The sequence below is a fragment of the Somniosus microcephalus genome, chromosome 11, assembly GCF_052327205.1.
Source record: "Somniosus microcephalus isolate GS21.2 chromosome 11, FLI_Smic_1.0, whole genome shotgun sequence".
NCBI classification, from domain to species: domain Eukaryota; kingdom Metazoa; phylum Chordata; class Chondrichthyes; order Squaliformes; family Somniosidae; genus Somniosus; species Somniosus microcephalus.
The window spans coordinates 135,954,880-136,096,302 of NC_140997.1; positions in this window are offsets into that span (position 1 = coordinate 135,954,880).

A 141,423-nucleotide genomic window follows, 5' to 3' on the forward strand; every position below is an offset into this window, starting at 1 on the left:
CAGTTCTGCACCACTTCACGGGGATCCATCCCTGAAGCGAAGTTGTTAGAGGTCGAGGCCAGAAGGAAGAAATCCAAAAAGAAAAAAAAACAAACAGAAGAAACGGGCATCGACCGTGGGCAACCACCCTCTGATTCATCGAATTCGAAGATTTGCAGGAGAGGCTGTCGAGAGCTGGGCTTGGTTATCCAGTCTATGGTGTTCCAGCTAATCGGGCTGGTGGCAGGTAGTACACTGATCCTTCCTGGGCTGCGGCGGGCTAGAGCTCGATTGGGTGGCTTTTCAACGGGGCCGAGCAGCGTTGTCGGGAAGAGGAGAGAGAGAGAGAGGGTGGAGCACACAGGGCGCGGCCAGTGCTACGAAGCCGGGCAGCGTACAGACCCGAGAAGAGGGAGGAAAGTGTCCCATAGGGTCTGCTCTGACGATGGGAACAGTAACTAAAATAAAAGAAATTAGAAGCGCAGAAAGCCGCGAGGAGCTGCAGTTTGCCACGGGGACCGCGGAGAGTGGCGTTGGCAGCAGCGCGGGGGGGAAGTGTGCGAAGACCACAGGGCATCGCCATCAAGGCACAAAAACGCCAGCAACAGCGCTAGCAGCAGCGGAAAAGACAGAAAGCGCGGGAAGCGCCATCTTAATCCAGCGGGGAAGAAGGCAAAGCGCGGGAGGCACCATTTTGTTCAATCGGGGAAGAAGGCAAAGCGCGGGAGGCGCCATCTTAGATCTCCAAGATGCCGAAGACTGGCAATATCACTGCCTTCGATAATGCAATAGAAGACTGGACCACGTATGTGGAAAGAGTCGAAGTATATTGCAAGGCAAATGAAGTAGCCGATGAGAAAAAGGCATCGGTACTACTAAACTTAATGGGCGCAAGAACGTACGGCCTATTGCGGAACCTGATCACTCCAGTCAAACCGATGGCGAAGAGTTTTAACGAAATTGTTGATATCCCACAGGAACACCTAAATCCTACACCGCTGCTTGTATTGATTTCTTTGTGGGTTCAATGATGAGACATTTATGAAAGAGAATGAGTTTTAATCTAAAGTCTGTTCAACTCTTTATACAGCATTCAGGAGACATTATTATGCTAGTGATGCATCTAGAACGAAACCGAAACTAAACTCCCTTGCTTGTCTCGGTCACATGACCTCTGCTGGTCAGGCACAAGCAATCAATCAGGCAACTATGCTGGTAAGACATGATAATCAAACAGGCAAATAACATCACTATTTGCTGATATCATTACATCTCCTTTTCTTAAAACAAAAGTATTTTACTTTTAACTAACAACATGTTTTCTTTGTATTAATCTGCATTTTAACTGTAACACTTAATGAACTTACATTATCATTATCATGATTGTTAGGGAATATATATATATTAATAACATAGATTTTAATATGATTAAAATCTAATGATTTAAAGAAATCTAATTATGCTTAAGCTGACCATGTGCCAAAGGATGGTGTGATGTATCAGATCCAATCACAGCTGGTAACGTCACATCGGCTGACTTAAAAACCGAGAACAATGAAAATGCTGATTTAGCTTAAACTGTGAAAGTGCTGATCTTAGCTTAAAACTGAAAGTGATGATTCTGCTTAACTAGAGAACAAAGGAATGATTGATGTATCAGAGATCCAATCAGTGTGATGTAGTTGAACCAACCATAGCTCTGCATACATGCTGCTGAGCCAATGGTAATAAAGGGGGCGGGTACATCCGCTGCTGTATAAAAACCAGCCATTTTGAATATGATGTTAGTCGGATGAAGGAAGTCAAACAGTGTAAATCAAGTGATGCAATAAATCGACTATTTAAAACTTCCCACCGGACTCGCAAACTTTTATTTTAGTGTGTTGACCTCAGATCAGTGTGGTCCACTGAAATTAATTACCCGATCTAACAATGATTAAGGTTTTTTAACCTTGCTTTGTGTGTTCACATGAAATATGTCAATACACTAGAACTTGAAGAAAGAATAAGATAACATTACTTCCTTCTATAACAATAGACCTTAAATTTGCTCAATGATTCTCTCAGGAGGCTTCACGTGTCTTGAGGATTTTCTGATTGATTGTCCTTGAATCTGAGTTGTTGCCTCAGATGATTGGTTCTCAGCTGTGTGATCAGGTTGTTCAACAGTATCAGTCTCTTGACCTGCTGTGGCTGGTCCCATGAGAAGATCTCGACGATTTCTTCTCAGAACAGCACCCTCATCTGTCTGAATGGTGTATGATCTTGGTTGAACTTCACTCAGGACAGTTCCCTTCTGAGTCCATATGTTTCTTTTGTCTTTGAACCTTACTTGGTCACCAGTGTGGAGTTCAGGTAGGTTTTGTGTTCCTCTGTCATAATAGCACTTTTGCTTTTCTTTCTGTTGTTCTTTGAACTTCCTCACTTTCTCCCCCTCTTTTGTTTTCAGGAGGTTCTCCAGGATGGGTAGGTTTGACCTTAGCCGACGTCCCATCAGGAGTTGGGCTGGTGACATACCACACTCGAGCGGCGTTGTGCGGTATACAAGCATGCTCTGGTAGAAGTCAGTTCCACTGTCTTTTGCCTTATACATCAGTCTTTTCACTGTCTGGACCGATTTTTCCACTAGTCCATTGGACTGTGGATAGTGAGGACTTGATGTTGTGTGGACAAAGTCCCACTCTTTGGCAAAGTGGCGGAAACTTGCATTGTAAAACTGAGGTCCGTTGTCTGTGAAGACCTCGCTTGCCACGCCATGTCTGGAGAATATGGCTTTCATACATGTTATCACAGCATCTGCAGTGGTGGTGTACAGTCTACAAACCTCTGGATACAGGGAGTAATAGTCTGTGACTACAAGATAGTCCTTCCCTTGACATACAAATAGGTCAGCGCCTACCTTCTGGTAAGGTCTGTCTGGTGCTGGGTGTGGCTTTAGTGGTTCTACCGGATTGCTTGCTCGATATTTCAGGCATATTGTGCAGTTTGACACCTCATTTTTCACATCTTGGTTGATTCGTGGCCAGTACATCACCTCTCGTGCTCTTTTCTTACACTTTTCGATTCCCAGATGTCCTCCATGGATCTTTTTTAGCATCTCTCTTCTCAGACTCTTTGGGATAACTATTTTACTTCCTTTGTAGATGATGTCTTCGACCACTGATAGTTCCGCCCTGCAGTTCCAGTACTCTGCTATATCAGGTGAGCAGTCTTGCTTCATGTTGGGCCATCCATCCTAGATGCCTTTTCTCAGTCGTCTCATTGTTTCATCTTTGTTTGTCTCAGTCTTTATGAGCTCCATTTTTGCATCTGCTATGGGCAGTGCACTTGTGATCATGTCCACGTAGGCGTTCACTTTTTCATCCATTGTGGTGTTTGCGGGCTCACTTGGGTCTACAGCTCTGGACAACGTGTCTGCTGTATACATCAGCTTACCCGGTGTGTACGCAACATTCAGTTCATCATAGACTGTCTCTCCTTCGCTTTCCACAACGAGGACTCTCTTTACCAGGCTCAGTCTCTCACAGGCTTTTAAACCTAGCATGGCTTGCACATCCTTTGGCACCACAATTAATGCTAGCGTGTGCTCTCTGTCCTTGTGTGTTACTTTGACAATGCATCTTCCTTTCACTGGTATATCAGTACCTGAGTATCCTGTCACTTTCACTTTTATTCCATGTATCTTTGGTCTGGGTCTAATTTTCTTAAAATCAGTCTCTGATATCACATTAACTTGTGCTCCAGTATCCAATTTAAATGGAATGTGTATGTCATTCACTTTTAGTGTCAACATCCAGTCTCTTTCTTCTTTTTTGTTTTCAGACACAACATCTACATAGAACTCCTCTATGTCGCTTTCATCTACTGCATGGACCTTGCTTTGTTGCATTTGGTTCTTACAGCAACGGGCATAATGGTTGTTCCTGTTGCAACTATTGCATGTTTTACCATATGCTGGACACTTTCTTGGTGGATGCTGTGTACCGCATCGACTACATGTCTTTCGATTGTCCCTTTCATTTTCGTTCGCTGGCCACGCCTCTTTTTTCACATTGGCGCTCTTTTTGTTAAACGGTTTGTATCCGTTCTTTCTCACTGCATCCACGTTGCAGCTTTTGTCACTGAACAGCTCCTTTGCCTGCAACTTCACAGTCTCTGTAGCCCTACACAGTGCTATGGCTTTTCACAGGTCTAGTTCTTGCTCTCTTAGCAGTCTTTCCCTTAGACCATTATTCGGAATACCACACACCAGTCTGTCTTTTATCAGCGAGTCTGTCAGTCCCCCAAATTCACACGATTTGCTTCTGTTTCTCAGTTCAGTCACATACTGATCAATAGTCTCACCCATTTTCTGTACACATGTGAAAAATCTGTGCCTCTCAAACGTCCCATTACGTTTAGGTATGCAGTAGGCCTCAAACTGTTCCATTATTTATCTAGCTTCATTTTGTCTCCATTAGCAGCGAATGTGAAATTATTATACGCCTCCAGCACTTCATCACCCACGACATGTAAGAACACTGACGATTTCGTATTATCACTTTTCTCGTCAGCTCCGATTGCTGATAAAAACAACCCCACACGTTGTTTGAACCTTCTCCAATTTTCAGCCACATTACCTGTCAACTGAAGCGTCGCCAGTGGGTGTAAACCTTCCATTTTTTCACCGCGTTAGCTATTCTCCAATGGTAAGCAACGATGTTCTCTTTTGGCTTGCTAATTTGTGGAGAGCTGATTTCACTTTAGATTTTTTCTCTTCATCTCTTTCAGCCACTTCTGACACCATGTATTGATTTCTTAGTGGGTTCAATGATGAGACATTTATGAAAGAGAATGAGTTTTAATCTAAAAGCTGTTCAACTCTTTATACAGCATTCAGGAGACATTATTATGCTAGTGATGCATCTAGAACGAAATCGAAACTAAACTCCCTTGCTTGTCTTGGTCACATGACCTCTGCTGGTCAGGCACAAGCAATCAATCAGGCAACTATGCTGGTAAGGCATGATAATCAAACAGGCAAATAACATCACTATTTGCTGATATCATTACACTGCTGATAGCAGAAAGATTTAAATTCCACAAGAGAAATCAGCATAAAGATGAGAGCAATGCTGATTACCTTACGGAACTATGCAAGCTAGCAAAGCACTGCCAGTTCAGAGCAGGACTGGCAGATACCCTACGGGACAAATTTGTCTGTGGACTCCTGAGTGAAGGAACCCAGAAGAGGTTACTCTCAGAGAAAGAGCTGACGCTAGATAAGGCTTTCAGCGTGGCAATATCGTACGAAGCAGCAGCAAGGGGAGCTGTGGAAATACAGCAAAAGCCACAGGAATACGGCACCTATGAAATGACACGGGGATTTGAAAAATGTTATCGCTGCGGCAGAACAACCCATGACCAGAAGGACTGCTGGTCCAAGGACAAAACATGCAGGCAATGCGGAAAGATGGGACACATTGCACGAGTTTGCAGGTCCGGGAAGAAGACTAACGACAACAAAAAGACTACGAAGGAAAAGTACAGGAAAGTACAAAAGATGACGGACAGTATTTCCGAAGACCAGAAGAGCGATAGTGAATCCGGGAACAAGAGACTAAACTGTCTCAAACTACACAACGTAATCACAAAAGAGGATCACCGAACCATTTGGGTCACCCTCACGATAGCAAGGTCCCAAGTCAAAATGGAATTGGATACAGGATCAGCCCTGACCATCATGAATCGATGAGACTATGAGCAGCTATTCTCACACATACCCTTGAAAGACGCATCCATTGTCTTGAAGACATATACGGGGCAGAAAGTATACCCCAGAGAGAAAATAAGGGTGCCTGTCGAATACAACGGCAAGGAAATGCAGAAATTGTATCTGTACATACTGCAAGATGGTGGACCACCGTTATTGGGACGTGAATGGATCAGAAAGATAAGTTTAGACTGGCACTCCATTCAGGCACTGACGGTGGCTGGTAAAAAGGATGACGACGTCACACCTGGTCGATTGTCAAAAATCTTGGCTAAAGCTAAAGAGGTATTTCAACAAGAACTGGGAACTCTTAAAGGCGTAACCGCCTTGATAAAAATAGAAGAGAATGCAATTCCCAAGTTTTTCAAAGCAAGACCGGTACCGTATGCAATTCGCCCAGCCATCGAGGCAGAGCTGGAGAATCTGGAGAATGCAGGCATGTTAACAAAGGTAGACTGGAGCGAGTGGGCGACACCCATCATTCCTGTCATGAAGAAAACGTTAAACAATAAGTCTGAGGAGCCAAGGAAGGTTCACATCTGTGGGGACTTCAAGGTGACTGTGAACCCAGTCCTTCACACAGTACAGTATCCTATTCCGAGGATAGAAGATATTTTCACCTCACTATCTGGAGGGAAACGTTTTACAAAAATTGACCTAGCGCAAGCATATTTGCAGATGGAGGTTGAAGAATCCTCTTGGAAATATCTCACGATAAACACACACAAAGGTCTTTACCAATATAATCGACTGGTATTCGGAGTTGCATCAGCTCCGGCTATATGGCAAAGAGCGATGGAACAAGTCCTGCAAGGGATTCCGGGGACTCAGTGTTACTTGGACGACATCCTAGTGATGGGTGAAAATGACAGTGAACATCTTGCCAACCTAGAGCAGGTGCTCACTAGACCAAGAGAACATGGGCTACGAGCCAATTGCCCCAAGTGCGAGTTTTTTAAGAAACAAATATCGTATTGTGGCCACGTGATTGATGAAGAGGGGTTACATAAGTCCCCTGACAAAATTGAAGCGGTAGTTAAGGCTCTAGCGCCTGAAAATGTGTCGCAACTGAGGTCATTCCTCGGATTGGTGAATTACTACCATAAGTTTTTGCCGAATTTGTCCACAATTCTGCACCCACTGAACGCCCTGCTACAAACTGGAGTAGCATGGAAATGGAGCGATGAATGTAAGCGGGCCTTTCAGAAGTGTAAAGGCCTGATCACTTCAAGAGAAATATTGGCTCACTACAACCCATCACGACCGATAAGACTGGCGTGCGATGCGTCTCCCTACGGCGTTGGAGCGGTACTGTCACATAAATCCCTTGATGGTTCAGAGAGGCCGATAGCTTTTGCGTCACGCTCGTTAACTGCAGCCAAGCGTAACTACGCCCAGATTGACAGAGAGGCCCTCAGCCTGGTGTGGGGGGTGAAGAAGTTCAATCACTACCTGCACGGACAGAAATTTACTCTACTAACTGATCATCAACCTCTTGTCTCCATTTTCAACCCTAAGAAGGGCGTCCCGATAATGACAGCACAACGGCTACAGAGGTGGCCCCTTTTCCTAGGGGCACACCAATATGACATCGAGTACAAAGGAACTAAACAGCATGGGAATGCTGATGGATTGTCGCGCCTACTGTTGCCGATGGTGGAAGAAGCACCTGCAGTGGATCCTGTGGAGATATTCCACTCGACCATAGTCGAATGTCTACCTGTGATGAATGCAAACATAGAAAAGGAAACACGAAATGACCCGACACTCTCCAGGGTCTATGATTTAACGGTGAAGGGATGGCCAGCACATGGCGAACCACTGTTGCCAGCATTCTCGCCGAGAACAGAACAGCTGTCAGTGTGCCGAGTAAGCTTGATGTGTGGATCCAGAGTAGTAATTCCACCCAAATTGAAGGATAGAGTGCTCAATGAGCTTCATGAGGGTCATCTGGGAGGGGTAAAAATGAAGAACTTAGCCAGGGCGTTTGTGTGGTGGCCGGGAATCGATAGAGAAATCGAAGAGATGACCAAGTGCTGTACAGGATGCCAGAAGGTCCAAAATGCCCCACCACAAGCCCCTCTACATCCATAGGAGTGGCCCTTATCTCCATGGCAAAGGGTACACAGTGATTTTGCTGGTCCATTTATGGACTCGATGTTTTTAATTGCGTTGGATGCACATTCAAAGTGGCCAGAGGTAATAAAAATGTCCTCAACCACCACAGAAAAAACTATCACAGTCTTACGAACCATATTCGCCAGAAATGGGCTGCCTGAACAGATTTGCTCCGACAATGGACCACAGTTTGTGTCTGAAGAGTTCCGGAGGTTCTTAAAGAACAATGGTGTTAAGCATTACACATCCGCCCCATATCATCCAGCCACCAATGGATTGGCTGAGAGGTTCGTTCAAACATTCAAGAAGGCTATCAAGGCAATGTGTAATGAAGACATACCCCTACAACACAAGGTGGATAACTTCTTGTTTGCCTACCGGAATGCGACACATGCGGTTACCAACCAAACTCCAGCCATGATGTTCTTCAATCGAAGACTAAGATGCTGCTTGGATTTGGTTAAGCCAAACGTCAGAAGAGATGTGGAGAACAGGCAGTTTCAGAATATGAATGAAAGGCCAACCAGGAGTTTTAAGATAGGTCAACCAGTTTTGGCCCGGGACTACCGCACAGAAAAATGGCAGCCAGGAACGATCTGCACACGGCAAGGACCTCTAATGTATACCGTGGACGTTGGAGAGAGCATTGTAAGACGCCATGCTGACCAGATTCTAGAGTCACTGGAAAACGTCAAATCTACACCACGGTCCTATACACCTGGTGATGAAACCGAAGTACCAATTGCATCTACCTCAGAATCGGTGATATTGGAAGCAGACGAACCAAACAACGACGTTGATCCCGAATCAACTTTGCCAGAAGAACCTGATACCCCAAAGAGGCGTTATCCGGACAGAATCAGGAAGCCTCCTCAAAGACTGAATTTATAATTGATTAACTTCAGCTAATGTATATAGCAACTGTAATTGTAAATATGTTATTTAATTATTAATTGAATGTTATGTACTGATTAGCTAAAAGGGGAGGAATTGTAGTGTATGTACCTTGAAGAAGGAACTATATTCTGCAGCCCCTGTATACTGCAGTACCAGTCGTGACCACCCCTGTATATAAGCCTGTGAAGTAACTTTGTATAGTAGTTCCAGTTTTGTCTCCATTCAGTAAACACCTGTTATAACCAACTTCTGCAGTCCGTGTCTCAATTACACACGGACATTACACATGCACTGATGGAAAATGCTGGGGCTGTTGTGGAAGCCCTGAGGCAAACAGTTCCACGTGTACTGTTGCCCTTTAAACATAAAGGCAAACTTGTACTGATCCTCGCTCCTTACAGGGATGGACCAAAACCCATTGGAAATAACCAGCACCGTGAAAGTGGTCGCGGATGCTGGAATACTCCCGATCAGGTCGGCAACTGCTGCTACTGTGGGTGCGCAGGCTGGGATGTTACTATTGAGCACCCGATAATCCACCGTGGCCCTCCAGGAATTGTCCGGCTTTCTGACTGGCCATAATGGAGAATTCATGTGGGTAGCTATCGGTCTCAGAACTCCCTGCTGCACTAACGAGGACATGGCTGCTTCCATGTCTGGCTCTGCTTCCCTGGGGAAGTTATACTGTTTCTGGGGTCGGGCCATGGGGTCCCCATCTACGCTGACCTCAAACCCTGTGATCCTCCCGCAGTCATGTTTGTGAGTGGCAAATGTGGCCAGGTGGGCCTGCACAAATGCCTGGAACTCTGGTGGGGTGGTGCTGACCATGAGCCCGAGGTTATAATCCTCTTTGGGCTTCATAGTTCAGAGGGTCCCCTTCCCCTCCTTTCCCGGGATTACTACTACCTCTCGGTTCTTTACTTTACCTGCCCCACAAAGGCAGTGATTCCTTAAATCCACTAGGATCCCATGGCCTACGATAAATTCGGCTCCCAGGACCCCTCTTCCACCCTCCACCTCCCATTTCATCAGGACACAGGTCCACTTGGAGCGGAGTGGTCCTAACCGAATGGCGAGCGGGATGGAAAATGAGCCAGCTTGTTCCCTACCTGTGAACCCCAATAGACTGTATGGGACCCTGTTAGAGAGAGGCAAGGTGATGGGGTTAGCTGAGTAGGCCACGGTGCACAATGCCCCTGTGTCTAACAGATAGGTCCTCGTCACCTTTTCCACCTCCATCTCCAAAAGGGGTCTTTTCCACTCATCATACCGGAGAGAACACAGATAAACAGGCTGCGCTGGCTCTAGTCACGGCTGTGGGTTGGATGGGGCAGATGGGGTGAGAACACTGGTGGCGGCTGCTGCTCTCCCCTGGCCAGTCAATAAGGACCTCATGGTGTCCAAAAGTGACTCGACCTCTGTGGAAGGGATCCCTGCCCCCGCCTTTTGGGCTGGGGCTGTGGGATGCTTTCCCTTGTTATCTTTCCAAGGGTTTTTGCACTCCTTCCGCCAGTGACCATCCTTTCCACACCCGTAACAATTGGTCTTGGTGTTCGGGGGGTTACTCCCTTCCTGGTGCCACTCTTTCCTACCCGGTTTGGGTTTTACCTCATGCACCTTTCCCTTGGGTGGGTGTGCATTGGCTCCCCTACCGTTTTTGTAAGCCAGTGTGAGCTGCCTAATTACCGTAAGTTCGGTGGTCTGGGGATTTTTGGGGTCGAACCAGGCTTCTGCCTTGGCCCGGACCTGTGACAAGCTGTTCGCCACCAGGGAATGGAGCCAATGGGCCAGGGAATCCCCGTTCAGGAATGCCTGATCCGGCGTCCCCGGACAGGCCCTCCGGTACACCGGCCACAGCCGGTCCGCAAAAGCCTGCGGGGTTTCCCCTGAGAGCCGGATCGTCTTCTCCACCCAGGAGAAGGGACTTCCCTCATCCATCCCCATGGCCTCCAGAACCGCATCTCTAAGCTCCTCGTACCTGCACTGCCCCCTTTTGCATTCTTCAGAGAGGGATTGGAGGAGACTACTCTCCAGGGAGAATAGCAGCATTTTGGCCTTCTCAGCGTCATCGCAGTCGTTGACGCTGGCTGCCTGCTCTACTTCCCTGAAGTGGATCGAGGGGTCTCCCTTTTCGGAGAGCCTCGGGAGATGGTTGAGCATAGCCCTAAGCTGTTGGGTGTTAAAGGGTAAATACGAACTGGTTTTGGAGCGGTCCCTCAATGTCGCCATTGGCAGGTGGGCTGAACCTCTGATGCCGTGTTGGGCACATCGATCCCGGCTCTGACCTCTCTGGCGGGGGTTGCTATACCTCCGCCTCCGCCTCTGGCTCCACTCCGGGTTCCACCCTTGCTGAAACTTGGCGCTACGGGTGGTGGTCATGAGGTCTCCTCTCTCTCAACCGGGTCATCCCTAGACACTACCGGTGACGTTGGAACTGTCCTCCCCTCGTTTCCCATAAAATCTGCCTGGCCTGCCTTTGGGCTTATGAGGCATACCATGCCTTTTGCCTTCCGGAGGGCCCAGCTCAGATTTTCTATCCTCTCTTTACAGGGGCCGTGGTCTGCCTCCTCAAACCCCTGTTCGCTCGCTAGCTTATACGCTGCCTTTACCTCCTGTACTTTCTCTTCCTGTTCCCTAATCTGCCTTGCCAAGCGGGCATTTTTCTCCTGCAACCTTAACTCATTTCCCTTGGCCTCGGTGACTTGGCACCGTAGGTATTCCAACTGGGCCTTGTGCTCTCCCACTAAATGCACTCTCTCCTGATTCAAAGCCGGCAAAGCTACTAATAACGTTTCCCCTGCAAGAGCCTTATCCTGGATCTCCAGGGCTGACTCCCTTAACTCGACTGCCTGTGCTGCAACGAGCCTGTCCAAAAGCTGGACCTGCTTTTTAAAACACATCAGCCAAACTGCCTTCTCTAAGGACTTCTTGTGTTCCTTTCCCTCTGTCCACTTAGCTGCTGCATCTACCGGACGCCCAGCCTTTAACAGAGTGGTGATCCACTTCTTAGTGATATGCACCTTGCTAAACACATAATGAGAAATCCTTTCTTCCATCATGGTTCGCTCATCCGAACCATTGTCTACTGTATCGCAACCCTATTGCCGGTGTCCTGCCATGGTCGCCATTTCTGTAGGGGGTGGTGTGGGTTGGCATGTGCGCCCAGTCAGTTATGCCCCTGACTGTTTATGAGCGGTTCGAATCACTCCCACGCCCCTGGGTTCTAGACACTGGACTTAGGTACAGGCGGCGATACAGAAAGACTCGAGTAGACAGGTGGTTTGGAAGTGAGAAAACCAGGATTTTGTTGAAATAGATTTTATAGTAATCTGGGATGTAATGTTTAAGTTATCCACCAGATGGAGCCAAAAATTAAGGGATCATATTCACCAGTGTTTAAGGTAATGTCCTGGTACACCAGTTAGTATGGTAATGTGGCATTGCATTATGGGTATGACTCAGAGGGGTTCCTCCATCTTGCATCGTGCAGTTAGAAATACTGTGTTTTGCTTGCAGCCTGTAAGAGCTATGTCTCTCTGCTACACCGTGTAATAAACAGTTGGGTTTTCTGCCTAAGAACTCGCTTCTCTCAGTTTCGGACCTTACTACTCAGATATCACAGAAATTAACAATCTTATGAAACGTTACTAGTATAAAATTACAGGCAAATACAAAATACAGGGAATGGGGAACACACGGCACATCGAGGGAAAACGACTATCTGAACAATCCCCTTATCCTTATCCCACCCCCTATACTTAACTAGATTAAGCTATGAGGGGCCAGAATTCAAGCTCGCCAATCACAGATCTGCTGAATTCAAACAGCGGTGGGGCTTGGGGTTCACTCCTTGTGCTCTCTGGGGCCTGCCGTCATCATGTGGTCTCAGCGTGCTGCAAGGGCATCGTCCACGTACAAGTACCCCAAAGTTAAAGTCTCTGCTTGGGTACTTTACCTCGCAGGGATGATGGTTCCTCTTCCTCGGCCGGCAGTTGGAGTTTTCATGAAGATAGTCACAGGTCAGCTGGATTGAAGGCCTGATTATTCGAAGCATTTCTTCAATCGTCTTCCCATTCGCCTCGCCTCCTCACCTCGTCGCGTCCCACCTCGCTGGCCTGGTTTGTCCGTGTCCGCCTGGTGCAATGCTAGGTGTTCCTGATGGAATGGGAAAGGCACGGGCAGTGGCCAGGCGGTAAGCGCGGGATGGGGGAAGAGCAGCAGCCACGAGGGCGAGGGGCCGGAGCAGGAGCCAAGAGCAAGGGCAGAGAGCAGAGAGAGAAGTTGCCAGTGGGCCTACAGTTATACTCCTTCGGATGGCCCTTACCTGCGCGCCAAATCAGGTTAGTTCATTGTCCCAATCTTGGCGGGCTAGTTTAAGTAATTGTAGCAATCTAAACTAACTGTTTTTAGATGGCCGGTAATCGCACCTACTGGCCCGATTCCTGAGTTGCTTTTGTTATTAATACATCTTAATCGGTCCCTTTTATTACTAATAACCTTTGGGGAAACGTAGAAATTTTGCGAATCTTACTCATAGAAAGATAGAACAAACAGAGAAACATAGAAGATAGGAGAAGGAGTAGGCCATTCGGCCCCTCGAGCCTGCTCCGCCATTCAATGAGATCATGGCTGATCATCCAAATTCAGTCTCCTGTTCCTGCCTTCTCTTCATATCCCTTGATCCCTTTAGCCTTAAGAAATATATCCATCTCCTTCTTGAATATATTTAATGAATTGGTCTCTATTGCCTTCTTTGGCAGAGAATTCTACAGGTTCACCACTCTCTGGGTGAAGAAATTCCTCCTCATCTCTGTCCTAAATGGCTTACCCCTTATCCTTAGACTATGACCCCTGGTTCTGGACTCCCTGACCATCGAGAACATCCTTCCAGCATCTAGTCTGTCTAGTCCTGTTAGAATTTTATAAGTTTCGATGAGATCCCCTCTCATTCTTCTAAACTCCAGCGAGTACAAGCCCAATCAACCCAATCTCTCCTCATACGCCATTCCGGCCATCCCAGGTCTCAGCCTGGTGAATCTTCGCTGTACTCCTTCCATGGCAAGAACATCCTTCCTCAGATAAGGCGACCAAAACTTCACACAATACTCAAGATATGGCCTCACCAAGGCCCTGTACAACTGCAGCAAGACATCCTTGTTCCTGTACTCAAACCCTCTCGCTACGAAGGCCAACATACCATTTGCATTCTTAACCGCCTGCTGCACCTGCATGCTTACTTTCAGCGACTGGTGCACAAGGACGCCCAGGTCTTGTTGCACTTGCCCTTCTCCCAATCTATTACCATTTAGATAATAATCTGCCTTCCTGTTTTTGACACCAAAGTGGATAACCTCACATTTATCCATGTTATATTGCATCTGCCATGCTTCTGCCCAATCACCCAACCTGTCCAAATCATCCTGGAGTTTCTCGGCATCATCCTCACAGCACACGCGCCCACCCAGCTTTGTGTCATCTGCAAACTTGGAGATATTACATCTAGTTCCCTCGTCCAGATCATTAATATATATTGTGAATAGCTGGGGTCCAAGGACCGATCCCTGTGGTACCCCACTAGTCACTGCCTGCCACTCGGAAAAAGACCCGTTTATTCCAACTCTTTGCTTTCTGTCTGCCAACCAGTTCTCTACCCAAGTCAATACCTTGCCCCCAATCCCATGTGCCTTAATTTTACATGCTAATCTCTTATGCGGGACCTTATCGAAAGCCTTTTGAAAATCCAAATACACCACATCCACTGGTTCTCCCTTATCTACTTTACCAGTTAAATCCTCAAAAAATTCCAGTAGGTTAGTCAAGCACGCTTTACCATTTGTTAAGCCATGTTGACTTTGTCCGATCCGGTCACTTTTTTCCAAGTGCTCTGCTATTACATCCTTTAGAATGGCCTCTAGCATTTTCCCCACTACTGATGTCAGGCTTACCGGTCTGTAATTCCCCGTTTTCTCTCTACCACCCTTTTTGAACAGTGGGGTAACATTAGCTACACGCCAATCCATGGGTACTGTTCCAGAATCTATCGAATTTTGGAAGATGACCAGCAATGCATCTACTATTTCTAGGGCCACTTCCTTAAGTACCCTAGGATGTAGATTATCAGGCCCTGGAGATTTATCGGCCCTCAATCCCATCAATTTCCCTAACACCATTTCCCTACAAATACTGATTTCTATCAGTTCCTCCCTCTCATTAGACACTATGTTCCCCGACATCTTTGGGAGGTTATTTGTGTCCTTCTTTGTGAAGACAGAACTAAAGTATGTATTTAATTGGTCTGCCATTTCTTTGTTCCCCATTATAAATTCCCGTGATTCTGACTGCAAGGGACCTACTCTTGACTTCATTAATCTTTTTCTCTTCACATATCTATAAAAGCTTTTACAGTCAGTTTTTATGTTCCCTGAAGGCTTACTCTCATACTCTATTTTCCCCCTCTTAATTAATCACTTTGTCCTCCTTTGTTGGATCCTAAACTGCTCATAATCCTCAGGTTTACTGCTTTTTCTGGCCAATTTATATATGTCCTCTCCTTGGATCTTAAGCTATCCCTAATTTCCCTTGTTAGCCATGGTTCAGCCACCTTTTTTATTTTTTTATGCCAAACTTTTATTTTTATCCCTGTCTCTGATCACTCAGTGAGTCTCTCCCTCTGTCTCTGATCCCTCCCTGAGCCTCTTATCTCTGTCTCTGATCCCTGAATGAGTCTCTTCCCTCTGTCTCTGATCCTCAGTGAGTCTCTCCCTCTCTCTCTGATCCCTCCGTGAGTCTCTTCCCTCTGTCTCTGATCCTCAGTGATTCTCTGCCTCTGTCTCTGATCCCTGAGAGAGTCTGTCACTCTGTCTCTGATTATTCCATGAGTCTCTCCCTCTGTGTCTGATCCTCAGTGAGTCTCTGCCTGTGTCTCTGATCCCTTAGTGCGTCTCTCCCTCTGTCTTTTATCCCTCAGTGTGTCTCTCCCTCTGTATCTGAACCCGCAGTGAGTCTCTCCCTTTGTTTCCTATCCCTCAGTGAGTCTCTCCCTCTGTCTCTGATCCTCAGTGAGTCTCTCCCTCTGTCCTTGATCCCTTAGTAGGTCTCTCCCTCTGTCTCTGATCCTCAGTGAGTCTCTCCCTCTGTCTGTGAGCTCAGGGAGTCTCTCCCTCTGTCTTTGATCCCTCAGTGAGGCTCTCCCTCTGCCTCTGATCCTCAGTGAGTCTCTCCCTCTGTCTCTGATCCCTCAGTGAGTCTCTCTCTCTCTGTCTCTGAACTCTCAGTGAATCTGTCCCTCTCGCTGATCCCTCAGTCAGTCTGTCCCTTGTAGGATTCACAAAATTCCCACATTTCCCCAAGGTTATCAATAAAGGGGACCCTATGGACAATTTAAAAAGGGTACCCAAAAGATGGCGTCCGCACCTCATGAGCAAAAGCCTGTAAGAGTTTAAAAGCTTGGACACTGCAGCACAGAACAGGCTGCTTTGGGAAATCGAAACTTAAAATGCATTTCTGTGAAAAAGGACTTTTGTGTTTGAAAACCTAGACAGTTATGCAAACACAGAATATGCATTTTGTCAGATTGGAACAGATCACCCCAGTTGGGCCTAAGCGCAAGGCCATTAGTTTGTCCGCATAAATAATCAGAAACAGCTTATGGAAGCCATCAAGGCTGCACAGGCCGATTAAAATGCATTAATGACAATACAGCCCGGACATCGGACCATTAGGTGCGATAAACGGCCATCTAAAACCAGTTAGTTTAGATTAGTATAATCATTTAAAACAGCCCGCCAAAAGTGAAACAATGGACTAACCTGAATTGGCGCGCAGATAAGGGCCATCCGAAGGAGTATAATTGTAGGCCCATCAGTAACCAACTCTCGCTTGCCCTCTTGGCTCTTGCGCTCTTTCCCTCCCGCACTTGCCGCCTGGCCACTGCCCGTGTCTTCCCGAATCCATCAGGGATGCCCAGCATCGCACCAGTCGAACACGGGCAAACCAGGCCAGATGAGGCAGGATGAGACAAGGCGAGATGAGACGAGACGAGATGAGATGAGATGAGATGAGATGAGATGAGATGAGGCGAATTGGAAGAAGATTGAAGAATGCTTCGAATAATCGGCTCTTCAGTCCAGCTGACCTACGACTATCTTCAGGCAAACTTCAGCTGCTGTCGCCCGAGGAAGAAGAACCATCATCCCTGCGAGGTAAAGTACCCAAGCAAAGACATTAATCTTGTGGTACTTTACCTGGACGACACCCTTGCAGCGCCCTGAGACCACGTGATGATGGCAGGCCCCAGAGAGCAAAAAGAGCGAACCCCAAACCCCACAACCGTTTGAAGTCAGCAGATTTTTGACTCGGTGAGCATGAATTCCTGGCCCCTCTTAGCTTAATCTAGTTAGGTATAGGGGTGGAATAAGGATAAGGGGATTGTTAATGTAGTTTGTTTTCCCTCGATGTGCCGTGTGTTTGCTATTCCCATTTGAGCGTATTTTCTTCTTGATAAGCCTGTAACTACATAGTGATTTTCTCAGTATTTGTAATTTTTAACATCATTTAATAAAGCTCACGGTTTTCGTGTACCAAACCAATTGTCTACCCGTTTTTCTGTATCGCTGCCTGCACCTAAGTCTGGTGTCTAGAACCCAGGGGTGTGGGAGCGATTCGAACTGCTCACAGGCAGTCAGGGGCACAACTGACTGGCCACACGCCACCCCCTACACACTCTGACTCTGATCCTCAGTGAGGCTCTCTCTCTGTCACTGATCCTCAGTGAGTCTCTCCCTCTGCCTCAGATTCTCAGTGAGTCTCTCCCTCAGTCTCTGATCCTCAGTGAGTCTCTCCCTCTGTCTCTGATCCTCAGTGAGTCTCTCCCTATCTCTGATCCCTCAGTGAGTCTCTCCATCTGTCTCTGATCCCTCAGTGAGTCTCTCCCTCTGTCTCTGATCCCACAGTGAGTCTCTCCCTTTGTTTCCAATCCCTCAGTGAGTCTCTCCCTCTGTCTCTGATCCTCACTGAGTCTCTCCCTCTGTCTCTGATCCTCAGTGAGTCTCTTCCTCTGTCTTTGTTCCCTTAGTGAGGCTCTCCCTCTGTCTCTGATCCTCAGCAAGTCTCTCCCACAGTCTCTGATCCTCAGTGAGTCTCTCCCTCTCTCTCCGATCCCTCAGTGAGTCTCTCCCTCTGTCTCTGATCCTCAGTGAGTCTCTCACTCTGACTCTGATCCCTCAGTGAGTCTCTCCCTCTGTCCCTGATCCTGAGTTTGTCTCTCCCTCTGTCTCTGATCCTCAGTGTGTCTCTCCCTATCTCTGATCCCTGAGTGAGTCTCTCCCTCTGTCTCCGATCCCTCTGTGAATCTCTTCTCTCTGTCTCTGATCCCTGAACGAGTCTCTTCCCAATGTCTCTGATCCCTGAGAAAGTCTCCCACTCTGTCTCTGATCATTCAGTGAGTCTCTCCCTCTGTGTCTTATCCTCAGTGAGTCTCTGCCTCTGTCTCTAATCACTTACTGCATCTCTCCCTGTCTTTTATCCCTCAGTGTGTATCTCCCGCTGTTTCTGAACCCGCAGTGAGTCTCTCCCTTTGTTTCCTACCCCTCAGTGAGTCTCTCCCTCTGTCTCTGATCCTCAGTGAGTCTCTTCCTCTGTCCTTGATCCCTCAGCAGGTCTCTGCCTCTGTCTCTGATCCTCAGTGAGTCTCGCTCTCTGTCTCTGCATTCTCAGTGAGTTTCTCCCTCTCTTTGATCACTCAGTCAGTCTGTCCCTCTGACTCTGATCTCTCAGTGAGTCTCTCCCTCTGTCTCTGATCCATCAGAAAGTCTCTCCCTCTGTCTCTGATCCTCAGTGAGTCTCCCCTCTGTCTCTGATCCTCAGTGACTCTCTCCCTCTGTCGCCATTCTCTCAGTGAGTCTCTCCCTCTGTCTCTGATCCATCAGTGACTCTCTCCCTCTGTCTCTGATCCATCAGTGAGTCTCCCCCTCTGTCTCTGATCTCTCAGTGAGTCTCCCCCTCTGTCTCTGATCCTCAGCGAGACCCTCCCTCTGTCTCTGATTCTCAGTGAGTCTCTCCCTCTGTCTCTGATCCTCAGTGAGTCCGTCCCTCTCTCCCTGATCCTCAGTGAGTCTCTCACTCTGTCTCTGATCCCTCAGTGAGTCTCTCCCTCTGTCTCTGAACTCTCAGTGAGTCTCTCCCTCTCTCTGATCCCTCAGTCAGTCTGTCCCTCTGACTCTGATCCTCAGTGAGGCTCTCTCTTTGTCTCTGATCCTCAGTGACTCTCTCCCTCTGTCGCTGTTCCCTCAGTGAGTCTCTGCCTCTGTCTCTGATCCATCGAGTCTCTCCCTCTGTCTTTGTTCCATCAGTGAGGCTCTCCCTCTGTCTCTGATCCTCAGTAAGTCTCTCCCACAGTCTCTGATCCTCAGTGAGTCCCTCCCTCTCTCTCCGATCCCTCAGTGAGTCTCTCCGATCCCTCAGTGATTCTCTCCCTATGTCTCTGATCCTCAGTGAGTCTCTCACTCTGACTCTGATCCCTCAGTGAGTCTCTCTCCCTCTGTCCCCGATCCTCAGTGAGTCTCCCCCTCTGTCCCTGATCCTCAGTTTGTCTCTCCCTCTGCCTCTGATCCTCAGTGTGTCTCTCCCTATCTCTGATCCATCAGTGAGTCTCTCCCTCTGTCTCCGAACCCTCCGTGAGTCTCTTCTCTCTGTCTCTGATCCCTGAATAAGTCTCTTCCCTCTGTCTCTGATCCTCAGTGAGTCTCTCCCTCTCTCTCCGATCCCTCTGTGAGTCTCTTCCCACTGTCTCTGATCCTCAGAGTGTCTGTCCCTCTGTCTCTGATCCCTGAGAGAGTCTCTCACTCTGTCTCTGATCATTCAGTGAGTCTCTCCCTCTGTGTCTGATCGTCAATGAGTCTCTGCCTCTGTCTCTGATCCCTTAGTGCGTCTCTCCCTCTGTCTTTTATCCCTCAGTGTGTCTCTCCCTCTGTCTCTGAACCCGCAGTGAATCTCTCCCTTTGTTTCCAGCCCCTCAGTGAGTCTCTCCCTCTGTCTCTGATCCTCAGTGAGTCTCTTCCTCTGTCCTTGATCCCTCAGTAGGTCTCTCCCTCTGTCCCTGATCCTCAGTGAGTCTCTCCATCTGTCTCTGATCCCTCAGTGAGTCTCTCTCTCTGTCTCTGAACTCTCAGTGTGTCTCTCCCTCTCTCTGATCCCTCAGTCAGTCTGTCCCTCTGACTCTGATCGTCAGTGAGGCTCTCTCTTTGTCTCTGATCCTCAGTGACTTTGTCCTGTAAGGATTTCACAATAATTTTGAGATTTCCTACAGTTCCAAAGATTGAATTTTGATTACAGAATACCTGGGTAATGTACCTTTAAAATCCAGGGATCAAAGTGGCCGTCAGACCTCATGGCAGAAGACAAAAGACATTGAAAAGGCAGCTTGCGTGTGTCTGTGAAAAAGGGGTAATCAAAGATGGCTGCCCGACCTTGTGTCAGGACACAGACTGTGGACATATGAAAAGGGAAGATCAAAAATGGCTGACTAAACTGCCAATCAAAGGCTGTTCAGGGAGTTCCCCTCCCTGCAGAGACAATCGACAGAAACTGCTACTATGTTTACACAAATGATTAACCACTTGAGACTGCGGTTTCAGTTTGACCACAGGACAATGACTTTTATTTACACTAACTTTCAAAGCTGTTTACTCAGCAATTATAGAAAGACATGCTTTTTTTCAAACCAAGACAGCTCCATTCAAATTCAGTACGATGAATGGGAATACATTCACAAACCTATCACGATAAATGGGTAATTCATCCAAACCCATCACAGACAATGGGGACAGTTTGGATCCCTTTTGTTCAGCCCAGATGCACCTGGATCTGGGCGGGAGGGTTTCGGCCCCAAATGGCGTATAAGATAGCTTCTCAAGAAGCCATCTCTCTCTCTCTCTGCTGCCTCGCCTCCGTGCTCTGCCTACAGAAGAACAGCTCAGAAGCCTGCCTAAAGGAGTGGAATACCAGCAGTTTACTTTTAAATACTGGGGTATTTTCTTCTTCGGGGCAGTGAAGATCATAGACCGCAGGGGGCACGGAGCAGGTGCTTTCATTGGTGAGCATACCTTTTCTGGCCCATTACAAGGCAACTTAGAATGGGTATAGGGGTGGGAATTAAGGGGAATTTTGTTAGAACTGTAATTTTAGTCGATTTTCCCTTGTTGTGTCCATTCTCTCCTCCCCTGTTTAAGTAACAGTGTTGCACTAGCAGAGAAGTGCTGTAGTGAACACTGCGTTCTGTATTAAAAGTGCTGTATTGGAATAAAAGTGTTGCATTAAGCAGGGAAGTGCTGTAGTGAACATTAAGTGATTTGTAAGAAGTAAAGTGCTGTATTTCACAGAAATCACAGAAACCCCACAGTGCAGATAGAGGCCATTTCGGCCCATCGAGCCTGCACCGACACATATCCCACCCGATCCCCGTAACCCCTACACCAACACATATCCCACCCTATCCCCGTAACCCCACATATTTAATCCCCCTAACACTAAGGGTCAATTTATCATAGCCAATCAACCTAACCCGCACATCTTTGGACTGTGGGAGGAAACCGGAGCACCCGGAGGAAACCCACGCAAACACGGGGAGAATGTGCAAACTCCACACAGACAGTCACCCGAGGCCGGATTCGAACCCGGGTCCCTGGCGCTGTGAGGCAACAGTGCTAACCACTATGCCACCGTGCTATTTAAGTAACAGTGTTGCACTAGCAGAGAAGTGCTGTAGTGAACACTGAGTTCTGTATTAAAAGTGCTGTATTGGAATAAAAGTGTTGCACTAAGCAGGGAAGTGCTGTAGTGAACATTAAGTGATTTGTAAGAAGTAAAGTGCTGTATTTGAGTAAGAGTGTTGCGCTAAGCAGAAAGGTGCTTCAGTGGACACTAAGTAGCAGTATTAAAGTGCTGTATTTAAGTAAAAGCCACGAAGCAGAGGTGCTGTAGTGAGCAAAGTGTACTGTATTAAAGGCGTGTTGCACTAGTCAAAGGTGCTGTATTTAAGTAAAGCCACTAAGCAAAAGAGTGCTGCAGTAAACGATAAGTGAACTGTGTTAAGCAAAAGTGCTGTACCAGGCATAGGTGTGTTGTATCGATTATTTTTAAGTTGTTTCTTTCTTTTGTTTCAATAAATACTGGTCTGTTTTGCACCCGAACCACGAGTCACGTTTTTCTGTCTACATCGCTACCGAATAAGTCCGGCGGTCAGAACCAGGAATAGGGGAGTGCTTTGAAACCGCACAGGGGTCCCTGGAGCAGCTCAGAGGCTTCTGACTGGCCAGAGACAATAACCATAACCCCAACCCCGCTTGCTTTATTCCTACAAAATGGCGACCGCGGCAGGACTGTCGGCAATGGTGTGCGATGTCGCAGACAGTGGTTTGGGTCTGGAAAGAGCAGCAGTTATTGGGTTTCTTTTTATCCCACTGGTTTGTTTGTGGTTAGGTTCCCGCAGGCTTGGGGAAGTCACCCGCAGGCTTAGGGAAGCCAGAGCAGAGAGTTGGGATAGGGAAAGGGAGGTTGAAGAATACCAGGCCAAGGTAGAGCGCCTGGTGGTTCAGTTTACTGAGGGCAAAAGCCACATGAGGCACGAGTCAGAGTACCTGAAGTGCCTAGTTGCAGAGGCCAAGAACAATGAGATGAGGGTGCGGGAGGAGAACGCTCGCCTCATACAAGAAATAAAAGAGCAGGAGGAAAAGGTTAGGGAGGTAAAGGCAGCATATAAGCTGGCCTGTGAGCAAGGGTTTGAGGAAGCAGGTCATGGCCCCTGTAGAGCAGAGATAGAAAGCTTGAATATGGCTTTAAAAAGAGCAAAGGGGATGATATGCCTGATCAGCCCGAAGGAAGGTCAGTCGGATTTTACTGGCAGCCCAAGTAAAACCATCCCACAGGCACCACCCAGGAAAAGGCTGGTCAGGGAATCAGAGGTCCCGACCGCCACCCACGGCTCTGAGCTTTCAGGAGCTCTGGCAGCAAAGGGGGGTGGAGGATGAGGTGGTAGAGGAAGCACAGCAGGCCCCGCTAGATAGGCCGGGACCAGGACCAGTGTACCCCCTCCGACAACGGAGGTACGGTCCGCCCGTTGATGAAGATGCCCCAGGGGCCACCCAGAATCAGTTTGTGGTGCCGTATGGCACCCACCAGCTCAGGGACATGGTTAGCCACATCCCCAATCTCACTAAAAAGGGAGACCCTTCTCTACACTTCAGGGAGATAGAGCAGGCAGCTTGTGTAAATGACTGCGATGAGGCAGAGCAAGCAAAAATGCTGCTGTTTTCCCTGGCAGCTGATCTCCTCCAGGCCCTATCTGGCGAGTGCAAAAGGGGGCAGAGGGATTATGAGGGTCTCAAGAATGAGATATTGGAGGCCATGGGACTCAACGATGGTAGCCCGTTTGCTCGGGTGGAAAGAACGGTGCAGCTCCCAGGGGAGTCCCAGCAGGCGTTCGCAGACAGGCTGTGGCCAGTCTACCGGAGTGCATGCCCAGGAATGCCAGGGCGGGCAGCACTGGACCCAGTCCAATTGACTCACTGGCTCCATTGCCTCATGACAAACAGCCTACCCCAGATCCAAGCCCAGGTCATGACTTGGTTTGACCCCCGAAACCCCCAGACCACCGAAGAGGCGGTGATCCGCCGGCTCACAGTAGCCTTCAGGAATATGAGGGGTATCGAGACACCCCAACCCAAGGGAAAAATACATGAGGTTAAACCTGGGAGCCAGAGTAAGAAAGAGTGGCACAAGGAGGGGAACCGGCCCTCTCAGGCTAGATTAAATTGCTACGGGTGCGGGAAGATGGTCACTGGAGAAAAGACTGTAAAAATCCTTGGAAGGACAAGGAAAAGAATCCCACAGCCCCAGCCCATAAGGCAGGGCCAGACCTCCCTCCTGCAGCAATTGAGTCATTTTTACAGTCCCTACGGCCTCTTCTGACTGGCCAGGGGAGAGTAACAGCCACCACCGGTGCTTTGATCCCGTCTGCCCCACCTCACTCCCAGCAATGACTAGAGCCAGCGCAGCCTGTTGACCTGTGTCCCTGCGAAAATGCTGAGGGGAGCAGGCCCTATGTTGAGATGGGGGTGAAGATGGTGCAGGGGAAATATTTGGTGGACACTGGAGCCTCCAGCACAGTGGTCCACTCGGAAGACCTGACCAATTCACCTCGGTCTAACGAGGTCCCATCTAGGTTAATGGGACCCACAGGGAAACAGGCAGCTGGGAGTGAACCCGAGGTCAGAAATCCTCAGCCTACAGCAGGTACAAGCTCACAGGCTGCACAGGCAGGCACTGTGACTTGTGTTAGGGGAGGAGTCACTCATGACCAGAGTAAGTTATTCAAGCAGGGGAACAGGGAAGGAGAGTTCTGGGACCCCTGTAAAGCAGGTCCGGTAGCAGTAATCCAGGACAAGGGAGGCACACAGGGGATAGTTTTGGCCCCGGACCAAAAGCAAGTCCAAACAGACTCCACCTTTAAGGCCGCCCTGGTAAGAGAAATGGATTCTGAACAGGATTACTGGCAGGCAGCCAGTTATATCAAACAATGCGGTTTGTTTAAGCAAGGGGCAGGGAAACAGGCAGCTGGGATTGTACCTGAGGTTAGAAATCCCCAGCCTGCAGTGAGTATGCACACACAGACTGCACACGCAGGCGCAGTCGGGTGTATGAGAGGAGAAGTCCCCCAGCACTTGGCCCGAGCGATTCCCCCTCTCTTGTGGGACTTCATGTTGAGGATACCCTCCACCGTGTTGTGTGGCACTAGCACCGTGCTAAATGGGACAGATTTCGAACAGATCCGGGAACTCAAAACTGGGCATCCATGAGGCGCTGTGGGCCATCAGCAGCAGCAGAATTGTATTCAACCACAATCTGTAACCTCATGGCCTGGCATATCCCTCACTCTACCATTACCATCAAGCCGGGAGATCAACCCTGGTTTAACGAAGAGTGCAGGAGAGCATGCCGGGAACAGCACCGGGCATACCGAAAAATGAGGTGTCAACCTGGTGAGGCTGCAACACAGGACTACTTGCATGCCAAACAACAGAAGCAACATGCGATAGACAGAGCTAAGCGATCTCACAACCATCGGATCAAATCAAAGCTCTGCAGTCCTGCCACATCCAGTCGTGAGTGGTGGTGAACAATTAAACAGTTAACAGGAGGAGGAGGCTCCAAAAATATCCCCATCCTCAATGATGGTGGAGCCCAGCACGTGAGTGCAAAAGACAAGGCTGAAGCATTTGCAACTATCTTCAGCCAGAAGTGCCGAGTGGATGACCCATCTCGGCCTCCTCCTGAGGTCCCCAGCATCACAGATGCCAGTCTTCATCCCATTCAATTCACTCCACGTGATGTCAAGAAACGGCTGAAGACACTGGATACTGTGCAAAGGCTATGGGCCCTGACAACATTCCGGCAATAGTACTGAAGACTTGTGCTCCAGAACTAGCTGCGCCCCTAGCCAAGCGGTTCCAGTACAGCTACAACACTGGCACCTACCCGGGAATGTGGAAAATTGCCCAAGTATGTCCTGTCTACAAAAAGCAGGACAAATCCGACCCAGCCAATTACCGTCCCATCAGTCTAGTCTCAATCATCAGCAAAGTGATGGAAGGTGTCGTTGACAGTGCTATCAAGCGGCACTTACTCAGCAATAACCTGCTAACTGACGCCCAGTTTGGGTTCCGCCAGGGCCACTCAGCTCCTGACCTCATTACAGCCTTGCTCCAAACATGGACAAAAGAGCTGAACTCAAGAGGTGAGGTGAGAGTGATTGCCCTTGACATCAAGGCAGCATTTGATCAAGTGTGGCATCAAGGAGCCCTAGCAAAACTGAAGTCAATGGGAATCAAGGGGAAAACTCTCCATTGGTTGGAATCATACCTAGCACAAAGGAAGTTGGCTGTTGTTGTTGGAGGTCATTCATCTCAATCACATGACATGACTGCAGGAGTTCCTCAGGGCAGAGTCCTAGGCCCAACCATCTTCAGCTGTTTCATCAATGACCTTCCCTCCATCATAAGGTCAGAAGTGGGGATGTTCGCTGATGATTGCACACTGTTCAGCACCATTCGAGACTAGTCAGATACTGATGCAGTCCATGTCCATATGCAGCAAGACCTGAACAACATTCAGACTTGGGCTGACAAGTGGCAAGTAACATTCGCACCACACAAGTGCCAGGCAATGACCATCTCCAACAAACGAGACTCTAACCAACTCCCCTTGACATTCAATGGCATTACCATCGCTGAATCCCCCACTATCAACATCCTGGGGGTTACCATTAATCAGAAACTGAACTGGACCAGCCATATAAATACTGTGGCTACAAGAGCAGGCCAGAGGCTGGGAATTCTGCAGCGAGTGTCTCACCTCCTGACTCCCCAAAGCCTTTCCACCATCTACAAGGCACAAGTCAGGAGTGTGATGGAATAATCTCCACTTGCCTGGATGAGTGCAGCTCCAACAACACTCAAGAAGTTCGACGCCATTCAGGATAAAGCAGCCCGCTTGATTGGCACTCCATCCACCGCCTTCAACATTCACTCCCTCCACCACCGGTGCACTGTGGCTGCAGTGTGTACCATCTACAAGATGCACTGCAGCAACTCGCCAAAGCTCCTTCAGCAGCACCTTCCAAACCCGCGAACTCTACCACTTAGAAGGACAAGGGCAGCAGACGCATGGGAACATCATCACCTACAAGTTCCCCTCCAAGCCACACACCATCCTGACTTGGACCTGTATCGCCGTTCCTTCACTGTCGCTGGGCTAAAATGCTGGAACTCCCTTCCTAACAGCATTGTGGGTGTACCTACACCATATGGACTGCAGCGGTTCAAGAAGGTGGCTCACCACCATCTTCTCAAGGGCAATTAGGGATGGGCATTAAATGCAGGCCTAGCCAGCAAGCGACGCCCACATCCCATCAATGAATAAAAAAAATGTTTTAAACTCCGGGGAGGAGCCTGAACCAGGTTTTAGACCTGAAGGGGAAGGCTCTCAGCCACCGGCAGCTGGTGGCAAGGGATTGCCTGTCCCCAGCCCAGGTTTGGGAAGGGAGGGGCCCGAAGGAGGAGGTCCCCAGCCAGCAGGGAGTGTGACCCGAGCCAAGGGTCTGGTCGCCGGGGTAGCCCCACCAGCGACACTCCCTAGGAGATCTCTTCGGGTACCCCAGCCCAACAAAGTATGTTCACCCACTTTCCAGTGGAGTAGGGCGGACTCCTGAGTCAGGGAGAAGCCAAAATGCAGAGGTCCCCAACCAGCAGCCATAAGCTGTGAGGGACTTGAAGTTGGAATCAGTCCAGCCACGCCGCAGGGAGCAGCCTGTGGCAGCCCAACCAGGGATTAGGCTGGCCGCCCGGAGATGGGCGGCGCTTGTATATAGCTTTGTTCAAGTAGTGTGTATAAGGATTAAGGTAGAACGTGTTAATTTTAATTTTTTGAATTGTAATTCAGTAGTGATATTATTAGTGTATAAGCTTTAAGTATGGTACCGTTCCGGAATTGTATTGTGAATTGAGGTCGCGGGACCTGATTACAGCACCGCCCCCCTCCCCCGAGCCAGGGGACCTGGCGAGATTTTTTTTTTAGTCTTTTTCAGAGTTCCGGAAGGCACAGAGGACCAGCGTGTCGATGAGTGCTCAAGGAAGGAGCACTCCCAGCCCGCGAAGGAAGTGGTCTGCAGGAGGCGGATGCCCACAACTTTTAAACTGTTACTGGAAATTCAATTTAAGATTAAGACTGGAAATTCAATTTAAGACTAAGGCCTAGAAATTCAGTTAGGGGCGCACAGCTCGCCTGGGCACCGGAATTACCGCTGCGCGCGGAGCCACTTGCGCCAGCGGGATATTCAGTTTCAGCGCCCCAAGTGGAAGCCGGCCGCTAAACAAGGGTTTCGGCACCCCACTTGGGGCGCTGAAACTGAATATCGGCGTGCAAAGTGCCGCAGTGCCACCCGCTGCGGCACGGCAGCCTGCGGTACTGCAGGCCTTCCTCTCACTCTTAAGGGGGAGGTGCCTGCAGCAGCGCGATCCCCGCTCATGAGTGCCGGCAAATGAGCCCGGCACCAAGGAGAAGTGCCGGGGTCTCTGGAAACAGCTGGCAATGCCGCGGGGGGGGGGTGGTGTAGGAGGCCGGGGATGGAGGTGCGGGCAGGCGGCCGCCGAAAAAGCGGCCGGCCGCACCTCTACCTTAACTCGCCCCACTACCGGCACAGGTAGGCCCCGTGTACCGGTCGCTGTTTGCGGCCGGCGCGGGGGAGGCGGCAGCGACCAAATATGGCCAGCAGGGCGATAGCGGGGCGCTGCGCACACCGATGACGTCATCGGTGGCGGCGCAGCGCTACTGGCTAACGCCGCCATTAGCGCCCCGCTAAATATCATGGTAGGTTTGCACAGTGGCACAAAAGCCTTCTTTGGGCGCAAACTGGTGGCACAGGCCACTGAATTTCTAGGCCTAAGAATTTACAAAACTTGTTAATTATTTTACTGCTTGTTTGGAGTTAAGGGAACGAATTGCATAAGCCTATGAATTGTTATGTTTGCATTGTGAAAATTTAAAATACATTTATGGCTGAAGAATAGAACCATTCAATAAAGTGCCAGGCAATTGCAATGTAATAAAAAAAAGGGAAGCTCATTGTCTTCCATGTGTATTTTTAGCAGATATGTAGGCTGGGTGACAATCCCATTAAAGATGTTGTATCATGCTAAAATTGTGTTACAAGTGGTGCAGGGGCGTCGGGCCCCTCCATGGTTGATTTATTGTGACAATAAGTGGTGCAGGGGCATTGGCCCCCCTGCGTGTATTGATTATTCAATTAATCTTGTTTCCTGTCGCTCCCTCTGTCCCTGATCCTCAGTGAGTCTCTCCCTCGGTCTCTGATCGTCAGTTGATCTCTCCCTCTGTCTCCGATCACTCAGTGAGCCTCTCCCTCTGTCTCCGATCCTCAGTGAGACTCTCCCGCTGTCTCTGATCCCTCAGTGAGTCTCTCCCTCTGTCTCTGATCCTCAGTGAGTCTCACCCTCTGTCTCTGATCGTGAGTGGGTTTCTCCCTCTGTCTCCGATCCCTCAGTGAGTCTCTCCCTGTCTGTACCCTCAGTGAGTCTCTCCTTCTGTCTCTGATCCATCAGTGAGCCTCTCACTCTGATCCATCAGTGAGTCTCTCCCTCTGTCTCTGATCCTCAGTGAGCCTCTCCCTCTAACTCCGATCCCTCAGTGAGTCTCTCCCAGTATCTGAACCCTCAGCGACTCTCTCCTTCTGCCTCTGATCCGTCAGTGAGTCTCTCCCTCTGCCTCTGATTCTTCAGTGAGTCTCCCCTCAGTCTCCGATCCTCAGTGAGTCTCTCCCTGTTTCTGATCCTCAGTGAGTCTCTCCCTCTGTGTCTGATCCTTCTGTGAGGATCTCCCTCTGTCTCTGATCCTCATTGAGTCTCTTACCCTCTGTCTCCGATCCCTCAGTGAGTCTCTCCCTCTCACCCAATACCTCAGCAACTCTCTCCCTCTCTCTCTCATCCTCAGTGAGTCTCTCCCTCTGTCTCCGATCCCTCAGTGAGTCTCTCCCTCTCTCTCTCATCCTCAGTGAGTCTCTCCCTCTGCCTCCAATCCCTCAGTGAGTCTCTGCTTCTGTCTCTGATCGCTCAGTGAGTCTGTCCCTCTGTCTCTGAACTCTCACTGAGTGTCTCTCCCTCTGTCTCCGATCCTCAGTGAGACCCTAACTCTGTCTCTGATCCCTCAGTTAGTCTCTCCCTCCGTCTCTGATCCTCAGTGAGTCTCTCCCTCTGTCTCCGATCCCTCAGTGAGTCTCTCCCTCCATCTCTGATCCCTCAGTGAGTCTCTCCCTCTGTCTCCAATCCCTCAGTGAGTCTCTGCCTCTGTCTCTGATCCCTCAGTGAGTCTCTCCCTCTGTCTCTGATCTCTCACTGAGTGTCTCTCCCTCTGTCTCCGATCCTCAGTGAGTCCCTAACTCTGTCTCCGATCCCTCAGTTAGTCTCTCCCTCCATCTCTGATCCTCAGTGAGTCTCTCCCTCTGTCTCCGATCCCTCCGTAAGTCTCTCCCTCTCTCTCTCATCCTCAGTGAGCCTCTCCCTCTGACTCCAATCCCTCAGTGAGTCTCTACTTCTGTTTCTGATCCCTCAGTGAGTCTCTCCCTCTTTCTCGGATCCTCAGTGAGTCTCTCCCTCTGTCCCTGATCCTCAGTGAGTCTCTCCCTGTCTCTGATTCTCAGTGAGTCTCTCCCTCTGTCTCTGATCTGTCAGTGAGTTTCTCTCTCTGTCTCAGATCCTCAGTAAGTTTCGCCCTCTGTCTCAGATCCTCAGTGAGTCTCTCCCTCTGTCTCTGATCCTCAGTATCTCCCTCTGTCTCGGATCCTCAGTCTGTCTCTCCCTCTGTCCCTGATCCTCAGTAAGTCTCTCCCTCTGTCTCAGATCCTCAGTGAGTCTCTCCCTGTTTCAGATCCTCAGTGAGTCTCTCCCTCTGTCTCCGATCCTCGGTGAGTCTCTCCCTGTTTCTGATCCTCAGTGAGTCTCTCCCTCTCTCTCCGATCCACAGTGAGTCTCTCCCTCTGTCTCAGATCCTCAGTGAGTCTCTCCCTGTTTCTGATCCTCAGTGAGTCTCTCCCTCTGTCTCCGATCATCAGTTAGTCTCTCCATCTGTCTCCGATCCCTCAATGAGTCTCTCCCTGTTTCTGATCCTCAGTGAGTCTCTCTCTTTCTCCGATCCTCAGTGAGTCTCTCCCTCTGCCTCTGATCGTCAGTGAGGCTCTCCTCTGCCTCCGATCACTCATTGAGTCTCTCCATCTGTCTCTGAACTTCAATGAGTCTCTCCCTCTGTCTCCGATCCTCTGTGAGTCTCTCCCTGTTTCTGCTTCTCAGTGAGTGTCTCCCTCTGTCTCCGATCCTCGGTGAGTCTCTCCCTGTTTCTGATCCTCAGTGAGTCTCTCACTCTGTCTCCGATCCTCAGTGAGTCTCTCCCTGTCTCCGATCCCTCAGTGAGACTCTCCCGGTTTCTGATTCTCAGTGAGTAATTTTAGCAGAGACAGAGAGAGACTCACTGAGAGATTGGAGACAGAATGAGATACTCCCTGTTTCAGATCCTCAGTGACTATCTCCCTCTGCCTCTGATCCTCAGTGAGTCTCTCGCTCTGCCTCTGATCCTCAGTGAGTTTCTCCCTCTGTCTCCGATCCTCGGTGAGTCTCTCCCTGTTTCTGATCCTCAGTGAGTCTCTCCCTCTGCCTCCGATTCTTCAGTGATTCTCTGCCTCTGTCTCCGATCCCTCGGTGAGTCTCTCCCTCTGTGTCTGATCCTCAGTGAGTCTCTCCCTCTGTCTCCGATCCCTCAGTGAGTCTCTCCCGGTTTCTGATTTTCAGTGAGTATTTTTAGCGGAGACAGAGGGAGACTCACTGAGAGATCGGAGGCAGAATGAGATACTCCCTGTTTCAGTTCCTCAGTGAGTATCTCCCTCTGTCTCTGATCCTCAGTGAGTTTCTCCCTCTGTCTCCGATCTTCGGTGAGTCTCTCCCTGTTTCTGATCCTCAGTGAGTCTCTCTCAGTCTCCGATCCTCAGTAAGTCTCTCCCTCTGCCTCTGATCCTCAGTGAGTCTCACTCTGCCTCTGATCCTCAGTGAGTCACTCCCACTGTCTCCGATCCCTCAGTGCTTCTCTGCCTCTGTCTCCGATCCCTCGGTGAGTCTCTCCCTCTGTGTCTGATCCTCAGAGAGTCTCTCCCTGTCTCTCATCCTCAGTGAGTCTATCCCTCTGTCTCCGATCCCTCCGTGAGTCTCCCCTCTGTCTCTGATCCCTCAGTGAGTCTCTCCCTCTGTCTCTGATCATTCAGTGAGTCTGTCCCTCTGTCTCTGATCCTGAGTGAGTCTCTCCCTCTGCCTCTGATCACTCAGTGAGCCTCTCCCTCTGTCTCTGATCATTCAGTGAGTCTGTCCCTCTGTCTCTGATCCTGAGTGAGTCTCTCCCTCTGCCTCTGATTCCTCAGTGAGTCTCTCCCTCTGTCTCTGAACCTCAGTGAGTCTCTCCCTCTGTCTCTGATCCCTCAGTGATTCTCTCCCCCTGCCCCGGTCCCTCAGTGAGGCTCTCGCTCTGTCCCCGATCCCTCAGTGAGTCTCTCCCTCTGTCTCTGATCCCTCAGTGAATTTCTCCCTCTGTCTCTGATCCTCAGTGGGTTTCTCCCTCTGTCTCTGATCCTCTGTGATTCTCTCCCTCTGTGTTCCTCAGCGATCTCTCCCTCTGTCTCTGTTCCTCAGTGAGTCTCTCCCTCTCGCGCTGATCCCTCAGTGAGTCTCTCCCTCTGTATCTGATCATCAGTGCGTCTCTCCCTCTGTCTCTGATCCCTCAGTGATGCTCTCCCTCTGTCTCTCATCTTCAGTGCGTCTCTCGCTCTGTCTCCGATCCTTCCATGAGTCCCCCCTCTGTCTCCGATCCGTCAGTGAGTCTCTCCCTCTGTCACCGATCCCTCAGTGTGTCTCTCCTTCTGTCTCTGATCCTCGGTGAGTCCCTCCCTGTTTCTGATTCTCAGTGAGTCTCTCCCTCTTTCTCTGATCCTTCAGTGAGTCCCCCCTCTTTCTCCGATCCTCTGTGAGTCTCTCCCTGTTTCTGCTCCTCGGTGAGTCTTCCCCTCTGTGTCTGATCCTCAGTGAGTCTCTCCCTCTCTCTCTCATCCTAAGTGAGACTCTCCCTCTGTCACCGAACCCTCAGTGAGTCTCTCCTTCTGTCTCTGATCCTCAGTGAGTCTCTCGGTCTGTCTTTGATCCTCAGCGAGTCACTCCCTCTGTCCCTGATTCTCAGTGCATCTCTCCCTCCATCTCTGATCCTCAGTGAGTCTCTCCCTCTGTCTTTGATCCTCAGTGTGTCTCTCCCTCTTTCTCTGATCCTTCAGTGAGTCCCCCCTCTTTCTCCGATCCTCTGTGAGTCTCTCCCTGTTTCTGCTCCTTGGTGAGTCTTCCCCTCTGTGTCTGATCCTCAGTGAGTCTCTCCCTCTCTCTCGCATCCTAAGTGAGACTCTCCCTCTGTCACCGAACCCTCAGTGAGTCTCTCCTTCTGTCTCTGATCCCTCAGTGAAACTCTCCCTCTGTCTCTGATCCTCAGTGAGTCTCTCGGTCTGTCTCGGATCCTCAGCGAGTCACTCCCTTTGTACCTGATTCTCAGTGTGCCTCTCCCTCCATCTCTGATCCTCAGTGAGTCTCTCCCTCTGTCTCCGATCCCTCCGTGAGTCTCTCTCTCTCTCTCTCATCCTCAGTGAGTCTCTCCCTCTGTCTCCAATCCCTCAGTGAGTCTCTACTTCTGTATCTGATCCCTCAGTGATTCTCTCCCTCTGTCTCTGATCCTCAGTGAGTCTCTCCCTTTGTATCAGATCCTCAGTGAGTCTCTCCCTCTGTCCCTGATCCTCAGTGAGTCTCTCCCTCTGTCTCTGATTCTCAGTGAGTCTCTCCGTCTGTCTCTGATCCTCAGCCTGTCTCTCCCTCTGTCCCTGATCCTCAGTAAGTCTCTCCCTCTGTCTCAGATCCTCAGTGCGTCTCTCCCTGTTTCAGATCCTCATTGAGTCTCTCCCTCTGTCTCCGATCCTCAGTGAGTCTCTCCCTCTGTCTCCGATCCTCGGTGAGTCTCTCCCTGTTTCTGATCCTCAGTGAGTCTCTCCCTCTGTCTCCGATCCTCAGTGAGTCTCTCCCTCTGTCTCCGATCCCTCAATGAGTCTCTCCCTGTTTCTGATCCTCAGTGAGTCTCTCTCTTTCTCCGATCCTCAGTGAGTCTCTCCCTCTGTCTCTGATCTTCAGTGAGGCTCTCCCCCTGTCTCCGATCACTCATTGAGTCTCTCCATCTGTCTCTGAACTTCAGTGAGTCTCTCCCTCTGTCTCCGATTCTCAGTGAGTCGATCCCTGTTTCTGCTCCTCGGTGAGTGTCTCCCTCTGCCTCCGATCCTCGGTGAGTCTCTCCCTGTTTCAGATCCTCAGTGAGTCTCTCTCTCTGTCTCCGATCCTCAGTGAGTCTCTCACTCTGTCACCGATCCCTCAGTGAGTCTCTCCCAGTCTCTGATTCTCAGTGAGTATTTTTAGCAGAGACAGAGAGAGACTCACTGAGAGGTCGGAGACAGAAGGAGATACTCCCTGTTTCACATGCTCAGTGAGTATCTCCCGCTGTCTCTGATCCGCAGTGCGTCTCTTCCTCTGTCTCCGATCCTCGGTGAGTCTCTCCCTCTTTCTGATCCTCAGTGAGTCTCTCTCTGTCTCCGATCCTCAGTGAGTCACTGCCTCTGTCTCTGATCCTCAGTGAGTCTCTCCCTCTGTCTCCGATCACTCACTGTGTCTCTCCCTCTGCCTCTGATCCTCAGTGAGTCTCTCGCTCTGCCTCTGATCCTCAGTGAGTCTCTCCCTCTGTCACCGATCCCTCAGTGAATCTCTCCCTCTGCCCCTAATACCTCAGTGAGTCTCACCCTCTGTCTCCGATCCCTCAGTGCTTCTCTGCCTCTGTCTCCGATCCCTTGGTGAGTCTCTCCCTCTGTGTCTGATCCTCAGTGAGTCTCTCCCTGTCTCTCATCCTCAGTGAGTCTCTCCCTCTGTCTCCGATCCCTCCGTGAGTCTCCCCTCTGTCTCCGATCCCTCAGTGAGACTCTCCCTCTGTCTCTGATCATTCTGTGAGTCTGTCCCTCTGTCTCTGTTCCTGAGTGAGTCTCTCCCTCTGTCTCCGACACCTCAGTGAGTCTCTCCCTCTGTCTCTGATCGCTCAGTGAGACTCTCCCTCTGCCTCTGCTTCCTCAGTGAGTCTCTCCCTCTGTCTCTGAACCTCAGTGAGTCTCTCCCTCTGTCTCTGATCCCTCAGTTAGTCTCTCCCTCTGCCCCGGTCCCTCAGTGAGGCTCTCGATCTGTCCCCGATCCCTCAGTGAGTCTCTCCCTCTGTCTCTGATCCCTCAGTGAGTTTCTCCCTCTGTCTCTGATCCTCAGTGGGTTTCTCCCTCTGTCTCTGATCCTCAGTGAGTATCTCCCTCTGTGTTCCTCAGTGAGTCTCTCCCTCTGTCTCTGTTCCTCAGTGAGTCTCTCCCTCTCGCGCTGATCCCTCAGTGAGTCTCTCCCTCTGTATCTGATCCTAAGTGAATCTCTCCCTCTGTCTCCGAACCCTCAGTGATGCTCTCCCTCTGTCTCTCATCCTCAGTGCGTCTCTCGCTCTGCCTCCGATCCTTCCGTGAGTCCCCCCTCTGTCTCCGATCCGTCAGTGAGTCTCTCCCTCTGTCTTTGATCCTCAGTGTGTCTCTCCCTCTTTCTCTGATCCTTCAGTGAGTCCCCCCTCTTTCTCCGATCCTCTGTGAGTCTCTCCCTGTTTCTGCTCCTCGGTGAGCCTTCCCCTCTGTGTCTGATCCTCAGTGAGTCTCTCCCTCTCTCGCTCATCCTAAGTGAGACTCTCCCTCTGTCACCGAACCCTCAGTGAGTCTCTCCTTCTGTCTCTGATCCCTCAGTGAGTCTCTCCCTCTGTCTCTGATCCTCAGTGAGTCTCTCGGTCTGTCTCGGATCCTCAGCGAGTCACTCCCTCTGTCCCTGATTCTCAGTGCGTCTCTCCCTCCATCTCTGATCCTCGGTGAGCCTCTCCCTCTGTCTCCGATCCCTCCGTGAGTCTCTCCCTCTCTCTCTCATCCTCAGTGAGTCTCTCCCTCTGTCTCCAATCCCTCAGTGAGTCTCTACTTCTGTCTCTGAATCCTCAGTGAGTCTCTCCCTCTGTCTCTGATCCTCAGTGATTCTCTCCCTCTATCTCGGATCCTGAGTGAGTCTCTCCCTCTGTCCCTGATCCTCAGTGAGTCTCTCCCTCTGTCCCTGATCCTCAGTGAGTCTCTCCCTCTGTCTCTGATCCTCAGTGGGTCTCTCCCTCTGTCTCGGATCCTCAGTGAGTCTCTCCCTCTGTCCCTGATCCTCAGTGCATCTCTCCCTCTGTCTCAGATCCTCAGTGCATCTCTCACTGTTTCAGATCCTCAGTGAGTCTCTCCCTGTGTCTCCGATCCTTGGTGAGTCTCTCCCTGTTTCTGATCCTCAGTGAGTCTCTCCCTCTGTCTCCGATCCTCAGTGAGTCTCTCCCTCTGTCTCCGATACTCGCTGAGTCTCTCCCTGTTTCAGATCCTCGGTGAGTCTCTCCCTGTTTCTGATCCTCAGTGAGTCTCTCACTCTGTCTCCGATCCTCAGTGAGTCTCTCCCTCTGCCTTTGATCCTCAGTGAGTCTCTCGCTCTGCCTCTGATCCTCAGTGAGTCTCTCCCTCTGTCTCCGATCCCTCAGTGAATTTCTCCCTCTGCCCCTAATACCCCAGTGAGTCTCTCCCACTGTCTCCGATCCTTCAGTGCTTCTCTGCCTCTGTCTCCGATCCCTCGGTGAGTCTCTCCCTCTGTGTCTGATCCTCAGTGAGTCTCTCCCTCTGTCTCTCATCCTCAGTGAGTCTCTCCCTCTGTCTCCGATCCTCAGTGAGTCTCTCCCTCTGTCTCCGATCCCTCAGTGTGTCTCTCCCTCTGTCTCTGATCCTCGGTTAGTCCCTCCCTGTTTCTGATCCTCAGTGAGTCTCTCCCTCTTTCTGTGATCCTTCAGTGACTCCCCCCTCTTTCTCCGATCCTCTGTGTGTCTCTCCCTGTTTCTTCTCCTCGGTGAGTCTCTCCCTCTGTGTCTGATCCTCAGTGAGTCTCTCCCTCTCTCTCTCATCCTAAGTGAGACTCTTCCTCTGTCACCGAACCCTCAGTGAGTCTCTCCTTCTGTCTCTGATCCGTCAGTGAGTCTCTCCCTCTGTCTCTGATCCTCAGTGAGTCTCTCGGTCTGTCTTTGATCCTCAGCGAGTCACTCCCTCTGTCCCTGATTCTCAGTGCATCTCTCCCTCCATCTCTGATCCTCAGTGAGTCCCTCCCTCTGTCTCCGATTCCTCCATGAGTCTCTCCCTCTCTCTCTCATCCTCAGTGAGTCTCTCCCCCTGTCTCCAATCCCTCAGTGAGTCTCTACTTCTGTCTCTGAATCCTCAGTGAGTCTCTCCCTCTGTCTCTGATCCTCAGTGAGTCTCTCCCTCTGTCCCTGATCCTCAGTGAATCTCTCCCTCTGTCTCTGATCCTCAGTGGGTCTCTCCCTCTGTCTCGGATCCTCAGTGAGTCTCTCCCTCCGTCCCTGATCCTCAGTGCATCTCTCCCTCTGTCTCAGATCATCAGTGCGTCTCTCACTGTTTCAGATCCTCAGTGAGTCTCTCCCTGTGTCTCCGATCCTCGGTGAGTCTCTCCCTGTTTCTGATCCTCAGTGAGTCTCTCCCTCTGTCTCCGATCCTCAGTGAGTCTCTCCCTCTGTCTCCGATACTCGCTGAGTCTCTTCCTGTTTCAGATCCTCGGTGAGTCTCTCCCTGTTTCTGATCCTCAGTGAGTCTCTCACTCTGTCACCGATCCCTCAGTGAGTCTCTCCCGGTTTCTGATTCTCAGTAAGTATTTTTAGCAGAGACAGAGAGAGACTCACTGAGAGATCGGAGACAGAAGGAGATACTCCCTGTTTCAGATGCTCAGTGGGTATCTCCCGCTGTCTCTGATCCTAAGTGCGTCTCTCCCTCTGTCTCTGATCCTCAGTGAGTCTCTCGCTCTGCCTCTGATCCTCAGTGAGTCTCTCCCTCTGTCACCGATCCCTCAGTGAATCTCTCCCTCTGCCCCTAATACCTCAGTGAGTCTCACCCTCTGTCTCCGATCCCTCAGTGCTTCTCTGCCTCTGTCTCCGATCCCTTGGTGAGTCTCTCCCTCTGTGTCTGATCCTCAGTGAGTCTCTCCCTGTCTCTCATCCTCAGTGAGTCTCTCCCTCTGTCTCCGATCCCTCCGTGAGTCTCCCCTCTGTCTCCGATCCCTCAGTGAGACTCTCCCTCTGTCTCTGATCATTCTGTGAGTCTGTCCCTCTGTCTCTGTTCCTGAGTGAGTCTCTCCCTCTGTCTCCGACACCTCAGTGAGTCTCTCCCTCTGTCTCTGATCGCTCAGTGAGACTCTCCCTCTGCCTCTGCTTCCTCAGTGAGTCTCTCCCTCTGTCTCTGAACCTCAGTGAGTCTCTCCCTCTGTCTCTGATCCCTCAGTTAGTCTCTCCCTCTGCCCCGGTCCCTCAGTGAGGCTCTCGATCTGTCCCCGATCCCTCAGTGAGTCTCTCCCTCTGTCTCTGATCCCTCAGTGAGTTTCTCCCTCTGTCTCTGATCCTCAGTGGGTTTCTCCCTCTGTCTCTGATCCTCAGTGAGTATCTCCCTCTGTGTTCCTCAGTGAGTCTCTCCCTCTGTCTCTGTTCCTCAGTGAGTCTCTCCCTCTCGCGCTGATCCCTCAGTGAGTCTCTCCCTCTGTATCTGATCCTAAGTGAATCTCTCCCTCTGTCTCCGAACCCTCAGTGATGCTCTCCCTCTGTCTCTCATCCTCAGTGCGTCTCTCGCTCTGCCTCCGATCCTTCCGTGAGTCCCCCCTCTGTCTCCGATCCGTCAGTGAGTCTCTCCCTCTGTCTTTGATCCTCAGTGTGTCTCTCCCTCTTTCTCTGATCCTTCAGTGAGTCCCCCCTCTTTCTCCGATCCTCTGTGAGTCTCTCCCTGTTTCTGCTCCTCGGTGAGCCTTCCCCTCTGTGTCTGATCCTCAGTGAGTCTCTCCCTCTCTCGCTCATCCTAAGTGAGACTCTCCCTCTGTCACCGAACCCTCAGTGAGTCTCTCCTTCTGTCTCTGATCCCTCAGTGAGTCTCTCCCTCTGTCTCTGATCCTCAGTGAGTCTCTCGGTCTGTCTCGGATCCTCAGCGAGTCACTCCCTCTGTCCCTGATTCTCAGTGCGTCTCTCCCTCCATCTCTGATCCTCGGTGAGCCTCTCCCTCTGTCTCCGATCCCTCCGTGAGTCTCTCCCTCTCTCTCTCATCCTCAGTGAGTCTCTCCCTCTGTCTCCAATCCCTCAGTGAGTCTCTACTTCTGTCTCTGAATCCTCAGTGAGTCTCTCCCTCTGTCTCTGATCCTCAGTGATTCTCTCCCTCTATCTCGGATCCTGAGTGAGTCTCTCCCTCTGTCCCTGATCCTCAGTGAGTCTCTCCCTCTGTCCCTGATCCTCAGTGAGTCTCTCCCCCTGTCTCTGATCCTCAGTGGGTCTCTCCCTCTGTCTCGGATCCTCAGTGAGTCTCTCCCTCTGTCCCTGATCCTCAGTGCATCTCTCCCTCTGTCTCAGATCCTCAGTGCATCTCTCACTGTTTCAGATCCTCAGTGAGTCTCTCCCTGTGTCTCCGATCCTCGGTGAGTCTCTCCCTGTTTCTGATCCTCAGTGAGTCTCTCCCTCTGTCTCCGATCCTCAGTGAGTCTCTCCCTCTGTCTCCGATACTCGCTGAGTCTCTCCCTGTTTCAGATCCTCGGTGAGTCTCTCCCTGTTTCTGATCCTCAGTGAGTCTCTCACTCTGTCATCGATCCCTCAGTGAGTCTCTCCCGGTTTCTGATTCTCAGTAAGTATTTTTAGCAGAGACAGAGAGAGACTCACTGAGAGATCGGAGACAGAAGGAGATACTCCCTGTTTCAGATGCTCAGTGGGTATCTCCCGCTGTCTCTGATCTAAGTGCGTCTCTCCCTCTGTCTCCGATCCTCGGTTAGTCTCTCCCTCATTCTGATCCTCAGTGAGTCTCTCTCTGTCTCCGATCCTCAGTGAGTCTCTCCCTCTGCCTTTGATCCTCAGTGAGTCTCTTGCTCTGCCTCTGATCCTCAGTGAGTCTCTCCCTCTGTCTCCGATCCCTCAGTGAATTTCTCCCTCTGCCCCTAATACCCCAGTGAGTCTCTCCCACTGTCTCCGATCCTTCAGTGCTTCTCTGCCTCTGTCTCCGATCCCTCGGTGAGTCTCTCCCTCTGTGTCTGATCCTCAGTGAGTCTCTCCCTCTGTCTCTCATCCTCAGTGAGTCTCTCCCTCTGTCTCCGATCCTCAGTGAGTCTCTCCCTCTGTCTCCGATCCCTCAGTGTGTCTCTCCCTCTGTCTCTGATCCTCGGTTAGTCCCTCCCTGTTTCTGATCCTCAGTGAGTCTCTCCCTCTTTCTGTGATCCTTCAGTGACTCCCCCCTCTTTCTCCGATCCTCTGTGTGTCTCTCCCTGTTTCTTCTCCTCGGTGAGTCTCTCCCTCTGTGTCTGATCCTCAGTGAGTCTCTCCCTCTCTCTCTCATCCTAAGTGAGACTCTTCCTCTGTCACCGAACCCTCAGTGAGTCTCTCCTTCTGTCTCTGATCCGTCAGTGAGTCTCTCCCTCTGTCTCTGATCCTCAGTGAGTCTCTCGGTCTGTCTTTGATCCTCAGCGAGTCACTCCCTCTGTCCCTGATTCTCAGTGCATCTCTCCCTCCATCTCTGATCCTCAGTGAGTCCCTCCCTCTGTCTCCGATCCCTCCATGAGTCTCTCCCTCTCTCTCTCATCCTCAGTGAGTCTCTCCCCCTGTCTCCAATCCCTCAGTGAGTCTCTACTTCTGTCTCTGAATCCTCAGTGAGTCTCTCCCTCTGTCTCTGATCCTCAGTGAGTCTCTCCCTCTGTCCCTGATCCTCAGTGAGTCTCTCCCTCTGTCTCTGATCCTCAGTGGGTCTCTCCCTCTGTCTCGGATCCTCAGTGAGTCTCTCCCTCCGTCCCTGATCCTCAGTGCATCTCTCCCTCTGTCTCAGATCATCAGTGCGTCTCTCACTGTTTCAGATCCTCAGTGAGTCTCTCCCTGTGTCTCCGATCCTCGGTGAGTCTCTCCCTGTTTCTGATCCTCAGTGAGTCTCTCCCTCTGTCTCCGATCCTCAGTGAGTCTCTCCCTCTGTCTCCGATACTCGCTGAGTCTCTTCCTGTTTCAGATCCTCGGTGAGTCTCTCCCTGTTTCTGATCCTCAGTGAGTCTCTCACTCTGTCACCGATCCCTCAGTGAGTCTCTCCCGGTTTCTGATTCTCAGTAAGTATTTTTAGCAGAGACAGAGAGAGACTCACTGAGAGATCGGAGACAGAAGGAGATACTCCCTGTTTCAGATGCTCAGTGGGTATCTCCCGCTGTCTCTGATCCTAAGTGCGTCTCTCCCTCTGTCTCTCATCCTCGGTGAGTCTCTCCCTCATTCTGATCCTCAGTGAGTCTCTCTCTGTCTCCGATCCTCAGTGAGTCTCTCCCTCTCTCTCTGATCCTCAGTGAGTCTCTCCCTCTGCCTCCGATCACTCAGTGTGTCTCTCCCTCTGCCTCTGATCCTCAGTGAGTCTCTCGCTCTGCCTCTGATCCTCAGTGAATCCCTCCCTCTGTCTCCGATCCCTCAGTGAATCTCTCCCTCTGCCCCTAATACCCCAGTGTGTCTCTCCCACTGTCTCCGATCCTTCAGTGCTTCTCTGCCTCTGTCTCCGATCCCTCGGTGAGTCTCTCCCTCTGTATCTGATCATCAGTGCGTCTCTCCCTCTGTCTCTGATCCCTCAGTGATGCTCTCCCTCTGTCTCTCATCTTCAGTGCGTCTCTCGCTCTGTCTCCGATCCTTCCATGAGTCCCCCCTCTGTCTCCGATCCGTCAGTGAGTCTCTCCCTCTGTCTCCGATCCCTCAGTGTGTCTCTCCTTCTGTCTCTGATCCTCGGTGAGTCCCTCCCTGTTTCTGATTCTCAGTGAGTCTCTCCCTCTTTCTCTGATCCTTCAGTGAGTCCCCCCTCTTTCTCCGATCCTCTGTGAGTCTCTCCCTGTTTCTGCTCCTCGGTGAGTCTTCCCCTCTGTGTCTGATCCTCAGTGAGTCTCTCCCTCTCTCTCTCATCCTAAGTGAGACTCTCCCTCTGTCACCGAACCCTCAGTGAGTCTCTCCTTCTGTCTCTGATCCCTCAGTGAGTCTCTCCCTCTGTCTCTGATCCTCAGTGAGTCTCTCGGTCTGTCTTTGATCCTCAGCGAGTCACTCCCTCTGTCCCTGATTCTCAGTGCATCTCTCCCTCCATCTCTGATCCTCAGTGAGTCTCTCCCTCTGTCTTTGATCCTCAGTGTGTCTCTCCCTCTTTCTCTGATCCTTCAGTGAGTCCCCCCTCTTTCTCCGATCCTCTGTGAGTCTCTCCCTGTTTCTGCTCCTTGGTGAGTCTTCCCCTCTGTGTCTGATCCTCAGTGAGTCTCTCCCTCTCTCTCGCATCCTAAGTGAGACTCTCCCTCTGTCACCGAACCCTCAGTGAGTCTCTCCTTCTGTCTCTGATCCCTCAGTGAAACTCTCCCTCTGTCTCTGATCCTCAGTGAGTCTCTCGGTCTGTCTCGGATCCTCAGCGAGTCACTCCCTTTGTACCTGATTCTCAGTGTGCCTCTCCCTCCATCTCTGATCCTCAGTGAGTCTCTCCCTCTGTCTCCGATCCCTCCGTGAGTCTCTCTCTCTCTCTCTCATCCTCAGTGAGTCTCTCCCTCTGTCTCCAATCCCTCAGTGAGTCTCTACTTCTGTATCTGATCCCTCAGTGATTCTCTCCCTCTGTCTCTGATCCTCAGTGAGTCTCTCCCTTTGTATCAGATCCTCAGTGAGTCTCTCCCTCTGTCCCTGATCCTCAGTGAGTCTCTCCCTCTGTCTCTGATTCTCAGTGAGTCTCTCCGTCTGTCTCTGATCCTCAGCCTGTCTCTCCCTCTGTCCCTGATCCTCAGTAAGTCTCTCCCTCTGTCTCTCATCCTCAGTGAGTCTCTCCCTCTGTCTCTCATCCTCAGTGAGTCTCTCCCTCTGTCTCCGATCCTCAGTGAGTCTCTCCCTCTGTCTCCGATCCCTCAGTGTGTCTCTCCCTCTGTCTCTGATCCTCGGTTAGTCCCTCCCTGTTTCTGATCCTCAGTGAGTCTCTCCCTCTTTCTGTGATCCTTCAGTGACTCCCCCCTCTTTCTCCGATCCTCTGTGTGTCTCTCCCTGTTTCTTCTCTTCGGTGAGTCTCTCCCTCTGTGTCTGATCCTCAGTGAGTCTCTCCCTCTCTCTCTCATCCTAAGTGAGACTCTTCCTCTGTCACCGAACCCTCAGTGAGTCTCTCCTTCTGTCTCTGATCCGTCAGTGAGTCTCTCCCTCTGTCTCTGATCCTCAGTGAGTCTCTCGGTCTGTCTTTGATCCTCAGCGAGTCACTCCCTCTGTCCCTGATTCTCAGTGCATCTCTCCCTCCATCTCTGATCCTCAGTGAGTCCCTCCCTCTGTCTCCGATCCCTCCATGAGTCTCTCCCTCTCTCTCTCATCCTCAGTGAGTCTCTCCCCCTGTCTCCAATCCCTCAGTGAGTCTCTACTTCTGTCTCTGAATCCTCAGTGAGTCTCTCCCTCTGTCTCTGATCCTCAGTGAGTCTCTCCCTCTGTCCCTGATCCTCAGTGAGTCTCTCCCTCTGTCTCTGATCCTCAGTGGGTCTCTCCCTCTGTCTCGGATCCTCAGTGAGTCTCTCCCTCCGTCCCTGATCCTCAGTGCATCTCTCCCTCTGTCTCAGATCATCAGTGCGTCTCTCACTGTTTCAGATCCTCAGTGAGTCTCTCCCTGTGTCTCCGATCCTCGGTGAGTCTCTCCCTGTTTCTGATCCTCAGTGAGTCTCTCCCTCTGTCTCCGATCCTCAGTGAGTCTCTCCCTCTGTCTCCGATACTCGCTGAGTCTCTTCCTGTTTCAGATCCTCGGTGAGTCTCTCCCTGTTTCTGATCCTCAGTGAGTCTCTCACTCTGTCACCGATCCCTCAGTGAGTCTCTCCCGGTTTCTGATTCTCAGTAAGTATTTTTAGCAGAGACAGAGAGAGACTCACTGAGAGATCGGAGACAGAAGGAGATACTCCCTGTTTCAGATGCTCAGTGGGTATCTCCCGCTGTCTCTGATCCTAAGTGCGTCTCTCCCTCTGTCTCTCATCCTCGGTGAGTCTCTCCCTCATTCTGATCCTCAGTGAGTCTCTCTCTGTCTCCGATCCTCAGTGAGTCTCTCCCTCTCTCTCTGATCCTCAGTGAGTCTCTCCCTCTGCCTCCGATCACTCAGTGTGTCTCTCCCTCTGCCTCTGATCCTCAGTGAGTCTCTCGCTCTGCCTCTGATCCTCAGTGAATCCCTCCCTCTGTCTCCGATCCCTCAGTGAATCTCTCCCTCTGCCCCTAATACCCCAGTGTGTCTCTCCCACTGTCTCCGATCCTTCAGTGCTTCTCTGCCTCTGTCTCCGATCCCTCGGTGAGTCTCTCCCTCTGTATCTGATCATCAGTGCGTCTCTCCCTCTGTCTCTGATCCCTCAGTGATGCTCTCCCTCTGTCTCTCATCTTCAGTGCGTCTCTCGCTCTGTCTCCGATCCTTCCATGAGTCCCCCCTCTGTCTCCGATCCGTCAGTGAGTCTCTCCCTCTGTCTCCGATCCCTCAGTGTGTCTCTCCTTCTGTCTCTGATCCTCGGTGAGTCCCTCCCTGTTTCTGATTCTCAGTGAGTCTCTCCCTCTTTCTCTGATCCTTCAGTGAGTCCCCCCTCTTTCTCCGATCCTCTGTGAGTCTCTCCCTGTTTCTGCTCCTCGGTGAGTCTTCCCCTCTGTGTCTGATCCTCAGTGAGTCTCTCCCTCTCTCTCTCATCCTAAGTGAGACTCTCCCTCTGTCACCGAACCCTCAGTGAGTCTCTCCTTCTGTCTCTGATCCCTCAGTGAGTCTCTCCCTCTGTCTCTGATCCTCAGTGAGTCTCTCGGTCTGTCTTTGATCCTCAGCGAGTCACTCCCTCTGTCCCTGATTCTCAGTGCATCTCTCCCTCCATCTCTGATCCTCAGTGAGTCTCTCCCTCTGTCTTTGATCCTCAGTGTGTCTCTCCCTCTTTCTCTGATCCTTCAGTGAGTCCCCCCTCTTTCTCCGATCCTCTGTGAGTCTCTCCCTGTTTCTGCTCCTTGGTGAGTCTTCCCCTCTGTGTCTGATCCTCAGTGAGTCTCTCCCTCTCTCTCGCATCCTAAGTGAGACTCTCCCTCTGTCACCGAACCCTCAGTGAGTCTCTCCTTCTGTCTCTGATCCCTCAGTGAAACTCTCCCTCTGTCTCTGATCCTCAGTGAGTCTCTCGGTCTGTCTCGGATCCTCAGCGAGTCACTCCCTTTGTACCTGATTCTCAGTGTGCCTCTCCCTCCATCTCTGATCCTCAGTGAGTCTCTCCCTCTGTCTCCGATCCCTCCGTGAGTCTCTCTCTCTCTCTCTCATCCTCAGTGAGTCTCTCCCTCTGTCTCTGATCCCTCAGTTAGTCTCTCCCTCTGCCCCGGTCCCTCAGTGAGGCTCTCGATCTGTCCCCGATCCCTCAGTGAGTCTCTCCCTCTGTCTCTGATCCCTCAGTGAGTTTCTCCCTCTGTCTCTGATCCTCAGTGGGTTTCTCCCTCTGTCTCTGATCCTCAGTGAGTATCTCCCTCTGTGTTCCTCAGTGAGTCTCTCCCTCTGTCTCTGTTCCTCAGTGAGTCTCTCCCTCTCGCGCTGATCCCTCAGTGAGTCTCTCCCTCTGTATCTGATCCTAAGTGAATCTCTCCCTCTGTCTCCGAACCCTCAGTGATGCTCTCCCTCTGTCTCTCATCCTCAGTGCGTCTCTCGCTCTGCCTCCGATCCTTCCGTGAGTCCCCCCTCTGTCTCCGATCCGTCAGTGAGTCTCTCCCTCTGTCTTTGATCCTCAGTGTGTCTCTCCCTCTTTCTCTGATCCTTCAGTGAGTCCCCCCTCTTTCTCCGATCCTCTGTGAGTCTCTCCCTGTTTCTGCTCCTCGGTGAGCCTTCCCCTCTGTGTCTGATCCTCAGTGAGTCTCTCCCTCTCTCGCTCATCCTAAGTGAGACTCTCCCTCTGTCACCGAACCCTCAGTGAGTCTCTCCTTCTGTCTCTGATCCCTCAGTGAGTCTCTCCCTCTGTCTCTGATCCTCAGTGAGTCTCTCGGTCTGTCTCGGATCCTCAGCGAGTCACTCCCTCTGTCCCTGATTCTCAGTGCGTCTCTCCCTCCATCTCTGATCCTCGGTGAGCCTCTCCCTCTGTCTCCGATCCCTCCGTGAGTCTCTCCCTCTCTCTCTCATCCTCAGTGAGTCTCTCCCTCTGTCTCCAATCCCTCAGTGAGTCTCTACTTCTGTCTCTGAATCCTCAGTGAGTCTCTCCCTCTGTCTCTGATCCTCAGTGATTCTCTCCCTCTATCTCGGATCCTGAGTGAGTCTCTCCCTCTGTCCCTGATCCTCAGTGAGTCTCTCCCTCTGTCCCTGATCCTCAGTGAGTCTCTCCCCCTGTCTCTGATCCTCAGTGGGTCTCTCCCTCTGTCTCGGATCCTCAGTGAGTCTCTCCCTCTGTCCCTGATCCTCAGTGCATCTCTCCCTCTGTCTCAGATCCTCAGTGCATCTCTCACTGTTTCAGATCCTCAGTGAGTCTCTCCCTGTGTCTCCGATCCTCGGTGAGTCTCTCCCTGTTTCTGATCCTCAGTGAGTCTCTCCCTCTGTCTCCGATCCTCAGTGAGTCTCTCCCTCTGTCTCCGATACTCGCTGAGTCTCTCCCTGTTTCAGATCCTCGGTGAGTCTCTCCCTGTTTCTGATCCTCAGTGAGTCTCTCACTCTGTCATCGATCCCTCAGTGAGTCTCTCCCGGTTTCTGATTCTCAGTAAGTATTTTTAGCAGAGACAGAGAGAGACTCACTGAGAGATCGGAGACAGAAGGAGATACTCCCTGTTTCAGATGCTCAGTGGGTATCTCCCGCTGTCTCTGATCTAAGTGCGTCTCTCCCTCTGTCTCCGATCCTCGGTTAGTCTCTCCCTCATTCTGATCCTCAGTGAGTCTCTCTCTGTCTCCGATCCTCAGTGAGTCTCTCCCTCTGCCTTTGATCCTCAGTGAGTCTCTTGCTCTGCCTCTGATCCTCAGTGAGTCTCTCCCTCTGTCTCCGATCCCTCAGTGAATTTCTCCCTCTGCCCCTAATACCCCAGTGAGTCTCTCCCACTGTCTCCGATCCTTCAGTGCTTCTCTGCCTCTGTCTCCGATCCCTCGGTGAGTCTCTCCCTCTGTGTCTGATCCTCAGTGAGTCTCTCCCTCTGTCTCTCATCCTCAGTGAGTCTCTCCCTCTGTCTCCGATCCTCAGTGAGTCTCTCCCTCTGTCTCCGATCCCTCAGTGTGTCTCTCCCTCTGTCTCTGATCCTCGGTTAGTCCCTCCCTGTTTCTGATCCTCAGTGAGTCTCTCCCTCTTTCTGTGATCCTTCAGTGACTCCCCCCTCTTTCTCCGATCCTCTGTGTGTCTCTCCCTGTTTCTTCTCCTCGGTGAGTCTCTCCCTCTGTGTCTGATCCTCAGTGAGTCTCTCCCTCTCTCTCTCATCCTAAGTGAGACTCTTCCTCTGTCACCGAACCCTCAGTGAGTCTCTCCTTCTGTCTCTGATCCGTCAGTGAGTCTCTCCCTCTGTCTCTGATCCTCAGTGAGTCTCTCGGTCTGTCTTTGATCCTCAGCGAGTCACTCCCTCTGTCCCTGATTCTCAGTGCATCTCTCCCTCCATCTCTGATCCTCAGTGAGTCCCTCCCTCTGTCTCCGATCCCTCCATGAGTCTCTCCCTCTCTCTCTCATCCTCAGTGAGTCTCTCCCCCTGTCTCCAATCCCTCAGTGAGTCTCTACTTCTGTCTCTGAATCCTCAGTGAGTCTCTCCCTCTGTCTCTGATCCTCAGTGAGTCTCTCCCTCTGTCCCTGATCCTCAGTGAGTCTCTCCCTCTGTCTCTGATCCTCAGTGGGTCTCTCCCTCTGTCTCGGATCCTCAGTGAGTCTCTCCCTCCGTCCCTGATCCTCAGTGCATCTCTCCCTCTGTCTCAGATCATCAGTGCGTCTCTCACTGTTTCAGATCCTCAGTGAGTCTCTCCCTGTGTCTCCGATCCTCGGTGAGTCTCTCCCTGTTTCTGATCCTCAGTGAGTCTCTCCCTCTGTCTCCGATCCTCAGTGAGTCTCTCCCTCTGTCTCCGATACTCGCTGAGTCTCTTCCTGTTTCAGATCCTCGGTGAGTCTCTCCCTGTTTCTGATCCTCAGTGAGTCTCTCACTCTGTCACCGATCCCTCAGTGAGTCTCTCCCGGTTTCTGATTCTCAGTAAGTATTTTTAGCAGAGACAGAGAGAGACTCACTGAGAGATCGGAGACAGAAGGAGATACTCCCTGTTTCAGATGCTCAGTGGGTATCTCCCGCTGTCTCTGATCCTAAGTGCGTCTCTCCCTCTGTCTCTCATCCTCGGTGAGTCTCTCCCTCATTCTGATCCTCAGTGAGTCTCTCTCTGTCTCCGATCCTCAGTGAGTCTCTCCCTCTCTCTCTGATCCTCAGTGAGTCTCTCCCTCTGCCTCCGATCACTCAGTGTGTCTCTCCCTCTGCCTCTGATCCTCAGTGAGTCTCTCGCTCTGCCTCTGATCCTCAGTGAATCCCTCCCTCTGTCTCCGATCCCTCAGTGAATCTCTCCCTCTGCCCCTAATACCCCAGTGTGTCTCTCCCACTGTCTCCGATCCTTCAGTGCTTCTCTGCCTCTGTCTCCGATCCCTCGGTGAGTCTCTCCCTCTGTATCTGATCATCAGTGCGTCTCTCCCTCTGTCTCTGATCCCTCAGTGATGCTCTCCCTCTGTCTCTCATCTTCAGTGCGTCTCTCGCTCTGTCTCCGATCCTTCCATGAGTCCCCCCTCTGTCTCCGATCCGTCAGTGAGTCTCTCCCTCTGTCTCCGATCCCTCAGTGTGTCTCTCCTTCTGTCTCTGATCCTCGGTGAGTCCCTCCCTGTTTCTGATTCTCAGTGAGTCTCTCCCTCTTTCTCTGATCCTTCAGTGAGTCCCCCCTCTTTCTCCGATCCTCTGTGAGTCTCTCCCTGTTTCTGCTCCTCGGTGAGTCTTCCCCTCTGTGTCTGATCCTCAGTGAGTCTCTCCCTCTCTCTCTCATCCTAAGTGAGACTCTCCCTCTGTCACCGAACCCTCAGTGAGTCTCTCCTTCTGTCTCTGATCCCTCAGTGAGTCTCTCCCTCTGTCTCTGATCCTCAGTGAGTCTCTCGGTCTGTCTTTGATCCTCAGCGAGTCACTCCCTCTGTCCCTGATTCTCAGTGCATCTCTCCCTCCATCTCTGATCCTCAGTGAGTCTCTCCCTCTGTCTTTGATCCTCAGTGTGTCTCTCCCTCTTTCTCTGATCCTTCAGTGAGTCCCCCCTCTTTCTCCGATCCTCTGTGAGTCTCTCCCTGTTTCTGCTCCTTGGTGAGTCTTCCCCTCTGTGTCTGATCCTCAGTGAGTCTCTCCCTCTCTCTCGCATCCTAAGTGAGACTCTCCCTCTGTCACCGAACCCTCAGTGAGTCTCTCCTTCTGTCTCTGATCCCTCAGTGAAACTCTCCCTCTGTCTCTGATCCTCAGTGAGTCTCTCGGTCTGTCTCGGATCCTCAGCGAGTCACTCCCTTTGTACCTGATTCTCAGTGTGCCTCTCCCTCCATCTCTGATCCTCAGTGAGTCTCTCCCTCTGTCTCCGATCCCTCCGTGAGTCTCTCTCTCTCTCTCTCATCCTCAGTGAGTCTCTCCCTCTGTCTCCAATCCCTCAGTGAGTCTCTACTTCTGTATCTGATCCCTCAGTGATTCTCTCCCTCTGTCTCTGATCCTCAGTGAGTCTCTCCCTTTGTATCAGATCCTCAGTGAGTCTCTCCCTCTGTCCCTGATCCTCAGTGAGTCTCTCCCTCTGTCTCTGATTCTCAGTGAGTCTCTCCGTCTGTCTCTGATCCTCAGCCTGTCTCTCCCTCTGTCCCTGATCCTCAGTAAGTCTCTCCCTCTGTCTCTCATCCTCAGTGAGTCTCTCCCTCTGTCTCTCATCCTCAGTGAGTCTCTCCCTCTGTCTCCGATCCTCAGTGAGTCTCTCCCTCTGTCTCCGATCCCTCAGTGTGTCTCTCCCTCTGTCTCTGATCCTCGGTTAGTCCCTCCCTGTTTCTGATCCTCAGTGAGTCTCTCCCTCTTTCTGTGATCCTTCAGTGACTCCCCCCTCTTTCTCCGATCCTCTGTGTGTCTCTCCCTGTTTCTTCTCCTCGGTGAGTCTCTCCCTCTGTGTCTGATCCTCAGTGAGTCTCTCCCTCTCTCTCTCATCCTAAGTGAGACTCTTCCTCTGTCACCGAACCCTCAGTGAGTCTCTCCTTCTGTCTCTGATCCGTCAGTGAGTCTCTCCCTCTGTCTCTGATCCTCAGTGAGTCTCTCGGTCTGTCTTTGATCCTCAGCGAGTCACTCCCTCTGTCCCTGATTCTCAGTGCATCTCTCCCTCCATCTCTGATCCTCAGTGAGTCCCTCCCTCTGTCTCCGATCCCTCCATGAGTCTCTCCCTCTCTCTCTCATCCTCAGTGAGTCTCTCCCCCTGTCTCCAATCCCTCAGTGAGTCTCTACTTCTGTCTCTGAATCCTCAGTGAGTCTCTCCCTCTGTCTCTGATCCTCAGTGAGTCTCTCCCTCTGTCCCTGATCCTCAGTGAGTCTCTCCCTCTGTCCCTGATCCTCAGTGGGTCTCTCCCTCTGTCTCTGATCCTCAGTGAGTCTCTCCCTCCGTCCCTGATCCTCAGTGCATCTCTCCCTCTGTCTCAGATCATCAGTGCGTCTCTCACTGTTTCAGATCCTCAGTGAGTCTCTCCCTGTGTCTCCGATCCTCGGTGAGTCTCTCCCTGTTTCTGATCCTCAGTGAGTCTCTCCCTCTGTCTCCGATCCTCAGTGAGTCTCTCCCTCTGTCTCCGATACTCGCTGAGTCTCTTCCTGTTTCAGATCCTCGGTGAGTCTCTCCCTGTTTCTGATCCTCAGTGAGTCTCTCACTCTGTCACCGATCCCTCAGTGAGTCTCTCCCGGTTTCTGATTCTCAGTAAGTATTTTTAGCAGAGACAGAGAGAGACTCACTGAGAGATCGGAGACAGAAGGAGATACTCCCTGTTTCAGATGCTCAGTGGGTATCTCCCGCTGTCTCTGATCCTAAGTGCGTCTCTCCCTCTGTCTCTCATCCTCGGTGAGTCTCTCCCTCATTCTGATCCTCAGTGAGTCTCTCTCTGTCTCCGATCCTCAGTGAGTCTCTCCCTCTCTCTCTGATCCTCAGTGAGTCTCTCCCTCTGCCTCCGATCACTCAGTGTGTCTCTCCCTCTGCCTCTGATCCTCAGTGAGTCTCTCGCTCTGCCTCTGATCCTCAGTGAATCCCTCCCTCTGTCTCCGATCCCTCAGTGAATCTCTCCCTCTGCCCCTAATACCCCAGTGTGTCTCTCCCACTGTCTCCGATCCTTCAGTGCTTCTCTGCCTCTGTCTCCGATCCCTCGGTGAGTCTCTCCCTCTGTGTCTGATCCTCAGTGAGTCTCTCCCTCTGTCTCTCATCTTCAGTGAGTCTCTCCCTCTCTCTCCGATCCTCAGTGAGTCTCTCCCTCTGTTTCCGATCCCTCAGTGTGTCTCTCCCTCTGTCTCTGATCCTCGGTTAGTCCCTCCCTGTTTCTGATCCTCAGTGAGTCTCTCCCTCTTTCTGTGATCCTTCAGTGAGTCCCCCCTCTTTCTCCGATCCTCTGTGAGTCTCTCCCTGTTTCTTATCCTCGGTGTGTCTCTCCCTCTGTGTCTGATCCTCAGTGAGTCTCTCCCTCTCTCTCTCATCCTAAGTGAGACTCTCCCTCTGTCACCGAACCCTCAGTGAGTCTCTCCTTCTGTCTCTGATCCCTCAGTGAGTCTCTCCCTCTGTCTCTGATCCTCAGTGAGTCTCTCGGTCTGTCTTTGATCCTCAGCGAGTCACTCCCTCTGTCCCTGATTCTCAGTGCATCTCTCCCTCCATCTCTGATCCTCAGTGAGTCCCTCCCTCTGTCTCCGATCCCTCCATGAGTCTCTCCCTCTCTCTCTCATCCTCAGTGAGTCTCTCCCTCTGTCTCCAATCCCTCAGTGTGTCTCTACTTCTGTCTCTGATCCCTCAGTGTGTCTCTTGATGTGTCTCAATGAATCCGAGACTCGACGTTAACGGAGCAAAGCAAGGCTTTTATTAACTCAGAAAGTAATACACATTGGAGAAGTGTCTCTCATCCAGAGATCTGCTGTACTGCTGTGAGACACGCTGGGGCTTGCTTAAGTAGGGGCCAGGTATGGGCGGAGCCCTACACACAATACAATACAGGTAAGGAAATGAAACTGAAACTAAACTAAACACAGGGAATACAGTGCGTGATGAATGGCGTATTTCATCACATTCACCCCTTCTACAGATTTAGTCTGTTCGGGGTTTGATAGTCCTCTGTGACCGACGTAGCTGTTGTGGTGCCGCGGGTGTCGGCTGGGTGTCCCCGGTGGCCTCCTGGGTCTCAGCCGGGGGCGCCGCCAGGGTTGTTGAAGGGGTAGTTGGTGGGGGCACCGTTGGTCGATGTTCTTCCGGGGGTGGTGAAAGGATAGTGGGTGGGTAAGCATTGCTGTGATCGTTGTTGCTGTTGTTATCGTGGTTGTTGTCGTTACCGGCTGGGGCGACATCTTTTATGGACACGGTGTCCTCCCTTCCGTCGGCGTGCCGGACATACGCGTATTGGGGGTTGGCGTGGAGTAGGTGCACTGACTCCATGAGGGGGTCCATCTTGTGGCCCCTCACATGCCTTCGTACAAATACCGGACCTGGGGTGGAGAGCCATGATGGCATGGATACGCCTGAGATGGATTTCCGGGGAAAGACAAACAGTCATTCATGAGGCGTGGCATTAGTGGCAGTACACAATAGTGACCGTATCGAATGGAGCACATCTGGGAGGACTTCCTGCCAGCGGGAGATAGGGAGGCCCTTGGCCCTTAGAGCTAGAGTGACTGCTTTGCATACTGTCCCGTTCTCTCGCTCCACCTGGCCGTTACCCTTGGGGTTGTAGCTGGAGGTATGGCTCGTGGCGATCCCCCTGGACAGCATGTACTGGCGTAGCTCTTCACTCATGAAGGACGCCCCCCTATCCGTATGGATGTAGCTTGGCATACCGAACAGGCAGAACAGGCTGTTGAGGCATTTAATGACCATGGCGCTTGTCATGTCTGGGCAGGGTAAGGCGAATGGGAAACGGGAGTATTCGTCCACAATGTTCAGGAAGTAAACATTGCAGTCGACTGAAGGGAGGGGGCCCTTGAAATCTAAGCTGAGCCGCTCAAAGGGCCGTGTAGCTTTGATTAAGTGGGCCCTATCTGGGCGGTAGAACCGAGGCTTGCACTCAGCGCAAGTGCGGCAGTTCCTGGTCAGAGACCGAACTTCCTCAATCGAGTAGGGTAAGTTGCGGGACTTTATGAAGTGGAACAGCCGTGTGACCCCTGGGTGGCAGAGGTCATTGTGGAGGGTCTGTAGCTGATCCCCGGTGGCGCTGGCACACATCCCTCGTGAGAGGGCGTCGGGGGATTCGTTAAGGGCCCCTGGCCGGTAAATGCTGTCATACTCGAAGGTGGAGAGCTCGATCCGCCACCTAAGAATCTTATCATTTTTAATCTTCCCCCTCTGTTTATTATTGAACATAAACGCTACCGACCGCTGGTCGGTAAGTAGGGTGAAGCGTTTGCCGGCTAGGTAGCGCCGCCAGTGGCGCACTGCCTCCACGATGGCTTGGGCCTCCTTTTCCACGGAGGAGTGTCTGATCTCGGGCCCTTGGAGGGTCCTCAAGAAGAAAGCTACGGGCCGCCCCGCCTGGTTGAGGGTGGCCGCCAAGGCAAAGTCAGACGCATCACTTTCCACTTGAAAGGGAGTGTTCTCATCCACTGCCTGTAGCGTGGCCCGCTCAATACCCCGCTTAATGCTTTTGAAGGCGGCGTGGGCCTCAGCAGAGAGCGGAAAAGAGGATGCTTTCAAGAGGGGGGCGGGCTTTGTCGGAGTAGTTGGGGACCCATTGGGCATAATAAGAAAATAACCCCAGGCACCTTTTCAGGGCTTTGGGAGTGTTGGGCAGGGGGAGCTCCCGTAGGGGGCACAATCGGTCGGGGTCTGGTCCGATTTCTCCATTCTCCACCACGCTGCCTAGTATGCAGAGGCACGTGGTGTTGAAAATGCACTTGTCCTCGTTGTAAGTGAGGTTGAGTTTTTGTGCGGTTTTCAGGAACCTCTCGAGGTTCGAGTCGTGATCCTGCTGGTTGTGACCGCAGATGGTGACGTTGTCGAGGTAGGGGAAGGTTGCCTGCAAGTGGTGGTCATCGACCATGCGGTCCATCTCCCTCTGGAAGACCGAGACCCCATTCGTCACCCCAAAGGGGACTCTGAGGAATTGGTAGAGGCGTCCGTTCGCCTGGAAGGCGGTGTACGGGCGGTCCTCTGGTCTGATAGGGAGCTGGTGGTACGCTGGCTTGAGGTCGATGGTGGAGAACACCCGGTATTGGGCGATTTGGTTCACCATCTCGGATATGCGGGGTAGCGGGTAGGCGTCTAGCTGGGTGTATAGATTAACCGTCTGGCTATAATCTATCACCATCCGCTTCTTCTCGCTACCCCTCACCACCACCACTTGGGTGCGCCACGGGCTGTTGCTGCATTCGATAATGCGCTCCTTCAGGAGCCTGTCTACCTCGGTCGCGATAAACTGCCTGTCCTCCCAGCTGTACCTCCTGCTTTTGGTCGCTATTGGCCGGCAGTTGGGAGTAAGGTTCGCGAATAGCGAAGGCAGCTTTACTTTCAGGGTAGCCAGACCGCACACTGTGAGGGGCGGCTGGGACCCACCGTAATTGAGCGTGATGCTTTGGTGGTGGCACTGGAAATCCAGGCCCAAGATCACGCTCACACATAGATTCTTCATGATTAGTAATTTAAAATTATCGTATACAGTTCCGTTAACGGACAATTGTATCACGCAGTAACCCATAATGGTCGATGTCTGGGTTTTAGCAGCCATAGAGATGGTTACCCGAGCAGGGACCACCGTTAGAGAGAGTTGTTATGCTAGTTCAGGGTGGATAAAACTCTCCGTGCTTCCACTGTCAATTAAACATTTAACCCCGCACCCGTTTACCTCGATGTCCACCATTGATTTGGATAGCGGGTGCGGTCTGGTCTGGCCCACTGTGACCGATGCCACTGTAGGGGCCTGATCGAGACAAGATGGCGTCCACACTGTCTGCTCACAAGATGGCGGACCCCACGAGGTCGGGCAAGATGGCGTCCAAGATGGCCGCTCCCACGGCACACACGCGGCGGTGGCGGGTTTTCCAGCGGGGTTCCCTCGGCACACCTTCCCGAAGTGCCCCTTCTTACCGCACTTAAAGCAGGTGGTGCCTTTCGCCGGGCACAGGTTTCTGATGTGCTTCGGCTGCCCGCAGAAGTAGCAGTTGGGGCCCCGACGCTTCGCGGCTGTCGTAGGGCTTCTGGGGGGAGAGCAGGGCCCGGACGGTGTCGGGCTGCCGGGCGGGGAAGATGCCTTCCAAGATGGCGGCGCCCTTGGTGCACACGTGGCGGCGTGGGCGGTGCGGGCCGAAGAGTAGGCGTCCGAGTTTCTCTGGGCCACATCCAGGGATCGCGCTGTGTCCACAGCCTGTTTCAGGTCCAATCCTGTTTTTTCCAGTGGTCTCTGCCGGATGTAAGTGGAGCTGAGGCCTGCGATAAAGGCATCACGAACAAGCTCGTCAGTGTACACTGCAGCTTTTACATCTTGGCACTTGCAGTCTTTGCCAAGCGTTTTCAGGGTGACTAGGAACTCATCCAGCGATTCCCCAGGTTGCTGTGTGCGAGTAGCGAGCAGATGCCTAGCGTACACCTCGTTCGTAGGCTGCTGGTAATGCACCTTTAGGATGTCGCAGGCAGCCGGGTACGTGTCGGCGTCTTGGATGAGGGGTTAAACCCGGTGCCTTACCCAATTCCGCAGGGTTCCGAGTTTCATACTCTCAGTGTCCGTTGCGCCTGTGATGGCTGCGGAATTGTCCAGGAAGAATTCCATACACTTAAACCAGTGTCCGAATTGTGCCGATGAGTCCGAAGCATGCGGGTCCAAATCCAAACGTTCGGGATTCAAGAGTTGGTCCATTGCGTTGAAAATTGAGTTAATAAAATTGATGTGCCTCAATGAATCCGAGACTCGATGTTAATGGAGCAAAGCAAGGCTTTTATTAACTCAGAAAGTAATAAACATTGGAGAAGTGTCTCTCATCCAGAGATCTGCTGTACTGCTGTGAGACACGCTGGGGCTTGCTTAAGTAGGGGCCAGGTATGGGCGGAGCCCTACACACAATACAATACAGGTAAGGAAATGAAACTGAAACTAAACTAAACACAGGGAATACAGTGCCTGATGAATGGCATATTTCATCACACCTCTCCCTCTGTCTCTGATTCTCAGTGAGTCTCTCCCTCTGTCTCGGATCCTCAGTGAGTCTCTCCCTCTGTCCCTGATCCTCAGTGAGTCTCTCCCTCTGTCCCTGATCCTCAGTGTGTCTCTCCCTTTGTTTCTGATTGTCAGTGAGTGTCTACTTCTGTCTCTGATCCCTCAGTGAGTCTCTCCTTCTGTCTCTGATCCTCAGTGAGTATCTCCCTCTGTCTCGGATCCTCAGTCTGTCTCTCCCTCTGTCCCTGATCCTCAGTAAGTCTCTCCCTCTGTCTCAGATCCTCAGTGAGTCTCTCCCTGTTTCAGATCCTCAGTGAGTCTCTCCCTCTGTCTCCGATCCTCGGTGAGTCTCTCCCTGTTTCTGATCCTCAGTGAGTCTCTCCCTCTGTCTCCGATCCTCAGTGAGTCGCTCCCTCTGTCTCAGATCCTCAGTGAGTCTCTCCCTATTTCTGATCCTCAGTGAGTCTCTCCCTCTGTCTCCGATCCTCAGTGAGTCTCACCCTCTGTCTCCAATCCCTCAATGAGTCTCTCCCTGTTTCTGATCCTCAGTGAGTCTCTCTCTTTCTCCGATCCTCAGTGAGGCTCTCCCTCTGTCTCTGATCTTCAGTGAGGCTCTCCCTCTGTCTCCGATCACTCATTGAGTCTCTCCATCTGTCTCTGGATTTCAGTGAGTCTCTCCCCCTGTCTCCGATCCTCAGTGAGTCTCTCCCTGTTTCTGCTACTCAGTGAGTGTCTCCCTCTGTCTCCGATCCTCGGTGAGTCTCTCCCTGTTTCAGATCCTCAGTGAGTCTCTCCCTCTGTCTCCGATCCTCAGTGAGTCTCACCCTCTGTCTCCAATCCCTCAATGAGTCTCTCCCTGTTTCTGATCCTCAGTGAGTCTCTCTCTTTCTCCGATCCTCAGTGAGGCTCTCCCTCTGTCTCTGATCTTCAGTGAGGCTCTCCCTCTGTCTCCGATCACTCATTGAGTCTCTCCATCTGTCTCTGGATTTCAGTGAGTCTCTCCCCCTGTCTCCGATCCTCAGTGAGTCTCTCCCTGTTTCTGCTACTCAGTGAGTGTCTCCCTCTGTCTCCGATCCTCGGTGAGTCTCTCCCTGTTTCAGATCCTCAGTGAGTCTCTCTCTCTGTCTCCGATCCTCAGTGAGACTCTCACTCTGTCACCGATCCCTCAGTGAGTCTCTCCCGGTTTCTGATTCTCAGTGAACATTTTTAGCAGAGACAGAGAGAGACTCACTGAGAGATCGGAGACAGAAGGAGATACTCCCTGTTTCAGATCCTCAGTGAGTATCTCCCGCTGTCTCTGATCCTCAGTGAGTCTCTCCCTCTGTCTCCGATCCTCGGTGAGTCTCTCCCTGTTTCTGATCCTCAGTGAGTCTCTCTCTGTCTCCGATCCTCAGTGAGTCTCTCGCTCTGCCTCTGATCCTCAGTGAGTCTCTCCCTCTGTCTCCGATCCCTCAATGAATCTCTCCCTCTGCCCCAATACCTCAGTGAGTCTCTCCCTCTGTCTCCGATCCATCAGTGCTTCTCTGCCTCTGTCTCCGATCCCTCGGCGAGTCTCTCCCTCTGTGCCTGATCCTCAGTGAGTCGCTCCCTCTGTCTCTGATCCTCAATGTGTCTCTCCCTCTGTCTCCGATCCATCCGTGAGTCTCCCCTCTGTCTCCGATCCCTCAGTGAGTCTCTCCATCTGACTCTGATCGCTCAGTGAGTCTCTCCCTCTGCCTCTGATTCCTCAGTGAGTCTCTCCCTCTGTCTCTGAACCTCAGTGAGTCTCTCCCTCTGCCCCGGTCCCTCAGTGAGGCTCTCGATCTGTCTCCGATCCCTCAGTGAGTCTCTCCCTCTGTCTCTGATCCCTCAGTGAGTTTCTCCCTCTGTCTCTGATCCTCAGTTGGTTTCTCCCTCTGCCTCTGATCCTCAGTGTGTCTCTCCATCTGTTCCCGATCCCTCAGTGAGTCTCTCCCTCTGTCTCTGATCCCTCAGTGAGTCTCTCCCTCTGTCTCTGATCCCTCAGTGAGTTTCTCCCTCTGTCTCTGATCCTCAGTTGGTTTCTCCCTCTGGCTCTGATCCTCAGTGTGTCTCTCCGTCTGTTCCCGATCCCTCAGTGAGCCTCTCCCTCTGTCTCCGATCCCTCAGTGAGCCTCTCCCTCTGTCTCTCATCCTCAGTGCGTCTCTCGCTCTGTCTCCGATCCGTCAGTGAGTCTCTCCCTCTGTCTCTGATCCCTCAGTGAGTTTCTCCCTCTGTCTCTGATCCTCAGTTGGTTTCTCCCTCTGGCTCTGATCCTCAGTGTGTCTCTCCGTCTGTTCCCGATCCCTCAGTGAGCCTCTCCCTCAGTCTCCGATCCCTCAGTGAGCCTCTCCCTCTGTCTCTCATCCTCAGTGCGTCTCTCGCTCTGTCTCCGATCCGTCAGTGAGTCTCTCCCTCTGTCTCTGATCCTCGGTGAGGCCCTCCCTGTTTCTGATCCTCAGTGAATCTTTCCCTCTTTCTCTGATCCTTCAGTGAGTCCCGCACTTTCTCCGATCCTCTGTGAGTCTCTCCCTGTTTCTGCTCCTCGGTGAGACTCTCCCTCTGTGTCTGATCCTCAGGGTGTCTCTCCCTCTCTCTCTCATCCTAGGTGAGACTCTCCCTCTGTCACCGAACCCTCAGTGAGTATCTACTTCTGTCTCTGATCCTCAGTGAGTCTCTCGGTCTGTCTCGGATCCTCAGTGAGTCTCTCCCTGTTTCTGCTCCTCAGTGAGTGTCTCCCTCTGTCTCCGATCCTCGGTGAGTCTCTCCCTGTTTCAGATCCTCAGTGAGTCTCCCACTCTGTCACCGATCCCTCAGTGAGACTCTCCCGGTTTCTGATTCTCAGTGAGTATTTTTAGCAGAGACAGAGAGAGACTCACTGAGAGATCGGAGACAGAAGGAGATACGCCCTGTTTCAGATCCTCAGTGAGTATCTCCCTCTGCCTCTGATCCTCAGTGAGTCTCTCGCTCTGCCTCTGATCCTCAGTGAGTCTCTCCCTCTGTCTCCGATCCCTCAGTGAATCTCTCCCTCTGCCCCTAATACCTCAGTGAGTCTCTCCCTCTGTCTCGAATCCTTCAGTGCTTCTCTGCCTCTGTCTGCGATCCCTCGGTGAGTCTCTCCCTCTGTGTCTGATCCTCAGTGAGTCTCTCCATCTGTCTCCGATCCCTCAGTGAGTCTCTCCCGGTTTCTGATTCTCAGTGAGTATTTTTAGCAGAGACAGAGAGAGACTCACTGAGAGATCGGAAACAGAAGGAGAGACTCCCTGTTTCAGATCATCAGTGAGTATCTCCCTCTGTCTCTGATCCTCAGTGAGTCTCTCCCTCTGTCTCCGATCCTCGGTGAGTCTCTCCCTGTTTCTGATCCTCAGTGAGTCTCTCTCTCTGCCTCTGATCCTCAGTGAGTCTCGCTCAGCCTCTGATCCTCAGTGAGTTACTCCCACTGTCTCCGATCCCTCAGTGAATCTCTCCCTCTGCCCCTAATACCTCAGTGAGTCCCTCCCTCTGTCTCCGATCCCTCAGTGCTTCTCTGCCTCTGTCTCCGATCCCTCGATGAGTCTCTCCCTCTGTGTCTGATCCTCAGTGACTCTCTCCCTGTCTCTCATCCTTAGTGAGTCTCTCCCTCTGTCTCCGTTCCTTCCGTGAGTCTCCCCTCTGTCTCCGATCCCTCGGTGAGTCTCTCCCTCTGTCTCCGATCCCTCGGTGAGTCTCTCCCTCTGTCTCTGTTCGCTCAGTGAGACTCTCCCTCTGCCTCTGATTCCTCAGTGAGTCTCTCCCTCTGTCTCTGAACTTCAGTGAGTCTCTCCCTCTGTCTCTGATCCCTCAGTGAGTCTCTCCCTCTGCCCCGGTCCATCAGTGAGGCTCTCGATCTGTCCCCGATCCCTCCGTGAGTCTCTCCCTCTGTCTCTGATCCCTCAGTGAGCTTCTCCCTCTGTCTCTGATCCTCAGTGGTTTTCTCCCTCTGTCTCTGATCCTCAGTGAGTCTCTCCCTGTGTGTTCCTCAGTGATTCTCTCCCTCTGTCTCTGCTCCTCAGTCAGTCTCTACCTCTCGCGCTGATCCCTCAGTGTGTCTCTCCCTCTGTCTCCGATCCCTCAGTGATGCTCTCCCTCTGTCTCTCATCCTCAGTGAGTCTCTCCCTCTGTCTCTGATCCTCAGTGAGTCTCTCCCTCTGTCTCTGATCCCTCAGTGTGTCTCTCCCTCTGCCTCTGATCCTCGGTGAGTCCCTCCCTGTTTCTGATCCTCAGTGAGTCTCTCACTCGTTCTCTGATCCTTCAGTGATTCCCCCCTCTTTCTCCGATCCTCTGTGAGTCTCTCCCTGTTTCTGCTCCTCGTTGAGTCACTCCCTCTGTGTCTGATCCTCAGTGAGTCTCTCCCTCTCTCTCTCATCTTAAGTGAGACTCTCCCTCTGTCACCGAACCCTCAGTGAGTCTCTCCTTCTGTCTCTGATCCCTCAGTGAGTCTCTCCCTCTGTATCTGATCCTCAGTGAGTCGCTCGGTCTGCCTCGGATCCTCAGCGAGTCACACCCTCTGTCCCTGATTCTCAGTGCGTCTTTCCCTCCATCTCTGATCCTCAGTGAGTCTCTCCCTCTGTCTCCGATCCCTCCATGAGTCTCTCCCTCTCTCTCTCATCCTCAGTTAGTCTCTCCCTCTGTCTCCAATCCCTCAGTGAGTCTCTACTACTGTCTCTGATCCCTCATTGAGTCTCTCCCTGTCTCTGATCCTCAGTGAGTCTCTCCCTCTGTCTCGGACCCTCAGTGAGTCTCTCCCTCTGTCCCTGATCCTCAGTAAGTCTCTCCCTCTGTCTCAGATCCTCAGTGAGTCTCTCCCTGTTTCAGATCCTCAGTGAGTCTCTTCCTCTGTCTCCGATCCTCGGTGAGTCTCTCCCTGTTTCTGATCCTCAGTGAGTCTCTCCCTCTGTCTCCGATCCTCAGTGAGTCTCTCCCACTGTCTCAGATCCTCAGTGAGTCTCTCCCTCTGTCTCTGATCTTCAGTGAGGTTCTCCCTCTGTCTCCGATCACTCATTGAGTCTCTCCATCTATCTCTGAACTTCAGTGAATCTCTCCCTCTGTCTCCGATCCCTCAATGAGTCACTCCCAGTTTCTGATCCTCAGTGAGTCTCTCTCTTTCTCTGATCCTCATTGAGTCTCTCCCTCTGTCTCTGATCTTCAGTGAGGCTCTCCCTCTGTCTCCGATCACTCATTGAGTCTCTCCATCGGTCTCTGAACTTCAGTGAGTCACTCCCTCTGTCTCCGATCCTCGGTGAGTCTCTCCCTGTTTCAGATCCTCAGTGAGTCTCTCTCTCTGTCTCCAATCCTCAGTGAGTCTCTCACTCTGTCACCGATCCCTCAGTGACTCTCTCCCGGTTTCTGATTCTCAGTGAGTATTTTTAGCAGAGACAGAGAGAGATTCACTGAGAGATCGGAGACAGAAGGAGATCCTCCCTGTTTCAGATCCTCAGTGAGTATCTCCCGCTGTCTCTGATCCTCAGTGAAACTCTCCCTCTGTCTCTGATCCTCGGTGGGTATCTCCCTCTGTCTCTGATCCTCAGTGAGTCTCTCCCTCTGTCTCCGATCACTCAGTGTGTCTCTCCCTCTGCCTCTGATCCTCAGTGAGTCTCTCGCTCTGCCTCTGATCCTCAGTGAGTCTCTCCCTCTGTCTCCGATCCCTCGGTGAGTCTCTCCCTCTGTGTCTGATCCTCAGTGAGTCTCTCCCTCTGTCTCTCATCCTCAGTGAGTCTCTCCCTCTGTCTCCGAACCTCAGTGAGTCTTTCCCTCTGTCCCCGATCTCTCAGTGTGTCTCTCCCTCTGTCTCTGATCCTCAGTGAGGCCCTCCCTGTTTCTGATCCTCAGTGCGTCTCTCCCTCTTTCTCTGATACTTCAGTGAGTCCCACCTCTTTCTCCGATCCTCTGTGAGTCTCTCCCTGTTTCTTCTCCTCGGTGAGTCTCTCGCTCTGTGTCTGATCCTCAGTGAGTCTCTCCCTCTCTCTCTCATCCTAAGTGAGGCTCTCCCTGTGTCACCGAACCCAGTGAGTCTCTCCTTCTGTCTCTGATCCCTCAGTGAGTCTCTCCCTCTGTCTCTGATCCTCAGTGAGACTCTCGGTTTGTCTCGGATCCTCAGCGAGTCACTCCCTCTGTCCCTGATTCTCTGTGCGTCTCTCCCTCCACCTCTGATCCTCAGTGAGTCTCTCCCTCTGGCTCCGATCCCTCCATGAGTCTCTCCCTCTCTCTCTCATCCTCAGTGAGTCTCTCCCTCTGTATCGGATCCTCAGTGAGTCTCTCCCTCTGTCCCTGATCCTCAGTAAGTCTCTCCCTCTGTCCCTGATCCTCAGTGAGTCTCTCCCTCTGTCTCTGATTCTCAGTGAGTCTCTAATTCTGTCTCTGATCCCTCAGTGAGTCTTTCCCTCTAACTCTGATCATCAGTGAGTCTCTCCCTCTGTCTCGGATCCTCAGTGAGTCTCTCCCGCAGTCTCAGATCCTCAGTGAGTCTCTCCCTGTTTCGGATCCTCAGTGAGTCTCTCCCTCTGTCTCCGATCCTCGGTGAGTCTCTCCCTGTTTCTGATCCTCAGTGAGTCTCTCCCTCTGTCTCCGATCCTCAGTGAGTCTCTCCCTCTGTCTCAGATCCTCAGTGAGTCTCTCCCTGTTTCTGATCCTCAGTGAGTCTCTCCCTCTGTCTCCGATCCTCAGTGAGTCTCTCCCTCTGTCTCCGATCCCTCAATGAGTCTCTCCCTGTTTCTGATCCTCAGTGAGTCTCTCTCTTTCTCCGATCCTCAGTGAGTCTCTCACTCTGTCACCGATCCCTCAGTGAGTCTCTCCCGGTTTCTGATTCTCAGTGAGTATTTTTAGCAGCGACAGAGAGAGACTCGCTGAGAGATCGGATACAGAAGGAGATACTCCCTGTTTCAGATCCTCAGTAAGTATCTCCCGCTGTCTCTGATCCTCAGTGAGTATCTGCCTCTGTGATGTGCCTCAATAAATCTGAGACTCAATGTTAACTGAACAAAGCAAGGCTTTTATTAACTTAGAAGGTAACACACAGTGGAGAAGTGTCTCCCATCCAGAGGTCGGCTGTACTGGATGTGAGACACGCTGGGCCTGCTTAAGTAGGGGCCAGGTATGGGCGGAGCCCTACACACAATAAAATACAGGTGAGGAAATGGAACTGAGGTAAGGGAAATGAAACTGATACTAAACCACAGTCACAGGCACAATCACACACAGAGAATACAGATGAGTGATGAATGGCATATTTCATCACATTCACCCCTTCTGTAGATTTAGTCTGTTCGGGGGTTTGATAGTCCTCTGTGACCGACGTGGCTGTTGTGGTGCCGTGGGTGTCGTCTGGGTGTCCCCGGTGGCCTCCTGGGTCTCTGCCGGTGGCGCCGCCAGGGTTGTTGAAGGGGTGGTTGGTGGGGGTACCGTTGGTCGATGTTCTTCCGGGGGTGATGAAAGAGTAGTGGGTGAGTAAGAGTTGCTGTGATCGTTGTTGTGGTTGTTGTCGTTACCGGCTGGGGCGACGTCGTTTATGGACACGGTGTCCTCCCTTCCGTCGGCGTGCCGGACATACGCGTATTGGGGGTTGGCGTGGAGTAGGTGCACTGACTCCACGAGAGGGTCCGTCTTGTGGCCCCTTGATATACCTATCAATTCGTCCAATAAAAAGCGACGAGTTAGGAACGTAACTAAAGGTTTTTATTGACTAAATAACAGAGCCCACCCTCGTGGGTGATCGGGTTCAACAAGGAGGAATACCAGCCAGTCGACTACCTTTATACCTGGGCAGGTAGGTGGAGCCATGGGCGGAGTCGGAGGTGGTCAGCCCAGGTATAACAGCGCGACAAGAGGCGACCTCGTATAGTGATACAACAGTGCGAACAGTGATAACAATACAACAGTGATAACTATAGTGTAACGATAGTGAACGATAAAAGTGGTTTACCACATTCACCCCTTGTTTAGATTTGAGTCCGGCGGGGTGAAGTGTATTACCAGTTCTGGTATGTCAGTCTGTCCGGAGGCCTCGTAAGCCTCTCCGATCGTCGCAGCGGCGGTGCTGCATTATCCGGTGTCAATGCTGGTGTCTGCGTGGTCGGCGAAGGCTCGTGGGGTTCCGGCATGCCGTCTACCTGGGCTGGAATTGGGGGGGTGGTGGGGGGGGGTAAAGGTGGTGTCTCCGGAGTGCCCGAGGGTGCGAGGTCTCGTAAGGAGACAGTGTCCTCCCGCCCGTCTGGTTAAGCCACGTAGGCGTACTGGGGGTTGGCGTGCAGGAGGTTCACCCTCTCGACCAGGGGGTCCGTTTTATGGGCCCTCACGTGCTTTCGCAGCAAGACGGGCCCCGGAGAGGTCAGCCAGGTTGGTAGAGTGGTTCCCGTAGTCGACTTCCTGGGGAAAACAAACATTCGTTCATGGGGGGTGGCGTTAACGGCAGTGCAAAGTAGTGACCGGATGGAGTGCAGCGCTGTCGGGAGGACCTCCTGCCAGCGGGAGGTTGGGAGGCCCTTAGACTTTAAGGCTAAGAGGACGGCCTTCCATACCATCGCGTTCTCTCTTTCCACCTGGCCGTTCCCTCGGGGGTTGTAGCTGGTGGTCCTACTTTCTGCAATACCTCTCGCTAGTAGGAACTGACGGAGTTCCTCGCTCATGAAGGAGGAGCCCCGGTCACTATGTATATAGTTCGGGAACCCGAACAAGGCGAAGAGGTCATTCAGGCACTTGATGACCGTGGTACTGGTCATGTCTGGGCAGGGGAAGGCAAAAGGGAAAAGGGAGTACTCATCAACGATGTTGAGGAAGTACACATTGCGGTCAGATGACGGTAGAGGCCCCTTAAAGTCGATGCTCAGGCGCTCGAAGGGGCGGGTGGCCTTGATCAGGCTTGCTCTGTCCGGCCTATAGAAGTGCGGTTTGCACTCGGCGCAGGTCTGGCAGTTCCTGGTCATGGTCCTGACCTCCTCGATAGAGTAGGTCAGGTTGCGGGCCTTAATGAAATGGTAAAGTCTGGTGACCCCGGGGTGGCAGAGGTCGTTGTGGAGGGTCTGAAGTCTATCAATATGCGCGCTGGCGCATGTAATTCGTGAAAGAGCATCAGGGGGTTCGTTCAGCTTACCTGGCCGGTACAAGATATCATAATCGTAGGTGGATAGCTCGATTCTCCACCTCAAGATCTTGTCATTCTTGATTTTGCCCCTCAGCTTGTTATTAAACATGAAAGCAACCGAACGTTGGTCGGTGAGGAGGGTAAATCGTTTGCCTGCCAGGTAATGCCTCCAGCGCCGTACCGCCTCCACAATTGCCTGGGCTTCCTTCTCGACCAACGAGTGTCGGATCTCGGGGCCCTGTAGGGTCCTTGAGAAGAAGGCCACCGGCCTCCCCTCCTGGTTAAGGGTAGCGGCTAGGGCGAAGTCGGATGCATCGCTCTCCACTTGGAAGGGGATGGACTCATCCACTGCGTGCATTGTGGCCTTGGCTATGTCTCCCTTGATGAGGGAGAAGGCCGCGCACGCTTCCTCCGTGAGGGGGAAGGATGTGGACTTCATGAGGGGTCTGGCTTTGTCCGCATAATTGGGCACCCATTGGGCATAGTAGGCGAAGAGCCCCAGGGTTCTCTTAAGTGCCTTAGGGCAGTGGGGGAGGGGTAGCTCCATGAGGGGGCGCATTCTTTCGGGGTCGGGGCCGATGAGTCCGTTCTCTACTACACAGCCAAGGATGGCAAGGCGCGAGGTGTTAAACACACATTTCTCCTTATTGTAGGTGAGGTTCAGCCATTGGGCCGTACAGAGGAATTTCTCCAGATTCACGTCATGGTCCTTCCGGTCGCGGCCGCAGATGGTGACGTTATCTAGATAGGGGAATGTGGCCTGCAGTCCGTTCTGGTCAACCATCCAGTCCATCTCCCTTTGGAAGACCGAGACCCCGTTGGTGACACCGAAGGGGACCCTAAGGAAGTGGTATAGGCGCCCATTCGCCTCGAAGGCGGTGTACTGGCGGTCCTCGGGGTGGATAGGGAGTTGGTGGTAGGCCGACTTAAGGTCGATGGTCGAGAATACGCGGTATTGTGCAATCTGATTGACCATGTCAGATATGCGGGGAAGGGGGTATGCGTCCAGCTGGGTGTATCTGTTTATGGTCTGGCTGTAGTCGATGACCAGGCGATTTTTATCGCCGGTCTTAACGACCACGACTTGGGCACGCCAGGGGCTGTTGCTCCCCTCGATAATGCCCTCTTTCAGGAGGCGCCGCACCTCAGAGCTAATGAAGGCTCTGTCCCCAGTGCTGTACCGCCTGCTCTTGGTAGCGACGGGTTTGCAGTCGGGGGTGAGGTTAGCGAACAGGGAAGGTGGCGGCACCTTGAGGGTGGATAGGCTGCAGGTGTTACGCGGTGGGCGGTTTAACATTCACTGGTTGTCGACTGTGAGTGGGGGGAGGGGTCCACCGTATGCTAGGGTTACACTTTGGAGGTGGGATTGGAAGTCCAGCCCTAGTAGGATGGCAGCGCAGAGCTGGGGGAGGACGAGGAGTTTAAAATTTTTATACTCCGCACCCTTAACCGACAAGGTCACAACACAGTAGCCGCTAATGTCCGTGGCGTGGGACCTCGATGCCATTGAGATTCGGTTGCGCGTTGGCAGGACAGGGAGGGAGTAGTGGCTCACCGTGTCTGGGTGGATGAAGCTCTCCGTGCTTCCGCTGTCGAACAGGCAGGTCGTGGCGTGGCCGTTTACTTTGATGTCCATCATCGACTTGGACAGGTGGTGTGGGCGGGCTTGATCCAGAGTGACGGAGGCTAGTGTGTAGGCAAGCGAGTCGTTGTCGTCTGCGGGCGAGGCGGTCGTCGGGTCCGGAGGCCCGGTGGCAGTCGGGCGTGGTGGGTAAAATGGCGTCTCCCACGAGGTAGGACAAAATGGCGGAGAAGATGGCTGCTCCCATAACTCACATGAGGCACTATTGGGGTCGGTTGCCTTGATCAAAGATGGCCGCCCCCATGACTCACGTGTGGGGATGCTGGCCTCAGTTGCCTTGAAAGAAGATGGCCGCCCCCACAGTTCGCATGAGGCACTGCTGGCCTCTGAAGATCCGCTCCTGCAGGCCTTAGAGAAGTGGCCTTTCTTCCTGCAGGTTGAGCAGGTAGAGTTCCTGGCTGGGCAGCGCGACCTCGGGTGCTTCTCCTGGCCGCAAAAGAAGCAGCCGGCGGCCCGGTCGCGGGTGCCCGACGTCGGAGCCGATACCGGGGGTGGCGGTCCCGGTCGGGTCCGGGACGCCGACGCTGAGGTAGGTCCCGGGGGCGGCGCTGCGAAGGGTATTGCGGTAGGGGTCGGGCCCGAGTCCCAGGGTCACGAGCAGTACCTGGAAAACGCCTCCTGGTCCTGATGGGCCACCTCTAGGGAGAGAGCGAGGGCTTCAGCTTTGTCCAGGTCGAGGTCTTTAGCTTCAAGCAGTCTTTGCCGTGAGTAGTCGGACCGTAGGCCTTTCACAAAGGCATCGCGGATATTATCTTCCGTATTTTCAACAGCCGTCACCGCTTTAAAGTCACAGTTCCTGCCGAGTGCTCTTAGCGCCCGTAAAAATTCAGCTACAGACTCTCCTGGCTGTTGCGGGCGGGATCTTAGGAGGTGCCTGGTGTACATGTAATTTACCGGGCTCCGGTACTGCTGTTTCAGTAGGTTGATAGCGGCCTCATATGTAGTCGTGTCCTGGATGAGTGCGTATACTCTCGGGCTCGCTTGGGCGTTCAGAACTCTTAGTTTGGATCTCTGAGGGACGCCGGATTCTTCCAGGTAGGATTCGAAGCAGCCCAGCCAGTGTTTGAAGTCAAGGGCTGAGTTTGCTGCCTGTGGGTTTAGATCCAGGTACGGTGGTTTGAGGGCTTGCAGCCAAGCCGGCTGGTGTGGCTGGTGTAGCCCGGTGTCTGAAAGATGCTGTGGCTGTGCTTCTGGGAGGGCTTCTGGCTGGCCAGTAGTAGACATCTTTAAAATTTAGTCAATAAAATTGATATACCTATCAATTCGTCCAATAAAAAGCGACGAGTTAGGAACGTAACTAAAGGTTTTTATTGACTAAATAACAGAGCCCACCCTCGTGGGTGATCGGGTCCAACAAGGAGGAATACCAGCCAGTCGACTACCTTTATACCTGGGCAGGTAGGTGGAGCCATGGGCGGAGTCGGAGGTGGTCAGCCCAGGTATAACAGCGCGACAAGAGGTGACCTCGTATAGTGATACAACAGTGAGAACAGTGATAACAATACAACAGTGATAACTATAGTGTAACGATAGTGAACGATAAAAGTGGTTTACCACACCCCTCACATGCCTTCGTACAAATACCGGACCTGGGGTGGAGAGCCATGACGGCATGGATACGCCTGAGGTGGATTTCCGGGGAAAGACAAACATTCATTCATGAGGCGTGGCATTAGTGGCAGTACACAATAGCGACCGTATCGAATGGAGCACATCTGGGAGGACTTCCTGCCAGCGGGAGATAGGGAGGCCCTTGGTCCTTAGAGCTAGAGTGACTGCTTTCCATACTGTCCCGTTCTCTCGCTCCACCTGGCCGTTACCTTGGGGGTTGTAGCTGGTGGTACGGCTCGTGGCGATCCACCTGGACAGCATGTACTGGCTTAGCTCTTCGCTCATGAAGGACGCCCCCCCTATCCGTGTGGATGTAGCTCAGCATACCGAACAGGCAGAACAGGCTGTTGAGGCATTTAATGACCGTGGCGCTGGTCATGTCTGGGCAGGAGAAGGCGAATGGGAAATGGGAGTAATCGTCCACAATGTTCAGGAAGTAAACATTGCGGTCGGCTGACGGGAGGGGGCCCTTGAAATCTAAGCTGAGCCGCTCAAAGGGCCGTGTAGCTTTGATTAAGTGGGCTCTATCTGGGCGGTAGAACCGAGGCTTGCACTCAGCGCAAGTGCGGCAGTTCCTGGTCAGAGACCGAACTTCCTCAATCGAGTAGGGTAAGTTGCGGGACTTTATGAAGTGGAACAGCCGTGTGACCCCTGGGTGGCAGAGGTCGTTGTGGAGGGTCTGTAGCCGATCCCCGGTGGCGCTGGCACACATCCCTCATGAGAGGGCGTCGGGGGATTCGTTAAGGGCCCCTGGCCGGTAAATGATGTCATACTCGAAGGTGGAGAGCTTGATCCGCCACCTGAGAATCTTATCATTTTTAATCTTCCCCTTCTGTTTATTATTAAACATAAACGCTACCGACCGCTGGTCGGTAAGTAGGGTGAAGCGTTTGCCGGCTAGGTAGTGGCGCCAGTGGCGCACTGCCTCCACGATGGCTTGGGCCTCCTTTTCCACGGAGGAGTGTCTGATCTCGGGCCCCTGGAGGGTCCCCGAGAAGAAAGCTACGGGCCACCCCGCCTGGTTGAGGGTGGCCGCCAAGGCAAAGTCAGATGCATCACTTTCCACTTGAAAGGGAGTGTTCTCGTCCACTGCCTGTAGCGTGGCCAGCTCAATATCCCGCTTAATGCTTTTGAAGGCGGCGTGGACCTCAGCAGAGAGCGGAAAAGAGGATGCTTTCAAGAGGGGGGCGGGCTTTGTCGGAGTAGTTGGGGACCCATTGGGAATAAGAAGAAAATAACCCCAGGCACCTTTTCAGGGCTTTGGGAGTGTTGGGCAGGGACAGCTCCCGTAGGGGGCGCAATCGGTCGGGGTCTGGTCCGATGCCTCCATTCTCCACCACGCTGCCTAGTATGCAGAGGCGCGTGGTGTTGTAAACGCACTTGTCCTCGTTGTAAGTGAGGTTGAGTTTTTGTGCGGTTTTCAGGAACCTCTCGAGGTTCGAGTCGTGATCCTGCTGGTTGTGACCGCAGATGGTGACGTTGTCGAGGTAGGGGAAGGTTGCCTGCAAGTGGTGGTCATCGACCATGCGGTCCATCTCCCTCTGAAAGACCGAGACCCCATTCGTCACCCCAAAGGGGACTCTGAGGAATTGGTAGCGGCGTCCGTTCGCCTCGAAGGCGGTGTACGGGCGGTCCTCTGGTCTGATAGGGAGCTGGTGGTATGCTGACTTGAGGTCGATGGTGGAGAACACCCAGTATTGGGCGATTTGGTTCACCATTTCTGATATGCGGGGTAGCGGGTAGGCGTCTAGTTGGGTGTACCTGTTGATCGTTTGGCTATAGTCGATCACCATCCGTTTCTTCTCGCTACCCCTCACCACCACCACTTGGGCGCGCCACGGGCTGTTGCTGCGTTCAATAATGCGCTCCTTCAGGAGCCTGTCTACCTCGGTCACGATAAACCGCCTGTCCTCCCAGCTGTACCTCCTGCTTTTGGTCGCTATTGGCCGGCAGTTAGGGGTAAGGTTCATGAATAGCGAAGGCGGCTTTACCTTCAGGGTAGCCAGGCCGCACACTGTGAGGGGCGGCTGGGACCCACCATAATTGAGCGTGATGCTTTGGTGGTGGCACTGGATATCCAGGCCCAAGAACACGCTCGCACATAGATTCTTCATGATTAGTAATTTAAAATTATTGTATACAGTTCCGTTAACGGACAATTGTACCGCGCAGTAACCCATAATGGTCGATGTCTGGGTTTTATCAGCGATAGAGATGGTACCCCGAGTAGGGACCACTGTTAGAGAGAGTTGTTATGCTAGTTCAGGATGGATAAAACTCTCCGTACTTCCACTGTCAATTAAACATTTAACCCCGCACCCGTTTACCTCGATGTCCACCATTGATTTGGATAGCGGGTGCAGCCTGGTCTGGTCCACTGTGACCGATGCCACTGTAGGGCCCTGATCGAGACAAGATGGCGTCCACGCTGTCTGCTCACAAGATGGCGGACCCCACGAGGTCGGGCAAGATGGCGTCCAAGATGGCCGCTCCCACGGCGCACACGCGGCGGTGGCGGGTTTTCCGGCGGGGTTCCCTCTGCACACCTTCCAGAAGTGCCCCTTCTTACCGCACTTGAAGCAGGTGGTGCCTTTCACCGGGCACAGGTTTCTGGTGTGTTTTGGCTGTCCGCAGAAGTAGCAGTTGGGGCCCTGACGCGTCGCGGTTGTCGTAGGGCTTCTGGGGGGAGAGCGGGGCCCCAACGGTGTCGGGCTGCCGGGCGGGGAAGGTGCCTTCCAAATGGCGGTGCCCTTGGTGCACACGTGGCGGCGTGGGCGGCGCGGGTTGAAGAGTAGGCGTCCGAGTTTCTCTGGGCCACATCCAGGGATCGCGCTGTGTCCACAGCCTGTTTCAGGTCTAATCCCGTTTTCTCCAGTAGTCTCTGCCGGATGTAAGTGGAGCTGAGGCCTGTGATAAAGGCATCACGAACAAGCTCGTCAGTGTACAGTGCGGCTTTTACATCTTGGCACTTGCAGTCTTTGCCAAGCGTTTTCAGGGTGACTAGGAACTCATCCAGCAATTCCCCAGGTCGCTGTGCGCGAGTAGCGAGCAGATGCCTAGCATAAACCTCATTCGTAGGCTGCTGGTAATGCACCTTTAAGATGTCGCAGGCGGCCGGGTACGTGTCAGCGTCTTGGATGAGGGGGTAAACTCGGTGGCTTACCCAATTCCGCAGGATTCCGAGTTTCATACTTTCAGTGTCCGTAGCGCCTGTGATGGCTGCGGAATTGTCCAGGAAGAATTCCATACACTTAAACCAGTGTCCGAAGCGTGCCGATGCGTCCGAAGCATGCTGGTCCAAATCCAAACATTCGGGTTTCAAGAGTTGATCCATTGTGTTGGAAAATATGTTAATAAAATTGATGTGCCTCAATAAATCCGAGACTCAATGTTAACTGAACAAAGCAAGGCTTTTATTAACTTAGAAGGTAACACACAGTGGAGAAGTGTCTCCCATCCAGAGGTCGGCTGTACTGGATGTGAGACACGCTGGGCCTGCTTAAGTAGGGGCCAGGTATGGGCGGAGCCCTACACACAATAAAATACAGGTGAGGAAATGGAACTGAGGTAAGGGAAATGAAACTGAAACTAAACCACAGTCACAGGCACAATCACACACAGAGAATACAGATGAGTGATGAATGGCATATTTTATCACACTCTGTCTCCGACCCTCGGTGAGGCTCTCCCTGTTTCTGATCCCCAGTGAGTCTCTCTCTGTCTCCGAACCTCAGTGAGTCTCTCCCTCTGCCTCTGAACCTCAGTGAGTCTCTCCCTCTGCCTCTGAACCTCAGTGAGTCTCGCTCTGCCTCTGATCCTCAGTGAGTCTCTCCCTCTGTCTCCGATCCCTCAGTGAATCTCTCCCTCTGCCCCTAATATATCAGTGAGTCTCTCGCTCTGTCTCCGATCCTTCAGTGCTTCTCTGCCTCTGTCTCCGATCCCTCGGTGACTCTCTCCCTCTGTGTCTGATCCTCAGTGAGTCTCTCCGTCTGTCTCTCATCCTCAGTGTGTCTCTCCCTCTGTCTCCGATACTTTCGTGAGTCTCCCCTCTGCCTCCGATCCCTCAGTGAGTCTCTCCCTCTGTCTCTGATCACTCAATCAGCCTCTCCCTCTGCCTCTGATTCCTCAGTGAGTCTCTCCCTCTGTCTCTGAACCTCAGTGAGTCTCTCCATCTGTCTCTGATCCCTCAGTGTGTCTCTCCCTCTGCCCCGGTCCCTCAGTGAGGCTCTCAATCTGTCTCCAATCCGTTAGTGAGTCTCTCCCTCTGTCTCTGATCTCTCAGTGAGTTTATCCCTCTGTCTCTGACCCTCAGCAGGATTGTCACTCTGTCTCTGATCCTCAGTGAGTCTCTCCACCTGTCCCCGATCCCTCAGTGAGTCTCCCCCTCTGTCTCCGGTCCCTCAGTGAGTCTCTCCCTCTGTCTCTGATTCTCAGTGAGTCTTTCCCTCTGTCTCTGATTCCTCAGTGAGTCTCTCCCTCTGTGTTCCTCAATGAGTCTCTCCCTCTGTCTCTGTTCCTCAGTGAGTGTCTCCCTCTCTCGCTGATCGCTCAGTGAGTCTCTCCCTCTGTCTCTCATCCTCAGTGATGCTCTCCCTCTGTCTCTCATCCTCAGTGCGTCTCTCGCTCTGCCTCCGATCCTTCCGTGAGTCTCCCCTCTGTCGCTGATCCTCAGTGAGTCTCTCCCTCTGTCTCCGATCCCTCAGTGTGTCTCTCTCTCTGTCTCTGATCCTCGGTGAGTCCCTCCCTGTTTCTGCTGCTCGGTGAGTCTCTCCCTCTGTGTCTGATCCTCAGTGAGTCTCTCCCTCTCTCTCTCATCCTAAGTGAGACTCTCCCTCTGTCACCGAACCCTCAGTGAGTATCTACTTCTGTCTCTGATTCCTCAGTGAGTCTCTCCCTCTGTCTCTGATCCTCAGTGAGTCTCTCGGTCTGTCTCGGATCCGCAGCGAGTCACCCCCTCTGTCCCTGATTCTCAGTGCGTCTCTCGCTCCATCTCTGATCCTCAGTGAGTCTCTCCTTCTGTCTCTGATCCCTCAGTTTGACTCTCCCTCTGTCTCTGATCCACCGTGAGTCTCTCCAATGTCTCTGATCACTCAGTAAGTCTCTCCCTCTATCTCTGATCACTCAGTGAGTCTCTCCCTCTGCCTCTGATCCTCAGTGAGACCATCCCTCTGTCTCTGATCCCTCAGTGACTCTCTCCCTCTGTCTCTGATCCTCAGTGAGTCTCTCCCTCTGTCTCCTATCCCTCAGTGAGTTTCTCCCTGTTTCCGATCCTCAGTGAGTCTCTATCTGTCTCCGATCCTCAGTGAGTCTCTCCCTCTGTCTCTGATACTCAGTGAGTTTCTCCCCCTGTCTCCGATTCCTCAGTGAGTCTCTCCCTCTGTCTCTGATCCTCAGTGAGCCTCTCCCTCTGTCTCTGATCCTCAGTGAGTCTCTCCCTATGTCTCCGATCCTCGGAGAGTCTCTCCCTGTTTCAGATCCTCAGTGAGTCTCTCTCTCTGTCTCCGATCCTCAGTGAATCTCTCCCTCTGTCTCCGATCCTTCAGTGAGTCTCTCGCAGTTTCTGATTCTGAGTGAGTCTCCCCTCTGTCTCCGATCTCTCATTGAGTCTCTCCCTCTGTCTCTGATCGTTCAGTGAGTCTGTCCCTCTGTCTCTGATCCTGAATGAGTCTCTTCCTGTGTCCGATCCCTCAGTGAGTCTCTCCCTCTGCCCCGGTCCCTCAGTGAGGCTCTCGATCTGTCTCCGATCCCTCAGTGAGTTTCTCCCTCTGTCTCTGATCCCTCAGTGAGTTTCTCCCTCTGTCTCCGATCCTCAGTGAGTCTCTCCCTCTGTCTGCGATCCCTCAGTGAGTCTCTCCCGGTTTCTGATTCTCAGTGAGTCTCTCCCTCTGCCTCTGATCATCAGTGAGTCTCTCCCTCTGTGTCCGATCCCTCAGTGAGTCTCTCGCTCTGTTTCTGATCCTCAGTAAGTCTCTCCCTCTGTCTCAGATCCTCAGTGAGACCCTCATTCTGTCTCCGATCTCTCAGTGAGTCTCTCTCTGTCTCTGATCCTCAGTGAGTCTCTCCCTCTGTCTCCGATCCCTCAGTGAGGCTTTCCCTCTGTCTCTGAGCCTCAGTGAGTCTCTCCCTCTGTCTCCGATCCCTCAGTGAATCTCTCCCTCTGCCCCTAATACCTCAGTGAGTCTCTCCCTCTGTCTCTCATCCTCAGTGAGTCTCTCCCTCTGTCTCCGATCCTTCCGTGAGTCTCCCCTCTGTCTCCGATCTCTCATTGAGTCTCTCCCTCTATCTCTGATCGTTCAGTGAGTCTGTCCCTCTGTCTCTGATCCTGAGTGGGTCTCTCCCTGTGTCCTATCCCTCAGTGAGTCTCTCCCTCTGTCTCTGATCCTCGGAGAGTCTCTCCCTGTTTCAGATCCTCAGTGAGTCTCTCTCTCTGTCTCTCATCCTCAGTGAGTCTCTCCCTCTGTCTCCGATCTCTCCGTGAGTCTCCCCTCTGCCTCCGATCTCTCATTGAGTCTCTCCCTCTGTCTCTGATCGTTCAGTGAGTCTCCCCCTCTGTCTCTGCTCCTCAGTGGGTTTCTCCCTTTGTCTCTGATCCTGAGTGAGTCTCTCCCTCTGTCTCTGATCCTCAGGCAGTCTTTCCCTCTGTCTCTGATCCCTCCGTGAGTCTCTCCCTCTGCCTCCGATCCCTCAGTGAGTCTCTCCCTGTGTCTGTACCATCAGCGAGCCTCTCCTTCTCTCTCTGATCCCTCAGTAAGTCTCTCCCTCTCTCTCCGATCCCTCAGTGAGTCTCTCCCTCTGTCTCTCATCCTCAGTGCGTCTCTCCCTCTGTCTCTGATCCTTCCGTGAGTCTCCCCTCTGTCTCCGATCCGTCAGTGAGTCTCTCCCTCTGTCTCCGATCCCTCAGTGGACTGTCCCTCTGTCTCCGATCCCTCAGTGGGCTGTCCCTCTGTCTCCGATCCCTCAATGGACTGTCCCTCTTTCTCTGACCCTAAGTGAGTCTCTCCCTCTGTCTCCGATCCCTCCGTGTGTCTCTCCCACTGTCTCTGAACCTTAGTGAGTCTCTCCCTCTGTCTCTGTTCCTCAATGAGACCCTCCCTCTGTCGCTGGTCCTCAATGAGTCTCTACCTCTGTCTCTGGTCCTCAGTGAGTCTCTCCCTCTTTCTCTGATCCTTCAGTGATTCTCCCCTCTTTCTCCGATCCTCTATCAGTCTCTCCCTGTTTCTGCTCCTCAGCGTGTCTCTCCCTCTGTGTCTGATCCTCAGTGAGTCTCTCCCTCTTTCTCTGATCCTCAGTGAGTCTCTCGGGCTGGCTCGGAACCTCAGCGAGTCACTCCCTCTGTCCCTGATCCTCAGTGAGTCTCTCCCTCCATCTCTGATCCTCAGTGAGTCTCTCCCTCTGTCTCCGATCTTCAGTGAGTCTCTCCCTCTGTCTCTGATCCTCAGTCAGTCTCTCGCTCTGTCTCTGAACCTCAGTGAGGCTCTCTGTCTGTCTCCGATCCCTCAGTGAGTCTCTCCCTCTGACTCTGTCCTCGGTGAGTCTCTCATTCTGTCCCTGATCACTCAGCGATTCTCTCCCTCTGTCTCCGATCCCTCAGTGAGTCTCTCCCTCTGTGTCTGATCCTCAGTGAGTCTCTCCCTCTGTCTCTGATCCTCAGTGAGTATCTCCCTCTGTCTCCGATCCTCAGTTAGTCTCTCCCTCTCTCTCCGATCCCTCAGTGAGTCTCTCCCTCTGTCTCTGATCCCTCAGTGAGTCTCTCCCTCTGTCTCTGATCCCTCAGTGAGTCTCTCCCTCTGTCTCTGATCATCAGTGAGTCTCTCGCTCTGTCTCCGATCCCTCCGTGAGTCTCTCCTTCTGTCTCTGATCCTAAGTGAGTCTCTCTCTCTGCCTCCGATCCCTCAGTGAGTCTCTCCCTCTGTCTGTGATCCCTCAGTGAGTCTCTCCCTCTGTCTCCGATCCCTCGGTGTGTCTCTCCCTCTGTCTCTCTTCCTCAGTGAGTCCCTCCCTCTGCTCCAATCCCTCAGTGAGTCTCTCCCTCTGTCTCTGATCCACAGTGAGTCTCTCCAATGTCTCTGATTCTCAGTGAGTCTCTCCCTCTTTCTCTGATCCCTCAGCGACACTCTCCCTCTGTTTCTGATCCACAATGGGTCTCTCCCTCTGTCTCCCATCCTCAGCGACTCTCTCCCTCTGTCTCCAATCCCTGAGTGAGTCTCTCCCTCTGTCTCTGATCCTCAGTGAGTCCCTCCCTCTGACTCTGATCCCTCAGCGACTCTCTCCCTTTGTCTCCGATTCTCAGTGAGTCTCTCCCTCTGATCCCTCAGTGGGTCTCTCCCTCTGTCTCCCATCCTCAGTGAGTCTCTCCCTCTGTCTCTGATCCTTCTGTGAGTTTCTCCCTGCATCTCCGATCCCTCAGTGAGTCTCTCCTTCTGTCCCTGATCCCTCAGTGAGTCTCTCCCTCTGTCTCCCATCCTCAGCGACTCTCTCCCTCTGTCTACAATCCCAGAGTGAGTCTCTCCCTCTGCCTCTGATCCTCAGCGACTCTCTCCCTCTGTCCCTGATCCTCAGTGAGTCTCTCCCTGCATCTCCGATCCCTCAGTGAGTCTCTCCTTCTGTCCCTGATCCCTCAGTGAGTCTCTCCCTCGATCTCCCATCCTCTGCGACTCTCTCCCTCTGTCTCCAATCCCAGAGTGAGTCTCTCCCTCTTTCTATAATCCCTCAGCGACACTCTCCCTCTGTCTTTGATTCTCAGTGTGTCTCTCCCTCTGGCTCCGATCCTCGGAGAGTCTCTCCCTGTTTCAGATCCTCAGTGAGTCTCTCTCTCTGTCTCTCATCCTCAGTGAGTCTCTCCCTCTGTCTCCGATCTCTCCGTGAGTCTCCCCTCTGCCTCCGATCTCTCATTGAGTCTCTCCCTCTGTCTCTGATCGTTCAGTGAGTCTCCCCCTCTGTCTCTGCTCCTCAGTGGGTTTCTCCCTTTGTCTCCGATCCTGAGTGAGTCTCTCCCTCTGTCTCTGATCCTCAGGCAGTCTTTCCCTCTGTCTCTGATCCCTCCGTGAGTCTCTCCCTCTGCCTCCGATCCCTCAGTGAGTCTCTCCCTGTGTCTGTACCATCAGCGAGCCTCTCCTTCTCTCTCTGATCCCTCAGTAAGTCTCTCCCTCTCTCTCCGATCCCTCAGTGAGTCTCTCCCTCTGTCTCTCATCCTCAGTGCGTCTCTCCCTCTGTCTCTGATCCTTCCGTGAGTCTCCCCTCTGTCTCCGATCCGTCAGTGAGTCTCTCCCTCTGTCTCCGATCCCTCAGTGGACTGTCCCTCTGTCTCCGATCCCTCAGTGGGCTGTCCCTCTGTCTCCGATCCCTCAATGGACTGTCCCTCTTTCTCTGACCCTAAGTGAGTCTCTCCCTCTGTCTCCGATCCCTCCGTGTGTCTCTCCCACTGTCTCTGAACCTTAGTGAGTCTCTCCCTCTGTCTCTGTTCCTCAATGAGACCCTCCCTCTGTCGCTGGTCCTCAATGAGTCTCTACCTCTGTCTCTGGTCCTCAGTGAGTCTCTCCCTCTTTCTCTGATCCTTCAGTGATTCTCCCCTCTTTCTCCGATCCTCTATCAGTCTCTCCCTGTTTCTGCTCCTCGGCGTGTCTCTCCCTCTGTGTCTGATCCTCAGTGAGTCTCTCCCTCTGTCTCTGATCCTCAGTGAGTCTCTCGGGCTGGCTCGGAACCTCAGCGAGTCACTCCCTCTGTCCCTGATCCTCAGTGAGTCTCTCCCTCCATCTCTGATCCTCAGTGAGTCTCTCCCTCTGTCTCCGATCTTCAGTGAGTCTCTCCCTCTGTCTCTGATCCTCAGTCAGTCTCTCGCTCTGTCTCTGAACCTCAGTGAGGCTCTCTGTCTGTCTCCGATCCCTCAGTGAGTCTCTCCCTCTGACTCTGTCCTCGGTGAGTCTCTCATTCTGTCTCTGATCACTCAGCGATTCTCTCCCTCTGTCTCCGATCCCTCAGTGAGTCTCTCCCTCTGTGTCTGATCCTCAGTGAGTCTCTCCCTCTGTCTCTGATCCTCAGTGAGTATCTCCCTCTGTCTCCGATCCTCAGTTAGTCTCTCCCTCTCTCTCCGATCCCTCAGTGAGTCTCTCCCTCTGTCTCTGATCCCTCAGTGAGTCTCTCCCTCTGTCTCTGATCCCTCAGTGAGTCTCTCCCTCTGTCTCTGATCATCAGTGAGTCTCTCGCTCTGTCTCCGATCCCTCCGTGAGTCTCTCCTTCTGTCTCTGATCCTAAGTGAGTCTCTCTCTCTGCCTCCGATCCCTCAGTGAGTCTCTCCCTCTGTCTGTGATCCCTCAGTGAGTCTCTCCCTCTGTCTCCGATCCCTCGGTGTGTCTCTCCCTCTGTCTCTCTTCCTCAGTGAGTCCCTCCCTCTGCTCCAATCCCTCAGTGAGTCTCTCCCTCTGTCTCTGATCCACAGTGAGTCTCTCCAATGTCTCTGATTCTCAGTGAGTCTCTCCCTCTTTCTCTGATCCCTCAGCGACACTCTCCCTCTGTTTCTGATCCACAATGGGTCTCTCCCTCTGTCTCCCATCCTCAGCGACTCTCTCCCTCTGTCTCCAATCCCTGAGTGAGTCTCTCCCTCTGTCTCTGATCCTCAGTGAGTCCCTCCCTCTGACTCTGATCCCTCAGCGACTCTCTCCCTTTGTCTCCGATTCTCAGTGAGTCTCTCCCTCTGATCCCTCAGTGGGTCTCTCCCTCTGTCTCCCATCCTCAGTGAGTCTCTCCCTCTGTCTCTGATCCTTCTGTGAGTTTCTCCCTGCATCTCCGATCCCTCAGTGAGTCTCTCCTTCTGTCCCTGATCCCTCAGTGAGTCTCTCCCTCTGTCTCCCATCCTCAGCGACTCTCTCCCTCTGTCTACAATCCCAGAGTGAGTCTCTCCCTCTGCCTCTGATCCTCAGCGACTCTCTCCCTCTGTCCCTGATCCTCAGTGAGTCTCTCCCTGCATCTCCGATCCCTCAGTGAGTCTCTCCTTCTGTCCCTGATCCCTCAGTGAGTCTCTCCCTCGATCTCCCATCCTCTGCGACTCTCTCCCTCTGTCTCCAATCCCAGAGTGAGTCTCTCCCTCTTTCTATAATCCCTCAGCGACACTCTCCCTCTGTCTTTGATTCTCAGTGTGTCTCTCCCTCTGGCTCCGAACCCTCAGTGAGTCTCTCCCTCTGTCTCCGATCCCTCAGTGAGCCTCTCCCACTGTCTCTCTTCCTCAGTGAGTCTCTCCCTCTGTCGCAGATCCTCAGCGAGTCTCTCCCTCTGTCCCTGATCCTCAGTGAGTCTCTCCCTCCATCTCTGATCCTCAGTGAGTCTCTCCCTCTGTCTCCCATCCTCAGCGACTCTCTCCCTCTGTCTACAATCCCAGAGTGAGTCTCTCCCTCTGCCTCTGATCCTCAGCGACTCTCTCCCTCTGTCCCTGATCCTCAGTGAGTCTCTCCCTGCATCTCCGATCCCTCAGTGAGTCTCTCTTTCTGTCCCTGATCCCTCAGTGAGTCTCTCCCTCGGTCTCCCATCCTCTGCGACTCTCTCCCTCTGTCTCCAATCCCAGAGTGAGTCTCTCCCTCTTTCTATAATCCCTCAGCGACACTCTCCCTCTGTCTTTGATTCTCAGTGTGTCTCTCCCTCTGTCTCCGAACCCTCAGTGAGTCTCTCCCTCTGTCTCCAATCCCTCAGTGAGCCTCTCCCACTGTCTCTCTTCCTCAGTGAGTCTCTCCCTCTCTCTCAGATCCTCAGCGAGTCTCTCCCTCTGTCCCTGATCCTCAGTGAGTCTCTCCCTCCATCTCTGATCCTCAGTGAGTCTCTCCCTCTGTCTCCGATCCTCAGTGAGTCTCTCCCTCTGTCTCTGATCCTCAGTCAGTCTCTCGCTCTGTCTCTGAACCTCAGTGAGGCTCTCTGTCTGTCTCCGATCCCTCAGTGAGTCTCTCCCTCTGACTCTGTCCTCGGTGAGTCTCTCATTCTGTCTCTGATCACTCAGCGATTCTCTCCCTCTGTCTCCGATCCCTCAGTGAGTCTCTCCCTCTGTGTCTGATCCTCAGTGAGTCTCTCCCTCTGTCTCTGATCCTCAGTGAGTATCTCCCTCTGTCTCCGATCCTCAGTTAGTCTCTCCCTCTCTCTCCGATCCCTCAGTGAGTCTCTCCCTCTGTCTCTGATCCCTCAGTGAGTCTCTCCCTCTGTCTCTGATCCCTCAGTGAGTCTCTCCCTCTGTCTCTGATCATCAGTGAGTCTCTCGCTCTGTCTCCGATCCCTCCGTGAGTCTCTCCTTCTGTCTCTGATCCTAAGTGAGTCTCTCTCTCTGCCTCCGATCCCTCAGTGAGTCTCTCCCTCTGTCTGTGATCCCTCAGTGAGTCTCTCCCTCTGTCTCCGATCCCTCGGTGTGTCTCTCCCTCTGTCTCTCTTCCTCAGTGAGTCCCTCCCTCTGCTCCAATCCCTCAGTGAGTCTCTCCCTCTGTCTCTGATCCACAGTGAGTCTCTCCAATGTCTCTGATTCTCAGTGAGTCTCTCCCTCTTTCTCTGATCCCTCAGCGACACTCTCCCTCTGTTTCTGATCCACAGTGGGTCACTCCCTCTGTCTCCCATCCTCAGCGACTCTCTCCCTCTCTCTCCAATCCCTGAGTGAGTCTCTCCCTCTGTCTCTGATCCTCAGTGAGTCCCTCCCTCTGTCTCCGGTCCCTCAGTGAGTCTCTCGCTCTGTTCCTGATCCCTCAGTGAATCTCTCCATCTGTCTCCGATCGCTCAGTGAGTCACTGCCAGTGTCTGAACCCTCAGCGAGTTTCTCCTTCTGCCTCTGATCTCTCAGCGAGTCTCTCCTTCTGCCTCTGATCACTCAGTGAGTCTCTCCCTCTGTATCTGGTCCTCAGTGAGTCCCTCCCTCTGTCTCTGATCCTTCAGTGAGTCTCCCCTCAGTCTCCGATCCTCAGTGAGTCTCTCCCTGTTTCTGCTCCTCAGTGAGTCTCTCCCTCTGTGTCTGAACCTTCAGTGCGGCTCTCCCTCTGCCTCTGCCTCTGATCCTCAGTGAGTCTCTCCCTCTGTCTCCAATTCCTCAGTGAGTCTCTTCCTCTGCCCCTAATACCCCAGTGAGTCTCTCCCTCTGTCTCCGATCACTCAGTGAGTCTCTCCCTCTCTCTCTCATCTTCAGTGAATCTCTCCCTCTGTCTCCGATCCCTCAGCGAGTCTCACCTTTCGTCTCTGATCCCTCAGTGAGTCTCTCCCTCTGTCTGAACCTCAGTGTGTCCCTCACTCTGTCTCGGATCCTCAGCGCGTCTCTCGCTCTGTCCCTGATCATCAGTGAGTCTCTCCCTCCGTCTCTGATCCTCAGTTAGTCTCTCCCTCTGTCTCCGATCCTCAGTGAGTCTCTCCCTCTGTCTCCGATCCTCAGTGAGTCTCTCCCTCAGTCTCCGATCCTCAGTGAGTCTCTCACTCTGTCTCCGATCCTCAGTTAGTCTCTCCCTCTGTCTCTGATCCCTCAGTGACTCTCTCCCTCTGTCTCTGGTCCTCAGTGTGTCCCTCCCTCTGTCTCCGATTCTCAGTGAGTCACTCCCTCTGACTCTGATCCCTCAGCAACTCCCTCCCTTTGTCTCCGATTCTCAGTGAGTCTCTCCCTCTGATCCCTCAGTGGGTCTCTCCCTCTGTCACCCATCCTCAGTGAGTCTCTCCCTCTGTCTCTGATCCTTCAGTGAGTCTCCCCTCAGTCTCTGATCCTCAGTGAGTCTCTCCCCGTTTCTGCTCCTCAGTGAGTCTCTTCCTCTGTGTCTGATCCTTCAGTGAGGCTCTCCCTCTGCCTCTGCCTCTGATCCTCAGTGAGTCTCTCCCTCTGTCTCCGATTCCTCAGTGAGTCTCTCCCTCTGCCCCTAATACCTCAGTGAGTCTCTCCCTCTGTGTCTGATCCTACAGTGAGTCTCTCCCTCTGTCTCCGATTCCTCAGTGAGTCTCTCCCTCTGTCTCCGATTCCTCAGTGACTCTCTCCCTCTGTGTCTGATCCTTCAGTGAGGCTCTCCCTCTGCCTCTGCCTCTGATCCTCAGTGAGTCTCTCCCTCTGTCTCCGATTCCTCAGTGAGTCTCTCCCTCTGCCCCAATACCTCAGTGAGTCTCTCCCTCTCTCGTATCCTCAGTGAGTCTCTCCCCCTGTCTCCGATCACTCAGTGAGTCCTCCCTCTCTCTCTCATCTTCAGTGAATCTCTCCCTCTGTCTCTGATCCCTCAGTGAGTCTCACCTTTCGTCTCTGATCCCTCAGTGAGTCTCTCCCTCTGTCTGATCCTCAGTGTGTCCCTCGCTCTGTCTCGGATCCTCAGCGAGTCTCTCGCTCTGTCTCTGATCCTCAGTGAGTCTCTCCCTCTGTCTCCGATCCTCAGTTAGTCTCTCCCTCTGTCTCCGATCCTCAGTGAGTCTCTCCCTCTGTCTCCGATCCTCAGTGAGACTCTCCCTCTGTCTCTGATCCCTCAGTGACTCTCTCCCTCTGTCTCTGGTCCTCAGTGTGTCCCTCCCTCTGTCTCCGATTCTCAGTGAGTCTCTCCCTCTGATCCCTCAGTCAGTCTCTCCCTCTGTCTCTGATCCACAGTGAGTCTCTCCAATGTCTCTGATTCTCAGTGAGTCCCTCCCTCTGACTCTGATCCCTCAGCGACTCCCTCCCTTTATCTCCGATTCTCAGTGAGTCGCTCCCTCTGATCCCTCAGTGGGTCTCTCCCTCTGTCACCCATCCTCAGTGATTCTCTCCCTCTGTCTCTGATTCTCAGTGAGTCTCCCCTCAGTCTCTGATCCTCAGTGAGTCTCTCCCTGTTTCTGCTCCTCAGTGAGTCTCTCCCTCTGTGTCTGATCCTTCAGTGAGGCTCTCCCTCTGCCTCTGCCTCTGATCCTCAGTGAGTCTCTCCCTCTGTCTCTGATTCCTCAGTGAGTCTCTCCCTCTGCCCCTAATACCTCAGTGAGTCTCTCCCTCTCGCTTATCACCAGTGAGTCACTCCCTCTGTCTCCGATCACTCAGTGAGTCTCTCCCTCTCTCTCTCATCTTCAGTGAATCCCTCCCTCTGTCTCTGATCCCTCAGCGAGTCTCACCTTTCATCTCTGATCCCTCAGTGAGTCTCTCCCTCTGTCTGATCCTCAGTGTGTCCCTCGCTCTGTCTCGGATCCTCAGCGAGTCTCTCGCTCTGTCCCTGATCCTCAGTGAGTCTCTCCCTCCATCTCTGATCCTCAGTTAGTCTCTCCCTCTGTCTCCGATCCTCAGTGAGTCTCTCCCTCTGTCTCCGATCCTCAGTGAGTCTCTCCCTCTGTCTCTGATCCTCAGTGAGTCTCTCCCTCTGTCTCCGATCCTCAGTTAGTCTCTCCCTCTGACTCCGATCCTCAGTGAGTCTCTCCCTCTGTCTCCGATCCTCAGTGAGTCTCTCCCTCTGTCTCTGATCCCTCAGTGAGTCTCTCCCTCTGTCTCTGATCCTCAGTGAGTCTCTCCCTCTGTCTCCGATCCCTCCGTGAGTCTCTCCTTCTGTCTCTGATCCTAAGTGAGTCTCTCCCTCTGTCTGCGATCCCTCAGTGAGTCTCTCCCTCTGTCTCCGATCCCTCGGTGTGTCTCTCCCTCTGTCTCTCTTCCCCAGTGAATGTCTCCCTCTGTCTCCGATTCATCCATGAGTCTCCCCTCTGTCTCCGATCCCTCAGTCAGTCTCTCCCTCTGTCTCCAATCCCTCAGTGAGTCTCTCCCTCTGTCTCTGACACTCAGTGAGTCTCTCCCTCTGTCTCTGACACTCAGTGAGTCTCTCCCTCTGTCTCCGATCCTCAGTGAGTCTCTCCCTCTGTCTCTGATCCTCAGTGTAGTGGCGCTTCTTAGTTTCCAAACAGGCAGCCACTGAGCTGTGGGGCTTTTAACAACGAGTAGACGCGTGTCGAAATAAAACATTCCCAAACGTAGCTTTGTCTTTTAAACTGTTTAATATAACACTTAACAAACGGAATTACAGAGCAAACACGTATAAACGAACACGTTCAAAAGCTGTATTGCTCCAAACCTCACAACTTCTGCCTCCTTCAGCCACGTGCAGTTTAAACTGTAAAATGGCTGCACACCATGTGTGGCTTAGGGACTGTACCATTGTGGCAAGAATGAAGGGGGTGTCTCGGACTATACTACTGGAGCAAGAAAATAAGGAGTTTCTTAATACAATAAGTCGGTCAGGTAAATTAACTGTATTATGCCATTTAACCACTATTTTAAAGTATTTTCTTAAGCTTTCATGGCTCTTACATTCCGGCCCCTAATTGACTAGGCACATGAAGCATATCAATTACTCAAACATTAAGAGCCATAAACTAATGAGTTCAACATATTTACAATATAAGTGTCCACTTTTTTCGTTCAGGAACCTTTCACGCTGATTCTTGTAGCAGGCAGAGCTTTGTGATCGGTCTTTCCAGGGTACTGGTCTTGGTTTGCAAACAAACGCGACGAACGTCACCTCTGGAGTCTGGCATGGTCTGCCATTTTCTGCTCCCCAGCTCTAGCGTGTAACCGTCTGCAAACAATGCATTCAGAGAGTATTTTTCTTATTACGGAGTTAGCTCCTGGAATCCAGTATCTTTGTCTTAGCTTCGCAAGCACGTGATTCCTCCCACTGTGTCCAATACTCTGGTGTATATGCTGAAGAATGAGAGTAGCAACCCGGAGGTCCTTAGAAAGGATAGCAGGATGCTTGGCCTCCTCTGGCATAGCAGATTTGTTTAGTCTCCCTCCCACCCTCAGTACTCCATCTTGCAGTGTAGGGTCCAGCTTGTAGATATGACTACCTTTATTGATTGGAGTATTTCGCTGTAGAGCTTCAATTTCTTCTGGGTATCTTTGTCTTTGACTGAAGCAAACTATCTCCTTCTCAGCCTTGGCCAAATCCTCCACGGTCAATGAATTCTTGCCCAATGTGGTCTTGTGCTGATGCATATACTGCTGTAGAAGCATTCTCTGCTTATCAGGGTTACTTTCAGACTGACTGATAGTGGCTCGGTACTCTTTTCTCTTACCGCTCAGGTGTAGCAGCAACTCTTTCAACCTTAGAAACCATGCAACTGCTTTCCTCAACTGGTGCCATCCTGAGAAATGGTTAACAAGCTTGTTCACTGTGTCAAAGTTCTCTTTCGTATTTATGAGATTTACTGTGACTGATCTCTTGACTTCGACGTCGTCTTCAGCAATCTGACTTGGCATATCTGGTCTTTCTGGCCATGATCTCTCTGTTTCCAGCAGATAACTTGGGCCTTGTATCCAAGTTTCACTCCTCATGAAGTTTTCAGCCTTCAATCCCCGTGAGGCTTGATCTGCTGGGTTTAATGAGGTGTTTACATACCTCCATTGAGATGGTTGTGTAGCTTCTCTAATGGATGAGATTCTGTTTGCTACGAAGGTCTTGAAGCGTATCTTCTCATTCTCTATATACTTCAGCACCATCGTGCTATCCGTCCAGAAGACAGATTCTTCTAATGGGAGCTGTAACTCTTTCCGCATCACCTGGTCAACTTTAACTGCAACAACCGCTGCCGTCAATTCCAGTCTCGGGATGGTGACCTGCTTCAGCGGAGCCACCCTGGATTTCCCCATGAGGAAGGCACAATGTTTCTGGCCCTGTTGATTTGTCAGCAAGGGGTAAGTAGCCGTGCCATAGCCGTCCTCACTGGCGTCCGAGAAATGATGTTGTTGAGCCGTCTTTGTAACTCCAAAACTCGCGGGCTTGATGCATCTACTGACGTTGAAGCTAGAAAGTTGTTGCAAATCTGTCAACCATCTGTGCCATCTCTGAGCTTGACCTTCTGGGATATCTTCATCCCATCCTCTCTTGTCTCTACACAGCTCTCGTAGCATCAGCTTCACCGGCAGAATGAGTGGTGCCAGGAATCCAAGAGGGTCGTAGATGGAACTGACCACGGAGAGAATCCCTCGTCTTGTGGATGGTCTTTCATTCACCATTATCCTGAAGTTGAACGTGTCTGACTCAATGCACCATTGTACACCAAGAGCTCTCTCGATAGGAAGGACATCGTGGCTCAGGTCCAGATCTTTGACTTCAGTGGCTCTTTCCTTTTCTGGGATAGAAGCTAGAACTGCTCTGCTGTTGCTTATCCACTTAGTCAGATGGAATCCTCCATTCGAACACAGAGTTCTAAGGTCTCTTGACAGTGCGATGGCATCGTCTTCTGTTGACACGGACTTCAGACAGTCATCGACATAAAAGTTTCTGAAGATTGTCTCCACGGCCTCTGATGGTGCTTTGCCTTTGCCATCTTCTGCAGTTTTTCTGAGAGCATAGCTTGCACAGCTGGGAGATGATGTGGCTCCGAACAAGTGTACGGCCATTCTACATTCCACCATCGCTTGACTAACGTCGCCATCTGGCCACCAAAGGAAACGCAGAAGATCAGCATCTTCATCAGGGATTCTGACTTGGTAGAACATTGATTCTATGTCTGCCATCATGGCAACGAGCTCTTGTCTAAAGCTAGTCAAGACACCAATGAGGGTATTAGTAAGATCAGGACCTTGAAGCAGCTGGTCATTCAGTGAAGTTCCTCTGAATGAGGCGGCGCAGTCAAACACTACACGGATCTTTTTCTTCTTTGGGTGATACACACCGTGATGAGGAATGTACCAGACCCTTCCATCGTCTCTGTTCAACTGTTCCTCAGGCACTTTTACAGCGTAGCCTTTCGCTATGATGTTTCTCATGAAGCCTTTGTAGTCTTCGTGAAAGTCGGGGTTCTTGTTCAGCTTTCTCTTTAGACTGATGGCGCGTTGCTCTGCTATGCAGCGATTGTTCGGCATCTTCGCGGTCTGTCTTCTCAGTGGCAAACCAATGTGATAGTGGCCATCAATGAACTGTGTAGACCTTGTCATCAAATCCATGAACTGATGGTCTTCTTGTGACATCTCTGTCTTTTCCTCACAGCTGCATTCTGAGAAGTCTGCGTTGAACTGCTGTATCAATAGCTCTTCAATGCTTGCGATAGAGATGCGATTAACTGTGACATTTTGTCGTTCCTCCTTGTTCGACTTGTTGCCATCATCTCTCCTTACCGGTCCATTGACTACCCATCCAAGGGCTGTCCTGACGGCGTAGGGTCCGTCATCCTTGCTGTTTATCACCTGCCATGGCTCCATAGTTTTGTAGGCATTGGTTCCAATTAATAGGCCAATTTCTGCTTCAATGTATGGGAGACGCACCTTTTCTAGGTAAGGCCATCTATCCACATCCTTCTGCAGGGCTAAGTTCCCTATTCTAACAGTAATCTCCCTCTGTGTGAAAACATTAGGCAGGTCTATGAAGTCCTTCTCTTCAAGTCCACACACTTCTAAGTCTGACAGGATATAACTTTGCATTGACTTCTCATGACCCATGGTGCGTAATAGGATTTCTGTTCTTCTGCCTCTAACGTTCAGCTGTCGCATGAGTGATTCTGTGCAGAACGTTGCTGAACTACCTGGATCCATGAAGGCGTAAGTCTCCACAACCTTCTCACTCCTCTTAGACTTGATCTTTACTGGTACGATGGCAAGAATACAATCACTGTCACCGGCCCCAGTGAATCCACAAGTCTCTGGTTCTAGCGACACCAGAGCACTTGAAACAACCTTCTCGTCGGTATTGTTTTCTTCACTCTTCTTAGAGACTTGTTCTTCTTTATGGATATGCAGCAGACTGGGATGTTTCCGAGTGCACTCTCTGCATGTTGTTCTTTGCTTACAGTTTCTACTCAGGTGCCCCTGAGAGAGACATCCAAAACATAGGCCGTTGTACTTCAGGAATTCGATTCTGTCCTTATGTGGCTGTGCTTTGATGTCGCTGCAGAAATCCAATGTATGATTCTTCTGGCAGAATAAGCATGGCTTCTGAAAGGCATTAGCAGACGTCACTGTACTGCTCTTTTTGGGAGATGAGTTCTGGGGCCTTTCTTCCTCGGCCTGGGTGACGATAGTTGCAAAGCTGCTTCCCCTGGAACCACCTTTCCTGAGAGTCTTTGATTCAACAGGCTTGGCTTTCACTCTTCCATCGGTGGTCGGGCTGACATCCTGGATGTTTCCAAACAATGGGTCCCTAGCAATTTTAGCCTGTTTGTCTATGAAATTCACTAAGTCTGCAAACCTGGCTCTACTTTTCCGTCTCTCCATTATCTCAAAGGCTGCTCTTCTCCATTGTTCTCTCATCCTGTAAGGAAGCTTAGAGATGATGATTCTCATAGTCGTAGGATTGTCCATCTCTTCCATGAATTCAACATCCTCCATGGTGTTGCGACATCCTATGAGGAAAAGAACATATGCGTTCAATGCCTCTCCGTCCTCCGATCTGATCTGTGGTCACTTGGTAGCCTTTTCAATATATGCAGTGGCTATCTTCAGCTCGTTACCATAGTGCTCCTGCAGCAACTTCCTGGCTTCTATGTATCCCCGGTCCGGTCTCATGTGTTCACAGCTTCTGACCAGGCCTTGTGGTTTACCACTGGTGTACTGTCCCAGGTAGTACAACTTATTACTGCTGCTCTCTGTTTTGGAGTCAATGGCTTGTTCAAAGGATCTGATGAAGGGCTTATACTTGAGTGGGTCGCCTTGGAACACTGGTATGTCTCTTTGAGGGAGTCGAAACAGATTCTGTTGTTTTACAAGCATCTCTGTAATTTCGTTCTGACGTTGCATCACTCGGTATAGGCTTCTCCTTGTGTCTTCAGGCCTCTGGTGGTCATCAGCAGGGTCTAGTCTAGACCGTCTGACGTCTGGGGTAGCATCACGTGCTCCTGTTAGTGGAGAGGCCACTTTTCCACGCTGTAATGCCAGGGGATTGCCTTCGGACTCTCTTGTAACTCTTGAAGGTGCCCTGGATCCAACTCTATGTGACAACATTGACTGGCAGTATTCGCTCCCGCCGTCCCGTGAGCCTTCATAATCTTTGTACGCACTCAACCTGGCGTCTGAGACCGCTATAGCTGTTTTTATCTCCAGCTGTTCTTTCTTTGCCTGCACCTGGGCCTGTTGGGCCTGCACTTGGGCCTGCAGTTGGGCCTGTTGGGCCTGCAGTTGGGCCTCTTGGACCTGCAGTTGGGCCTCTTCCCGTTCAAGAGCTTGCTTCTCCGCTAAAGATGCTGCGCGCGCCATCAGCGCCGCCCGTTCAACCTCCGCTCTCATGCGTCGCGACGAGCTTTTGGTAGAAGCGACTGACCTGCGTCCAGAAACAGAGCTACCTTCTTTTCGATTTTTGCTCGGTCTGGCGGAAGTCTCTGAAATGCTATCGTCTGGTCCGACTTCATCGTCAACTTTATCTTTCTCTGCTGTATCAGCATCTTGATGAATCTTTAACATCCATTGTTCTGTGACCTTGATATAGTCCTTAATGCTGGTTGATTTAAGATCAAACCAGTTGTGCTGATCAGCGTTTCCCTCTTCTTCAGACAGAAGTGCTAATACATCTTCATTGAGTACATTAAATTCTTCATGCAGCTTGGAGAAATCGTAATACATTATGTCTTCAGCTTTCTTAATATTAGCATTATCTTCCATGAGACGATCAATTATCTTCATTTTTCCAGTTATCTGAGCTAATTTAGCCTTCCTTGCACCTATGCTTCTATGTAACTTCTCTTCCATTGCCTTTGGGGTGAGCTTTATTTCCCTCTTTTGGCCAGCAATCCTTCTGGCTGATGGAAGCTCCTGGCTCCGTAAGGCCTCGGCCATTTTACCCGCAGCTCTTATTTAGCTTCTCAATAGAATGAACAAAGCAAGTAACAGTCACTGTACCTTCGCTTTCTTATATTGTCGTCTGGCTCCGTGACCATTCATGCATACGTTCGCCAACGATTCCGTCCTTTCCTTCTTAGGGAGCAAGTTTTTGACTAATGTAGTGGCGCTTCTTAGTTTCCAAACAGGCAGCCACTGAGCTGTGGGGCTTTTAACAACGAGTAGACGCGTGTCGAAATAAAACGTTCCCAAACGTAGCTTTGTCTTTTAAATTGTTTACTATAACACTTAACAAACGGAATTACAAAGCAAACACGTATAAACGAATACGTTCAAAAACTGTATTGCTCCAAACCTCACAACTTCTGCCTCCTTCAGCCACGTGCAGTTTAAACTGTAAAATGGCTGCACACCATGTGTGGCTTAGGGACTGTACCATTGTGGCAAGAATGAAGGGGGTGTCTCGGACTATACTACTGGAGCAAGAAAATAGGGGGTTTCTTAATACAATAAGTCGGTCAGGTAAATTAACTGTATTATGCCATTTAACCACTATTTTAAAGTATTTTCTTAAGCTTTCATGGCTCTTACACTCAGTCAGTCTCTCCCTCTGCCTCTGCTCCTCAGTGAGTCTCTCCCTCTGTGTCTGATCCTTCAGTGAGTCTCTCCCTCTGCCTCTGATTTTCAGTGAGTCTCTCCCTCTGTCTCCGATCACTCAGTGAGTCTCTGCCTCTCTCTTTCATCCTCAGTGAGTCTCTCCCTCTGTCTCCGATCCCTCAGTGAGTCTCTTCCTTCTGTCTCTGATCCCTCAGTGAGTCTCTCCCTCTGTCTCTGATCCTCAGTGAGACTCTCCCTCTGTCTCGGATCCTCAGTTAGACTCTCCCTCTGTCCCTGATCCTCAGTGACTCTCTCCCTCCGACTCTGATCCTCAGTGAGTCTCTCCCTCTGTCTCCGATCCCTCAGTGAGTCTCTCCCTCTGTCTCCGATCCTCAGTTAGTCTCTCCCTCTGTCTCCGATCCTCAGTGAGTCTCTCCCTCTGTCTCCGATCCTCAGTGAGTCTCTCCCTCTGTCTCCGATCCTCAGTGAGTCTCTCCCTCTGTCTCCGATCCTCAGTTAGTCTCTCCCTCTGTCTCCGATCCTCAGTGAGTCTCTCCCTCTGTCTCCAATCCTCAGTGAGACTCTCCCTCTGTCTCTGATCCCTCAGTGACTCTCTCCCTCTGTCTCTGGTCCTCAGTGTGTCCCTCCCTCTGTCTCCGATTCTCAGTGAGTCTCTCCCTCTGATCCCTCAGTCAGTCTCTCCCTCTGTCTCTGATCCACAGTGAGTCTCTCCAATGTCTCTGATTCTCAGTGAGTCACTCCCTCTGACTCTGATCCCTCAGCGACTCCCTCCCTTTATCTCCGATTCTCAGTGAGTCTCTCCCTCTGATCCCTCAGTGGGTCTCTCCCTCTGTCACCCATCCTCAGTGAGTCTCTCCCTCTGTCTCTGATCCTTCAGTGAGTCTCCCCTCAGTCTCTGATCCTCAGTGAGTCTCTACCGTTTCTGCTCCTCAGTGAGTCTCTCCCTCTGTGTCTGATCCTTCAGTGAGGCTCTCCCTCTGCCTCTGCCTCTGATCCTCAGTGAGTCTCTCCCTCTGTCTCCGATTCCTCAGTGAGTCTCTCCCTCTGCCCCTAATACCTCAGTGAGTCTCTCCCTCTCGCTTATCCTCAGTGAGACGCTCCCTCTGTCTCCGATCACTCAGTGAGTCTCTCCCTCTCTCTCTCATCTTCAGTGAATCTCTCCCTCTGTCTCTGATCCCTCAGCGAGTCTCACCTTTCGTCTCTGATCCCTCAGTGAGTCTCACCCTCTGTCTGATCCTCAGTGTGTCCCTCGCTCTGTCTCGGATCCTCAGCGAGTCTCTCGCTCTGTCCCTGATCCTCAGTGAGTCTCTCCCTCCGTCTCTGATCCTCAGTTAGTCTCTCCCTCTGTCTCCGATCATCAGTGAGTCTCTCCCTCTGTCTCGGATCCTCAGTGAGTCTCTCCCTCTGTCTCCGATCCTCAGTTAGTCTCTCCCTCTGACTCCGATCCTCAGTGAGTCTCTCCCTCTGTCTCTGATCCTCAGTCAGTCTCTCCCTCTGCCTCTGCTCCTCAGTGAGTCTCTCCCTCTGTCTCTGATCCACAGTGAGTCTCTCCATTGTCTCTGATTCTCAGTGAGTCTCTCCCTCTGTCTCCAATCCATCGGTGTGTCTCTCCCTCTGTCTCTCTTCCTCAGTGAATGTCTCCCTCTGTCTCCGATCCTTCCATGAGTCTCCCGTCTGTCTTCGATCCCTCAGTGAGTCTCTCCCTCTGTCTCCAATCCCTCAGTGAGTCTCGCCCTCTGTCTCTGACACTCAGTGAGTCTCTCCCTCTGTCTCTGACACTCAGTGAGTCTCTCCCTTTGTGTCTGATCATTCAGTGTGTCTCTCCCTCTGCCTCTGATCTTCAGTGAGTCTCTCCCTCTGTCTCCGATCACTCAGTGAGTCTCTGCCTCTCTCTTTCATCCTCAGTGAGTCTCTCCCTCTGTCTCCGATCCCTCAGTGAGTCTCTTCCTTCTGTCTCTGATCCCTCAGTGAGTCTCTCCCTCTGTCTCTGATCCTCAGTGAGACTCTCCCTCTGTCTCGGATCCTCAGTTAGACTCTCCCTCTGTCCCTCATCCTCAGTGACTCTCTCCCTCCGTCTCTGATCCTCAGTGAGTCTCTCCCTCTGTCTCCGATCCCTCAGTGAGTCTCTCCCTCTGTCTCCGATCCTTAGTGAGTCACTAACTCGTCTCCGATCCCACAGTTAGTCTCTCCCTCCATCTCTGATCCTCAGTGAGTCTCTCCCTCTGCCTCCGATCCCTCAGTGAGTATCTCCCTCTGTCTCCAATCCTCAGTGAGCCCATCCCTCTGTCTCCGATCCCTCAGTTAGTCCAATTCCAATTCCAATTAAAATGCTTTATTGGCATGAAAGTTTACAGAGAACCATATTGCCAAAGCTTACATAGCAAAAAGGTACAGTTTTCCAACATTCTGTAGGTGTCAATCGATTTGACATTTGTTGGGTACATACAATATTACTTTTAAACAATATTAATTTTAAACAGTCTTTGTACTTCATTTGGTACGTTCAATATTAATTTTAAACAGTCTTAATTTTAAACAGTCCTCAGGTTGTGACATGTTGTTACATATTTGGCCCCAAGGTATGGTCTGTCTCCTTCTCCTAGGACTAATCTCAATTTTGACAGATCATCCAATTCCTTGAAATCTGGGGTTGTTTGGCTTAGCTTGTTGAATAATATGTTTCTTGATGTGTTGAATTTTTCGCATTTTAGGAGCTCTCACTTTTTTCGCTGATCCACAGTGAGTCTCTCCCAAGTCTCTGAACATCTGTAATTCTCTCCCTCTGTCTCTGAACCCTCAGTGACGCTCTCCCTCTGTCTGTGATCCTCAGTGACTCTCTCAATTTGCCTCTGATCCTCAGTGAGTCTCTCCCTCTGTCTCTGATCCCTCAGTGACTCTCTCCGTCTGTCTCTGGTCCTCAGTGTGTCCCTCCCTCTGTCTCCGATTCTCAGTGAGTCTCTCCCTCTGATCCCTCAGTCAGCCTCTCCCTCTGTCTCTGATCCACAGTGAGTCTCTCCATTGTCTCTGATTCTCAGTGAGTCTCTCCCTCTGTCTCCGATCCCTCGGTGTGTCTCTCCCTCTGTCTCTCTTCCTCAGTGAATGTCTCCCTCTGTCTCCGATCCTTCCATGAGTCTCCCCTCTGTCTCCGATCCCTCAGTGAGTCTCTCCCTCTGTCTCCAATCCCTCAGTGAGTCTCTCCCTCTGTCTCTGACACTCAGTGAGTCTCTCCCTCTGTCTCTGACATTCAGTGAGTCTCTCCCCCTATCTCCGATCCTCAGTGAGTCTCTCCCTCTGCCTCTGCTCCTCAGTGAGTCTCTCCCTTTGTGTCTGATCATTCAGTGAGTCTCTCCCTCTGCCTCTGATCTTCAGTGAGTCTCTCCCTCTGTCTCCGATCACTCAGTGAGTCTCTGCCTCTCTCTTTCATCCTCAGTGCGTCTCTCCCTCTGTCTCCGATCCCTCAGTGAGTCTCTTCCTTCTGTCTCTGATCCCTCAGTGAGTCTCTCCCTCTGTCTCTGATCCTCAGTGAGACTCTCCCTCTGGTTCGGATCCCCAGTTAGACTCTCCCTCTGTCCCTCATCCTCAGTGACTCTCTCCCTCCGTCTCTGATCCTCAGTGAGTCTCTCCCTCTGTCTCCGATCCCTCAGTGAGTCTCTCCCTCTGTCTCCGATCCTTAGTGAGTCACTAACTCGTCTCCAATCCCACAGTTAGTCTCTCCCTCCATCTCTGATCCTCAGTGAGTCTCTCCCTCTGTCTCCGATCCCTCAGTGAGTATCTCCCTCTGTCTCCGATCCCTCAGTTAGTCTCTCACTTTTTTCGCTGACCCACAGTGAGTCTCTCCTAAGTCTCTGAACCTCTGTAATTCTCTCCCTCTGTCTCTGAACCCTCAGTGATGCTCTCCCTCTGTCTCTGATCCTCAGTGACTCTCTCCCTTTGCCTCTGATCCTCAGTGAGTCTCTCCCTCTGTCTCTGATCCCTCAGTGACTCTCTCCCTCTGTCTCTGGTCCTCAGTGTGTCCCTCCCTCTGTCTCCGATTCTCAGTGAGTCTCTCCCTCTGATCCCTCAGTCAGCCTCTCCCTCTGTCTCTGATCCACAGTGAGTCTCTCCAATGTCTCTGATTCTCAGTGAGTCTCTCCCTCTGACTCTGATCCCTCAGCGACTCCCTCCCTTTGTCTCCGATTCTCAGTGAGTCTCTCCCTCAGATCCCTCAGTGGGTCTCTCCCTCTGTCTCCCATCCTCAGTGAGTCTCTCCCTCTGTCTCTGATCCTTCTGTGAGTCTCCCCTCTGTCTCCGATCTCAGTGAGTCTCCCCCTGTTTCTGCTCCTCAGTGAGTCTCTCCCCGTTTCTGATCCTTCAGTGAGTCTCTCCCTCTGCCTCTGCTCATCAGTGAGTCTCTCCCTCTGCCCCTAATACCTCAGTGATATGCTTGCGTGGAGTAGGTGTACTGCCTCCACGAGGGGATCCGTTTTGTGGCCTCTCACATGCTTCCGTAACAGGACTGTCCCTGGGGTGGAGAGCCACAAGGGTAGGGACACTCCTGAGGTTGATTTGCGGGGAAAAACAAACATCTTCTCGTGAGGAGTGGCATTAGTAGCAGTACACAGTAGCGACCTTATCGAGTGGAGTACGTCTGGGAGGACCTCCTGCCAGCGGGAGGTGGGGAGGCCTTTAGACCTTAGTGCTAAGGTGACCGCCTTCCACGCTGTCGCGTTCTCCCTCTCCACTTGCCCATTACCCCGGGGGTTATAACTAGTGGTCCGACTCGTGGCTATCCCCTTCGACAGCAGGTATTGGCGCAGTTCATCGCTCATGAACAACGCCCCCCTGTCAGTGTGGATGTAGTTAGGCATGCCGAACGTGCAAAACAGGTTTCCGAGGCACTTGATGACCGTGGCACTGGTCATATCTGGGCAGGGGTAGTCGAATGGGAAGCGGGAGTACTCGTCCACAATGTTGAGAAAGTACACATTGCGGTCGGTGGAGGGGAGTGGTCCCTTGAAATCTAAGCTCAGGCGCTCGAATGGCCGTGTAGCTTTGATCAGGTGGGCTCGGTCGGGCCTTAAAAAATGGGGCTTGCATTCCGCACAGGTGCGGCAGCCCCTGGTCATAGACCAGAGCTCCTCGATGGAATAGGGCAGGTTACGGGATTTTATAAAGTGGAATAGCCGGGTGACCCCCGGGTGGCAGAGGCCATTGTGGAGGCCCTGTAGCCTGTCCCCCTGGATGCTGGCACACATCCCCCGTGATAGGGCGTCGGGGGATTCGTTGAGGGCCCCCGGCCTATATATTATGTCATACTCAAACGTGGAGAGTTCGATCCGCCAGCTGAGAATTTTTTCGTTCTTGATCTTCCCCCTCTGTTTGTTGTTAAACATGAAGGCTACCGACCGCTGGTCGGAAAGCAGGGTGAAGCGTTTGCCGGCTAGGTAGTGCCTCCAGTGCCGCACTGCCTCCACTATGGCCTAGGCCTCCTTCTCTACCAAGGAGTGCCTGATCTTGGGCCTGTGATGAAATATTTCCATTCATCACTGCCTGTGACTGAGATCGGTTTCAGTGTCATTTCCCTTCCCCCAGACCTCATTGTATTGTGTACTGGAATGTGCTGTATTGTATACTGGAATGTGCTGTGTGTAGGGCTCCGCCCATACCTGGCCCCGTCTGTAAGCTAGCTTTCAGTCTAGCCCCAATCTCCAGAAGGACGACATCTCTCTCGCTTACGTGTTTCGTTATAAGTTAATAAAAGCCTTGTTTTGTTCTGCTACCTTCGAGTCTCGGAATTATTGAGGCACATCAATTTTATTAACTTATTTTCAACACTATGGATCAACTCCTGAAACCCGAACGTTTGGATTTGGATCAACATGCTCCGGACGCATCAGCACGCTTCGGACACTGGTTTGAGTGTATGGAATTCTTCCTGGACAATTCCGCAGCCGTCAAAGACGCTACGGACGCTGCAAGGATGAGACTCGGAATTCTGCGGAATTGGGTAAGCCACCGGGTTTACCCCCTCATTCAAGACGCTGAGACGTACCTGGCCGCCTGCGACATCTTAAAGGCGCATTACCAGCAGCCTACGAATGAGGTGTATGCTAGGCACCTGCTCGCCACCCGCGCACAGCGACCTGGGGAATCGGTGGAGGAGTTCCTAAGCACCCTGAAAATGCTTGGCAAAGACTGCAAGTGCCGAGATGTAAAAGCCACAGTGTACACTGACGAGCTTGTTCGCGATGCCTTCATCACAGGCCTCAGCTCCACTTACATCCGGCAAAGACTGCTGGAAAAAACGGGGTTGGACCTGAAACAGGCTGCGGACACCGCGCGATCCCTGGATGTGGCCCAGAGAAACTCGGACGCCTACTCTTCAGCCCGCGCTGTCCACGCCGCCACGTGTGCACCGAGGGCGCCGCCATCTTGGAAGGCATCTTCCCCGCCCGACAGCCCGACACCGGCTGGGCCCCGCTCTCCCCCCAGAAGCCCTACGACAGCCGCGACGCGTCAGGGACCCAACTGCTACTTCTGCGGGCAGCCAAAGCACACCAGAAACCTGTGCCCGGCGAAAGGCACCACCTGCTTTAAGTGCGGTAAGAAGGGGCACTTCGGGAAGGTGTGCAGAGGGAACCCCGCCGGAAAACCAACCGCCGGAAAACCCGCCACCGCCGCGTGTGCGCCGTGGGAGCGGCCATCTTGGACGCCATCTTGCCCGACCTCGTGGGGTCCGCCATCTTGTGAGCAGACAGCGTGGACGCCATCTTGTATTGATCAGGGCCCTACAGTGGCATCGGTCACAGTGGACCAGACCAGGCCGCACCCGCTATCCAGATCAATGGTGGACATCGAGGTAAACGGGTGCCGGGTTAAATGCTTAATTGACAGTGGAAGCACGGAGAGCTTTATCCACCCAGAACTGGCACAACTCTCCCTAAAGGTGGTCCCTACTCAGGGTACCATCTCTATGGCTGACAAAACCCAGACATCGACCATTCTGGGTTACTGCACGGTACAATTGTGCGTTAACGGAACTGTATATGATAATTTTAAAGTATTAATCATGAAGAACCTATGTGCGAGCGTGATCTTGGGCCTGGATTTCCAGTGCAACCACCAAAGCATCACGCTCAAGTACGGTGGGTCCCAGCCGCCCCTCACAGTGTGCGGTCTGGCTACCCTGAAGGTAAAGCCGCCTTCGCTATTCGCGAACCTTACCCCTAACTGCCGGCCAATAGCGACCAAAAGCAGGAGGTACAGCTGGGAGGACAGGCGGTTTATCGCGACCGAGGTAGACAGGCTCCTGAAAGAGCGCATTATTGAACGCAGCAACAGCCCGTGGCGCGCCCAAGTGGTAGTGGTAAGGGGTAGCGAGAAGAAACGGATGGTGATCGACTATAGTCAAACGATCAACAGGTACACCCTACTAGACGCCTACCCGCTACCCCGCATATCAGAAATGGTGAACCAAATCGCCCAATACCGGGTGTTCTCCACCATCGACCTCAAGTCAGCGTACCACCAGCTCCCTATCAGACCAGAGGACCGCCCGTACACCGCCTTCGAGGCGAACGGACGCCTCTACCAATTCCTCAGAGTCCCCTTTGGGGAGACGAATGGGGTCTCGGTCTTCCAGAGGGAGATGGACCGCATGGTCGATGACCACCACTTGCAGGCAACCTTCCCCTACCTCGACAACGTCACCATATGCGGTCACAACCAGCAGGATCACGACTCGAACCTCGAGAGGTTCCTGAAAACCGCACAAAAACTCAACCTCACCTACAACGAGGACAAGTGCGTTTACAACACCACGCGCCTCTGCATACTAGGCAGCGTGGTGGAGAATGGGGAAATCGGACCAGACCCCGACCGATTGCGCCCCCTACGGGAGCTGCCCCTGCCCAACACTCCCAAAGCCCTGAAAAGGTGCCTGGGGTTATTTTCTTATTATTCCCAATGGGTCCCCAACTACTCCGACAAAGCCCGCCCCCTCTTGAAAGCATCCTCTTTCCCGCTCTCTGCTGAGGCCCACGCCGCCTTCAAAAGCATTAAGCAGGATATTGAGCGGGCCACGCTACAGGCAGTGGACGAGAACACTCCATTTCAAGTGGAAAGTGATGCGTCTGACTTCGCCTTGGCGGCCACCCTCAACCAGGCGGGGCGGCCCGTAGCTTTCTTCTCGAGGACCCTCCAAGGGCCAGATATCAGACACTCCTCCGTGGAAAAGGAGGCCCAAGCCATCGTGGAGGCAGTGCGCCACTGGCGCCACTACCTAGCCGGCAAACGCTTCACCCTACTTACCGACCAGCGGTCGGTAGCGTTTATGTTCAATAATAAACAGAGGGGGAAGATTAAAAATGATAAGATTCTTAGGTGGCGGATCGAGCTCTCCACCTTCGAGTACGACATCATTTACCGGCCAGGGGCCCTTAACGAATCCCCTGACGCCCTCTCACGAGGGATGTGTGCCAGCGCCACCGGGGATCGGCTACAGACCCTCCACAACGACCTCTGCCACCCAGGGTTCACGTGGCTGTTCCACTTCATAAAGTCCCGTAACTTACCCTACTCGATTGAGGAAGGTCGGTCCCTGACCAGGAACTGCCGCACTTGCGCTGAGTGCAAGCCTCGGTTCTACCGCCCAGATAGAGCCCACTTAATCAAAGCTACACGGCCCTTTGAGCGGCTCAGCTTAGATTTCAAGGGCCCCCTCCCGTCCGTCGACCGCAATGTTTACTTCCTGAACATTGTGGACGAATACTCCCGGTTCCCATTCGCCTTCCCCTGCCCAGACATGACCAGCGCCACGGTCATTAAATGCCTCAACAGCCTGTTCTGCCTGTTCGGTATGCCGAGCTACATCCATACGGATAGGGGGGCGTCCTTCATGAGTGAAGAGCTACGCCAGTACATGCTGTCCAGGGGGATCGCCACGAGCCGTACCACCAGCTACAACCCCCGGGGTAACGGCCAAGTGGAGCGAGAGAACGGGACAGTATGGAAAGCAGTCACTCCAGCTCTAAGGACCAAGGGCCTCCCTATCTCCCGCTGGCAGGAAGTCCTCTCGGATGTGCTCCATTCGATACGGTCGCTATTGTGTACGGCCACTAATACCACGCCTCATGAACGAATGTTTGTCTTTCCCCGGAAATCCACCTCAGGCGTATCCATGCCGTCATGGCTCTCCACCCCAGGTCCGGTACTCGTGCGAAGGCATGTGAGGGGCCACAAGACGGACCCTCTCGTGGAGCCAGTACACCTACTCCACGCCAACCCCCAATACGCATATGTCCGGCACGCCGATGGAAGGGAGGACACCGTGTCCATAAAAGACGTCGCCCCAGCCGGCATCGACAACAACCACGGCAATAGCGGCAACGACGATCACAGCAACTCTTACCCACCCACTACTCTTTCATCACCCCCGGAAGAACACCGACCAACGGCACCCCCACCAACTACCCCTTCAACAACCCTGGCGGCACCCCCGGCAGAGACCCAGGAGGCTACCGGGGACACCCAGCCGACACCCGCGGCACCGCAACAGCCACGTCGGTCGCAGAGGACTATCAAACCCCCGAACAGACTAAATCTATAGAAGGGGTGAATGTGATGAAATATTTCCATTCATCACTGCCTGTGACTGAGATTGGTTTCAGTGTCATTTCCCTTCCCCCAGACCTCATTGTATTGTGCACTGGAATGTGCTGTATTGTATACTGGAATGTGCTGTGTGTAGGGCTCCACCCATACCTGGCCCCGTTTGTAAGCTAGCTTTCAGTCTAGCCCCAATCTCCAGAAGGACGACATCTCTCTCGCTTACGTGTTTCGTTCTAAGTTAATAAAAGCCTTGTTTTGTTCTGCGACCTTCGAGTCTCGGAATTATTGAGGCACATCAGGGCCCTTGGAGGGTTCTTGAGAAAAAGGCTACGGGCCGCCCATCCTGGTTGAGGGTGGCTGCTAAAGCAAAGTCGGACGCATCGCTTTCGACCTGGAAAGGGATGTTTTCGTCCACTGCCCGCAGCGCGGCCTTCTCAATGTCGTGTTTAATGCTGTTGAAGGCGGCGTGGTCCTCGGCTGTGAGCGGGAAGGACGTTCATTTCAGGAGGGGATGGGCCTTGTCAGAATAATTGGGGACCCATTGGGCGTAATAGGAGAAGAACCCCGGCGCCTTTTCAGGGCCTTGGGAGTGTTTGGTAGGGGTTGCTCCCGTAGGGGGCGCAATCGGTCGGGGTCCGGACCGATTTCCCCGTTTTCCACCACGCAGCCCAGGATACAGAGGCGCGTGGTGCTAAAGACACACTTATCCTCATTGTAGGTGAGATTGAGTCTGAGGGCGGTTTTCAGAAAACTCGCGAGGTTCGAGTCGTGGTCTTGCTGGTCGTGGCCGCAGATGGTGACGTTGTCTAGGTATGGGTAGGTGGCTGTTAACTGGTTCTCATCGACCATGCGGTCCATCTCCCGCTGGAAGACCGAGACCCCGTTCGTTACCCCAAAGGGGACTCTGAGGAAGTGGTAGAGACGTCCGTTCGCCTCGAAGGCGATGTATGGACGGTCCTCCAGCCTAATGGGGAGCTGGTGGTATGCCGATTTTAGGTCGATGGTGGAAAACACCCGGTATTGCGCGATTTGGTTAACCATGTCCGCCATGCGGGGCAGAGGGTAGGCGTCTAGCTGGGTGTATAGATTAACCGTCTGGCTATAATCTATCACCATCCGCTTCTTTTCGCTACCCTTAACTACTACTACCTGGGCGCGCCACGGGCTGGTACTGCATTCGATGATACCCTCCCGCTTGAGTCTTTCTACTTCCGACGCAATGAACCGTCTATCCTCCCAGCTGTACCGCCTACTCTTGGTCGCTATGGGTCGACAGTTGGATGCGAGGTTGGCGAACAGAGAGGGCGGCTTGACCTTCAGGGTAGCCAGACCGCACACTGTGAGGGGCGGCTGGGACCCACCGTAGGTAAGCGTGATACTTTGGTGGTGGCACTGGAAGTCCAGACCCAAGATCACGCTCACACAGAGATCTGGCATTATCAATAGTTTAAAATCTCTGTAATCATTGCCTTTTACCGACAACATAACCGCGCAGAAACCTGTAATTTTTGAGGTATGAGTCTTATCGGCCATGGCGACTTTGCTCTGTGTGGGGACCATCGTTAGAGAAAGTCATTTTACCAGGCTAGGATGAATAAAGCTTTCGGTGCTCCCGCAGTCAATCAAGAATTTAACCTTGTTCCCGTTTACCTCTATGTCCATCATTGATTTAGACAACGGATGTGGCCTGGATTGATCCACTGTGATCGAGGCCACCAGTGGGTCCTGGAGGTCCGTGTAGTTGGGGCAAGATGGTGGACTCCATGAGGGTGGACAAGATGGCTTCCAAGATGGCCACTCCCACGGCGCGCACGCGGCGGTGGTGGAGTTGGAGGCGGGGTTCCCTCTGCAGACTTTGCTGAAATGTCCTTTCTTCCCGCATTTAAAACAGGTGGTGCCCTTCGCTGGGCACAGATGCCTGGAGTGTTTGTCCTGACCGCAGAAGTAACATTTCGGGCCCCGATGCATCGCGGCAGTAGTGGGGCTCCTGGGTGGAGGCTGGGGCTCCGATGGTGCTGGGCTGGCCTGAGACCTGGGAGGTGAAGATGGCTTCCAAGATGGCGGCCCCCACGCGCGCACGAGGCGGAGTGGGCCGCGTGGCCTGGGGAACAGGATTCAGAGTTCCTCTGGGCCATATCCAGCAATCGCGCTATATCTATAGCCTGTTTTAAGTCCAGTCCCTCCTTTCAAACAGTTTCTGCCGAATATAATTTGAACTGAGGCCCGCAATAAGGGAGTCTCGAATCAGCTCCTCCGTGTACACGATGGCAGACACGGCCTTACAGTTACAGTCTCTGCCCAGTACTTTTAGGTTTAGTATAAAGTCCTCTAGTGACTCACCATGCCGCTGCGTGCGAGTAGTCAGAAGATGCCTGGCGTACACCACGTTTATTGGCCGCGCGTAGTGGGCCTTCAGGATGGTGCAGGCATCCTCGTAGCTGGTGGCATCTTGGATGAGAGGGGAGACCCGATGGCTCACCCAGTTTCGCAGGATTCCCAGTTTCATGTCTCCAGTAGCGGTTTCGGCTGCGGCTATGGCAGTGGATGAGTTTGCAATGAAAAATTCAAAGCATTGGAGCCAGTGTCCGAACTGTGTGGCTGCGTCTGAGGCATGGGGGTCCAGATCCAAGCGCTCTGGTTTCAGGAGTCGATCCATCTTGGTGTTTTAGTGATTAAAATTGATGTGCCATCAATGACTCAAAGACAAGGATTCAACTGAAGGCTTTTAATCACTAAGAACATAGCAGCATAGCAGGTCTTCCCACATCGGGTTCATCTGGCAGTGAGTGACTCATGCAGCTCCTGAGACCTTTGTATGGCAAAAGACAGGGGCGTACCCAAAGCACACAATAGGAACAAAAGGGTGCGGTTCACACAATACAAGCAGGTAAAATACAAGCAGGCCTGATGAAGGCATATTTCATCACACTCAGTGAGTCTCTCCTTCTGTCTCTGATCCCTCAGTGAGTCTCTCCCTCTGCCTCAGATCCTCAGCGAGTCTCTCCCTCTGTCCCTGATCTTCAGTGAGTCTCTCCCTGCATCTCTGTTCCTCCGTGAGTCTCTCCCTCTGTCTCTGATCCCTCAGTGACTCTCTCCCTCTGTCTCTGATCCTCAGTGAATCCCTCCCTCTGTCTCCGATCCCTCAGCGACACTCTCCCTCTGTCTCTGATCCTCAGTGGGACTCTCCCTCTGTCTCCCATCCTCAGTGCCTCTCTCCCTCTGTCTCCAATGCCTGAGTGACTCTCTCCCTCTCCCTCTGATCCTCAGTGAGTCCCTCCCTCTGTCTCTGATCCCTGAGAGAGTCTCTCCCTCTGTCTCTGATCCACAGTGAGTCTCTCCCTCTGTCCCTGATCCCTCAGTGAGTCTCTCCCTCTCTCTCTGATCCCTCAGTGAGTCTCTCCCTCAGTCTCTGATCCTCAGTGTGTCTCTCCATCTGTCTGCAATCGCTCAGTGAGTCGCTGCCAGTGTCTGAACCCTCAGGGAGTTTCTCCTTCTGCCTCTGATCCCTCAGCGAGTCTCTCCTTCTGCCTCTGATCCCTCAGTGAGTCTCCCCTCAGTCTCTGATCCTCAGTGAGTCTCTCCCTGTTTCTGCACCTCAGTGAGTCTCTCCCTCTGTGTCTGATCCTTCAGTGAGGCTCTCCCTCTGCCTCTGCCTCTGATTCTCAGTGAGTCTCCCCCTCTGCCCCTAATACCTCAGTGAGTCTCTCCCTCTCTCTCTCATCCTCAGTGAGTCTCTCCCTCTGACTCCGATCCCTCCGCGAGTCTCACCTTTCGTCTCTGATCACTCAGTGAGTCTCTCCCTCTGTCTGATCCTCAGTGTGTCCCTCCCTCTGTCTCGGATCCTCAGCAAGTCTCTCGCTCTGTCCCTGATCCTCAGTGAGTCTCTCCCTCCGTCTCTGATCCTCAGTTAGTCTCTCTCTGTCTCTGATCCTCAGTTAGTCTCTCCCTCCGTCTCTGATCCTCAGTGAGTCCCTCCCTCTGTCTCCGATCCCTCAGTTAGTCTCTCCCTTTTTTCTCTGATCCACAGTGAGTCTCTCCCAAGTCTCTGAACCTCTGTAATTCTCTCCCTCTGTCTCTGATCCACAGTGAGTCTCTCCAATGTCTCTGATTCTCAGTGAGTCAATCCCTCTGACTCTGATCCCTCAGCGACTCTCTCCCTTTGTCTCCGATTCTCAGTGAGTCTCTCCCTCTGATCCCTCAGTGGGTCTCTCCCTCTGTCGCCCATCCTCAGTGTGTCTCTCCCTCTGTCCCTGATCCTCAGTGAGTCTCTCCCTGCATCTCTGATCCTCAGTGAGTCCCTCCCTCTGTCTCCGATCCCTCAGTGAGTCTCTCCCTCTGTCTCTGATCCACAGTGAGTCTCTCCAATGTCTCTGATTCTCAGTGAGCCTCTCCCTCTTTCTCTGATCCCTCAGCGACACTCTCCCTCTGTCTCTGATCCTCAGTGGGTCTCTCCCTTTGTCTCCCATCCTCAGCGACTCTCTCCCTCTGTCTCCAATCCCTGAGTGAGTCTCACCCTCTGTCTCTGATCCTCAGTGAGTCCCTCCCTCTGTCTCCGATCCCTCAGTGAGTCTCTCCCTCTCTCTCTGATCCACAGTGAGTCTCTCCCTCTGTCCCTGATCCCTCAGTGAGTCTCTCCCTCTCTCTCTGATCCCTCAGTGAGTCTCTCCCTCAGTCTGTGATCCTCAGTGCGTCTCTCCATCTGTCTCCGATCGCTCAGTGAGTCGCTTCCACTGTCTGAACCCTCGGCGAGTTTCTCCTTCTGCCTCTGATCCCTCAGCGAGTCTCTCCTTCATCCTCTGATCACTCAGTGAGTCTCTCCCTCTGTATCTGGTCCTCAGTGATTCCCTCCCTCTGTCTCTGATCCTTCAGTGAGTCTCCCCTCAGTCTCTGATCCTCAGTGAGTCTCTCCCTGTTTCTGCTCCTCAGTGACTCTCTCCCTCTGTGTCTGATCCTTCAGTGAGGCTCTCCCTCTGCCTCTGCCTCTGATCCTCAGTGAGTCTCTCCCTCTGTCTCCGATTCCTCAGTGAGTCTCTCCCTCTGCCCCTAATACCTCAGTGAGTCTCTCCCTCTCTCTTATCCTCAGTGAGCCTCTCCCTCTTTCTCTGATCCCTCAGAGACACAATCCCTCTGTCTCTGATCCTCAGTGGGTCTCTCCCTTTGTCTCCCATCCTCAGCGACTCTCTCCCTCTCTCTCCAATCCCTGAGTGAGTCTCACCCTCTGTCTCTGATCCTCAGTGAGTCCCTCCCTCTGTCTCCGATCCCTCAGTGAGTCTCTCCCTCTCTCTCTGATCCACAGTGAGTCTCTCCCTCTGTCCCTGATGCCTCAGTGAGTCTCTCCCTCTCTCTCTGATCCCTCAGTGAGTCTCTCCCTCAGTCTGTGATCCTCAGTGCGTCTCTCCATCTGTCTCCGATCGCTCAGTGAGTCGCTTCCACTGTCTGAACCCTCAGCGAGTTTCTCCTTCTGCCTCTGATCCCTCAGCGAGTCTCTCCTTCTGCCTCTGATCACTCAGTGAGTCTCTCCCTCTGTATCTGGTCCTCAGTGAGTCCCTCCCATTGTCTCTGATCCTTCAGTGAGTCTCCCCTCAGTCTCTGATCCTCAGTGAGTCTCTCCCTGTTTCTGCTCCTCAGTGACTCTTTCCCTCTGTGTCTGATCCTTCAGTGAGGCTCTCCCTCTGCCTCTGCCTCTGATCCTCAGTGAGTCTCTCCCTCTGTCTCCGATTCCTCAGTGAGTCTCTCCCTCTGCCCCTAATACCTCAGTGAGTCTCTCCCTCTCTCTTATCCTCAGTGAGTCTCTCCCTCTGTCTCTGATCACTCAGTGAGTCTCTCCCTCTCTCTCTCATCTTCAGTGAATCTCCCCCTCTGTCTCCGATCCCTCAGCGAGTCTCACCTTTCGCCTCTGATCCCTCAGTGAGTCTCTACCTCTGTCTGATCCTCAGTGTGTCCCTCGTTCTGTCTCGGATCCTCAGTTAGTCTCTCGCTCTGTCCCTGATCCTCAGCGAGTCTCTCCCTCCGTCTCAGATCCTCAGTGAGTCTCTCCCTCTGTCTCCGATCCTCAGTGAGTCTCTCCCTCTGTCTCCGATCCTCAGTGAGTCTCTCCCTCTGTCTCCGATCCTCAGTGAGTCTCTCCCTCTGTCTCAGATCCTCAGTTAGTCTCTCCCTCTGTCTCCGATCCTCAGTGAGTCTCTCCCTCTGTCTCCGATCCTCAGTTATTCTCTCCCTCTCTCTCCGATCCTCAGTGAGTCTCTCCTTGTGTCTCCGATGCTCAGTGAGTCTCTCCTTCTGTCTCTGATCCCTCAGTGAGTCTCTCCCTCTGTCTCTGATCCTCAGTGAGTCTCTCCCTCTGTCTCCGATCCCTCCATGAGTCTCTCCTTCTGTCTCTGATTCTAAGTGGGTCTCTCTCTCTGTCTCCGATCCCTCAGTGAGTCTCTCCCTCTGTCTGCGATCCCTCAGTGAGTCTCTCCCTCTGTCTCCGATCCCTTGGTGTGTCTCTCCCTCTGTCTCTCTTCCTCAGTGACTGTCTCCCTCTGTCTCCGATCCTTCCATGAGTCTCCCCTCTGTCTCCGATCCCTCAGTGAGTCTCTCCCTCTGTCTCCAATCCCTCAGTGAGTCTCTCCCTCTGTCTCTGACACTCAGTGAGTCTCTCCCTCTGTCTCTGATCCTCAGTGAGTCTCTCCCTCTGTCTCTGATCCTCAGTCAGTCTCTCCCTCTGCCTCTGATCCTCAGTGAGGCTCTCCCTCTGTCTCCGATCCCTCAGTGAGTCTCTTCCTTCTGTCTCTGATCCCTCAGTGAGTCTCTCCCTCCATCTCTGATCCTCAGTGAGTCTCTCCCTCTGTCTCCGATCCCTCAGTGAGTCTCTCCCTCTGTCTCTGATCCCTCAGTGAGTCTCTCCCTCTGTCTCCGATCCTCAGTGAGTCTCACCCTCTGTCTCCGATCCCTCAGTGAGTCTCTCCCTCTGTCTCCGATCCTTAGTGAGTCTCTCCCTCTGTCTCCGATCCCTCAGTGAGTCTCTCCCTCTGTCTCTGATCCCTCAGTGAGTCTCTCCCTCTGTCTCCGATCCCTCAGTGAGTCTCTCCCTCTGTCTCTGATCCCTCAGTGAGTCTCTCCCTCTGTCTCCGATCCTCAGTGAGTCCATCCCTCTGTCTCCGATCCCTCAGTTAGTCTCTCCCTTTTTTCTCTGATCCACAGTGAGTCTCTCCCAAGTCTCTGAACCTCTGTAATTCTCTCGCTCTGTCTCTGAACCCTCAGTGACGCTCTCCCTCTGTCTCTGATCCTCAGTGACACTCTCCCTTTGCCTCTGATCCTCAGTGAGTCTCTCCCTCTGTCTCTGATCCCTCAGTGACTCTCTCCCTCTGTCTCTGATCCCTCAGTGACTCTCTCCCTCTGTCTCTGGTCCTCAGTGTGTCCCTCCCTCTGTCTCCGATTCTCAGTGAGTCTCTCCCTCTGATCCCTCAGTCAGTCTCTCCCTCTGTCTCTGATCCACAGTGAGTCTCTCCAATGTCTCTGATTCTCAGTGAGTCTCTCCCTCTGACTCTGATCCCTCAGCGACTCCCTCCCTTTGTCTCCGATTCTCAGTGAGTCTCTCCCTCTGATCCCTCAGTGAGTCTCTCCCTCTGTCTCTGATCCCTCTGTGCGTCTCCCCTCTGTCTCCGACCTCAGTGAGTCTCCCCCTGTTTCTGCTCCTCAGTGAGTCTCCCCCTCTGCCCCTAATACCTCAGTGAATCTCTCCTTCTGTCTCTGATCCCTCAGTGAGTCTCTCCCTCTGCTTCAGTTCCTCAGTGAGTCTCTCCCTCTGTCCCTGATCCTCAGTGAGTCTCTCCCTGCATCTCTGATCCTCAGTGAGTCCCTCCCTCTGTCTCCGATCCCTCAGTGAGTCTCTCCCTCTGTCTCTGATCCACAGTGAGTCTCTCCAATGACTCTGATTCTCAGTGAGTCTTGTGATGAAATATATGCCTTCATCACCCCTGTATTTTACCTGCTTTTTATTGTGTGTGTAACGCCCCCTTTTTCCTATTGTGTGTATTGGCTACGCCCCTGTCTTTTGCCATATAAAGGTCTCAAGAGCTGTATGAGTCATTCTAGCAGGCGAACCCGATGTGTAAAGACCTGCAAAGTTCTTAGTGATTAAAAGCCTTTAGTTTAATCCTTAAACTCCTTGTCTTTGAGTTATCGATGGCACATCAATTTTAATCACTAATACAACAAGATGGATCGACTCCTGAAACCAGAGCGCTTGGATCTCGACCCCCATGCCTCAGACGCAGCCACACAGTTCGGACACTGGTTCCAATGCTTCGAATTTTTCATTGCAAACTCATCCACCGCCATAGCAGCCGCCACCGGAGACGTGAAACTGGGAATCCTGCGAAACTGGGTGAGCCATCGCGTCTCCCCTCTCATCCAAGACGCCACCAGCTACGGGGATGCCTGCACCATTCTGAAGGCCCACTACGTGCGGCCAATAAACGAGGTGTACGCCAGGCATCTTCTGACTACTCGCACGCAGCGGCATGGTGAGTCACTAGAGGACTTTATGCTAAGCCTAAAAGTACTAGGCAGAGACTGTAACTGTAAGGCCGTGTCTGCCACCGTGTACACGGAGGAACTAATCCGAGACTCCTTTATTGCGGGCCTCAGCTCAAATTACATTCGGCAGAAGCTGTTTGAAAAGGAGGGACTGGACTTAAAACAGGCTATGGGTATAGCGCGATCGCTGGATATGGCCCAGAGGAACTCTGAATCCTGTTCCCCAGGCCACGCGGCCCACTCCGCCTCGTGCGCGCCGTGGAGGCCGCCATCTTGGAAGCCATCTTCACCTCCCAGGTCTCAGGCCAGCCCAGCACCATCGGAGCCCCAGCCCCCACCCAGGAGCCCCACTACTGCCGCGATGCATCGGGGCCCGAAATGCTACTTCTGCGGCCAGGACAAACACTCCAGGCATCTGTGCCCAGCGAAGGGCACCACCTGTTTTAAATGCGGGAAGAAAGGACATTTCAGCAAAGTCTGCAGAGGGAACCCCGCCTCCAACTCCACCACCGCCGCGTGCGCGCCGTGGGAGCGGCCATCTTGGAAGCCATCTTGTCCACCCTCATGGAGTCCACCATCTTGACCCGACTACACGGACCTCCAGGACCCACTGGTGGCCTCGATCACTGTGGATCAATCCAGGCCGCATCCGTTGTCTAAATCGATGATGGACATAGAGGTAAACGGGAACAAGGTTAAATACTTGATTGACTGCGGGAGCACCGAAAGCTTTATTCATCCTAGCCTGGTAAAACGACTTTCACTAACGATAGTCCCCACACAGAGCAAAATCGCCATGGCTGATAAGACTCATACCTCAAAAATCACAGGTTTCTGCGCGGTTATGCTGTCGGTAAAAGGCACTGATTACAGAGATTTTAAACTATTGATAATGCCAGATCTCTGTGTGAGCGTGATCTTGGGTCTGGACTTCCAGTGCCACCACCAAAGTATCACGCTTACCTACGGTGGGTCCCAGCCGCCCCTCACAGTGTGCGGTCTGGCTACCCTGAAGGTCAAGCCCCCTTCTCTGTTCGCCAACCTCGCACCCGACTGTCGACCCATAGCGACCAAGAGTAGGCGGTACAGCTGGGAGGATAGACGGTTCATTGCGTCGGAAGTAGAAAGACTCAAGCGGGAGGGTATCATCGAATGCAGTACCAGCCCGTGGCGCGCCCAGGTAGTAGTAGTTAAGGGTAGCGAAAAGAAGCGGATGGTGATAGATTATAGCCAGACGGTTAATCTATACACCCAGCTAGACGCCTACCCTCTGCCCCGCATAGCGGATATGGTTAACCAAATCGCGCAATACCGGGTGTTTTCCACCATTGTCCTAAAATCGGCATACCACCAGCTCCCCATTAGGCCGGAGGACCGTCCATACACCGCCTTCGAGGTGAACGGACGCCTCTACCACTTCCTCAGAGTCCCCTTTGGGGTAACGAATGGGGTCTCGGTCTTCCAGCGGGAGATGGACCGCATGGTCGATGAGAACCAGTTAACAGCCACCTACCCATACCTAGACAACATCACCATCTGCGGCCACGACCAGCAAGACCACGACTCGAAACTCGCGAGTTTTCTGAAACCCGCCCTCAGACTCAATCTCACCTACAATGAGGATAAGTGTGTCTTTAGCACCACGCGCCTCTGTATCCTGGGCTGCGTGGTGGAAAACGGGGAAATCGGTCCGGACCCCGACCGATTGCGCCCCCTACGGGAGCAACCCCTACCAAACACTCCCAAAGCCCTGAAAAGGTGCCTGGGGTTCTTCTCCTATTCCGCCCAATGGGTCCCCAATTATTCCAACAAGGCCCGTCCCCTCCTGAAATCAACGTCCTTCCCGCTCACGGCCGAGGCCCACGCCACCTTCAACAGCATTAAACATGACATTGAGAAGGCCGCGCTGTGGGCAGTGGACAAAAACATCCCTTTCCAGGTCGAAAGCGATGCGTCCGACTTCGCCTTAGCAGCCACCCTCAACCAGGATGGGCGGCCCGTAGCCTTTTTCTCAAGAACCCTCCAAGGGCCCGAGATCAGGCACTCTTCGGTAGAGAAGGAGGCCCAGGCCATAGTGGAGGCAGTGCAGCACTGGAGGCACTACCTAGCCGGCAAACGCTTCACCCTGCTTACCGACCAGCGGTCAGTAGCCTTCATGTTTAACACCAAACAGAGGGGGAAGATCAAGAACGACAAAATTCTCAGGTGGCGGATCGAACTCTCCACATTTGAGTACGACATAATATATAGGCCGGGGGCCCTCAACGAATCCCCCGACGCCCTATCACGAGGGATGTGTGCCACCATCCAGGGGGACAGGCCACAGGGCCTCCACAATGGCCTCTGCCACCCTATTCCACTTTATAAAATCACGTAACCTGCCCTATTCTATCGAGGAGGTCCGGTCTATGACCAGGGACTGCCGCACCTGTGCAGAATGCAAGCCCCGTTTTTTCAGGCCCGACCGAGCCCACCTGATCAAAGCTACACGGCCATTCGAGCGCCTGAGCTTAGATTTCAAGGGACCACTCCCCTCCACCGACCGCAATGTGTACTTTCTCAACATTGTGGAATGTACTCCCACTTCCCATTCACCTACCCCTACCCAGACATGACCAGTGCCACGGTCATCAAGTGCCTCGGCAACCTGTTTTGCACGTTCGGCACGCCCAACTACATCCACACTGACAGGGGGGCGTCGTTCATGAGCGACGAACTGCGCCAATACCTGCTGTCGAAGGGGATAGCCACGAGTCGGACCACTAGTTATAACCCCCGGGGTAATGGGCAAGTGGAGAGGGAGAATGCGACAGTTTGGAAGGCGGTCACCTTAGCACTAAGGTCTAAAGGCCTCCCCACCTCCCGCTGGCAAGAGATCCTCCCAGACGTGCTCCACTCGATAAGGTCGCTACTGTGTACTGCTACTAACGCCACTCCTCACGAGAAGATGTTTGTTTTTCCCCGCAAATCAACCTCAGGAGTGTCCCTACCCTCGTGGCTTTCCACCCCAGGGACCGTCCTATTACGAAAGCATGTGAGGGGCCACAAAACGGATCCACTCGTGGAGGCAGTACACCTACTCCACGCAAATCCACAGTATGCGTACGTCAAGCACGCCGATGGGCGTGAGGACACCGTGTCCATAAAGGACTTCGCCTCGGCAGGAAGCGACGACGACGACGACCCATCACTACCACCCCCAGAAGAACCACCACCACCCCCAGGCTTACCACCCCCAGAAGTACCTGCAACACCCCCAACACGTGGGTATGCCAAGGAGGGCACCACGGACTCCCGGTCGGAACCCGAGGTACTGTTGCGACGTTCAGGAAGGACTATCACACCCCCGGACAGACTAAATCTGTAGAAGGGGTGAATGTGATGAAACATATGCCTTCATCACCCCTGTGTTTTACCTGCTTTGTATTGTGTGTACCGCCCCCTTTTTCCTATTGTGTGTATTGGCTACGCCCCTGTCTTTTGCCATATAAAGGTCTCAAGAGCTGTATGAGTCATTCTAGCAGGCGAACCCAATGTGTAAAGACCTGCAAAGTTCTTAGTGATTAAAAGCCTTTAGTTGAATCCTTAAACTCCTTGGCCTAGAAATTCAGTGGCCTGCGCCACCAGTTTGCGCCCAAAGAGGGCTTTTGCGCCACTGTCCAAACTTACCGCGATATTTAGCGGGGCGCTAATGGCGGCGTTAGCCTGTAGCGCTGCGCCGCCACCGATGACGTCATCGGTGTGCGCAGCGCCCTGCTATCGCCCCGCTGGCCATATTTGGTCGCTTCCGCCATCCCCGCGCCGGCCGCAAACAGCGACCGGTGCACAGGGGCCTACCTGTGCCGGTAGTGGGGCGAGTTAAGGTGGAGGTGCGGCCGGCCGCTTTTTCGGCGGCCGCCTGCCCGTACCTCCGTCCCCGGCCTCCTACACCACCCCCCTGCGGCATTGCCGGCTGTTTCCAGAGAGCCCGGCACTTCTCCTTGGTGCCGGGCTCATTTGCCGGCACTCGCGAGCGGGGATCGCGCTGTTGCAGGCACCTCCCCCTTAAGAGTGAGAGGAAGGCCTGCAGTACCGCAGGCTGCCGTGCCGCTGCGGGTGGCGCTGCGGCACTTTGCACGCCGATATTCAGTTTCAGCGCCCCAAGCGGGGCGCCGAAACCCTTGTTTAGCGGCCGGTTTCCAATTGGGGCGCTGAAACTGAATATCCCGCTGGCGCAAGTGGCTCCGCGCGCAGCGGTAAATCCGGCGCCCAGGCGAGCTGGGCGCCCCAAACTGAATTTCTAGGCACTTGTCTTTGAGTTATCGATGGCACATCAAGTCTCTCACTCTTTCTCTGATCCCTCAGCGACACTCTCCCTCTGTCTCTGATCCTCAGTGGGACTCTCCCTCTGTCTCCCATTATCAGCGCCTCTCTCCCTCTGTCTCCAATCCCTGAGTGAGTCTCTCCCTCTGTCTCTGATCCTCAGTGAGTCCCTCCCTCTGTCTCCGATCCCTGAGAGAGTCTCTCCCTCTGTCTCTGACCCAAAGTGAGTCTCTCCCTCTGTCCCTGATCCCTCAGTGAGTCTCTCCCTCTCTCTCTGATCCCTCAGTGAGTCTCTCCCTCAGTCTCTGATCCTCAGTGTGTCTCTCCATCTGTCTCCGATCGCTCAGTGAGTCGCTGCCAGTGTCTGAACCCTCAGCGAGTTTCTCCTTCTGCCCCTGATCCCTCAGCGAGTCTCTCCTTCTGCCTCTGATCCCTCAGTGAGTCTCCCCTCAGTCTCCGATCCTCAGTGAGTCTCTCCCAGTTTCTGCTCCTCAGTGAGTCTCTCCCTCTGTGTCTGATCCTTCAGTGAGGCTCTCCCTCTGCCTCTGCCTCTGATCCTCAGTGAGTCTCTCCCTCTGTCTCCGAATCCTCAGTGAGTCTCTCCCTCTGCCCCTAATACCTCAGTGAGTCTCTCCCTCTCTCTCATCCTCAGTGAGTCTCTCCCTCTGTCTCCGATCACTCAGTGAGTCTCTCCCTCTCTCTCTCATCTTCAGTGACTCTCTCCCTCTGTCTCCGATCCCTCCGCGAGTCTCACCTTTTGTCTCTGATCCCTCAGTGTGTCCCTCCCTCTGTCTCGGATCCTCAGCAAGTCTCTCGCTCTGTCCCTGATCCTCAGTGAGTCTCTCCCTCCGTCTCTGATCCTCAGTTGGCCTCTCTCTGTCTCCGATCCCTCAATGAGTCTCTCCCTCCGTCTCTGACCCTCAGTGAGTCTCTCCCTCTGTCTCTGATCCTCAGTGAGTCTCTCCCTCTGTCTCCGATCCCTCAGTGAGTATCTCCCTCTGTCTCCGATCCTCAGTGAGTCCCTCCCTCTGTCTCCGATCCCTCAGTTAGTCTCTCCCTTTTTTCTCTGATCCACAGCGAGTCTCTCCCAAGTCTCTGAACCTCTGTAATTCTCTCGCTCTGTCACTGAGTCTCTCTCTGTCTCTGATCCTCAGTGACTCTCTCCCTTTGCCTCTGATCCTCAGTGAGTCTCTCCCTCTGTCTCTGATCCTCAGTGACTCTCTCCCTTTGCCTCTGATCCTCAGTGAGTCTCTCCCTCTGCCTCTGATCCCTCAGTGACTCTCTCCCTTTGCCTCTGGTCCTCAACGTGTCCCTCCCTCTGTCTCCGATTCTCAGTGAGTCTCCCCCTCTGTCTCTGATCCCTCAGTGGGTCTCTCCCTCTATCTCCCATTCTCAGTGAATCTCCCCCTCTGATCCCTCAGTCGGTCTCTCCCTCTATCTCCCATTCTCAGTGAGTCTCTCCCTCTGTCTCTGATCCCTCAGTGAGTCTCTCCCTCTGTCTCTGATCCTCAGCGAGTCTCTCCCTCTGTCCCTGATCCTCAGTGAGTCTCTCCCTGCATCTCTGATCCTCAGTGAGTCTCTCCCTCTGCTCCGATCCCTCAGTGAGTCTCTCCCTCTGTCTCTGATCCACAGTGAGTCTCTCCAATGTCTCTGATTCTCAGTGAGACTCTCCCTCTTTCTCTGATCCCTCAGCGACACTCTCCCTCTGTCTCTGATCCTCAGTGGGGCTCTCCCTCTGTCTCCCATCCTCAGCGACTGTCTCCCTCTGTCTCCAATCCCTGAGTGAGTCTCTCCCTCTGTCTCTGATCCTCAGTGAGTCCCTCCATCTGTCTCCGATCCCTCAATGAGTCTCTCCCTCTGTCTCTGATCCACAGTGAGTCTCTCCCTCTGTCCCTGATCCCTCAGTGAGTCTCTCCCTCAGTCTCTGATCCTCAGTGTGTCTCTCCATCTGTCTCCGATCGCTCAGTGAGTCGCTGCCAGTGTCTGAACCCTCAGTGAGTTTCTCCTTCTGCCTCTGATCCCTCAGCGAGTCTCTCCTTCTGCCTCTGATCACTCAGTGAGTCTCTCCCTCTGTATCTGGTCCTCAGTGAGTCCCTCCCTCTGTCTCTGATCCTTCAGTGAGTCTCCCCTCAGTCTCCGATCCTCAGTGAGTCTCTCCCTGTTTCTGCTCCTCAGTGAGTCTCTCCCTCTGTGTCTGATCCTTCAGTGAGGCTCTCCCTCTGCCTCTGCCTCTGATCCTCAGTGAGTCTCTCCCTCTGTCTCCGATTCCTCAGTGAGTCTCTCCCTCTGCCCCTAATACCTCAGTGAGTCTTTCCCTCTCTCTCATCGTCAGTGAGTCTCTCCCTCTATCTCCGATCACTCAGTGAGTCTCTCCCTCTCTCTCTCATCTTCAGTGAATCTCTCCCTCTGTCTCCGATCCCTCAGCGAGTCTCACCTTTCGTCTCTGATCCCTCAGTTAGTCTCTCCCTCTGTCTGATCCTCAATATGTCCCTCCCTCTGTCTCGGGTCCTCAGCGAGTCTCTCGCTCTGTCCCTGATCCTCAGTGAGTCTCTCCCTCCGTCTCTGATCCTCAGTGTTTCTCTCTCTGTCTCCGATCCCTCAGTGAGTCTCTCCCTCTGTCTCCGATCCTCAGTGAGTCTCTCCCCCTGTCTCTGATCCCTCAGTGAGTCTCTGCCTCTGTCTCTGATCCTCAGTGCGTCTCTCCCTCTGTCTCTGATCCCTCAGTGAGTCTCTCCCAGTATCTGAACCCTCAGCGAGTCTCTCCTTCTGCCTCTGATCCCTCAGTGAGTCTCTCCCTCTGTCTCTGATCCTTCAGTGAGTCTACCCTCAGTCTCCGATCCTCAGTGAGCCTCTCCCTGTTTCTGCTCCTCAGTGAGTCTCTCCCTCTGTGTCTGATCCTTCAGTGAGGCTCTCCATCTGCCTTTGATCCTCAGTGAGTCTCTCCATCTGTCTCCGATCCCTCAGTGTGTCTCTCCCTCTCTCTCTCATCCTCAGTGACTCTCTCCCTCTGTCTCTGATCCTCAGTGAGTCTCTCCCTCTGTCTCTGATCGACAGTGAGTCTCTCCAATGTCTCTGATTGTCAGTGAGTCTCTCCCTCTGTCTCTGATCCTCAGTGAGTCGCTCCCTCTGTCTGTGATCCCTCAGCAACTCTCTCCCTCTGTCTCTGATCCTCAGTGAATCCCTCCCTCTGTCCCCGATCCCTCAGTGGGTCTCTCCCTCTGTCTCCCATCCTCAGTGAGTCTCTCCCTCTGTTTATGATCATGAGTGAGTCTCTCCCTCTGTCTCCAATCCCTTAGTGAGTCTCTCCCTCTCTTTCTGATCCCTCAGTGTGTCTCTCCCTCTGTCTCTGATCCTCAGTGGGTCTCTCCCTCTGTCTCTGATCGCTCAGTGAGCCTCTCCCAGTGTCTGAACCCTTAGCGAGTCTCTCCTTCGGCCTCTGATCCCTCAGCGAGTCTCTCCTTCTGCCTCTGGTCCCTCAGTCAGTCTCTCCCTCTGTTTCTGATCCTCAGTTAGTGTCTTCCTCTGTCTCCTACCCCTCAGTGAGTCTCTCCCACTGTCTCTGATCCCTCAGTGAGTCTCTCCATCTGTCCCTGATCCTGAGTGAGTCTCTCCCTCTGTCTCCAATCCCTCAGTGAGTCTCTCCCTGTTTCTGTACGCTCAGCGAGTCTCTCCTTCTGACTATGATCCCTCAGTGAGTCGCTCCCTCTCTCTCTGATCCCTCAGTGAGTCTCTCCCTCTGTCTCTGATCCTCAGTGTTTCTCTCCCTCTCTCTCTGATCGCTCAGTATGTCTCTCCCAGTGTCTGAACCCTCAGCGAGTCTCTCCTTCTGACTCTGATCCCTCAGTGAGTCTCTCCTTCTGCCTCTGATCCCTCAGTGAGTCTCTCCCTCTGTCTCTGATCCTCAGTTAATCTCTCACTCTGTCTCCGATCCCTCAGTGAGTCTCTCCCTCTGTCTCCGATCCTCATTGAGTCGCTCCCTCTGTCTCTGATCCCTCAGTGAGTCTCTCCCTCTGTCTCTGATCCTAAGTGAGTATCTCCCTCTGTCTCCGATCCCTCAGTGAGTGTCTCCCTGTCTCTACGCTCAGCGAGTCTCTCCTTCTGTCTCTGATCCATCCGTGAGCCTCTCTATCTGATCCTCAGTGAATCTCTCCCTCTGTCTCCGATCCCTCAGTGAGTCTCTCCCAGTATCTGAACACTCAGCGAGTCTCTCCTTCTGCCTCTGATCCCTCACTGAGTCTCTCCCTGTTTCTGCTCCTCAGTGAGTCTCTCCCTCTGTGTCTGATCCTTCAGTGACGCTCTCCCTTTGCCTCTGATCTTCAGTGAGTCTCTCCCTCTGTCTCCGATCCCTCAGTGGGTCTCTCCCTCTCTCTTTCATCCTCAGTGAGTCTCTCCCACTGTCTCCGATCCCTCAGTGAGTCACTTCCTTCTGTCTCTGATCCCTCAGTAACTCACCCCCTCTGTCTCTGATCCTCAATGAGTCCCTCCCTCTGTCTCTGATCCCTCAGTGAGTCTCTCCCTCTGTCTCTGATCCACAGTGAGTCTCTCCCTCCGTCTCTGATCCTCAGTGAGTCTCTCCCTCTGACTCCGATCCGTCAGTGAGTCTCTCCATCTGTCTCTGATCCTCAGTGAGTCCCTAACTCTGTCTCCAATCCCACAGTTAGTCTCTCCCTCCATCTCCGATCCCTCAGTGAGTATCTCCCTCTGTCTACAATCCTCATTGAGTCCCTCCCTCTGGCACAAATAACTACATATGGGTATGATCTTGTGGCCATTACAGAAACATGGCTGCAGGGTGACAATGCCTGGGAATTAAACATACCAGGTTATTTAACGATCAGGAAGGACAGGCAGGAAGGAAGGGGAGGTGGGGTGGCTATGTTAATAAAGGAAGGAATCACTGAAATACAGAGAAATGATATTGGGTCAAAAGATCAGGACAATGAAACAGTTTGGGTGGAGGTAAGGAATAATAAGGGGAAAAAATACTAGTGGGCGTAGTCTATAGGCCTCCGAACTGTGGCAACTCTGTTGGACGGAGTATCAATCAGGAAATAGTTGAGGCTTGTAATAAGGGAACATCTATAATTATGGGGGATTTTAACTATCATATTAATTGGACAAATCAAATTGGGCAGGGCTGCCTTGAGGATGAGTTCATTGAGTGTATTAGGGATGGGTTTCTTGAGCAGTATGTAACTGGACCGACCAGGGGGCAGGCAACCTTAGATCTGGTCCTGTGCAACGAGACAGGATTAATTAAAAATGTCCTAGTAAAGGATCCCCTTGGAATGAGCGACCATAACATGGTTGAATTCCATATTCAATTAGAGGGTGAGAAGGTTGGATCTCAAACAAGCGTGCTAAGCTTGAATAAAGGAGACTATGAAGGTATGAGAGTGGAATTGAGTAGAGTGGATTGGGAAAATAGATTAAAGGGTAAGACGATACATGATCAGTGGTGTACATTTAAGGAGTAAGTTTACAACTTCCAAAAAATATATATTCCACTGAGAAGAAAGGGGTGTAAAAGAAAAGACAGCCATCCGTGGCTAAGTAAAGAAATTAAGGATAGTATTCGACTAAAAACAAGGGCATATAATGTAGCCAAATCTAATGGGAGGATAGAGGATGAGGAAAACTTTAAAAGACAGCAAAAAATAACAAAAAGATTGATTAAGAAAGGGAAGATAGATTATGAAAGTAAATTAGCAAAAAATATAAAAACAGATAGTAAGAGTTTTTATAGTTATATAAAAAGAAAAAGGGTGGCTAAAGTAAATGTTGGTCCCTTAGAGGATGAGACCGGGAAATTAATGGTGGGAAATATGGAGATGGCAAAAACACTGAATGAATATTTTACATCAGTCTTTACAGTAGAAGACACTAAGAACATCCCAACACTGGACAAAGAGGGGGCTAAAGGGGGGGAGGAGCTAAACACGATCAAAATCACTAAGGAAGTGGTACTCGGTAAAATAATGGGACTCAAGGCGAATAAATCACCTGGACCTGATGGCTTTCATCCTAGGGTCTTGAGGGAAGTGGCGGTAGGGATTGTTGATGCATTGGTAATAATTTTCCAAAACTCCCTGGACTCGGCAATGGTCCCGGCAGACCTGAAAATTGCTAATGTAACACCCTTATTTAAAAAGGGCAGTAGACAGAAGGTTGGAAACTATAGACCGGTTAGCCTAACATCTGTGGTAGGTAAAATTTTGGAGTCCATTATTAAGGAGACAGTAACAGGACATTTGGATAAACATAATTTAATAAGACAAAGTCAGCATGGTTTTATGAAGGGGAAGTCATGTTTGACAAATTTGCTGGAGTTCTTTGAGGAAGTAACGTATAGGGTGGATAAAGGGGAACCAGTGGACGTAGTGTATTTAGACTTCCAAAAGGCATTTGACAAGGTGCCACACAAAAGATTATTGCTTAAGATAAAAAATCATGGGATTGGGGGTAATATTCTGGCATGGATAGAGGATTGGCTATCTAACAGAAGGCAGAGAGTTGGGATAAATGGTTCATTCTCAGACTGGCAATCAGTAACTAGTGGTGTTCCGCAGGGGTCAGTGCTGGGTCCCCAACTCTTTACAATCTATATTAACGATTTGGAGGAGGGGACCGAGTGTAACATATCAAAGTTTGCAGATGATACTAAGATGGGGGGGAAAGTAGTGAGTGAGGAGGACATAAAAAACCTTCAAGGGGACATAGACAGGCTAAGTAAGTGGGCAGAGATTTGGCAGATGGAATACAATACTGGAAAGTGTGAGGTTATGCACTTTGGCAGGAAAAATCGTAGAGCAAGTTATTATCTTAATGGCAAGAAACTGGAAAGTACTGAAGTACAAAGGGATCTGGGGGTCCTGGTGCACGAAATTCAAAAGGTTAGTGTGCAGGTGCAGCAAGTGATTAAGAAGACCAATGGAATGTTGGCTTTCATTGCTAGGGGGATAGAATATAAAAATAGGGAGGTATTGCTTCAGTTGTACAAGGTATTGGTGAGACCGCACCTGGAATACTGCGTACAGTTTTGGTGTCCATACTTAAGAAAGTACATACTTGCTCTCGAGTCAGTACAAAGAAGGTTCATTCGGTCAATCCCGGGGATGAGGGGATGGACATATGAGGAGAGGTTGAGTAGATTGGGACTCTACTCATTGGAGTTCAGAAGAATGAGAGGCGATCTTATTGAAACATATAAGATTGTGAAGGGGTTGGATCGGGTGGATGCAGGGAAGATGTTCCCGATGATGGGTGAAACTAGAACTAGGGGGCATAGTCTTAGAATAAGGGGCTGCTCTTTCAAAACTGAGATGAGGAGGAACTACTTCACTCAGAGGGTGGTAGGTCCATGGAATATGCTGCCCCAAAAAGCTGTAGAAGCTACATCATTACATAAATTTAAAACAGAAATAGACAGTTTCCTAGAAGTAAAGGGAATTAAGCGTTACGGGGAGCGGGCAGGAATTTGGACATGAGTCTAGGTTCGGATCGGTCATGGCCCTGTGAGTAGCGGAGCGGGCCCAGGGGCCGTGTAGCCTGATCTGCTCCTATTTCGTGTGTCTAATTCTGTTAGATTCAGGAGATGGCTCTGTGATAGTGGATTGGCGGTTAGGATTAGATCAGCCATGATCTTACTGAATGGCGGAGCAGGCTCGAGGTGCCGATTGGCCTACTCCTGCTCCTATTTCTTATGTTCTTATGTTCTTATGTCTCCGATAACTCAGTTAGACTCTCCCCTTATTCTCTGATCCACAGTGAGTCTCTCCCATGTCTCTGAACCTCGGTAATTCTCTCCCTCTGTCTCTGATCCCTCAGTGACTCTCTCCCTCTGTCTCTGATCCACAGTGAGCCTCTCCAATGTCTCTGATTCTAAGTGAGTCTCTCCCTCTGTCTCTGATCCCTTAGTGACTCTCTCCCTCTGTCTCTGGTCCTCAGTGTGTCCCTCCCTCTGTCTCCGATTCTCAGTGAGTCTCTCCCTCTGATCCCTCAGTGAGTCTCTCCCTCTGACTCTGATCCCTCAGCGACTCTCTCCCTTTGTCTCCGATTCGCAGCGAACCTCTCCCTCTGATCCCTCAGTGGGTCTCTCCCTCTGTCTCCCAACCTCAGTGAGACTCTCCCTCTGTCTCTGATCCTTCTCTGAGTCTCCCCTCTGTCTCCAATCTCAGTGAGTCTCCCCCTGTTTCTGCTCCTCAGTGAGTCTCTCCCCGTGTCTGATCCTTCAGTGAGTCTCTCCCTCTGCCTCTGCTCATCAGTGAGTCTCTCCCTCTGCCCCAATACCTCAGTGAGTCACTCCCTCTGTAACTTATCCCCCCACCGAGTCTCTCCTTCTGTCTCTGATCCCTCAGTGATTCTCTCCCTCTGTCTCAGATCCTCAGTGAGTCTCTCCCTCTGTCCCTGATCCTCAGTGAGTCTCACCCTCTGCCTCCGATCCCTCAGTGAGTCACTCCCTCTGTCTCCGATCCCTCAGGTAATCCCTCCCTCTGTCTCTGATCCCTCAGTGTGTCCCTCCCTCTGTCTCTGATCCTCAGTGAGTCTCTCCCTCTGTCTCCGATCCCTCAGTGAGGCTCTCCCTCTCTCTGATCCTCAGTGCGTCTCTCCCTCTGTCCCCGACCCCGCAGTGAGTCTCTCCCTCTGTCTCTGATCCCTCAGTGTGTCTCTTCCTCTGTGTCTGATCCCTCAGTGAGTCTCCCCTCTGTATCTGATCCCTCAGTGAGTCTCTCCATCTGTCTCCGATCCCTCCGTGAGTCTCTCCCTCTGTCTCTGATCCTCAGTGAGTTTCTCCCTCTGTCTTCGATCCCTCCGTGAGTCTCTCCTGCTGTCTCTGATCCATCAGTGAGTCTCTCCCTCTGTCTCCGATCCCTCAGTGGGTCTCTCCTTCTGTCTCAGATCCTTCAGTGATTCTCTCCCTCTGTCCCTGATCCTCAGTGAGTCTCTCCCTCTGCCTCCGATCCCTCAGTGAGTCACTCCCTCTGTCTCCGATCCCTCAGGTAATCCCTCCCTCTGTCTCCGATCCCTCAGTGTGTCCCTCCCTCTGTCTCTGATCCTCAGTGAGTCTCTCCCTCTGTCTCCAATCCCTCAGTGAGGCTCTCCCTCTCTCTGATCCTCAGTGCGTCTCTCCCTCTGTCCCCGACCCCGCAGTGAGTCTCTCCCTCTGTCTCTGATCCCTCAGTGTGTCTCTTCCTCTGTGTCTGATCCCTCAGTGAGTCTCTCCCTCTGTATCTGATCCCTCAGTGAGTCTCTCCATCTGTCTCCGATCCCTCCGTGAGTCTCTCCCTCTGTCTCTGATCCTCAGTGAGTCTCTCCCTCTGTCTCCGATCCCTCCGTGAGTCTCTCCTGCTGTCTCTGATCCATCAGTGAGTCTCTCCCTCTGTCTCCGATCCCTCAGTGAGTCTCTCCTTCTGTCTCAGATCCTTCAGTGAGTCTCTCCCTCTGCCTCTGATCCTCAGTGAGTCTCTCCCTCTGTCTCCGATCCCTCAGTGAGACTCTCCCTCTGTCTCTGATCACTCAGTTAATCTCTCCCTCTGTCTCTGATCCTCAGTGAGTCTCTCCCTCTGTCTCCGATCTCTCAGTGAGACTCTCCCTCTGACTCCGATCCCTCAGTGAGATTCTCCCTCTGTCTCTGGTCCTCAGTGTGTCTCTCCCTCTGTCTCCGATCCCTCAGTGAGTCTCTCCCTCTGCCCCTGATCCCTCAGTGAATCTCTCCCTTTGTCTCTGATCCTCAGTGTTGTGATGAAATATGTCATTCATCAGACTCTGTAGTTAACTACATATATTGTATTGCCTGCTCCGGTGTTTTACCTTGTATTGTGTATAGTGCACCGCCCCCTTTGTGTGTCGGCTCCGCCCATACCTGGCCCTACTTAAGACAAGCCCAGGCTTGTCTTGCAGCAGAACAGCAGCATGCTAGGTGAAGCCACAGGCATCTTTTCTTTGCTAATAAAAGCCTTGTTTTAGTCAGTTAACTTTGAGTCTTGAAGTCATTGAGGCGCATCAATTTTATTAGCAAACTTTAACGATGGATCAACTTTTGAAACCGGAACGCTTGGATTTGGACCCGCATGCTTCGGATGCATCGGCACGGTTTGGACACTGGTTCCAGTGCTTGGAATTCTTAATGGCCAACTCCGAAGCCGTCACAGCCTCTCAAGCCACCGGAGATGTGAAACTCGGGATCCTGCAGAATCGGGTAAGCCACCGGGTTTTTCCACTCATCCAAGACGCCGCCACCTACCTGGATGCCTGCAACATTCTAAAGGCCCACTATCAGTGGCCAACCAACGAGGTGTACGCCAGGCACCTGCTTGCTACCTGCACACAGCGACCCGGAGAGTCGCTAGAGGACTTTCTAGTCACCCTAAAAGTGCTTGGCAAAGACTGCAAATGCAAAGACGTGAAAGCTACGGTATACACAGACGAGCTTATTCGGGATGCTTTTATCGCAGGCCTTAGCTCTAATTACATCCGGCAGAGACTGCTGGAGAAAACGGGCCTAGATCTGACACAGGCTGTGGACACAGGCTGTGGAGACAGCGCGATCGCTGGATGTGGCTCAGAAGAACTCTGACTCCTACTCGTCAGGCCGCGCGGCCCACGCCGCCTCTGCTTCCCCGCCCGGTAGCCCAACACCGTCAGGGCCCTGCTCTCCCCCCAGAAGCCCTACGACCGCCGCAACGCATCGGGGCCCCAAATGCTACTTCTGCGGGCAGCTGAAGCACACCAGAAACCTGTGCCTGGCGAAAGGCACCACCTGCTGTAAGTGCGGTAAGAAGGGGCACTTTGGGAAGGTGTGCAGAGGGAACCCTGCAGGCAAAACCGTCACCGCCACGTGCACGCCGTGGGAGCGGCCATCTTGGATGCCATCTTGTCCGACCTCGTGGGGTCCGCCATCTCGCGAGCAGACATCGTGGACGCCAACTTACCCGGCCTCGTGTGGCCCACCATCTTGTCCCGATCAGGGCCCTACAGTGGCGTCGATCACAGTGGACCAGTCCAGACCGCACCCACTATCCAAATCGATGGTGGACATCGAGGTAAACGGGTGCAAGGTTAAATGTTTAATTGACAGCGGGAGCACGGAGAGCTTCATTCACCCTGAACTGGTACAACGACTTTCTCTAACTATAGTCCCTACTCAGGGCAGGATCTCTATGGCCGACAAAACCCAGATATCGACTATTGCGGGTTACTGCACGGTACGATTGTCCGTTAAAGGCACTGTATATAATAATTTTAAACTGTTAATTATGAAGGATTTATGTGTGAGCGTGATCTTGGGCCTGGATTTTCAGCGCCACCACCAAAGCATCACGCTCAATTTCGGTGGGACCCAGCCGCCCCTCACAGTGTGCGGTCTGGCTACCCTGAAGGTAAAGCCGCCTTCGCTATTCGCGAACCTTACCCCTAACTGCTGGCCAATAGCGACCAAAGCAGGAGGTACAGCTGGGAGGACAGGCGGTTTATCGCGACCGAGGTAGACAGGCTCCTGAGGGAGCGCATTATTGAACGCAGCAACAGCCCGTGGCGCGCCCAAGTGGTGGTGGTGAGGGGTAGCGAGAAGAAGCGGATGGTGATTGACTATAGTCAAACAGTCAACATCTATACCCAACTAGACGCCTACCCGCTACCCCGCATATCCGAGATGGTGAACCAAATCGCCCAATACCAGGTGTTCTCCACTATCGACCTCAAGTCAGCGTATCACCAGCTCCCTATCAGACCAGAGGACCGTTCGTACACCGCCTTCGAGGCAAACGGACGCCTCTACCAGTTACTCAGAGTCCCCTTTGGGGTGACGAATGGGGTCTCGGTCTATCAGAGGGAGATGGACCGCATGGTCGATGACCACCACTTGCAGGCAACCTTCCCCTATCTCGACAATGTCACCATCTGCGGCCACAACCAACAGGACCATGACTCAAACCTCGCGAGGTTTCTGAAAACCGCACAAAAACTCAACCTCACCTACAACGAGCACAAGTGCGTTTTCAACACCACACGCCTCTGCATACTAGGCAGCGTGGTGGAGAATGGGGAAATCGGACCAGAACCCGACCGATTGCGCCCCCTACGGGAGCTGCCCCTGCCCAACACTCCCAAAGCCCTGAAAAGGTGCCTGGGGTTATTCTCGTATTATGCCCAATGGGTCCCCAACTACTCCGATAAAGCCCGCCCCCTCTTGAAAGCATCCTCTTTCCCGCTCTCTGCTGAGGCCCATGCTGCCTTCAAAAGCATTAAGCAGGATATTGAGCGGGCCACGCTACAGGCAGTGGACGAGAACACTCCCTTTCAAGTGGAAAGTGATGCGTCTGACTTTACCTTGGCGGCCACCCTCAACCAGGCGGGGCGGCCTGTAGCTTTCTTCTCGAGGACCCTCCAGGGGCCCGAGATCAGACACTCCTCCGTGGAAAAGGAGGCCCAAGCCATCGTGGAGGCAGTGCGCCACTGGCGGCACTACCTAGCCGGCAAACGCTTCACCCAACTTACCGACCAGCGGTCGGTAGCGTTTATGTTCAATAATAAACAGAGGGGGAAGATTAAAAATGATAAGATTCTTATGTGGCGGATCGAGCTCTCCACATTCGAGTACGACATCATATACCGGCCGGGGGCCCTTAACGAATCCCTCGACGCCCTCTCACGAGGGATGTGTGCCAACGCCACCGGGGATCGGCTACAGACCCTCCACAACGACCTCTGCCACCCAGGGGTCACACGGCTGTTCCACTTCATAAAGTCCCGCAACATACCCTACTCGATTGAGGAAGTTCGGTCCTTGACCAGGAACTGCCGCACTTGCGCTGAGTGCAAGCCTCGGTTCTACCGCCCTGATAGAGCCCACCTAATCAAAGCTACACGGCACTTTGAGCGGCTTAGCTTAGATTTCAAGGGCCCCCTCCCGTCCGTCGACTGCAATGTTTACTTCCTGAACATTGTGGACGAATACTCCCGTTTCCCATTCGCCTTCCCCTGCCCAGACATGACCAGCGCCACGGTCATTAAATGCCTCAACAGCCTGTTCTGCCTGTTCAGTATGCCAAGCTATATCCACACCGATAGGGGGGCGTCCTTCATGAGTGAAGAGCTACGCCAGTACATGCTGTCCAAGGGGATTGCCACGAGCCGTACCACCAGCTACAACCCCTGGGGTAACGGTCAGGTGGAGCGAGAGAACGGGACAGTATGGAGGGCAGTCACCCTAACTCTAAGGACCAAGGGCCTCCCTATCTCCCGCTGGCAGGAAGTCCTCCCAGATGTGCTCCACTCAATACGGTCACTATTGTGTACCGCCACTAATGCCACGCCTCATGAGCTAATGTTTGGGTTTCCCCGGAAATCCACCTCAGGCGTATCCATACCGTCATGGCTCTCCACCCCAGGTCCGGTACTTTTGCGGAAGCATGTGAGGGGCCACAAGACGGACCCTCTCGTGGAGCCAGTGCACCTGCTCCACGCCAACCCACAATATGCGTATGTCCGGCACGCCGACGGACGGGAGGACACTGTGTCCATAAAAGACCTCGCCCCAGCCGGTAACAACAGCAACAACGACAACGACTACAACAACAACAACAACAACAACAACAACCACAACAACTATTATCCACCCACTCCACCCACTATGCTTTCATCACCCCTGGAAGAACACCAGCCAACGGTACCCCCACCACCTACTCCTTCAACAACCCTGGTGGCGTCCCCGCCAGAGACCCAGGAGACCACCCGGGACACCCAGCCGGCACCCGCGGCACCGCAACCGTTACTTCGGTCACAGAGGACTATCACACCCCCGGACAGACTAAATCTGTAGAAGGGGTGAATGTGATGAAATATGTCATTCATCAGAGTCTGTAGTTAACTACATATATTGTATTGCCTGCTCCGGTGTTTAACCTTGTATTGTGTATAGTGCACCGCCCCCTTTGTGTGTCGGCTCCGCCCATACCTGGCCCTACTTAAGACAAGCCCAGGCTTGTCCTGCAGCAGAACAGCAGCATGCTAGGTGAAGCCACAGGCATCTTTTCTTTGCTAATAAAAGCCTTGTTTTATTCAGTTAACTTTGAGTCTTGAAGTCATTGAGGCGCATCAAGTGTGTCACTCCCTCTGTCTCTGAAATCAGTGAGTTTCTCCCTCTGTCTCTGATCCTCAGTGAGTCTCTCCCTCTGTCTCCGATCCCTCAGGCAATCCCTCCCTCTGTCTGCGATCCCTCAGTGTGTCCCTCCCTCTGTCTCTGATCCTCAGTGAGTCTCTCCCTCTGTCACCAATCCCTCAGTGAGTCTCTCCCTCTGCCCCTGATCCCTCAGTGAATCTCTCCCTTTGTCTCTGATCCTCAGTGAGTCACTCCCTCTGTCTCTGAGATCAGTGAGTTTCTCCCTGTCTCTGATCCTCAGTGAGTCTCTCCCTCTGCCTCCGATCCCTCAGTGAGTCTCTCCCTCTGTCTCCGATCCCTCAGGCAATCCCTCCCTCTGTCTGCGATCCCTCAGTGTGTCCCTCCCTCTGTCTCTGATCCTCAGTGAGTCTCTCCCTCTGTCTCCGATCCCTCAGGTAATCCCTCCCTTTGTCTCCGATCCCTCAGTGTGTCCCTCCCTCTGTCTCTGATCCTCAGTGAGCCTCTCCCTCTTGTAATGTATATAGCTATAAGGAGGGAACTATCTTTTACAGCTCATGTATACTGCAGTACCGGCAGTGACCACACCTGTATATAGTACTGAGTAGTAATCTGTACAGATCAGTTCCAGTGTGAACCACGTGAACACCTGTTGTACCGTTCTCCTGCAGTCTGCGTCTTATTATACACAGACACAACATTGGCGACAAGGCAAGTTCGAACCTACCTGCAACTCTGCATCACCTCCCGGGGATTCGTTCCTGGAGATCAGTAGATTGGAGGTCAAGGCCAGAGACTCGGGCGTCGACCACGGGCAACCGCCCAGTCATCCAGCAGAGACTCGAGAATTGCGGGGGAGGCTGTCGAGAGCCTGCCTTGGCTTTCCAGTCGAGGTGGTCCAGCGAAACGGGCTGGCAACAGGTAGTGCGCAGACCCTTCCTGGACAGCGGCGGGCTAGAGCCCGACCGAGCGGCACAGCAAAGGTACCATATGAAGCAGCAGCACAGGGCACTGCAGAGATACAACAGAGACCGCAAGAATATGGCACAAACGAAATGTCATATAGAACAGAGAAGTGCTATCGCTGCGGCAGAACAACACACGACCAGAATGATTGCTGGTTCAAAGACAAAGTGTGCACACAGTGTGGAAAAGTAGGAGACATAGCACGAGTCTGCAGGTCAGGAAAGAAAACCAGCAATAAGAAACCTACCAAAAAAAAGTACAATAAGGTACATAAGATGACGGAGAATAGTTCAGACGAACAAAACAGTGATAATGACTCCGAAAGCAGGGAACTGAGTTGTCTGAAACTACATAATGTGATCACAACGGAGGATCACCGAACCATTTGGGTCACTCTCAAGATAGCAGGAGTCCAGGTAAAGATGGAATTGGACACAGGATCAGCCCTAACAGTCATAAACCGATGGGACTACGAGCGGCTATTCTCACACATACTCTTGAGAGACACAAAAATTATTTTGAAGACGTACACGGGGCAAAAAGTCTACACCAAAGGAAAAATAAGGGTGACCGTTATATATAACGGTAAGGAAACACCAAAACTAGAGCTGTATGTATTGCAAGATGGAGGACCACCATTACTGGGACGTGAATGGATCTGGAAAATACAACTGGATTGGCATTCCATACAGGCACTGACTGTGGCTGACAAAAAGGATGACAACATCACACCTGGGCCAATGTCAAAGATCCTAACTGACGCGAAAGAAGTGTTCCAGCAAGGACTCGGAACACTAAAAGGCATGACAGCGATGATTAAAATTGAAGAAAACGCATGCCCAAAATTTTTTAAGGCCTTATGCGATCCGCCCAGCCGTCGAAGCAGAGCTGGAGAGTCTGGAACGTTCAGGTGTACTGTCCAAGGTAGACTGGAGCGAGTGGGCTACACCCATCGTCCCTGTGATGAAAAAGCCGTTGAGCAGCACGCCTGGGGAACCAAGGAAGGTTCGCATCTGTGGGGACTTTAACGTAACAGTGAACCCGGTCCTTCACACCGTACAATATCCACTTCCGCGGATTGAAGATATTTTCACCTCGCTATCTGGAGGGAAATGCTTCACTAAGATTGATGTGTATCTGCAAATGGAGGTAGAAGAAGCATCAAAAAAATACCTCACAATCAACACCCATAAAGGTCTCTAGCAATACAACCGGCTGGTATTCAGGATAGCATCAGCACCAGCTATTTGGCAGAGGGCAATGGAACAAGTCCTGCAAGGAATCCCAGTGACCCAGTGTTATTTGGACGACATCCTGGTCACGGGCGAAAATGACAGTGATCACCTTGCCAACCTGGAGCAGGTGCTCACTAGGTTGCAGGAATATGGGCTCCGAGCTAACCATCCCAATTGCGAGTTTTTTAGAAAACAGATCTCGTATTGTGGCCACGTTATCGATAAAAAGGGGTTTCATAAGTCCCCAGAGAAGATTGAGGCAGTAGTCAAGGCTCCAGCACCGGAAAATGTGTCACAACTGAGGTCGTTCCTCGGGCTGGTAAACTACTACCATAAGTTCTTGCCAAATTTGTCTACAATACTACACCCACTGAACACCCTACTGCAAACTGGGGTGCCATGGAAGTGGAGTGACAAATGTAGACGAGCTTTCCAGAAGAGCAAAACACGAATCACATCGAAAGAGGTATTGGCCCATTACAAACCGGCATTACCAATTCGGCTGGCATGTGATGCGTCACCCTACAGCATTGGAGCGGTGCTGTCACAAAGATTCTCGGACGGCTCAGAGAGGCCAATAGCCTTTGCGTCACGATCACTAACCTCAGCTGAGCGTAACTATGCTCAGATTGGCAGGGAGGCCCTCAGCCTAGTGTGGGGAGAGAAAAAGTTCAATCACTATCTGCACGGGCAGAAATTCACCTTGCTGACTGATCACCAGCCTCTTGTCTCCATTTTTAATCCGAAGAAGGGCGTTCCGGTGATGACTGCGCAACGACTACAAAGATGGTCACTTTTTCTAGGGGCGCACCACTATGAGATTGAATATAAGGGCACGAAACAGCATGAAAATGCTGATGGGCTCTCACGCCTGCCACTGCCGACTGCGGAGCAAGCACCAGCAGTGGATCCTGTCGAAATATTCCATTCGACTATAGTTGAATACCGACCGGTAACTAACGCTTGTATCGAAAAGGTAACCCGAAATGACCCGACACTGTCTCGGGTATATGATTTGACGGTGAAGGGATGGCCAGCATATGGCGACTCACTGTTGCCAGCATTCTCGACAAGGAGAGAACAGCTGTCAGTGTGCCGGGGGACCTTGATGTGTGGATCCCGAGTGGTAATTCCACCCAAGTTAAGGGATAGAGTGCTCACTGAGCTTCATGAGGGTCATCTGGGAGGGGTAAAAATGAAAAGCCTAGCCAGGGCTTATGTGTGGTGGCCGGGAATCGATAAACAAATTGAGGACCTGACCAAGAGCTGCTCAGGATGCCAGAAAGTCCAAAATGCACCAACACAGGCCCTTCTACACCCATGGGAGTGGCCCTCATCTCCATGGCAATGGGTGCATATTGATTTTGCTGGTCCATTCATGGACTCACTGTTTTTAATAGCCGTGGATGCGCACTCGAAATGGCCTGAGGTCATCAAAATGTCCTCCACCACCACAGAGAAAACTATTGCAGTCCTACGGACCATTTTTGCCAGGGATGGCTTGCCAGAACAGGTTTGCTCTGACAACGGACCACAGTTTGTGTCTGAAGAGTTCCGGAGGTTCTTGAAAAAGAATGGGGTAAGGCATTACACATCCGCCCCGTATCATCCAGCCACAAATGGATTGGCTGAGAGGTTCGTACAAACCTTTAAGACGGCAATAAAGGCTATGTACAATGACAACATTCCGCTGCAGCACAAGGTGGACAATTTCCTGTTCGCCTACCGGAATGTGACACATGCAGTCACCAACCAGGCCCCAGCCATGATGTTCTTTAACCGAAGGTTAAGATCTCGCCTGGATTTGCTAAGACCAAACGTACGAAGAGATGTTGAGAGTAAGCAATTCAAGCACATCCATGAGAAGCCAACAAGGAGCTTCAATGTAGGGCAACCAGTCTTGGCCCGCGACTACCGAACAGAAAAATGGCAGCCAGGAACGATATGCACACGGCAGGGCCCACTAATGTACACAGTGGACGTTGGGGAGAGCATCGTGAGACGCCATGCTGACCAGATCCTAGAGTCACAGGAACAAGTCAACCCCATGCCTCGCCCATACGTACCTGGTGATGAACCCGACGTACAGGTCGCATCTACCCCAGAAACAGTAGCATCGGAAGCTGATGAACCAACCGACGACAGGGGGCCAGAATCGCCTCCGCACCAAGAGCAAGACACTCGGGAAAGGCGCTATCCAGAAAGGATCAGGGAGCCTCCCCAAAGACTGAATTTATAAATAGACTATTTTCAGCTAATGTTGCATGTTAAAAGTGTTAATTGTAATTAGTTTGATATTTAATTGTTAAATGAGTGTTATGGTACTGTTAAACTAAAAGGGGAGGAATTGTAATGTATATACCTTTAAGGGGGGAACTATGTTTTACAGCTCATGTATACTGCAGTACCGGCAGTGACCACACCTGTATATAGCACTGAGTAGTAATATGTACAGATCAGTTGCAGTGTGAGCCACGTTGAGTAAACACCTGTTGTACCGTTCTCCGCAGTCTGTGTCTTATTATACACAGACACAACACCTCTGTCTCCGATCCCTCAGTGAGGCTCTCCCTCTCTCTGATCCTCAGTGAGTTTCTCCCTTTGTCCCCGATCCCGCAGTGAGTCTCTCCCTCTGTCTCTGATCCCTCAGTGTGTATCTTCCTCTGTCTCTGTTCCCTCAGTGAGTCTCTCTGTCTGTATCTGATCCATCAGTGAGTCTCTCCCTCTGTCTCTGATTCTCAGTGAGTCTCTCCCTCTGTCTCTGATCCTCAGTGAGTCTCTCCCTCTGTCTCTGATTCTCAGTGAGTCTCTGCCTTTTTCTCTGATCCTCAGTGAGTCTCTCCCTCTGTCTCTGATTCTCAGTGAGTCTCTGCCTTTTTCTCTGATCCGTCAGTGAGTCTCTCCCTCTGTCTCTGATCCTCAGTGAGTCTCTCCCTCGGTCTCTGATTCTCAGTGAGTCTCTCCCTCTGTATCTGATCCTCAGTGAGTCTCTCCGTCTTTCTCTGATCCTCAGTGAGTCTCTCCCTCTGTCTCTGATCCTCAGTGAGTGTCTGCCTCTGTATCTGATTCTTAGTGAGTCTCTCCCTCTGTATCCGATCCTCAGTGAGTCTCTCCCTCGGTCTCTGATTCTCAGTGAGTCTCTCCCTCTTTCTCTGATCCTCAGTGAGTCTCTCCCTCTGTCTCTGATCCTCAGTGAGTCTCTCCCTTTGTCTCTGATCCTCAGTGAGTCTCTCCCTCTGTCTCTGATCCCTCAGTGAGTCTCTCCCTCTGTCTCTGATCACTCAGTGAGTCTCTCCCTCTGTATCTGATCCTCAGTGAGTGTCTCCCTCTGTCTCTGATCCCTCCGTGCGTCTCTTCCTCTGTCTCTGATCCTCAGTCTCTCCCTCTGTCCCCGAACCTCAGTGAATCTGTCCCTCTGTCCCCGATCCTCAGTGAGTCTCTCCCTCTGTCTGCGATCCCTCAGTGAGTCTTTCCCTCTGTCACTGACCTTCAGTGAGTCTCTCCCTCTGTCTCTGATCCTAAGTGAGTCTCTGTAGTGTATGTACCTTTAAGACAGAACTACTTTCACAGCTCCTGTATACTGTAGTACCGGCAGTGACCACACCTGTATATAAGCCTTGCGCATGCCTCTGTACCCCCAGTCTTGAGACTACCCTCCTCCAGTAAATACCTGTTTATTGTTAAGTTACAGCATCCGTGTGGTTATTGAAAAACATCCTACTCTCAGAATCACGGATCCAACAATGGCGATGAGTGTCGATTCGAATCTACCTGCAACTCTGCATTTCCCTTCAAGGATTCGCTCTGGAAGGGCGGTGTAAGAAAGTCAAAGCCAGGAACACGGGCGTCGGCCACGAGCAACCACCCAGTCATCCAGCAGAGAGTGAACATCGCAGGGGAGGCTGTGGAGAGCCGGGCTTGGTTCCCCAGCCACGACGATCAGCAAGAGACTGACGACAGGTATAGCGCAGACCCTTCCCAGACAGCGGCGGCTGGAGCCGACCGACGGTGGAGAGAAAGCCGAGCAGCGTCGACGGGGTAAGACAGAGGGTGAAGCGCACAGGGCGCAGCTGGGGGTTGAAAACCGAGCGGCGTCGAGAAAAAAAAAAAAAAACGGAGAGAGAGTGGGGACAGCAACAGCCGGGTTCAGGACCGAGCGGCAGAAATGGAAAAAAAAAAAAAAAGAACGCGCAGTGCACAGCCAGGGCTCAAGGGCTGAACAGTGTCCGCGGGGAGAAGAAGGGAGAGCGCGGTAGATGCCATTGAGCCGCGGAGAAGAAGGAAGAGCGCGGGAGACGCCATTTTTAGAAGCCACAGCGGAGAAGAAGGTCGAGCGCGGGAACGAAGGAAAGCGCGGGAGACGCCATTTTGTGCCAGCGGAGAAGAAGGGGAAGCGCGGGAGACGTCATTTTTGACAGTTAAATCACACCCAGGGATGCCGAAGAGTGGCAGTATCTCTACATTCGACAATGAAGTCGAAGATTGGGCGACATATGTGGAACGTATTGAGGTGTGCTGCAGGGCGAATGAAGTGCCAGATGCTAGGAAAGCACTGGTTTTGTTAAATCCCATGGGTGCAAAAACTTATGGGTTACTGCGAAATCTAATAACCCCAGAGAAGCCGGTGAACAAGAATTTTGAAAGCATAGTAGAAATCCTACAGGACCACTTAAACCCCACACCGCTGCTGATAGCAGAACGATTTAAGTTCCATAAAAGGAACCAACACAAAGACGAAAGCAATGCTGAGTACCTAACGGAACTGCGCAAGCTATCGAAACACTGCCAGTTTGGAGCGGGACTAGCAGACACGTTAAGGGACAAGTTTGTGTGTGGGCTACAAAGTGAAGGAACCCAGAAACGGCTTCTATCAGAAAAGGATCTTACGCTGGACAAGGCTTTCAGTATGGCAGTATCACACGAAGCAGCCGCAAGGGGCGCTGCAGAGATACAACGGAGACCGCAAGAATATGGCACCAATGAAATGTCCTATGGAACAGGGAAGTGCTATCGCTACGGCAGAACAACACATGACCAGAATGATTGTTGGTTCAAGGACCAAGTGTGCAGACAGTGTGGAAAAGCAGGACACATAGCAAGACTCTGCAGGTCTGGGAAGAAAACCAACAGTAAGAAATCTCCACAGGAGAAGTACAAAAAGGTACACCAGGTGATCGACAGTAGTTCAGACGAACAGAAAAGTGACACAGACTCCGGAAGCAAGGAGCTGGTTGTCTGAAACTACATAAGGTAACAAAAATGGAGGATCACCAGACTATCTGGGTTACACTCAAGATAGACGGAGTCCGAGTGAAAATGGAATTGGACACAGGATCAGCCCTAACAGTCATAAACCAAAGGGACTACAAGCGGCTATTTTCACATATACCCTTGAAAGCTACAGAGATTGTCTTGAAGACATACACGGGGCAAAAAGTCTACCCAAAAGGAAAAATAAGGGTGAAAGTGATATATAAAGGCCAGGAAATACCTAAAATGGATACATATGTATTGCCAGATGGAGGACCACCACTGCTAGGACGTGAATGGATCCGGAAGATACAATTAGATTGGCATTCCATACAGGCACTGAAGGTTGAGGCCAAAAAGGATGACGACGTCACACCTGGACGACTGTCAAAAATGCTAACTGACGCAAAAGAAGTGTTCCAGGAGGGACTCGGAACACTAAAAGGCATAACAGCAATGATTAAAATAGAGGAAAATGCAAGCCCAAAGTTTCTTAAGGCCAGACCAGTGCCTTATGTGATCAGACCAGCTGTCGAAGCAGAGCTGGAAGGGTTGGAATGTTTTAGAGTACTGTCCAAAGTGGACTGGAGCGAGTGGGCTACACCCATCGTTCCTGTAATGAAGAGGTCGTTGAGTAATACGCCTGGGGAACCAAAGAAGGTCCGCATCTGTGGGGATTTTAAGGTGACAGTGAACCCAGTCCGCTTCCACGAATTGAGGATATTTTCACCTCGCTATCTGGAGGTAAACGCTTCACCAAAATTGATCTAGCCTAGGCGTACTTGCAAATGGAGGTAGAAGAAGCTTCGAAACAATACCTTACAATTAACATTCATAAAGGTCTCTATCAATACAACCGGCTGGTGTTCGGGGTAGCATCGGCTCCGGCTATCTGGCAAAGGGCAATGGATCAAGTCCTGCAAGGGATTCCAGGGACCCAGTGTTATTTGGATGACATCCTGGTCACGGGCAAAAATGACAGTGATCACCTGGCCAACTTGGAGAAGGTGCTCACCAGATTAAAGGAGTATGGGCTACAAGCTAATCGCCACAAGTGCGAGTTTTTCCAGAAACAGATCTCATATTGTGGCCACGTCATCGATGAAGAGGGGTTACATAAGTCCCCTGAAAAGATTGAGGCAGTAGTCAAGGCTCCAGCACCAGAAAATGTGTCACAACTGAGGTCGTTCCTCAGGCTGGTAAACTACTACCACAAGTTCTTACCGAATTTGTCCACGGTATTACACCCACTGAACACCCTACTGCAAACAGGGGTACCATGGAAGTGGAATGATGAACGTAGACGAGCTTTCCAGAAGTGTAAAGAATTGATCACATCAAAAGAGGTGTTGGCCCATTTCAACCTAGCACTACCAATTCGTTTGGCATGTGATGCATCACCCTATGGTATTGGAGCGGTGCTGTCGCACAAATTCCCAGACGGGTTGGAGAGGCCAATAGCCTTTGCGTCTCGGTCACTAACCTCAGCCGAGTGCAACTACGCGCAGATTGACAGGGAGGCCCTCAGCCTAGTATGGGGAGTAAAAAAATTCAACAACTATCTGCATGGGCAGAAGTTCACCTTGCTGACTGACCACCAACCACTTGTCTCCATCTTTAATCCTAAGAAGGGCGTTCCAGTGATGACTGCACAACGGTTACAAAGATGGTCCCTGTTTCTAGGGGCGAATCAATATGAAATAGAATATAAAGGCACGAAACAGCATGGAAACGCTGATGGGCTATCGCGCCTGCCACTGCCTACTGTGGAGGAAGCACCAGCAGTGGACCCTATCGAGATGTTTTATTCGTCAATAATTGAACGATTGCCAGTAACGAACGCGGATATAGAGAAGGAGACCCGCAATGATCCGACGCTGTCTCGGGTATATGATTTGACGGTGAGGGGATGGCCAACACATGGCGACTCACTGTTGCCAGCATTCTCATCCAGAAGAGAACAGCTGTCAGTATGCCAGGGGCCAGTGATGTGTGGATCCAAAGTGGTGATTCCACCCAAGTTAAGGGAGAGAGTGCTAAATGAGCTACATGAAGGCCATCTGGGCGGAGTGAAAATGAAAAGCCTTGCTAGGGCTTATGTGTGGTGGCTGGGAATCGATCAACAAATTGAAGACCTAACCAAGAGCTGCTCAGGATGCCAGAAGGTCCAAAATGCACCACCACATGCCCCTCTACACCCATGGGAGTGGCCCTCCTCTCCATGGCAACGGGTGCATATTGATTTCGCTGGTCCGTTCATGGACTCAATGTTCTTAATAGCAGTGGATGCTCATTCGAAGTGGCCTGAGGTGATAAAATTGTCATCAACCACTACAGAGAAAACGATTGCAGTCCCACGGACCATATTTGCCAGAAACGGCTTGCCAGAGCAGATTTGCTCTGATAATGGACCACAGTTTGTGTCCGAAGAGTTTCGAAAATTTATGAGAAGGAATGGGGTAAGGCATTACACATATGCCCCATATCATCCAGCCACAAATGGATTGGCTGAGAGAGTCATACAAACCTTTAAGAAGGCGATAAAGGCCATGTGCAACGATAAAATTCCATGACAGCATAAGGTGGACAATTTCTTATTAGCCTACCGAAACGCGACACATGCAGTTTCCAACCAGACCCCGGCCATGATGTTCTTTAACCGAAGGTTGAGATCTCGTCTGGACTTGCTCAGACCAAATGTGCGAAGAAATGTTGAGGACAAACAATTCCAGCACATCAATGAGAAGCCGACAAGGAGCTTTAATGTAGGACAACCAGTCTTGGCCCGTGACTACCGAACAGAGAAATGGCAACCCGGAATGATATGCACAAGGCAGGGGCCATTAATGTACACAGTGGATTTCGGGGAGAACATTGTGAGACGCCACGTCGATCAGATCTTAGCGTCACAGGAACGAGTCAACCCCATGTCTCGAGTCCCTGGGGATGAACCCAACATACCGGTAGCATCTACCTCAGAACCAGTAGCAGTGGAAACCGATGAACTACCCGATGAAAAGGGGCCAGAATCACCTCTGCACCAAGAACAAGAACCTCAGGAAAGGCGCTATCCCGAAAGGGTCAGGAAGCCGCCCCAAAGACTGAATCTATAAATGGACTATTGTTGTTTAATGTACATGTTAATGTGTTAATTGTTATTTGAATATTAGGGGTACTACTAATCTAAAAGGGGAGGAATTGTAGTGTATGTACCTTTAAGACAGAACTACTTTTACAGCTCCTGTATACTGTAGTACCGGCAGTGACCACACCTGTATATAAGCCTTGCGCATGCCTCTGTACCCCCAGTCTTGAGACTACCCTCCTCCAGTAAATACCTGTTTATTGTTAAGTTACAGCATCCGTGTGGTTATTGAAAAACATCCTACTCTCAGAATCACGGATCTAACAGTCTCTCCCTCTCTCTCCCATCCCTCAGTTAGTCTCTGTCTCTGTCTCTGATCCTCAGTGAGTCTCTCCCTCTGTCTCCGATCCTTCCGTGAGTTCCTCCCCAACTGGTATTTTTATGTTGTATTTAATTTATTTATTTGTATTTAATGTATTTAATGTATTTAATATTGTATTTAAATATATCGTACTGTTAGTTTTTTAGTATTCTACTGTTTAGTATTTAGCATTCTAGTTTTAGTATTAGTAGTTTAGTTGTTTTTAAAAAAATATTCTACTGTTTAACCGACCTGTATGGCTTATGAGAGTAGCCGCTGTTTTACGAGCTCGTCCACAACTTTCCACTTTATTTATTATTTTATTGTTATTATTAAACAATTTTGTAAGTACTGTTTCTTCACTTATCCGCTACGACCGTCAATCACTTCTGGACATAAGATCGTCCGGAGATATAGGACCTACCCCCGATTTTTCAAACTGGGATTCTGCTCCTACTACCATCTACCCTCCCACCTGCTTACCTGACTTCATTCCTGTGATCAGGAAGCGACGACGGCGCAAGCGGGGCAGACGAGCAGGTGCATTAGTGAAGCTGAGGCGACGTCAACACCACCCCCCCTTCCGAGTATTCTCCTGGCGAATGTGCAGTCACTGGACAATAAGCTGGACAAACTCAGAGGGAGGCTCACCTTCCAGCGAGACATTAAGAACTGCAATGTCTTGATTTTTACTGAGACTTGGCTTGATCCATCGACACCAGCTTCGGCCATTCAACCAGAGGGGATTCAACATTCACCAGCTAGACCGAACAAAGGACTCGGGGAAAAATAGAGGGGGTGGAGTATGCTTTATGATCAACAATTCTTGGTGTTCCGACGTGGAACTACTTACATCTTCTTGTTCACCCGATCTTGAACACCTGATAATCAAATGCCGACCCTTCTACCTCCCGAGAGAGTTCTCATCCGTGATCATTACAGCGGTGTATATTCCACCACAGGCCGACGCAAATAGGGCACTAAACGAGCTGCATGGGATCATTAGCAGGCTTGAAACTTCCCATCCAGAGGCTGCATTCATCGTGGCTGGCGATTTCAACAAAGCCAATCTGAAGAAAGTACTGCCTAAATACCATCAGCATATCACCTGCCCAACGCGAGCCAAGAACACACTCGATCACGTTTACACTCCATTCCGGGATGGATACAAGGCCCTCCCCCGCCCTCCCTTCAGCAAATCAGATCACGACTCCATCCTGCTGCTACCCACCTATAGGCAGAAACTGAAACAGGAAAAGCCTGTGATGAGATCTCTACAACACTATGTTACAAGACTGTTTTGATTCTACTGACTGGGATATGTTTCGAAATGCCTCGGACAATGACATCAACATATATACAGATTCAGTCATTAGTTTCATAAACAAGTGCATAGACGACGTTGTTCCGAGGATTGTTGTATGAACATTTCCCAACCAGAAACCATGGGTAAATGGCAATATCCGTGCTATGCTAAAAGCATGGTCCATCGCATTGAACTCTGGGGACATGGATGAGTACAAGAAATCAAGGTACGACCTCAGAAAAACCATCAAAAATGCAAAAAGACAATACACGGACAAAGTGGAGTCACACTATCATAGCTCAGATTCGCGAAGGATGTGGAGTGGACTACAATCTATTACAGACTACAAAGGGAAACCCAACTGTGTCATGCCCAGCAATGCCTCTCTCCCGGATGAACTTAACACTTTTTATGCCCGGTTTGAGGCCAACAACAACTGGCCTGTTACAAGGGCGCCCGCGGCTCAGGACGACCGGGCCTTCTCAATCTCCGTGGCTGACGTGAGCAAGACCTTTAAGAGAGTGAACACCCACAAAGCACTCGGTCCAGATGGAATCCCTGGGCGTGTCCTTAGAGCATGCGCTGACCAGCTGGCAGCTGTGTTTACGGATATATTCAACCGTTCACTGTACCAGTCTGTAGTCCCCACCCGCTTCAAGATGACATTGGTTATTCCAGTCCCCAAAAAAACAAAAGTAACCTGTTTAAACGACTACCGCCCCATAGCACTCACTTCTGTCATCATGAAGTGCTTTGAGAGGCTGGTCAAAACCCACATCAACTCGTTACTACCTGACACACTGGACCCACTCCAATTTGCCTACCGCCCAAACAGATCTAGGGATGATGCCATCGCCACTGTACTGCACACTGCCTTATCACACCTGGATAAGAGGAACACCTATGTGAGAATGTTGTTCATTGATTATAGTTCAGCATTCAATACCATTATCCCCTCCAAGCTTGTCAACAAGCTCAGTGAGCTAGGACTTAACACCTCCCTGTGCAACTGGATCCTGGACTTCCTGACGGGAAGACCCCAGGTGGTGAAAATAGGCAGAAACACCTCCTCCACACTGATCCTGAACATGGGAGCTCCCCAGGGTTGTGTGCTCAGCCCCCTTCTGTACTCCCTGTTTACTCACGACTGCGTGGCCACGCACAACTTCAACTCCATCATCAAGTTTGCTGATGACACTACCGTCGTAGGCCTGATTACAGATGGCGACGAGACAGGCTACAGGGAGGAGGCAAGAGCCCTAGGAGAATGGTGCAAGTACAACAACCTCTCCCTCAACATCAGCAAAACAAAGGAGGTGATCGTGGATTACAGGAAGCGGCAGGGGGAGGGACACACCCCAATCTACATCGAAGGGGCTGAGGTGGAGAGGGTCAGCAGCTTCAAATTCCTGGGTGTATTCATTACGGAGGACTTAACGTGGTCCCATCACATCGCCGTTGTAACCAAGAAGGCATGCCAACGCCTGTTCTTCCTCAGGAGACTGAAGAAATTTGGAATGGCCCCCCAGATTCTCACCAACTTCTACCGGTGCACCATCGAGAGTATCTTGTCCGGCTGCATCACTACCTGGTATGGCAACTGCACCGCCACAGACCGCAAGGCTCTACAGATGGTAGTGAAAGCTGCACAACACACTATAGGAATTAAACTACCTGCTGTGCAGGATATCTACCCCGAGAGGTGCCGGGGGAAGGCCCTGAGAATCATTAAAGACGCGAGTCACCCCAGCCACAACCTCTTCGCCCTGCTCCCGTCCGGTAAGAGACATCGAAGCATACGGTCTCGTACCAGCAGGTTTCAAAACAGCTTCTACCCCCAGGCCATAAGACTCATGAACGATTAATTTATTATTATTTATTACTGTTGTTTTATTACTGAGGACAACCTTACTCTTGAAAAGGCCATTGAAGTTAGTGTCTCCATGGAGATGGCGGAAAAGGAGGCTCACCAGTTGAGTTCAACAGGGAGAGTTCACAAGGTGTCGTCTGAGCCTAAAGGTGCGCGGAATGGCACATGTTACCGTTGTGGGAAAACGGGCCATCACGCTAATGACTGCTGGTGTACGGAGCTGGAATGCTGAAATTGTGGCAAAAAGGGTCACATTGAACGCGCCTGTAGAGGTAAAAAAAGAACAGACAGAGCTAGGAAGCAT